Source organism: Euphorbia lathyris, chromosome 9, assembly GCF_963576675.1.
Source record: "Euphorbia lathyris chromosome 9, ddEupLath1.1, whole genome shotgun sequence".
Taxonomy (NCBI): domain Eukaryota; kingdom Viridiplantae; phylum Streptophyta; class Magnoliopsida; order Malpighiales; family Euphorbiaceae; genus Euphorbia; species Euphorbia lathyris.
The window spans coordinates 37,457,289-37,601,467 of record NC_088918.1 but is presented as its reverse complement, the minus strand read 5'-3'; the positions used below and the strand labels follow the sequence as shown (position 1 = coordinate 37,601,467).

General features: G+C 38.1%; 5 protein-coding genes across 7 annotated transcripts; 2 read left to right on the top strand and 3 right to left on the bottom strand.

Moving 5' to 3' along the window:
• The first annotated feature begins 39,431 nt into the window (after positions 1-39,431).
• LOC136207044 (non-specific phospholipase C3-like) lies at positions 39,432-44,985 on the top strand. The gene is made up of 4 exons (XM_065998297.1): positions 39,432-40,144; positions 43,473-43,882; positions 43,950-44,120; positions 44,503-44,985. Exons 1-4 carry the CDS (start codon positions 39,507-39,509, stop codon positions 44,838-44,840), a joined length of 1,557 nt encoding a protein of 518 aa, XP_065854369.1. The 5' UTR covers positions 39,432-39,506; the 3' UTR covers positions 44,841-44,985.
• Positions 44,986-81,235: 36,250 nt separating this feature from the next.
• LOC136206191 (RING-H2 finger protein ATL51-like) lies at positions 81,236-82,560 on the bottom strand. The gene has a single exon (XM_065997150.1). The coding sequence runs from the start codon at positions 82,337-82,339 to the stop codon at positions 81,389-81,391; it is 951 nt and encodes a 316-aa protein (XP_065853222.1). The 5' UTR covers positions 82,340-82,560; the 3' UTR covers positions 81,236-81,388.
• Positions 82,561-85,718: 3,158 nt separating this feature from the next.
• On the top strand, positions 85,719-90,005 carry LOC136205345 (protein MAIN-LIKE 1-like). 2 transcript variants are annotated; one of them, XM_065995889.1, is made up of 4 exons: positions 85,719-86,054; positions 86,624-86,900; positions 87,001-88,468; positions 89,877-90,005. In XM_065995889.1, exons 1-3 carry the CDS (start codon positions 86,010-86,012, stop codon positions 88,020-88,022), a joined length of 1,344 nt encoding a protein of 447 aa, XP_065851961.1. In that variant the 5' UTR covers positions 85,719-86,009; the 3' UTR covers positions 88,023-88,468; positions 89,877-90,005. The 2 variants fall into 2 exon arrangements, with proteins under 2 accessions (XP_065851961.1, XP_065851962.1); XM_065995890.1 differs by lacking the exon at positions 89,877-90,005 and adding an exon at positions 88,559-88,621 and having other exon boundaries at positions 87,001-88,454.
• On the bottom strand, positions 89,228-93,037 carry LOC136205342 (PKS-NRPS hybrid synthetase cheA-like). 2 transcript variants are annotated; one of them, XM_065995886.1, is made up of 5 exons: positions 92,730-93,037; positions 92,403-92,481; positions 90,660-92,008; positions 89,941-90,569; positions 89,228-89,857 (listed from the first exon to the last, which is right to left on the bottom strand). In XM_065995886.1, exons 3-5 carry the CDS (start codon positions 91,667-91,669, stop codon positions 89,598-89,600), a joined length of 1,899 nt encoding a protein of 632 aa, XP_065851958.1. In that variant the 5' UTR covers positions 91,670-92,008; positions 92,403-92,481; positions 92,730-93,037; the 3' UTR covers positions 89,228-89,597. The 2 variants fall into 2 exon arrangements, with proteins under 2 accessions (XP_065851958.1, XP_065851959.1); XM_065995887.1 differs by lacking the exon at positions 92,403-92,481.
• A 195-nt stretch (positions 93,038-93,232) lies between these two features.
• Positions 93,233-113,186, bottom strand: LOC136205343 (uncharacterized). The gene is made up of 19 exons (XM_065995888.1): positions 112,979-113,186; positions 111,690-111,969; positions 110,830-110,911; positions 110,665-110,742; positions 110,501-110,560; positions 110,300-110,404; positions 108,070-108,180; positions 107,237-107,278; positions 106,189-106,296; positions 105,885-106,066; positions 103,670-103,788; positions 103,450-103,599; positions 103,211-103,302; positions 102,131-102,179; positions 101,388-101,458; positions 101,153-101,266; positions 100,344-100,429; positions 94,015-94,060; positions 93,233-93,573 (listed from the first exon to the last, which is right to left on the bottom strand). Exons 2-19 carry the CDS (start codon positions 111,764-111,766, stop codon positions 93,541-93,543), a joined length of 1,605 nt encoding a protein of 534 aa, XP_065851960.1. The 5' UTR covers positions 111,767-111,969; positions 112,979-113,186; the 3' UTR covers positions 93,233-93,540.
• Positions 113,187-144,179: the final 30,993 nt, after the last annotated feature.

The following is a 144,179-nucleotide window of genomic DNA, read 5'->3' as shown; positions in this document are numbered from 1 at the left end:
GCTTGAGGAAGTACTTCGTGAGCGAGGGGCATGGGAAGGCATATTCAGGAACCCCCGAGGCATGGACTAGCACGGAAGGGAAGATTCTGCCAGGGTTCGAAATCTTCAATGATGTTGCCGACTGGGGCAAAGGAAAGGCGAGCTGCTTTGTCGAGGAGATTATGATGCTGGATTTGAATGCCGAGGAGCAGGTCATCACTATTGAAGCAACTGCAAGACCGGTGAATGAGCCTAGTACCTCCAAAATTCATGAGAAGTCCGAGGACCCTGATGATGAAAATTGTATTACTGCTTTGTTTGAGTCAGATGATGTAATCACCCATGCTATCAATGAAATGAATTCGGATTTTGCTTACTTGCTTGATGTCAATCATGATCATTCCATGCATTCTCATTCATATAACATGCCTGCATTTGAAATCAATACAATAGAAATGTCAACTTTCAATCTTGGTACGGATGAAAATCCTAAACTTATACAAATTGCTCAAGCATTAACTATTGAAGAGAGAAATGAATTTGAGAGAATAATTAAAAAATACGAAATTGTATTCGCTTGGACATACAAAGACATGCCTGGAATCGATCAATCAATCGTGACTCACCCTATTCCAACATATCCCGAAGCAAAGCCCGTAAAGCAGAAGCTCCGACGTATGAGACCAGAATGGGCAGATAAGATCAGAGAGGAGGTGAAGAAACAGTTAGAAGCAGGATTCATCGAAGTAATCGACTATCCCCCTTGGGTCGCAAATGTGGTACCAATTGCGAAGAAGGACGGCAAAGTGAGGATGTGCGTCGATTACAGAGATCTTAACAAGGCATGCCCCAAGGATGAGTTCGCATTGCCTCATATCGACGTATTGATCGACAGTGCAGCGTCAAGTGTATTACACACGAATGTGGATGGTTTCATGGGCTACATGCAAGTTCAGATGGCCGAAAAGCACAAAGCAAAAACCTCGCTCACAACTAAGTGGGGGACATACTGTTACAGAGTAATGTCGTTTGGGTTGAAAAATGCCGGGGCAACTTATCAGAGAATGGCCATAGCACTGTTCCACGATATGATACACAAGGAGGTAGAAGTCTATGTGGACGATATGATGGTCAAATCAGAGACAAGAGAAGGGCATTTTGCCGCGCTCGAGAAGTTTTTGGCCCGAATTGCAGAATTCAAGCTAAGGTTAAACCCGAAGAAGTGCTTTTTCGGCGTTTCGTCGGGGAAAATCTTAGGCTATGTAATCGGAAATAAGGGAATCGAGGTAGATCCTGATAAAGTGAAGGCTATACAAGAAATGCCGACGCCGAGAAATGAGAAGGAAGTGGGAGGGTTTCTGGGGCAGGTTCAGTATATCAGTCGGTTCATAGCAAGACTCACCGCAATCTGCGAGCCAATCTTTAAGTTGCTAAGGAAAGACCAACCCGCTGTTTGGAATGATAAGTGTCAGCAAGCTTTGGAGAGCGTCCGGAGCTATTTGTCTAATCCGCCAGTGCTGAGACCGCCTAAACTGGGAAAGCCGCTTCTCCTCTACGTAGCAATTGAGGAGCGGTCTATTGGGGCAATGTTGGCTCAAGAGGGAGACACCGGTGTGGAGCACGCGGTGTATTATTTGAGTAAGAAGTTCCTGGAGTACGAGCTCAAGTACAACATGATCGAAAAGACATGTGTGGCAGTGGTATGGTTGACAAAGAAACTGCGACACTATTTCTAATCGTATAAAGTGATCATTATTTCTCGGATGGACCCCGTGAAGTATCTATACCGAACCCCATCCTTGACCGGGAAGTTAGCCAGATGGTTGTTGCTTTTATCCGAGTTTGACATTGAATATATGACGAAGAAGGTTATCAAAGGGAGGGCCGTGGCAGAATTTCTGGCCAACCAACCCCTGAATGCAGAAGAGGAAGAGATAAATTATGATTTCCCCGATGAGCACTTAAACGCAATTGAAGTTATACCATGGAAAATGTTCTTCGACGGAGCAGTTAATTCGAATGGAGCCGGAGTAGGAGTACTACTTACCTCACCAGAAGGAGAAAGGATCCCGATGGCCAAGAAGTTATCCTTCCCCCTCACCAATAATATGGCCGAGTATGAAGCGTGCATTTATGGTTTAGAGTCATTAGCGGCACTGGGAGCGTCATATGTCGAAATTTGGGGTGACTCAAAGTTGATCATCGAACAGGCACAAGGAAACTGGGAGGTAAGAGAAGAAAGACTACGTCCGTACCTCGATCAGCTAGAAGGGTTGGCACAAAGATTCAAAGAATGCCGTTTCTATCATATTCCTCGAGCACAGAACCAAGCAGCGGATGCTTTGGCCACTTTGGTGTCAGTTTGGGACAATCCCCGGAACCTTGCTTCGAAACCGTTGGTATTGAGAAGATCTCATAAACATGCTACGAGGACGTAATGCTATTAGGGACAGATGAAAAACCGTGGTATTTCGATATCGTGAACTTCATGCAAAATGGAACATATCCGGCAGAGTCAGAACCGAGGGATCAAGCTGTGATTAGAAGGCTAGCTCGTCAGTTCGTCATCCACAACGACTTGCTTTACAAAAGGCACGTTGATGGATTACAACTCAGATGCTTGGATGCGGGAGAAGCCCGCGAGGCAATGGAATCAGTACATTCGGGAATTTGTGGAGCCCATATGGGAGGAGCAGTACTAGCTAAGAAAATTATCAGACAAGGCTTCTATTGGCTCACCATGGAAAGAGATTGTAACGAGTATGCAAAGAAATGTCACGATTGTCAAATCCACGGTGATTGCAGTCATCTTCCGCCCATGGAACTACATGTGCTAGCACCTATTTGGCCATTCGCTGCCTGGGACATTGACATCATCGGCGAAGTAAGGCCTAATGCTTCAAATGGACATAAGTTTATTGTAGTCGCCATCGATTATTTCACCAAATGGGTAGAAGCAGAGTCGTTTAGCAAACTGGGATCCAAGCAGATGAGAAAGTTCATTGAAAAACACTTGATCACCAGGTTCGGAGTGCCTCATCACATGATCACGGATAACAGAGTCCAGTTTCAGGGGGAAGTAAGGAATATTTTCCAAGAATATGGCATTGAACATCACAGGTCTTCTCCGTACCGTCCACAAGCTAATGGAGCAGTAGAAGCAGCTAATAAGAACCTTAAGAGGATTCTCGTAAATACGGTGGAATCACATCGGAATTGGCATGAGCAGCTCCCACTCGCATTATGGGCTTATCGGACGACAATTAGAACCTCAACTGGGGCAACGCCATTCTCTTTGGTGTATAGAACAGAAGCAGTCTTGCCGATTGAGATCGAAAAGCGATCGTTGAGAATCGCAGTGAAGGCAGAAATTCCCGAGGCAGAATGGGCAAGGAAGCGATGTGAGCAGTTGGCTCTTGTTGACGAAAAAAGGATGGAAGCGCTTTACCATGTATAGTTATATCAAAGAAGGATGGCTCGGGCTTTCAATAAAAAGGTCAAGACCAGTCCTATCAAAGAAGGAGATTTGGTGCTGAAACAGATCCGTGTGGCGCACACCGACCCGAGGGGGAAGTTCAGGCCTAACTGGGAAGGACCATTCGTTGTGAAGAAGATACTAAGCAAAGGAGCGGTGAAGTTAACCACAATGGACGGCATGGAATTCTCCGAACCTACCAACCTGGATAGGCTTAAGAAATACTTTTCGTAAAAAAAAAAAAAAAAAAAAAAAAAGAAAAATTCCCGATAGGTTGAAAACCCGCAAAGGGCGACCTATGCAACAATAAGGGAAATCCCAATGGGTGAAAACCCGAAAGGGCACTCATTTAAAAATTCCGGGATAGTAAAAGGAGAGGAGAAAAATCGCCGGGATCCGAAAACCGAAAGGCGGATCCTGGTAAAATAGTTATGACTTGAGCAATTATAAAAACAATGTATAAGAGACTAAGTATTTCTGTTGTTTGTAAATAAATAAAGGCATGAATATATTTTACGAGAATGATTGGAATCATCATAGTCTACTGAATGCATGGTAATATGAATCACGGGTTATACATTTCCTATCCTACTTTTCACAAAAAGCCTACCTACTATCCACCCCACTCTCTATACATCAGCTATACATCGGGGAAACTCTAATAAAAGCTACAAAGCAATAATGAAAGCTACAAAGCAATACATAACAAGCCTAATACGGAGGGAAGTCCCAATAGTTCTCAAAATCTCTCAAGTGTGATGCCCGCTCCGCAGATAGTGCCTCCTCGGCAGCACGCGCTCTCTCATCAGAAACTCGCGCTCTCTCATCAGAAACTCGTGCTCTCTCATCAGCAGCTCGTGCTCTCTCCTCTGCAGCAAGGCGTCCGATCGACTCATCGCGCGCCCTCTCCTCGACGGCAAGACGACCCTCAGTCTCCCGTCGCATCATCCCCGACCAGTGGTCGTTCCTCTCTTGATACACATGACCAACTCGGGCATCAGCTTCCCGCACTAGCTCGCTCTGTCTCCGCTCGTGGGCATGCAGATCACTCTACAGAAAAAGAAAAAAAAAAGAACAGATAAAAGACAGCATAGGCAAAAACATAAATCATACATACATGCATACATTTCACTACACTAAAGTACAGTAATGATACATACCAGGTGATCGGTGCAGCGCAAGCTGAGGCGGTCTCGGAGATAACCAGACAGCCCCATATAATCCGTACAAGTCTCTCTCGTGGTCAGAGAAGCGTCCGAGGGATCAAACGGGACCCTCGAGGAGAAGATAGGAGGGGCCGCCTCAAATCCCGCGTAAGGTGCCCCGGACTCGTCATAGCAGATCGTAGCATAATCTCTCCCATATTCTGGTATAGGCACGCCTAGGGAAGACCTCTCCGGTCGGGCAGCGCTGGAGGACTCGCCAACATAGTAGGGCTGCTCGCACACTGGCGTCTGAGCCCGAGTGCCGTCAAAGAAATCAGATAAGTGGGCACTCCTCCAGGATCCCTCCTGCAAACAAAACACACCATAAAACCTCTGAACATCTCATGAATAAAAGGGGTAAAATAAAAAGGGAATGGAATCACTTACCGGGACCTCCTCCTGACCAAAAACTGCCGCGACAGCCTCCCTCGAAAATACATCCGCCACCGGATCCACCTCCATCGCCGCCGCCGGGGCATCCCTCGCGCTCAGCAAAGTAGACAAGTAAGGCTCACGGCCCCCGGCGTGAATCCACACCGCTCTACCAACATACCGATGGGTCAGGTCCCGACGAATGACCGATAGTGGCAGGGTCCGCACCGCGACTATAGAGACGGGGATCTCGCCCGGCGTCCAGTGAGCGTCCCTAACTCCGGTGATGCCTCGATCCCCTAAATACCACGCCCGCACGCAGGGGCCGGTGAGCACACACTGCTACTCCTGGATCATCGATACATATGTATAACCAGGGCCGAAGTCGAGGTCGTCCCATCGGAACTTAATCTAAAAAATGCACAAAGAGAAAGTCAGAAAGATTCAAACAAAAAACCAAGCATGATTAGGCAAAATCTACCTGTGTGAGGGTCAGCGAGTCGATCCGATCCAGAAGCCGCGACACTTTCCGACTCCTCTCGGCGCTCAAGTCAAAATCCCTCCACTGAGTCATGAAAGGCGGCCTCAGTACTCTCGGTCGAGATCGAGACCGACTGGGAAGGATGTGTCTCTCATACGCCCACACCTGCGGTAAAAACGAGGACTAGGAGTGTGAAAAATGCGAAGAAGATAAGACGGATAAGTCAAGAAGGCGTCACGTACCAGCAGAGCAAAGGTATAACCACCGAAGTCCTTGCGCTTCCGGCAAGTCAGATCCAGAAACTTGTAAAGAAAGGCTAAGCCTGCCCCCGCCCAATCGTAGGAAGCCGCTGCATCCAAATCGCTGAGCGCCTGAATGAGGCCCGCATGTACCTTCCCGCCCTTCGTGCGGAAAATCGTCTCACTCAGAGCATATACCAAGAAGCTACGAACCGCGAAGTCGGTATCGTCAGTCTCGCAAAAATCTCGTCTACTCAAGAGGCTCGCGGTGGAAACAAACTTCGCCGGAGTAGACTTGGCGCATAGACGAACTCCCGGTCCAATCAAAGCAGCAAGCCTAGCAGGGTCGACCCACGGTCGCATCATACCAAAATGAAAAGGGACGGGAGTGTTGCTCCCTCGCAATCCGGTCAATAGCGAAAAATCTCGAGGCGAGATAGTCATCTCCCCAAAGGAAAGGTGGAAGGTGTGGGTCGAATCAACCCACCGCTCACACAAGGCCCGTAGGCCAAAAGGATCGCATACCCCGTTGGTGCGGGGCAGCGCTGCAATAAAGGGCTCGAAGCCCAACTCACGCACGCGGGCTCTCGCCGCGGCGCCTAGCCTATCATACCACGAATGAACCTCGGCGGTGGTCCCCGAAATCTCAATGAACTAAAAAGGAACAAGATAAGGAAATTTAAATACAGCTCCTAAAGCATGCAATTGATAAGAACGCGTTAAGACTAGGTATTCTTTCATTTTCTAACCTAGAGACATCCGGTCAGTTAGGACCAATTTTCTGTAAAAATCTCTCCTGTAGGGTCATTCACGTAAGGTTTAGTCAATTCTTTAATCCACCCTCGTCTGCGGTGACGAGGAGCATAGATTAAGCTTTACTATTCACGTGCATTAGTTAAGTTTTTACTATTCACGTTTCACTATTCACGTGCACTATTCACGTTTTTACTATTCACGTTTTTACTATTCACGTTTTTACTATTCACGCGCATTAGCTAAGTTTTTACTATTCACGTGCACTATTCACGTTTTTACTATTCATGTGCATTAGCTAAGTTTTTACTATTCACGTGCATTAGCTAAGTTTTTACTATTCACGTGCACTATTCACGTTTTTACTATCCACGTGCACTATTCACGTTTTCACTATTCACGTGCGCTATTCACGTTTCTTACTATTCACATGCATTAGCTAAGTCTTTACTATTCACGTTTTTACTTTCATTTGCACTATTCACGCTTTCACTATTCACGTGCACTATTCACGTCTTCACTATTCACGTCGTTTTTACTGTTAGCATGCGTAAATTCGTAGTGTCACTATTCACATACATATAGCGCGCATTCTTACAAAGATAAACAGGTGTTACTTGTAAATAAAGGAATTCACGTTTTCTAGCTAAAGTCCTCTAAGGCAGTCTAAGGGTTAGGATGCAAATCATGTTCGGATAGGAATGCTAAAGCCTAGAGTTCGAATCAAATAAAAGTGAGAAATTACTTACCTCGTTGCAGCGTGTCCTGCTCAAATGGGTCGTAGGGTCGTGAAAGGTATCCACTCTATCCAGGTTTACGTAAACCTCGTCCATGCCTCTAGTGCCATCCCATTCATCTAAATCCATCCCGAGAATAATCCAAATTGAAGTCTAGTGAGAGAAAGAGGAGAGAGAAGGTGTGGGGTTGAAATGAAACCCCACCACCTTATATAGGAAAAGGGAATGGCATTCCCGTAAATAGTGAAAAAAGTACGATTTGACATAAAGGTAAAAAGTAAATAATTAATTACTAGGTGCACAGACCTCCGATTTGCAGTCCGTTTCAGCCTGCATTTCTCCCAGACAGCGACCAACATTGTCAAGATATGAACTCCAGACCACAGTCATTTTTTACAGAACAGCGACACCAGTCAAAATACAGATGACAGTCAATAGAAGAACAATCATTAGTCTATATCATTTCAGACTAAAACACGTTCCCATTGAACCTCCGAGATGAAAGCTCCAGTGAGAAAATACAGACAACAGTGTTGTAATAAAATCCAGAAACAATCCCTGCTTTAGAGCCATCTGACTCGCGGTCGCAGACCGGAGTTGCTTTTGAGCCATCTGACTCGCGGTCGCAGACCGGAGTTGCTTTTGAGCCATCTGACTCGCGGTCGCAGACCGGAGTTGCTTTTGAGTCATCTGACTCGCGGTCGCAGACCGGAGTTGCTTTTGAGCCATCTGACTCGCGGTCGCAGACCGGAGTTGCTTTTGAGCCATCTGACTCACGGTCGCAGACCGGAGTTGCTTTTGGGCCATCTGACTCATGGTCGCATACCAGAGTTGCTTTTGAGCCATATTTATCTAAGATCGTAGACTAGGGTAGCTATTGAGCCATCATCCTCGCAGTCGCAGACTAGAGTAGCTTTTGAGCCGTTTTTATCGAAGATTGTAGACTAAGGTAGCTATTGAGCCATCATCCTCACAGTCGCAGACTAGGGTAGCTTTTGAGCCGTTTTTACCGAAGATTGTAGACTAAGGTAGCTATTGAGCCATCATCCTCGCAGTCGCAGACTAGGGTAGCTTTTGAGCCGTTTTTACCGAAGATTGTAGACTAGGGTAGCTATTGAGCCATCATCCCCACCGCCGTAGACCAAATCGCTTTAGAGCCGTTCTCATCGCAGTCAGCCAACGTAGGCCGGAGTCGAAAAGGGGGACATTCGCCAGCAGCCGATTCAGAGGCAGCACGGTGCAACCCAAAGCAGAGTCTGAAGAAATCAGAGAACAATGCCAGAGCGCGCAGCGCAAAGGTCAGGTATGCTCCCTCCTACTCTTTACGTGTCTTTTACTTTTATATGTTTTACATTGCATGTGTTGCGTTAGCAAAAAAACGTTTTCGAAACACACACATCACTGTCAAAATAGAAAAGTAGGGGCAACTGTAGACACCGAGTCGGAGGACATGTGACGAAAACCTGAAAACAAGACGGTTGAAGCGATTGATTCCGGAAGTTTTGAAAAATATATAAAGAATAATAAGCGAAGGAAAATTAGCGGCACGGCGCGGGTGCTTAGCGGCATCCGGCACGCGGACGACAATGGTCGAACGCCCGCTCGGCGGTGCGGGACGTGCGCTCGGCGTCCGTCGGACGCACCGCAAGTGGCACGCTCTCGACGTCCGAGCAATGCCCGAGTCCGATGGCACGGGGCGCGCTCTCGTGGGCCGCTGAGCGCACGTACCCGGTAGCGCAAAGCGCGCGTTCGACGGCCGCGACGTGTGAGCGTCCGGCGGCCGCAGGACGCGCGCTCGGCGGCCGCGGGGTGCGCACGCCCGATGGCTCGAGGCACGCCCCGAGGGTCGTCGGGTGGGCGCCCAACCACGTCGGGCGAACGCCCGACGGAGGTTGGGCGCGGGCGCCCAACCTAGCGTTGGGCGCTCGCCCAACGATTGTTGGGCGGCCGCCCAACCCCAATGGGCGACGCCCAATTTCTTTTGGGCGTCGCCCATTGGTCCGGGGATCCGTTTGCCTATAAAAGGCACGGATCCCCATGCAAAAAAAAGAAGGAAAAAAAAAGGAAGGAGGGAGGGAGAGCTTCTCACACTAGAATATTTTTTCTAGAGAGAAGAAGTTGATTTTTTTAGGAGAAAACATTTTTTTTCCTAAAAATTGAAAATCTCCAAATTCCCTAAGTTCAATTTTTACTAAATTTTTCATAAAAAAACGGAAGCTCGCGGTTCGTGGAATCAATCGGCTTCGACTGTCAGATACCGAATTCAAGGTATTATCCGAGGACTAGACTCTTTATTTAATTTATTCTCTTCTCCTATTTTTTTTTTTTATATACTATAGTTTTTATTCATTTAGTCATTTATTTATTTTGTCACATTTTATTTAATTAGCGTATTTATTTAATTTTCGTTTCGTGTTGAATAAAATTCGGTTTTGTTTTAAAATAAAAAACCTCGTTTTGATATCCCAATACGAACCGTGATCAGATAAAAAGGTAGTTCGGGTATCAAAAACGTTGTAATTATAACATTTTAATTTAAAAGAAATTTCCAAATAATGTTTTAAAATAAAAACGTCGTTTTAGGAACTTCCGTTTTCGACTATGATCCATTTTTGGTAGTTCGGAAATCCAAAACGATTGAATTAGATTTAATTTAAAGCTGTTGAATAAATATGGAAACATTTAGGAGTGCTGCTGTAATTTACCAATTCTGTCACTAAATGCTGTTTACCAACGGATTTTCCGTCGGTAAATCTGCCAAAATGTAAAAAATGCCATTTCAGTCCCTTTTTCTTAACTTTTAAGCTTTTGATCCTTAGTATATATATGTATAATTACGTAATATATGTTTTTTAAATTATTTTAGAACTTTAGCATATATATTTATTTTAGAATATTTGTATATCATTTTTATTCTATTTTACAATATGAGTACAAGTATATATATATGTATTTCCTTTTTATTGATTTAGGCTATGTTTTGAATATTAGTTACTTGATATTTTGAGAAATAATGGATAAATATTAGTATGTGTCATTTTTTATATTTAAAACTATATTAGTTATGTGTACATATATATAGTTTTGGGATATTTGGGTTATCTTGATTATTGAATGAAATTATTTTTGGGTAAATGTTATTTTCTTAGTTATAGGATTTACTTACTATTTTCACATTTTCAAAGTATAGATATATTGTACCTATTATTTTTATATACATATAGTTCCTTTTGTATTAACTTTTATTTTCATATTCTATTTTTGATTTAAATATATATATATATATGTTAGAATTGCTTTCTTTATTCTTTTGGGCTTAATCATGGTCCATGTTTCAAGTGGACTTTGTTTGAGTATGGATGGTGGTTTGAATGGGTTTATTATGGTAATTATAATTAGTAAAGAGTCCATTAAATAAGTGGGGAAAATAAATCACAAAAAGAGAGTTTTCAATTGAATTATTTAAACTAATGAGTTTTTAGATTTCTAATGTAAATAAATAGAGTCATTCTTGTTAATATTTCAAATCGTTTCTCAAAACGCCACGTTTTAAAACCTTAATCCGTTCCAAAGGCGGATTAAATGATCATTGTAATTAAAATCGTTTTCTTTGTGAATAATAGAGTTTTGAATCATTTTCTCAAAAAATTTGTACAAAATAAAATTGACTTGTATGTTTAAACCATGTTTTCTCATTAAAAGGTTTTTATCTCAAACGTTTTCAAATACTCGAGTCGTTCCAACGGCGATTCGGGTAAATTTCATCAAACGGGGTTTTAAAACGCACCTAAATCGTTCCAATGGCGATTAAGGTGCGAACCATGTAAATGAACTCGTTTTGGGGAAAATAAGTTAATGTAGAATGAACACACAACATCACATTTAATACGGGTGTAAATAAATCACTTCTTTCTTCCCCCTCTCTGTGTATGTATAAACATAAATGGGTGATTCTTTACTGATGTGGCTTTTCAATAATATATGCTCAAAATGGTTTCTAAAAAGAGAAAGAAAAGGGTTTCAAATGAATTTTAAACTTAAAGAAGTATACGATTAGTCCGTTATCGCCTAACATGCTGAGTAGGAGGCCGGTGGTTCATAATCGGGCGATGTCGGGGTGCCTAGTAGCCTTTCTCCGGAAAGGAGCTAGCCTTCTCGGCTCGTACCTAAGTTTCCCGAACCCACACCGGTCTCCCGCAAGGGATCGGTGTTCATCTTTCCATTCGTGGGTGGCGACTCTTCCATATCTCCGAGCTCCGGTCCTGCCGAGCAGCTTGATTCCACGATTGGTTGCTTTCGGCGCCAATCACCGCTTACATCGCCATGAGGTTGTCCACCCCCCGGTCCGCCCGGGAGATTAGGCCGCGGCACCTCGTCTAACACCGGTGAAAAAGTTCAATAGGATTGAGAATCTGACTTGAGATAACAGGATGGGTGGATTTATCTAGCGTCACCTGTTTCTCTCAAAGGTATTAATAGGTATAAATAATCCTCAAACAGAAATAAACATTAATTAGTGATTCTGGATTATGGAGTGTGATGCTTTGACTTTGTTTAAACACGATCCATAACAGGAGGGTTCCTAGGGTGTGTGCGAGCAGGGGTTTAGGTATCTGATAGGGGTTAAAAACCCCTATCTTTGGGCACGGTTTTAGGATGGTTTTTAGTGTTATTTCGTGAATAAGCGAGCAATTCTCGCATTTATATGCTTTTGGGTGAGTTAGTTAGAAATTGGAAATGTTTTATTTACTTTTCGTTGTTTAGGCTCGTTTTCTGATCATTTTAGGCAAATATGGCCAAAATGGCATGTATGTTATAATTCCATTATCTTTTATAGCTAATTGATCCGCCAAAAGTCGCACCAAACGGAGCGTTTGCTCAAAATGAGCGATTGGCGGGTCAATTTAGCCTTGGACTAATACTATTTGGAGTTTTCGTGCATGCGCAGGGATAAGTTCGGGCGAAAAATACATCTTGGGACATCCAGCGACCGTGCAGAGGCGTGCCGGGCAAAACCGCTCGTCGAACTGGCCTATTTAGGCCAGCTCGCCGAGCTGGCCATGCTAGCTCGCGACGAGCTGGCCATGCTAGCTCGCGACGAGCTGGCCATGCTAGCTCGCGACGAGCTGGCCTGTGTAAGCCAGCTCGGGCGAGCTGGCCATGCCAGCTCATGATAAAGGCCAGCTCGGGCGAGCTGGCCCTCAGGGGCCTGCTCGGGCGAGCTGGAGGCCAGCTCGCGGCGAGCAAGCCAGCAAGGGCCAGCTCGCCCTGCTCGGCGAGCTGACATGCGGGAATCAGTCAAAAAACTGATTTCCGGCCCCACGAAGCCACGATTGGCCCCACGACTTCCCACCTGCAAAAGGAAACAAGTTAGGTCAGAAAGAGGGCCCGAGCCGCATCTATAAATAGAACTTTTCAATTGTAAATCAAATATCTTTTATCTTTTGTAAAAACCTAAGCTCCCACCTTGAGAAATCCTCTCCACCTCCTCTGTCTCCTTCAACCTCCATTGAAGACAGCTCCGAAGCTCCGTTCACCGAGGATTGCTCAAGTTTCATCCTTAAGTCCTAGGAAGACGCCTGCATTGGTAGACAGGTTCCCTGAAAGGGATTTTTCTTCTTTTATATTTTGTCTAGCCTCTGATCCATGTTATGAATCCTAGGCTCATTGTATCTTCGTGACAATACTCTTCATCTTTGATATATATTATAGTTTTGTTTATTCAATTGCTTTATTGCTTTAATCTTTGTCTTATACTTTGTCTGATTGGTTTAACTCATTCGATAATCCCAAAATTAAGTTGGCACATATTGCGAGCTGAATCTGACCTAGTCAGTGCCTATAGGATTGACGACCCTATAGAAGATTAAGCCCAAATTGCTGAGCCTTAGAGCTAGTTTCGGCCTTACAAGGGACTCACGAACTAGGGACCTCAGGAGGATAGGTAGGGTTAATCGCCTCGGACACAAGTGACTTAGATTAGGCTTTAATTCCATTGTCTAAACAATCTATTTTCATTATCATCGTATCCCCTCATGTTCCTTCGGGTAATTACATTGGTAAAAGATCACTTAGGAGTAGTTTAACTTAATTAGGGGTAGAGTTACTTAATTAGGCGTAGAATAACTTAGCTAGGAGTAGTATAATTCAACTAGGAGTAGATTAACTTAAACAAAACCAAACTCAAAACTCCCAAAGCCTAGATAACACTTGAGACCAGTAGCTTGATACTTGCAGAAATAAATCCTGTGGATGATACCTGGACTTTTCCAGAATTTTATTACTTGATAACGACGGGGTACACTTATCCCTTAGTGAGCCTTGCGGTACCGAACGCCGCGAGGCGCATCAGTATCACATAAAGTAATTGCATGATAGTTAATGTTAGATTGAGCATTTTTCACTCCTGATAGATATCAGATATATCCATAGCCTCTTTTGAAGAATTAAGTAGAAATCCTTGCAAGGTGATAAGTTTAAGAGTAGAAATGAAGATTTCACTTAACCTATCTATCCAGAGTTAATTCTACCTGAACAAGTAAAACAAATGTCTCATTATATGTAACTTGACATATTCCATACTTACAAATTCATTGAAAGATATAGTTGATGAAGGATCGAATTATACTAGACCTAATACGAAAAGGTAAAGATCAATATCAACCTGGCTTCTTATCGCTCTGGGGGAATGTTTATAGTTCTACTAGAAATAGTCTACGCACTCATTCCGTTATACATTTAGTTGAAATTAATTACAATAATTGTATACGACTTGTAGTTGTAAGAACCTATTGGGTCACACATAGGACTTGGAACCGGAGGATGGAATGGTAATTTTAGAGTGGAACTATAGGGAGCCGAAAATTATATAGGTAGGATTAATTTTGATTCATTAATTTATTAAGATAATTATAATTGGATTATAGTTATAGATAAATTAATTACAGGTCTATTAAGGACAAATCATATTGATCTATATACCCTCTGAAGCACAACTTGCGGATATCTTCACCAAGCCTCTGGAAAGAGAGCAATTTGGAGCTCTGAGAGAATCAATAGGTATGTCTAATCCTCTCCAGTAGCTCTCTCTGCCATGTATGCATGCTATAAATGATCATTACCTATGTTGTTACGTGATCTTTTAGATGAATGCCACGTTTCTAAGGTTTGCATGCGTATCTAACATTAAAGGCTATAGAAACGACTGGACATCATTACTTCTAGGAAATAATTGTTGAAACACCTTTCCACATGATTTTGATTTGACAAAATTATTTAAGTTAAACCCATGATTAAGACAATTAAATTTAAGTGCTTTGATTTCATTGTACTAATATGTTTGTTCAATGTTGAGTATATTAATTAATGAGAACAGGAACTAAGTGTTCATAAAAGCAAGACAGAACGAAGTCAGCATAAACCAAAGCTGAGTAGAACACAACTCAGCATCATAAAAGAAAAGTCTTCTTCAGAACAAATGCTTGAAGACGAAGCTGACCGAAGACGCTGAGTAGAATGTTACTCAGTTTCTGATAAAGATAAAGATCGAAGGCAACGTCAATTAAGTCAAGCTAAGTGCTCGTCAGGATAACACCAATGATCCGTTGACTAGAAGACAAAGTCTAACAAAGGTCTGCACCAATTTAGAAGCCTCGGAATTACACCAAGAGACCTTTTTGAGACGCATGGATCAACTGGCGTTTGGCAAGAAGACAAACCTGGCGCTAGAAGACGAAACCTGACGCTAGAAGACGAAACTGGCAAGCCTGATGCCTATTAAATTCAGACGACAGGATTGGCCTGTGATTCTAAATGCTGACCTATCAATGACGAAGGAAGACCGTTTGAATTCAACGGATAGGTCCGAATTCAAATCATTGGAGCTTCAGAAATTGCTATAAAAGGACAAGTTCATCACTTGGATCTTTTGCCGAATTACAAAAAGAGAAAAGACAAGCAAGATCTTCACTAAGTTAAAAGATCCAAAAGAGAAGCTGTCTGATTAGAAAAAGCAAGTTCTTACACCCAAATCCAATCTCTATGTAAAAGTCTAGAGTGAATTTGTATTCATCTAAAGTGGTCTTCGTTTAGAAAGAACAATCTTATATCAATTGTAAAGGTTGAGAGAGTGAAGCTGAGTACTCGGTTTTAGTACTCAGCGGTAGAGAAAATCTGAGTGTTCGGTTATAGCGCTTAGTAGGATTGAGTAGACGAATAGAGAACGGTACTCTTGCATACTCAATTGCTTTGTAAATGGTTTTATGCTCTACCTTTAAAGAGCTCAGTAGTGGATTGAAAAAGACCGGAAGGATTCTGGGGACTGGACGTGGGTTGTGAGGCCGAACCAGGATAAGACTGCTGAGTAATCTTTAACCCTCTCTTGATATATATATATATATATGTATGTGTTGCTTGCTTAAACTACTCAGTATATAATTTGTATAAGCCGACACTGAGTAATCAAAGTGCTGAGTTGGAAGATGACCTAAAGTGTTATTTCCCAACTCGCAAATTGAAACAGCTCTAGTCAGTGTCTGATTAAAGCTGTCTCACACATCACTCAGCCTTGCTGACCTAAAGCTGAGTTAAATTATCAAACATTTAATTAAGTCAGCATTATTAAGCGAAAAAGTTATATTAGTTCCTAACCCACCCCCCCCCCCCCCCTTGGAACTAATCCTATTACATTACACGGGACCAACAAGTGGTATCAGAGGTAGTAGCTCACTATTCAAGATAAAACTATCTTGAGCTGATCCCTGGAAATGGCTGAGAACAGCACTCATTTCCTTCCAGGAAATCAAACAACACAGATACTCCCTGAGGGATTATCTATTAGTCGGCCTCCCTTGTTCTTCGGGTCAAATTATACATTTTGGAAGAACAGGATGAAAAACTTCATTCAGGCAACAAACATGAGTGCATGGTTAGCAATAGTCCAAGGCCCGTTTGTTCCCTATGAAATTATTGACGGAGTAAAGTCTGTCAAGAGTGAGTCTAAGTGGTCAGAGGATGACCTTAAAAAATTGCAAAATAATGTTTCGGCTATCAATATGCTTCACTGCGCGTTAGATGCTGCAGAGTACAACAAAATTTCAGGTTGTGAGTCAGCACAGGAAATCCGGAAGAAGCTGGAGGTGACCTATGAAGGAACAAGCAAGGTCAAGGAGTCCAAGGTGAACCAACACATGAGACTATACGAGCTGTTTGAGATGAATGAAAATGAAGACATCTCTGAGATGAACTCAAGGTTCACCAACATCATCAATGAGCTTAAGAGACTCGGCAAGAACTTCACAGAAGAAGAACATGTGAAAAAAATCTTGAGAAGTCTCCCCAAGAGCTGGCAAGCTAAGAAGACATCTGTGGAAGAAGCTCAGGACCTGACCACATACAAATATGATGAGCTCATAGGATCTCTGCTGACCCACGAGATCTCCATGAAGAATTTTGAAGCTAAAGAAAAGTCAGAGGACAAGAAGCAAAAATCTCTTGTCATGAAAGATGACTCAACAGAAGCTGACTCATCAGATGATGAAGAGATGGCCATGTTCACCAGAAATATGAAGAAGCTGTTTAGAAAGAACGACAAGAACAGCAAAAGGCCATTCAAAAGAAGCGATAAATACAAAGTTGAGTCCAGCGACAGCAGATACAAGAAGGACAGCTCGAAGCATATCACTTGCTTTGAATGCCATCGAACTGGGCACATTAAATCAAGATGTCCCACTCTGAAGAAAGAAAAGAAAGGTAGCAGAAAAGCAATGGTGGCAAAATGGAGCAATAGTGATGAGTCAACCTCATCAGAAGCTGATGCCACTGAGTTAGCAAACATATGTTTCATGGCTGACGAATCTGCTGACCACTGCCGATCTGAGCAAGCTGACCTTTCAGATGGATCTGACCAAGAGGAACACTCCAATAAGGTATCTCTTCTTTTGCTCAGAAATGAAATGGTTAATGCCCTGAGTGATCTCTATACACTGACCAAAAAGTGTAATAAGAAGATATGAGCACTCAGCAGGCGATGTGATGAGATTGAAGAGGTCAAACTGAGTGACCTCCGACATCTGCTTCAAGACAATACCAGGCAAGATGAAAATCTAAAAATCATGCATCGGTTTGTCTCGGAAGTCCAATCAGACTCTAAGAAGCTGAGAAATGACATCACATCTATATAGAACCAGTTGAGTACATCGGTTAAAAAGAGGTTCTATCCAAATGCTGAGTATCAAGGTACTGGTCAGCATAGACAGTACACTCAGCAGAACAGTCAGTGTGACTATTGTGGAAAGAGAGGACACACTATAAATATGTGTTGGTATGCTCAGCACCATCGTGCTGACCAAAAGAGGAAATACCCTCAAAGGATAGTTTTTTGTGACTATTGTGGTAAAGACGGCCACACCATAAATGTATGTCGTCACAAAATAAAATATGATGCTTCACATGTTCACGCTAACCAACGAGGACCCAAAAAGAATTAGGTACCTAAAGATGACTAGTTTAAATTTGAGGTGAGCCTGAGGTGCGCGGAGAAGTCAAAGCTATGGTACATTGACAGCTCATGCTCGAGGCATATGACTGGTGATGAAACTCAGTTCATCACACTTGTGCATAAACGAGGTGGAAATGTAAGTTTTGGAGACAACAAAAAGGGTAAGATAGTAGAATCAGGTACTATCGGAGGTAATCCTACTATTGAGTCAGTCTCCCTAGTCAGGGGTCTTAAATATAACCTATTGAGCGTTGCTCAGCTGTGTGACAGTGGTAGAAAGGTCATATTTGATGCCACTGAGTGTCAGATACTCGAGGGAAAAACAAATGATTTGATTTTAACTGCCCCTCGTGTTGACAATGTCTTCATGCTGAGTTTAGAAAAGAAGTTTTCGAAAAATATATGCTTAGTGTCAAAGGAAGATAATTCCTGGCTATGGCATAGGAGACTTGGTCATGTAAGCATGGACCTCCTTGCCAAATTAGCAAGAAAGCAATTAGTTGAGGGATTACCCAAACTTAGATTTGAGAAGGATCAATTATGCAATGCTTATCAGCAAGGTAAACAAACCAAAAAGTCTTTTCAAAATAAAAATGTAGTCTCAACCAAGCGTCCATTGGAATTACTACACTTGGATCTTTTCGGACCAGTCCAGCCGCTGAGCTTGGGTGGTAAGAGATTTTCCTTGGTCATTGTAGATGATTTCTCTCGGTATACTTGGGTCATCTTGCTGAGTAGCAAGGAGGAAGCTTTTGAGATGTTCTCAACACTGATTAGAAAACTTGAAAATGACAAAGAACTAAAATTAGCTCACATCCGAAGTGATAATGGCAGAGAATTCAAAAACCAACAGTTTGATGAATTATGTGAAGTCAGCGGCATTGACCATAATTTTTCTGCTCCTAGAACTCCTCAAAAGAATGGGGTAGTTGAGAGGAAGAATAGAACCATAGTCGAAATAGCTAGGACAATCCTGAGTGAGAATAGGCTACCAAAGTATTTCTGGGGTGAAGCTGTCAACACAACTTGCTATATGCTCAATAGGGCTTTAGTTAGACCTATACTTAAGAAAAACCCCTATGAACTTTGGAAGGGACGGAAACCCAACATTGGATATTTTCGTGCCTTTGGTTGTAAATTTTTTATACTCAATACGAAAGACAACCTTGCTAAGTTTGACTCTAAAGCTGACGAAGCGATCTTTCTAGGGTACTCAACTAACAGTAAAGCATATAGAGTGTTCAATAAACGAACTCAGGTCATAGAAGAGTCTGTACATATTGAGTTCGATGAAACTGACCCTGCAGGTAAGATAAGTCAGCCTACCGAAGATGACCCATGCTCAGCTTTCGCTGACCAAAATGGAGCCGCCGATTCATTACCACAAGGGCTGACCAAAGGTAAAAACGAACCTGAAATTATCTTTGCTGACCAATCTAAAACTGCAGAGATTGTTGAAACACCTGCTCCTGAAAACTCAACACTACCCAAAGAGATCAAAATTCTAAGAGGACACTCAGAAAAGTCCATTCTTGATGCTGCTGAGAACACCCTGATGACCAAAAATCAACTCAGGAGATATCTCAGTAATGTTGCGTTCGTCTCAGTCCATGAACCAAAGAACTTCACCGAAGCTGAGCACGACGAATTCTGGATCAATACGATGCAAGAAGAGCTTGATCAATTCAAGAGAAATGAGGTATGGGATTTAGTGCCAAAACCTAGGAATCAAAAGACCATAGGAACAAAGTGGGTATTCCGAAATAATCTAGATGAATAGGGAAACGTAGTCAGGAACAAACCCAGACTTGTAGCTCAAGGTTACAATCAGCAGGAAGGCATTGACTATGGTGAGACCTTTACACCCGTAGCTAGGTTAGAGGCTATAAGAATATTATGTGCATATGCTAGCTTTATGAACTTTAAATTGTTCCAAATGGATGTTAGGAGTGCATTTCTTAATGGAGTTATAAACGAAGAGGTTTATGTTAGTCAACCTCCTGGGTTTGAAGATCCAAAATTTCCAAACCACGTTTATAAACTCAAAAAGGCCCTGTACGGCCTGAAACAAGCACCACGTGCTTGGTACGAAAGGTTGACTAGTTTCCTACTGACTAGGAACTATGTCAGAGGTAAAGCTGACACAACCTTATTCATTAAGAAAAAGGGTAAAGATACCCTGTTTGAACAAATATACGTAGATGATATTATCTTTGGTGCTACTAATGAATCTATGTGCAAGGAGTTTAGCAAACAGATGCAAACTGAGTTTGAGATGTCAATGATGGGAGAACCCAACTTCTTCCTTGGACTTAAAATCAAGCAAGGTAAAAATGGCATCTTCATTAGTCAGACCAAGTATGCTAAGGAGATATTGAAGAAATTTGATATGGAAGAATGTAAGCCCATATATACCCCAATGGGTACTGACACTGTGCTTTGTGCTGACGAGAAAGGTAAGTCAGTAGACAGTAAGTTATATCGAGGTATGATTGGCTCTCTACTTTATCTAACTGCCAGTAGGCCAGACATTCAGTACTCAGTATGTTACTGTGCGAGATATCAAGCTGACCCCAGGGAATCTCACTATATAGCTGTGAAAAGAATTTTTAGATATTTGCAGAGCTCAGTGAATGCAGGTTTATGGTATCCAAACACAAATTACTTCACACTCATTGGATACACTGACGCTGACTATGGACGAGACAAGCTGGAGCATAAAAGCACTTCAGGAGGATGTCACTTCCTTGGAAGCTGTCTAGTGTCTTGGTTCAGCAAGAAGCAGTCGTCAGTTGCCCTGTCAACCACTGAAGCTGAGTACATTGCTGCTGGAAGCTGTGTGGCACAAGTCCTATGGATTAAGCAACAGCTGGAGGATTATGGAGTACAAACAAAAACAATTGAAGTCAAATGTGACAACAAGAGTGCCATTGACTTATCCAAAAATCCAATCCAACACAGCAGGATGAAGCATGTCAGCATTAGGCATCACTTCATCAGAGATCATGTACTCAAGGGTGAGATCAAGCTGACCTATGTTCCAACAGATGAACATCTTGCAGACATCTTCACGAAGCCTTTGGCTCGTGAGCAGTTTAGCATACTAAGGGATGCTATCGGTATGTCTAATCCTCTACAATAGTTTTTTGCACATAAATAAATGTTGAGTGATTATAACATGCTGAGTGATTAGTGCATGATATGCTGAGCTAATATGAATGACATAAAATCACCTTATGTTGAGTAGACATATATACTGTGTGATTACTATATGCTGAGTTACTAAGCATGCTAAAAATCCCTTCTACGCAAAACTGAGCACTCAGAATTTCAAACGTTTAGTATTCTAGATACTGAGTAAAGCCACTTGCACAATTAATGCTAGCACGCGCATTAAGTAGCCACCTAGGATGATGTAAGCATAATAATTAGGAAACCATGCGCCGAATATGTCATTAATGCCAGAGATAATTATCGATTGATTATCTCGAGGTCAAACCGCCATTCCGACCTATCAGATCAATTCGAAACGACTATAAATAGTGGACGATTTCCCACTAACTTCTCTTTACACTCGAAATCTTTGGCATTCGATTTCTCTCTCTCTCTAATTTCCCAAAATCCTTTGCATTTCTCAAATCCTAAAAAAACACCATGTCTAGCGATTCCCAGAACAACTCCGGCGCCGATTACGACGATAATCGCTCCGATCTGAACCCTCCGTCTCCTGCTGAGCAGGACTATGAAGAGACTTCCACTGAGTCTCAAGAACAAGGTCAGCATGACCTATCTATTCCTAAAGTCAGCATGGCTCATAAAAACCCTCAAGCTGACCAAGCAACTCCGTCAAGAAAGAAGAAGGAGAAAAAGAACAAGCAACCTAAGGAAAAGGTTTTCCTCCCTGTTTACAAAAACGTCAAAAGTCTTAAATTCTTCCGATCCCGTTGGTTCTCCAAAGGATTCGTAGAAGCTGAGAAACCTTTTTGCGAGTGTATCTCCAAAAATGGCTAGATCGAACTCTTCTCTCTCCCTGGAACCACTTATCCACATTTAGTAAAGGAATTCTACACGAACCTTAGAGTTGCCGAAGATGATGTTGACAATTTAGTCACCAAGGTCAAAAACAAGGACATCACCATCACTCCGTCCTATCTTGCCAAACTGCTAAAGTTGAAGGCAAAGGGATCAGAACTCAGAACCACGAACGATTATTTGCGCGTTGATTACCCTGTTGAGTTCTGTAAACCAAAGAACCACAAAGGAGAAATTGCCAGCACTTGCATGGGCCAGCCTCAGAAAATGTCCCACTATATACTGACCAACTTTCTATTCCCTAAAGTCAACTCTTCCTCATCAGCTTCGAACTTTGAGCAGTGCTTCATCTGGCACATGCTGAACTACAAGCCGCTCAACATGCCCGTATTTCTCATCGGTGTTGGTCCCTTATAACAGTGCAAGTATAGTTCCAAGGGGGGGGGTTAGGAACTATTTAAACTTTTTAAACCTTAGGGCATAATTCTTTTCTAAAGAGAAAAGTATTTAACAGCGGCACTGAGTGATCAGTAAGATACTGGCTTAGTCAACTGGTGACTAGGTCAGTTTCTTGACTTGAGTCAGGAGATAGCACTTAAAGTCTATTCCTGAGCTCAGATGTTCGATCCGCACAACTCAGCTTGACCTCTTTACTCGGTCAGTTTTTGGTTATTTAAGAAAGCAATATATATAAGGAGTTTAAGGTAAGAAATACGTTACTCAGCAGATTTATCCAAGTTCGGCTTCTTCTAAGCCTACGTCCTGTCCCCGGAACAAGTTCCGAGATTTCGAATCCTCTACTGAGCTCTTTAAAGGTAGAGCCTCAAACCTTTTACAATCTTAGCAACTGAGTATAACAAGAGTACCTTCCTCTATACCTCTACTCAATCCTAATCTCTCGCTGAGTACTATAACCGAGTACTCAGCCTCTCCTTTCTAATCTCTAGAAATGATAAGTGTTTGTCCTAAACAATGATTTGCTAAGACACCTTAGATGATTGAATAATCACTTTAGACTTTTACACAAAAGATATTGAATGTAGTGTAAGGTTGCTTTGCTTTTTGCTTGCAGAACTTTGTGTAGAGATTTGGTCAGCGTAATGGCTTGATCAAGTTCTGTAAGTGTTGAAGCTTCTGATGGCACTCTATTTATAGAGACGTCTGGGCATCGGTCATTTCGAATTTCGAAATAACCGTTGGAGGGAAACGACTTCCTGTCGTTGTCATCCTGACTTGCTCAGAGCTCTCGGCCAATCAGATTTGTGTATCTTTTGTCCTCGGTCAGCTTTTGGTCAGCTCGGCAGAGTGTCTCACTATTTATGGTAAAGTCAACTGGACAGCATACTGTGTCGTCTGAACTTTACCCAAAGTGGAAATACTTTGTCTGGAAGTTTTCCTTAGCCAGCTGCTGTCTTGTACGTTTGTCTAATCTACTCAACAGCTTCATCTTGAAGTTGTTCCCGAAGGTCTTCCAGATCCTTCGATTGCTGAGTTGCGTTTTGTACACAGCGACATCGTTTTGACTAATGCGGGCCGAGTTGTATTAGAACTGTTTGACTTGGGCTTTGTCACTTCTATTGGGCTTGGGCCTTTTAATTCTTGTGTCTTATAAACAATTTTAACTCAACATTGAACAAACACATTAGTAGAATAAATCAAAGCATTTAAACTTAGTGTGTTTAGAATATGTATTTCAATTATACTTAAACAATTTTGTCAAATCAAAATTATGTGGAAAGGTGTTTCAACAAACTCCCCCATTTTGATGTTGGCAAAACTAAACAGCGAGGAACTCAGTATTGAGCTCCCCCATGATAGTTGACCTATTATAACTTAGCAAACTCCCCCGTCAGGGTTGAGCTACTGACTTAGTTTTACTCTAAACATTTAAAGGTTTAATCGAGTAAGTCTAAGGTCAGTTTTCAGATATAGGTCAGCTTTTGTAACATATTTTATTTACTCAGTATTAAGCGGAAGGTTTAATCATTTAGAGTGCGCTGAGTAATTTGTTATTGAATGAGTTCTTAAAAGACAATGTTTTATAAACACATAGGTCAATGTCAAACATGTTATCAGCATTTGATTCAATCAATAAGTTTCATAAGTATTAAACATAGCTGATTTAATTGAAGATACAGAATAACTCAGTACACAGCAACATATATCATAACTCAGGAATAGAATGAAAGATGCAGATATGATATATTGATATCGGTAGTCAGTGTTTACAAACAAAAATTTAAAAGACAAGGCATATAGATTACATCATACTTAGTCTATACTGAGCTAGCCTATATCTATTTCTTTTTCTTTTGTTGGGATTGACTAGATCCATGATGTGTTCTTGCTGGTGTTCTCGCTTGTTCTTTCTCCCCCGTTTTGTCAGCATCGGGAGGAGGAATCCTAAAGCTATCGGTTAAGACAGCCCTGGTTAGTTCGTTGGATAGCGCTTTAAGTCGGTCAGCGCTTTCATTGACACCATAAAAAATGGCAACTCCCTGATTTGAGACTTCATCAGGTATATTGAGTTCGGCAGCGCTGATCATACTGACGATAAAGGCTTCAGACTTACCAATCCATATTAGCGCATCAGTCAGTCCAGCAATGACTTGATGAAAGGTTTTGAGTAAGTAGGTGTCAAAGTACTGACGCTGAATATTTGTGTGACGGATGTGATTGAATGTTTGTCTTGTGATAGACAGCATCTCGTTTTGTTTCATTGCGTCAGTGTCCATCTCCTGCTTGTTCAGATTTAGCAATCGAATAGCTTCACCAATTTGCTCCACTGAGCACTGAGAGTAAGATACCATTTGCTCATTGGTCTTGAGTTGCTCGGTGTGAAGCTCAGCAAAGAGCATCTTTACTTCATCAGAAGTTGCATATCCAGGGTTCACAGCTGACAAGTTCTGTACTTGCTGTTGTAGAGTATTTAAGTGTTGCACAGTTGTCAGCTGGATCTCGGCCAGCTTGGCGATGGAATCCTGCTTAGCTTGCTGTGTTTGATAGGAGATGATGATGTTCAGCAAGTCGTTGAATCCCTTAACTTCATTGAGAAGCTGAGTGACCTGGGAAAGCTGAGTAGTCTCAATAGTTGAAGACCCAGTAGCAGGAGGAGTGGATTGTTGAAGGTCTTTGATCAATGCTTGCACTGAGTCGATTATTCTTTTGCCGGACTCAGTGGCATTTAGATAGCTTTGAGAGCCTTCAGTGACATCAGTGTGACCGGTAGGAGGATGAGTTAAAGGAATGACATGGTCAGTGATTGGAATGGTGTTTTCAATCTACACTTGGTTCATTTGAGTATGAGTTTGATCGGCAGATAGATGAGTTGGAAAAGTAGAAACTCGAATACTGTCTGTGCTGATGGGGGCAGATGTGTTTGGAGTCAGCACAATGCTTGGATGGACATCATTGACAGCACTCGTCTCAACCTGGCTTGTTGAGGTGGCAGAAGCATTTTGGTCGGCATGTTCCTGTTGGGAAGAAACAGAGACTTGTTTTTCGATGGATGCCGCAGGTTTTCTACCAACAAATCTGAGTTTTAGAGCAGAAGGGTCTTTGGTTGGTTGTTGAATGGCAAAGGTAGGAAGAGTTGATATTTCAACAGGAGTCTCACTGACTTCTTTCTGACTTGCCTTGATGAGTTTTCTTCTTCGAGGTGGAGGAGGATTGTCAGCTTGAATAGACTCTCCTGAGTGAGAAGGAGAAGTTTCTTCCTGATCATGATGAGGGAGGTCAGTTTGCTCTTGGACTTGATCAACATTGTGTTGGTCAAGTTCTTGGTCTTCTCTAGCAGCCAACCCAGTATTAGCTTGCTCAGCTGCAACCTCACTGGTTGTCTCCTCATTATCCTCAGCGTCATCCTGACCGCTGGTCTCTTCTTCTTCATCATCTTCTGAACTATCACCATCTAGTTCTTCCTCAACTTGTGCAATAAACTGGTCGTCCAGATGCACCTCTTCTTCTTGGTCCTCAGATACAGTTCCTAGACATTGTGTAAAGTGAGAGTCACCTGGCACAACAATGTCAGTAGGGATAGCATCGAGGGGAGTCAGTGTAGAAGGCTTCTGCTTCTTCTGAGGTTGCTCATTAGTGTCCTCAGTTTCAGGCTCATCTTGCCTGCTCCTTTTCTCAGCTGACTTACCAGCTGACTTCTGCCTCTTAGCTGGAGACTCAGCGTCTTTTGAAGGTGTCTCAACAGCTTTTCTTTTTCGGGAAGCTGGAGCCTTAGTCCTTCTCCCTTTCTTTGGGACAGCAGTTTCCTCAGCACCCGCAGCAGCAGCAACAGCTTTACCTTTCTTCAGAGGCTGCCCGAACTTCAACACTCTCAGCAAAGCCGCTGTGATCTCAGATCCTCTAGCTGTTTCTTCATCAGTCAGGTCTATCTGATGATCAATAAGGATCCTGGTGATGAGCGATCCTAGCCTCAGCGTGCCAGTACTGCGTTGGAAGCCAGCGATAAGGAATACTGGCATGTTGATCGGTTTGTACGTCAGCATATGCCAGATGAAGCATTGTTCGAAGTTCGTTGCTGAGGTAGTGCAGTTGATCTTCGGATAGATAAAATAACTCAGCAGATAATGAGCCATCTTCTGGTGCTGATCCATAGATGAAGCTGAGACTTCTCTTGAGTGGCCTTCAGGTTTACAGAAGTTCACCTCGTACCCAGTACCATCCTGATCTCCAGATCTCCTTAGCCTTGCTCCCTCAGTTTTTAACTTGAGCAAATTCCCTAGGTAGAGAGGGTTGATGAAGATGGTTTTCTTTTTCACCACTATTACCAAGTAGTCCTGATTATCATCGGCAACGCGAAGGTTGTGGTAAAACTCCTTAACAAGGTCAGGATAGGTGTGATCCCTAATTGAAAACAGCTCAGTCCATCCATTCTGTGAAATCCACTCACAGAAGGGTTGTTCGGATTGTACGAAGGCTTCAGATACCCATCTTGAGGGCTCAACCTTCCATTCTCGGACGTTTTTGAAGACCTTTGAATAGGTCCTGACTTTTTTAGGCTTTCCCTTACCAGAGGAGGTTTGGCCAGTTTTTCCTTTGCTCGGCGAGGTGACCCTGGTAGATTCCGGCACAGAGGTTTGCCTGGAAGTTATATCAGAGCTGGGCTTAGGGTGCACGACACCGGAGATGTTGAAGGAAACTTTAGTCATAGTTGAAGAATGCGTCTGGGAAGCTTTGAGAATGTTTAGAGAGAAAGCTTTCTTTGCCTTAGAATTCGGTAGACGTAAAGAGAAAACAATGGGGATTTACCCATTATTTATAGCAGTGAAGTGTGGATCTTAACGAATCCATATGTCAGTTTTGCCTCGGGATTGTGAACCGACAATGATCCTGACATTTATGACACATTCGGCGCGTACGTCATCCTAGGTGGCTATACGCGTGCTTTTGCATTTATTCTAACGGATCTAACACTCAGCGTTTAGAATACTAAGCGTTTCATATTCTGAGTGGTCAGTATTGCATAAACGGATGATCTCTAAGTTTAAACTAACTTACTCAGTGTGCAAATTTACTCAGTATTTGCTGTTCAATTAATTTCAATGAGTACACAGCAAAAACAATCATTCAGCATAGTAATTCACTCAGCATGCATATTCATTTAGTTCAGGAATTTACTGAAGAGGATTAAACATACCAATAGCTTCTCTCAGTATGCTGAACTGCTCACGGGGCAGTGCTTCGTGAAGATATCCGCAAGCTGCTCGTTCGTTGGGACAAAGGTCAGCTTGATCTCACCCTTGAGTACATGATCTCTAATGAAGTGATGTCTGATGCTGACATGCTTCATTCTGCTGTGTTGAATTGGGTTCTTTGAAAGATCAATTGCACTTTTGTTGTCACATTTGACTTCAATTGTCTTTGTTTGAACACCATAGTCTTCAAGCTGTTGCTTAATCCAAAGGACTTGAGCAACACAATGACCAGCAGCAATGTACTCAGCTTCAGTGGTAGACAAGGCTACTGACGCCTGCTTTTTGCTGAACTAGGATACAAGACAGCTTCCTAAGAAGTGACATCCACCAGAGGTGCTTTTACGTTCCAGCTTATCCCGTCCATAGTCAGTGTCAGTGTATCCGATGAGTGTAAAATCATGAGTATTGGGATACCATAAACCTGCGTTCACTGAGCTTTGCAAATATCTAAGGATTCTTTTTACAGCAATGTAATGAGATTCCTTAGGGTTAGATTGATATCTAGCACAGTAGCATACTGAAAACTGAATATCCGGTCTGCTTGCTGTTAAGTAAAGTAGAGAGCCTATTATACCTCGATATAATTTGCTGTCTACCGACTTACCATTCTCGTCAGTGCATAGGACAGTGTCAGTGCCCATAGGAGTGGATATTGGCTTGCAATTTTCCAAATCATATTTCTTTAATATCTCCTTGGCATATTTGGCTTGACTGATGAAGATGCCATTCTTTCCTTGTTTAATTTGAAGACCGAGGAAGAAGTTGAGTTCTCCCATCATGGACATTTCAAACTCAGTCTGCATTTGTTTGCTAAACTCATTGCACATTGATTCGTTAGTTGCACCAAATATTATATCATCAACATAAATTTGGGCCAGCAGGGTATCTTTACCCTTTCTCTTAATGAATAAGGTTGTATCAGCTTTGCCCCTGACATAATTTCTAGTCAGCAGAAAACTGGTCAGCCTCTCATACCAAGCACGTGGTGCTTGCTTGAGGCCGTACAGAGCCTTTTTGAGTTTATAAACGTGGTTTGGGAATTTAGGGTCCTCAAAGCCTGGAGGTTGATTAACATAAACCTCCTCGTTTACAACTCTATTAAGAAATGCACTTTTGACATCCATTTGGAATAATTTAAAATTCATGTAAGATGCATATGCACATAGAATTCTAATTGCCTCTAGCCTTGCCACTGGGGCAAAGGTCTCACCGTAGTCAATACCTTCTTGCTGACTATAGCCCTGAGCTACAAGCCTTGCTTTGTTCCTGACTACATTTCCTTGCTCACCCATTTTGTTGCGGAAGACCCATCTTGTTCCAATGGTCTTCTGACTCCTTGGATGTGGCACTAGCTCCCATACGTCGTTTCTTCTGAATTCGTCAAGTTCCTCTTGCATTGCGTTCATCCAGAATTCATCTTCCTTAGCATCAGCGAAGTTCTTAGGTTCCTGTACTGAGACGAAGGCTACATTGCTGAGGTACTTCCTGAGTTGATTCCTCGTCATCAGGGTATTCCCAGCAGAATCAAGGATTACACTCTCTGAGTGCCCTCTTGGAATCCTTATCTCTTTAGGTAGATTTATGTCTTGTGCTGTCTGTGTTTCAACAATCTCTGCAGAAGTAGATGGTTCAGTAAAAGTAATCTTAGGTTCACTCTTACTCTTGGTCAGCCTTTTAGTGAATGACTCAGTAGCTGGTTCTTGGTCAGCGGGTACTGAGTGTGGATCATCTTCGGTCAGCGGCTGGTATCTACCTGCAGGGTTAGTTTCGTCGAACTCAACATGTACTAACTCTTCTAGAACTTGAGTTCGCTTATTAAAAACTCTGTATGCTTTGCTGTTTGTTGAGTAACCTAGAAAGATAGCCTCATCAGCTTTTGAATCAAACTTTGCTAAGCTATCTTTGGTATTTAAAATAAAACATTTACAGCCAAAGCCACGAAAGTATCCAATATTGGGCTTTCGTCCTTTCCAAAGTTCATAGGGGGTTTTCTTTAATATAGGTCTAACTAGAGCCCTATTAAGAATATAGCACGCTGTGTTAACAACCTCTCCCCAAAAATACTTTGGAAGCCTATGCTCATCCATAATTGTCCTGGCTATTTCAACCAGAGTTCTGTTCTTCCTTTCAACAACCCCATTTTGTTGAGGTGTTTTAGGAGCAGAAAAATTATGGTCAATGCCGCTGGCTTCACAGAATTCAACAAACTTTTGGTTTTTGAATTCTCCACCATTATCGCTACGGATGTGAGCTAATTTTAGGTCTTTATCATTTTCAATTTTTCTAACCAAATTTGAAAATGTCTCAAAGGTCTCATCCTTGCTAGTCAGCAAGATGACCCACGTGTACCGAGAGAAGTCATCTACAATGACCAAGGAAAATCTTCTTCCACCCAGACTCAGCGGCTGGACTGGACCGAAGAGATCCAAGTGTAGTAACTCTAATGGACGCTTAGTTGAGACAATGTTTTTGATATGAAAAGATTGTTTGGTTTGTTTTCCAGCTTGGCAAGCGTGGCATAATTGATCTTTTTCAAATTTAAGTTCAGGCAGTCCCTCAACCAATTGCTTTCTTGCTAATTTGGCCAGGAGGTCCATGCTTACATGACCAAGTCTCCTGTGCCATAGCCAGGAATTCTATTCCTTTGATACTAAGCACACAGTTTTTGAAAACTTTTTCTCTAAGTCTAGCATAAAGACATTATCTATGTGAGGGGCAGTTAAGATTAACTCATTTGTTTTACCCTCGTATATTTTACATCCAGTAGCATCAAATATAACTTTTCTCCCATTGTCACATAGCTGAGCTACGCTGAGTAAGTTATATTTGAGTCCGCTGACTAGGGAGACAGATTCAATAGTAGGATTACCTCCAATGGTTCCTGACCCTACTATCTTACCCTTCTTGTTGTCTCCAAAACTTACACTTCCTCCTCGTTTACGCTCAAACGTGATGAACTGAGTTTCATCACCAGTCATATGCCTCGAGCATGCGCTGTCAATATACCACATCTTTGACTTCTCGGCACATCTCAGGCTTACCTGCATTGTAACTAGTTACTTTTAGGTACCCAATTCTTTTTGGATCCTTGCTTGTTAGGTGCAACAGGTAAAGCATCATATTTTATTTTATGGCGACATACTTGGACAGTATGGCCATTCTTTCCACAGAAGTCATAGCTGACCTTCTGTTTAGGATGTTTCACTGACTTGTCAGCACCCTAGTGCTGAGCGTGCCAGCACACCTTAGTGGTGTGTCCTTTCTTCCCACAAAAGTCACACTGGACTCTTCGCTGGGGATTCCATCTCTGCTGAGTACCTTGGTACTGAGTTCTCAGAGGAATGTTTGTTTTATTTGGAACCTTTAGTTGGTTCTGGATAGTTGTGACGTCCTTTCTCAGTTTCTTTGAAACTGATTGGACTTCAGAGACAGACTCATGTATGATCTTCATGTTATCATGCAGAGTTGAATTGTCCTGAAGAAGGAATCTAAGGTCACTCAGTTTGACCTCTTCCACTTCGTCACAGCGCCTGCTGAGTGCTCTAACTTTCTTATTACACTTCTTGACAAGTGTGTAGAGATCACTCAGGGCATTAACCATATCGTTTCTGAGCTGGGGAAGAGTAATTACCTCATTTGATTGCTCCTCGTCATCTGATGCGACGGATAGGTCAGCATGCTCAGAGACGCACAGCTCAGCAAGTTCGTCAGCCATGAAGCATATCTTTGCTGACTCGGTGGCCTCAGCTTCTGTAGATGAAGACTCATCACTGTCGCTCCATGTAGCCACCATTGCCTTTTTACCGCTCTTCTTATCTTTCCTCAGTGTGGGGCAGCTTGACTTAATATGGCCGGTTTGATGGCACTCAAAGCATGTAATGGGCTTTGAGCTGTCCTTTTTGTATTTGCTGTCGCTTGAGTCAGCTTTATACTTATCAAACTTTCTGTAAGGTTTCTTAGAATATTTGTCATTCTTCCTGAATAGCCTTTTCATCTTCCTTGTGAACATAGCCATCTCCTCATCATCAGTTGAGCTCCCGTCAGTGGAGTCAGCTTTCATGACAAGAGATTTCTGCTTCTTGTCTTCAGATTTTTCCTTCACCTCGAAGTTTTTCATAGATATCTCATGGGTCAGCAACGAGCCGATGAGTTCGTCATATTTGTAGGTGGTTAAATCCTGAGCTTCCTCAACAGCTGTCTTCTTTGCTTGCCAGTCTTTAGGAAGACTCCTGAGTATCTTTTTGACTTGTTCTTCCTCAGTGAAGATTTTCCCAAGTCTCTTGAGCTCATTAATGATGTTGGTAAACCTTGCATTCATGTCTGAAATGCCCTCATCATTGTTCATCTCGAACAGCTCGTACAGTCTCATCTGCTGATTCACCTTGGACTCCTTTACTTTATTGGTTCCCTCGTAGGTGACTTCCAGCTTTTTCCAGATCTCTTGCGCCGACTCACAACCTGAGATTTTATTATATTCTGCAGCATCGAGCGCACAGTGAAGCATATTGATAGCCGAAGCGTGATTTTGAAGCTTCTTAAGATCATCCTCTGTCCATTTGGCCTCAGCTTTTACAACTGTTAGGCCAGCCACAATTTCGACAGGTACAAATGGGCCTTGAACTATAGATAGCCAGGCACTCATATTTGTAGCCTGAATGAAATTTTTCATCCTATTCTTCCAGAAGGTATAGTTAGACCCGAAGAATAGGGGAGGCCGAGTGATGGACAGCCCCTCAGGCAGTATCTGAGTTGTTTGGTTTCCTGGGAGAAACCGAGTACTGTTTTCGCCCATGCTAGGGATCAGCTCAAGGTTGTTAGACCTTTTACAGTGAGCTTTTAAGCTCTGATACCACTTGTTGGTCCCTTATAACAGTGCAAGTATAGTTCCAAGGGGGGGTTAGGAACTATTTAAACTTTTTAAACCTTAGGGCAGAATTCTTTTCTAAAGAGAAAAGTATTTAACAGCGGCACTGAGTGATCAGTAAGATACTGGCTTAGTCAACTGGTGACTAGGTCAGTTTCTTGACTTGAGTCAGGAGATAGCACTTAAAGTCTATTCCTGAGCTCAGATGTTCGATCCGCACAACTCAGCTTGACCTCTTTACTTGGTCAGTTTTTGGTTATTTAAGCAAGCAATATATATAAGGAGTTTAAGGTAAGAAATACGTTACTCAGCAGATTTATCCAGGTTCGGCTTCTTCTAAGCCTACGTCCTGTCCCCGGAACAAGTTCCGAGATTTCGAATCCTCTACTGAGCTTTTTAAAGGTGGAGCCTCAAACCTTTTACAATCTTAGCAACTGAGTATAACAAGAGTACTTTCCTCTATACCTCTACTCAATCCTAATCTCTTGCTGAGTACTATAACCGAGTACTCAGCCTCTCCTTTCTAATCTCTAGAAATGATAAGTGTTTGTCCTAAACAATGATTTGCTAAGACACATTAGATGATTGAATAATCACTCTAGACTTTTACACAAAAGATATTGAATGTAGTGTAAGGTTGCTTTGCTTTTTGCTTGCAGAACTTTGCGTAGAGATTTGGTCAGCGTAATGGCTTGATCAAGTTTTGTAAGTGTTGAAGCTTCTGATGGCACTCTATTTATAGAGACGTCTGGCCATCGGTCATTTCGAATTTCGAAATAACCGTTGGAGGGAAACGGCTTCCTGTCGTTGTCATCCTGACTTGCTCAGAGCTCTCGGCCAATCAGATTTGTGTATCTTCTGTCCTCGGTCAGCTTTTGGTCAGCTTTTGGTCAGCTCGGTAGAGTGTCTCACTATTTATGGTAAAGTCAACTGGACAGCATATTGTGTCATCTGAACTTTACCCAAAGTGGAAATACTTTGTCTGGAAGTTTTCCTTAGCCAGCTGCTGTCTTGTACGTTTGTCGAATCTACTCAGCAGCTTCATCTTGAAGTTGTTCCCGAAGGTCTTCCAGATCCTTCGATTGCTGAGTTGCGTTTTGTACATAGCGACATCGTTTTGACTAACGCGGGCCGAGTTGTATTAGAACTGTTTGGCTTGGGCTTTGTCACTTGTATTGGGCTTGGGCCTTTTAATTCTTGTGTCTTATAAACAATTTTAACTCAACATTGAACAAACACATTAGTAGAATAAATCAAAGCATTTAAACTTAGTGTGTTTAGAATATGTATTTCAATTATACTTAAACAATTTTGTCAAATCAAAATTATGTGGAAAGGTGTTTCAACAATCGGTGCTTTCCTACGCAGTACCGGGACCCTCAGGATGGGTTCTCTCATCACAAAGATACTTCAGGATCACCAGATGAGCCTGATAGAAGAAATTGAGATATCAGGTACGGAAATCACCGCAGCAGTGCTGTTTGGTTTAGCTTACAACCAACCCATCAAACCCAAAAAAGGAAAAGGGGCTATTGAAGAAGATCCCGCTGAAGAAAATGAGGAAGGGGATAATATGGTTGAAGAAGCACATGATGTGCTGACCAAGAAAGGGAAGAAAGTTATGGGTGACAAAGAACCCGCTGAGCGTACTAGGCAGGACAAAAAGAGGAAAGCTGACCAATCCGCAAAAGACATTAACACAGCTCCGAGGAAGCTGAGGATTGTCTCTAGTGCGAAGGAAGCTGCTCTTTCTGAGTAAACTCAAGGGGAACCTAAGTCAGCGGAGAAACAGAAAAGGCAAGTTGAGCCTGAGAAAGAAAGTGAGGAAACCCCTGATCAACCTCTGAAGAGGAAGAGAACCTCTGGGTTGAAGCCGATAGAAGCTAACCCACTTGACTTCGTGATTACAAAGGAATCACACTTCGTGCGGAGTCAAGAAATTGATCTAGAGAAGACACCTTCTGGTCAGGCGGAAGAACAAGGCTACACTGAGGATCAGCCTCAAGCTGACGTGATGGGTCCTGCTGAGCAAAGCAAAACAGCTGCTGCTGAGCAAGCTAAGAACCAAGCTGAGTCACCAGTGAAAGACAAGGTTATGGAAGGCCTTGATGCTGACCTTGGACTCAACTCCTCCTCTGAGTCCCACAACTCTATTGCTGCTGACCCTTCTCCGCCAACCAAAACTCCTAAGGACAGTGCAGAAAAGCGTTTTAAACGCAAAGCTCTGAAACCCAGGGTCATAGACCTATTGGATGAATCTCCACTAAGGGACCCAATCACTGACCTCACTAAGCTTCAGTTCCAGTTCTTCACCAACGTCACTGAGCCAACTTCGGACCAAATAAAGGAAAAACAAGCCTCTATTTCTCGCATTGAGGAACAAGCCGACTCAACAGCCCCTAAAGGTCCAATTTATGCCGACACTTCTGCTCAACCTTCCATTGAGCAAGTGCTCGAAGTCCATGCTGCTCAGCCCAATGAGTTAGCAAAGGAAACTCCTGCTCAAGACAGTTCTGAGTTACCTTAAGCACAAACTTCTACTCAGCCTCAAATTGACACTGAGCAGGTTAATAACTCTGCTGATCAACCTCTTTCTACTTCTTCAAAGCAGACAGAAAACTAGTCAGCACCTTCTGCTGACCTCAATAAAAGTGCAGCTGCTGACCACGCTGGCACCTCCATTTCTGGACAGCACCAAACACATCCTCTATCTGGTGCTGACAACATTCTGGCCCCTGAGCATAACATCGATGATTCCTACGCTTATCTGAATGCTTCTGAGTCTGGAAGAAAAATCATTGACTCAGCTCAAGCTCTATTTTAGGATATTCATCAAACTCACGCCGATGCTGCTGGGTCTGTTCCTGCTGAGCCAACCCAAATGTCCTCTGTTACTCAACTTCTTACCGAAATTAAGGGTCTCAAAGAACTGATGAGTGTTATGACATCTTTCGTCTCTCAACAACCCAAACAAGAGTCCATAGTGAAATGGCTGAACTCCAACTGATGATGGTAAATCATATGAATTCCATCCAAGGTCAACTCAATGCATTATCAGCTGTGAACTCAACATCTGCAACCTCTACTGAGGTTAATCATCTTTTCTCCCAGCTGACCTCTGCGCTGATTGGAGCTCATGACCTTATCTCCTCCTCTTCTCAATGATCCATAAAACAGATTGGTGAAGCCATTCGCCTACTCAACCTGAGCAAAGAGGAAATGGACACTGACCAGGTCAAGACCAATGAGATTCTACAATGCACTCAATCCACTCTTGCGCATGTCCGGCACACAAATGCTCAATGCCAGTCATATGATACTGCGCTACTTAGGATGTACCATCAATCCTATGCCCGGATGACAGAATCGATCACTTGGATCAAGAAATCTCAAGAGTATTTACTCAGTATGCTCAGTGCCAACATTAAAATTCCCGCCTCAAGTATGGCCGATGGCATGCAGGTCTTTAAAGGTCTATGGGACAGTACGAGTGAAATGCAACAGTATTCCTCGAGGCTGACTCGTGCTTTTCTCCAAGGGACTTTCTATGCTCCTTCTCCTCCATCTCGTGATGCTGGCAAAACGGGGGAGAAAGAACAAAGGCAAGCTGCTGTAACTCAGCAGAAAATGAGGGAGACAACTAAGCAGCCAGCTGCCGGAACTCAACAGAAGCCTGGTTCAACTTCTGCTGACCCGGGCAATCAGAGTCAGCAACAACGAACTGCCAAAGGCAATGGCAAATCTAACCAAGTTCAAGTCAACACAAAGAAATAGATTAGCAATAGTCTTAGTTTTTGACTTGTAACTTTATAATCTGGCGTGTTCTATTTTGTTGAAGCTGACTATCTATATATATGCATCCTTTATCCAAAACTGACTAATTTTATACGATGCTTACTTTATATGCTGATCTGTCATACTTAGCTACTCATTGAACAAAAAATTAAATCTTGTGAACATAAAGAATATACAAGTAAATTATACTCAGCATAAACTCTAATATCTATATTTGAAACTGAGTAATACCTAGATGTTCCAAGCATTGACCTGCTTCTGAAAACTGACCTTAGGCTCATCTGAATTAGATCTTGGAAGGTCTAGAATTGAACTAAGTCAGTAAAGGCATGTCTTAATTTCACTCGATTAGATCTTAGAAGGTTTAGAGTTGAATTAAGTCAATAGATGCAACCCTTACGGTGGAGTAATTTCAGAAGAATAAGAAAGGTTAATGATCATGGGGAACCTCAACGCTGAGTTCCATAATTAAATACTTTTGCCAACATCAAAATGAGGGAGTTTGTTGAAACACCTTTTCACATGATTTTGATTTGAGAAAATTATTTGAGTTAAACCCATGATTAAGACAATTAAATTTAAGTGCTTTGATTTAATTGTACTAATATGTTTGTTCAATGTTAAGTATATTAATTAATGAGAACAGGAACTAAGTGTTCATAAAAGCAAGACAGAACGAAGTCAGCATAAGCCAAAGCTGAGTAGAACACAACTCAGCATCATAAAAGAAAAGTCTTTTTCAGAACAAATGCTTGAAGCCGAAGCTGACCGAAGATGCTGAGTAGAATGTTACTCAGTTTCTGATAAAGATAAAGATCGAAGGCAACGTCAATTAAGTCAAGCTGAGTGTTCGTCAGGACAGCACCAATGATTCGTTGACTAGAAGACAAAGTCCGACAAAGGTCTGCATCAATTCAGAAGCCTCAGAATTACACCAAGAGACCTTTTCGAGACGCATGGATCAACTGGCGTTTGGCAAGAAGACAAAACTGGCGCTAGAAGATGAAACCTGACGCTAGAAGACGAAACTGGCAAGCCTGACGCCTGCTAAATTCAGACGACAGGATTGGCCTGCGATTCTGAATGTTGACCTATCAATGACGAAAGAAGACCGTTTGAATTCAACGGATATGTCCAAATTCAAATCATTGGAGCTTTAGAAATTGCTATAAAAGGACAAGTTCATCACTTGGATCTTTTGCCGAATTACAAAAAGAGAAAAGACAAGCAAGATCTTCACTAAGTTAAAAGATCCAAAAGAGAAGCTGTCTGATTAGAAAAAGCAAGTTCTTACACCGAAATCCAATCTCTGTGTAAAAGTCTAGAGTGAATTTGTATTCATCTAAAGTGTTCTTTGTTTAGAAAGAACAATCTTGTATCAACTGTAAAGGTTGAGAGAGTGAAGCTGAGTACTTGGTTTTAGTACTCAGCGGTAGAGAAAATCTGAGTGTTCGGTTATAGCGCTCAGTAGGATTGAGTAGATGAATAGAGGACGGTACTCTTGCATACTCAATTGCTTTGTAAACGGTTTTTTGCTCTACCTTTAAAGAGCTCAGTAGTGGATTGAAAAAGCCCGGAAGGATTCTGGGGACTGGACGTAGGCGGTGATGCCGAACCAGGATAAGACCGCTGAGTAATCTCTAACCCTTTCTCTTGATATATATATATGTATGTGTTGCTTGTTTAAACTACTCAGTATATAATTTGTATAAGCCGACGCTGAGTAATCAGAGTGCTGAGTTGGAAGCTGACCTAAAGTGTTATTTCCCAACTCGCAAATTGAAACAGCTCTAGTCAGTGTCTGATTAAAGCTGTCTCACACATCACTCAGCCTTGCTTACCTAAAGCTGAGTTAAATTATCAAACATTTAATTAAATCAGCATTATTAAGCGAAAAAGTTATATTAGTTCCTAACCCCCCCATTGAAACTGATCCTATTACACTACACGGGACCAACAATAATTGCTCCGCCACTAGGTTAACGTCGGAAACTAGGCCATAAGTGCTTCCGTTTAAGCGACCTCTGAACTTTAGACGTTTCAACTAGAAATCCTTGCCTATAAATTGACCATAAATCTTAACTAAGTTTCCTTTGCACTCAAAATTCCTTCTTTACTCTCCCGTTCTCTCTCAATTAAACGTTTTCTCCCTCAAAAATCATCTTCCATCTTCAAACCTTCAAAACTTCAACAATGGAGTTCGAACAAGAAGGCAAAACCTCATCCAGTTCTTCTGGAAGTGAGGAAGTCTACTCATATGAGATAAACCCAGAATCACCTGAGCAAGAACAACATGTAGATTATGAAGACTCTCCAGAATCTAACCCTAACTCCCCTGAATCTAAACCTAAGTCACCGGAAAAGATCTCACTAGTTGACAAGAATTCAAGGAGAAAGATCACCTTTTGAAAACCTGTCGACTCGAGTGGCCGTCTTTCTGAACTTGGAGGTGATGGAAACTTGAGAACTTGTGGTGTGACGGTAGATGAGACTTTTGCAAATGACAATGGAAGAATGTAGGAAATTAAGATGTATGTGAAGGTCGAAAGAAATTTACAATAATAATTCTGGATGCCTTTGAAATGAATAGCCAAGGCCTTTAAATAGGCAAAAATCAAATTATATCCTACTATTTCAAATGTTTGCAACAACCATAGTATCACAAAGGATTTTGCCAAATTCAAATATGGGAGAAGGAGTCAACATATAACAGCTCAGATTGTCGTCTCATCGAGTTAGCTGAGTCAGCTCGTCGAGATGGCCTTGCTCGAAAGGGTTGGTCGGCTCGTAGTGGCTAGCTCGTCGAGCTGGGTAGGCTAGCTTGCCTTCAATGGCTGGCTTAATCTGGCATTGGTGGCTAGCTTGTCGAGCTGGCTCCCAGTGAGGGCCAGTCTCCATAAAATCTCAAAGGAAATCACATTAAATGGACACCAAAATCTATTTAATTAATTTACCAAACTTCTCATTAAATACTAAGTCAAATTGATTTATTGTTGGTAGAATGATTATATGGAAATTGGATTATAAATAAGGTCTAATGATATGTTGAAGTGTAAAGTGAGGGATGCCAACTGTGAAAAGTGATAAATTTAAGATTGTAATTGTGTATTAAGTTAAAATTTTACCATGAATGCAACATTAGACAATTTTACATGACAAGGGTAAATTGAAAATTTTGAATAACTATAGTCCCGTATTTGGATATTTGTTTTATTGCGTGGACCATCCACGTAAGTTTCTTCTCAATTCAAAAGTCTGATTCATCTTCCTCTTCCTCTCTATAAAATAGAAATGCACGACTATGGCGTGGAGCAGCTCAGGTCTCAAACAAAACAACAAAATTTTAAAATCTCCAACCGCTGCCACAAATGGCTGCCGGAAGCTCCTCAGCCGCTCCCTACCCGATCAAAACGGTGGTGGTTCTTGTTCAAGAAAACCGTTCCTTCGACCACATGCTAGGCTGGCTAAAGACTATCAATCCTGAAATTGATGGCGTCACAGGATCCGAATCCAATCCTATTTCCACATCCGACGCGAATTCCTCCCTCGTCTTCTACGGAGACAATGCCGCCTACGTGGTCGACGACCCCGGTCACTCAATCCAAGCAATTTACGAGCAAGTATTCGGCACTCCCTGGACTGAAGCCGCACTTTCTAGCGGGAATAGTATTCCTGTAAAAATGAATGGATTCGCACAAAACGGAGAGGGAATAAAGCAGGGGATGTCGGAGACAGTGATGAACGGGTTTAAACCGGATTCGGTGCCGGTATTCAAAGAATTGGCAGCTAATTTTGCTGTTTGTGACCGGTGGTTTGCATCGATTCCGTCGTCGACACAGTGTAATAGATTGTACTTGCATTCTGCGACGTCGCATGGGGCAACCAGTAATGAAACGAAGTTGCTTGCTAAAGGTTATCCACAGAAAACGATATTTGAATCCATGGATGAAGCTGGGTTTAGTTTTGGTATCTATTTTCATCAGGTCCCTACTACTTTTTTCTACAGGTAATTATATTCTACTTCTTTTTTTTTTTTTTTTTTAATTTTGGGATTAAGGTTTGTTTTACGGAAAATTTTCATTTCTTATTTCTAAGTATTTTTTTTATTTAAAAGAAAATTAAATTTGTAAAAAAATTAAAATTAAATTAGTGTTATAATTAGAATTATTGAATATAAAAAGTAACATTAATATTTAATATATATATATAATTTTATTAATAATGCGTGAGATCTCACGATATTTAAGATTGAAATCCTGCGAACACATTTTCTATTTTTATTCAGTCACACTTTTAGGGTTTTTTTAATGGGATAAGATGTAAAAATATCCAATTTTACCTATAAGTTCTAAAATAATGCAATTTTACCTTTAACGTCGACAATTAAAAGCAATTTTACGTCTAACGTTGACAAATTGAGTCAATTAGAAAAATTATTCATCAAATTTTCGGTCATTAATCTTGTCATTTGCACTCCATATGTTCAACATTTTATCATTAATTAGTAACACATCATAAACATATGATTGAACGTGAAAAAATTTAAAAAATAAAAAAAATATATATTGTATTTTATACGAGTTAGACAAAAAAAATCTAAATATTTCGCCGAATTTAAAAACAATAATCTCTAATTTTATTATTAAATCAGAAAAAATATGAATTTTTTTAGAATCAACTTACGTACAACTGGTACAGAATAACAAACAAAATATTTGTATTTTATAATAATGTTTGAAATTAACCAAATTTGCCAACTTTAAGGATAAAATTGTGCTTGACTGCTAACTTTAGACGTAAAATTACACCACTTTAGACGTTAATGATAAAATTACTCATGCCTATAAACGTTAGAAGTATTTTTTTGCCCCTTATTTTTTTTCTTTTTTTATTAGATTATTCATCATGTCATGAAGAAAAACCTTAACAACCCTAGTTATTAATATTATTAACATTAATTTCTTTCTATCTACTATAAATATCTTCTTACAATTATATTCCTACTAAATAAGAAAAATAAATTTTTTTATGATGAAATAATTAAAATGTATAAAAAGAGCACATGCTAATTTAACAATTGAATATATACTAATGCATTTGGTTGGAAGAGTTGAACCAATCAATGAAACAGGTGGAAGATATAACTTATAAGGCATTGACTTTATAGGATAAAATGACACCTCATATGATTTAGGATCTCTATAGGTCTTATTTTTTATTCTGTAATTAAGCTAGGGTTATATTATAATTTTTTTTATTTGTATTGAATTCCATTAATTAACTGGTTTCACATTGCTTTTAAATGAAAATTTTCTAATTAAATTCTAATACATATATTAAAAATTAAAATTCGAGACTTATTTCTAAATAATTAAAAGTCCTTTTCACTTAACTAATCTTAACGTACTAGCCTAACCCTTAATTTATTATTAACAAATGAAAGTCACTTGTTTGAAGGTTTGTTATTTCTCTAATTATTTTAAACAGTATATCTACATATTTAAGCCACTTTCTTATTTAGCTCTCACATACTTAATTCTAACCTTTAGCAAATGGTGTAATTTCAAACTTAAGTAATAAATTATTAGTATTTTTTTTTTCATATATGATTTTATATTTTGTTCGCTTCTTCAATTTTGAAATTGCAGCTCTTAATAAAAAATAATATTTTTTATTAATAGGATTTAAAATTACAGTATTTTATAACTGCTTCTACTTTGTACCTTATTTAAATGGTTCGTTGTGAAATAAAGAAATCCCAAATTTAAAATACGTACTAATTTATTTCTTTTAAGCCAATTTGCATAATATTCTTTGATGGGAAAGATGACAACTTGGCATACATACCTAACCAATATTTTCTTTATTTAAAATCATGGTAACAGGCTGCCAAAGTTTTTTTTTTCTTTAAAGACACAGAACAAATAATTTTATTTTCAACTATTGCGGATTAACTTATGGCCAAACCAATCTCTGTCAGGAAAAAAAAAAAAAAACAAACTATGGCCAACTAATTATTTTCCAAAAAAGTCATGTATTCATTTTTCATGTTTTTTTTTTCTTTTGACTTTTCTTAATTACGAAAGGGAATGCATACAATTTATTCTTTTTAGGCAATGCATACCATTTTAATAGGGTCGTAAAGCTAAGCTGCTCATTCGGCCTTACATTCGGTTCGATAAAAACTTGATTGTGTTCGTTTCAATTTATAAACAAGTCAAACTTGAGCACAACGGTTCGAACGTTCTCGAACAGACTTGGTTACAAGTTCATAAATAAACCCATGAACATTCTCGATTATAATGTTTATGAACACGCGCATGATCAGTAACTTTCATTCGATTTTTTTAATAATAATATATCGTAAAACTACGTAGTTTTGTAGGTTTGAAACTACATAATTTTGTGTTAAAAAAATTCAAATGAATATAATTAACGAACTATTCGCGAGTAAAATTTGTGAACAAATAAACTAGCTTCTTGCGAACAACTCATAAATATGATATTGAGCTCGAGCTGTTAATTTTTCGACGAGTTGAATTTAAATATGTCAAATCTCGACTTGGTTTGACTCGGTTAAAGTCATATATGAACCCAACCGTCCTAGAAAAATAATGCATACCACTTTACCAACCCATAATAATTCATACTATGTTAGAATATTTGGGGGTACTGTATGCACTTTAAAGATCTCAATTATTTAAATTAAAACGAAGAAATAAAATTTAATACAAATTAAACTTTAACTATTTCTTTTTAAAACGTGATATATTATGCAAGTGGCCTATGGAGATTTGCCTTTCTAATCTCTCAAAATTCTATTATTGATGCTTTAGTTTTTTTTATGTCTAGTATTAACGTTCCTTTCAATTTAAAAATCCAGACACTGCCTTCCAAAATTATGCCAAAAAAAAAAAAAAAATCAGATTCAATTTTTTTTTTTAAATATCAATAAAAAATTACATTAAAATTGATATAATTTATTTATTATAATATTTGATAGAAAATATAAAAATCAGTACTTTAAAATATCTAAGAAAAATCAATTAGATTTAGGTGAAATTGGTGACATTAAATTTCAGACTTAACTTTTTTTGGGTAAAAAAAATATAAAGATTTAGATTTTCTTCCGTGTTCAGCTTAGTTAGATATATCAAAAGAAGCATAGTTCAGTTGATACACCTCTAAAATCAGGGGTGGAATGATATGGGTTCGAATCTATCTTTTAAAAAAATCTCTAATTTTTAACATATTTTCATCGTAGTGAGTTCGGGTACTATGTTTGATTAATTAATAAGTATCTGACGGATTTGTGTTGTTATGGAATGAAATAGTAACTTGAGAAAACTGAAGTACATTTCAAAGTTCCACCAATATGATTTGGAATTCAAGAAACACTGTGAAGAAGGAAAGCTACCAAACTATGTGGTGATCGAGCCAAGGTACTACAACCTTGGCTCAATTGAGGCAAACGATGATCATCCAACACATGATATAGCTGAGGGCCAGAGATTTACAAAACAAGTATATGAATCCCTAAGAAAAAGCCCTCAATGGAATGAAATCTTGTTTCTAATAACATATGATGAACATGGTGGCTTCTATGATCATGTTCCTACTCCTAATACTGGTGTCCCTAATCCTGATGGCATTGTTGGTCCTCCACCTTATTTGTTCAACTTTGATCGTCTCGGCGTTAGGGTTCCTACTCTTTTTATATCACCTTGGATCAACCCCGGAACAGGTAATTTTAATTTCAATCATGTTAATAAATGGTAAAGTAGGTGTTAAAAATGATGAATTTATTGCAGTAATTCATGGGCCAGAAGGACCAGAAGAGACATCGGAGTTTGAGCATTCGTCAATAGCTGCAACAGTGAAGAAGCTTTTTAATCTGAAAGACTTTCTGACAAAGCGTGACGCATGGGCTGGTACTTTTGAGATTGCTTTGAACAGAACTACTCCCAGAGAAGATTGCCCTGGTAATTATAATTAACCCCACTACTCTATTATTTTTCTCTAAATAAATCATTTTTTTTTTCTGAGGATCCGTAGCAACTCAATTATAAATAAGCATGTTAACGTCATGGGTTTTTAGATTTTACAATTATTGACATTTTGGCTCAATCATTAAGTATAATTATACATCTTAAATCTTTGGATACTAAAGAATTCAACGCCTTATCACTCGGACCAACCCTCATTGGTTTGCAATTCCTTATTCAACTCATAAAATAACCAACCATCGTTGGCGAATTGAAATTACTAATACTGAAATTAAGCAACAAGAACAGGCCTAAGTCAGCATTGAAAAAAAAGGTCTAATTGATGAAATAATGTATGTATGGAATGCATAAATTGCAGTTACATTGACGGAACCAGTGAAAATGAGAACAAGGGGAATAGAGGAAGAGGAAGAGGCAACAGTAAGTGAGTTCCAGGGAGAGTTAGTACAAATGGCAGCAGTTATGAATGGAGATCATACTAAAGACATTTATCCTCACAAACTTGTGGAAGGAATGAAGGTTTCTGAGGCAGCTAAATATGTAGAGGATGCTTTCCAACAATTCCGTCAAGCCTGTGAAATAGCTAGGGAAAATGGTGTTGATGAATCACAGATCATTCTTCTACAATCCAACACTACTGCTACTCCCAAATCATTCTTTAACAAGTTGTTTTCTTGCTTAATTTGTGATAATTAACACCCTCTCTCTCTTTTTATGTATGAATTCATTCCACTTTTCTTTTCATTGGATCAAGAAACTCTATTTCAATTACATGGATTTGTAATTTGCATCTTTACTTTTATGGTGATTCCATTTGCAATAATACCCCTATTGATTGAAAGATTTTGATTTAAGGATATGTGAACACTGCTGCTGAATTCTCTTTTTACTTTTCAAAGTATGCAGGCAATTAGATTTGATTCCCGGTTGGAGTCTTTATATATCATTTTGTAAATAGTTTTGTGGTTCTGATTTAACCATGTTAGAGTCTATATAGATAAACCAATAAGTTTTTTTGTAAATGGTTTTGTGGCTTTGAGGCTTTACTAGAAAGATAATGTACAAATTTAGTTAATTAGGTTTTTTTCCAACTTGTTGTTTCTAAAACAAAATAAAAAAACAACCTTTCCAAATAGCTCTGGGGAGTAAACTCGAAATTTGCAATAAAACAAATTGTCTTGTTAGAACTCGACCACCACCGATGGTCAAGCAGAAATAAAGCGAGAAATTCTAAAGATAAGGAAGTTACAAGTATGATTCACTAAATCGTTCTCATCTACCAATCGTGTGGTAAAGCTATAAACAGACACAGAGATGAATACAAGATTGGTTAGTTGGAGGAATGATTTTATATGTATATGCGTAAATTTTTTCTTCTCATGTGGTGTTTTATCTGATTTCTTATGGGGAACTTTATTTAAAAGGTGATTAGATGATAAAACCACTTTCCCACCTATTCTGTAGCAACTCAAAACTGTTCAGCATTGCGTTCATCATTTTTCAAGGTACGATTCTTAGGCTCCGCTATTCCATTCGATTGAGGAGATTATAGTAGTGTTACCTTGTGAATAATTCCATCCTGAGAGAAAAACTCGTCAAATGGTTCAACATATTCACCACCACAATCACTTCTATCTATTTAATTTTTTTGTTAAGTTGGGTTTCTACTTCCTTTTTATAGAGAACAAATTTATCTATACCCATTTGCTTTTAAGTAAATATGTATAACAATATTTTGTATTACCATCAATGGAAGTAATAAAATATTTATTACCTCCTCTAGTTTGAATAAGCTTTACGTCACAAATATCACTATGTATAAAATCAATTGGTTGTGTATTTCTTTCCACTGTATGAAATGAAGACTTCGTTAATTTTGTCTCAACACAAATTTCACATTTATGTTTATAATCAATATAGAATGAAGGGATGTGTTCTAAATTAATTAATCTACGCAAAGCATTATGATTAACATGTCCAAGTCTATTATGCTATAAATTAAATGACTCAATGATATAACCAGAAAAAACATTGTTCTTATTAATATTCATTGCAACAAGCTTACAAAAAATTATATTAAATTTCCACAATCCATTGGACATATGACCCTTACCCATATGCATTCCACTGTAAGGCAAAATAAACTTCTCAACTTCAAAAATCATCTCAAAGCCATGAACGCTAAGGAGACTTCTTGAAACCATATTCTTTCGAATGTTAGACGCATGTAAAACATTTTGTAGCTTCACCTCTTTTCCAGAAGTCATCTTTAGAATCACAGTTCCCCTCATCTTTGAGGTGAAAGAATTTCCCATAAAAAGCTTTTCTCCAGTCTTAGGAGTCGCGGTTCAGTAAAGGACTCTTTATCACAAGAGACATGACATGTTGCACTTGTATCCAGCAAGACTCCCATGGATTGGAATCAACCATATTGACTTCTGAAACCACATCACAAAGGTCGATGTCAGATACATCCTTTGTAATAGCTTCCATATCGTTTGATTCATTTGGGTTGACCCTTTTTGGTAGTCCGCAATCAGATGACTTATGGCCCATATTGTCAAAGTTGTAGCATTTCCCATTGAACTTTGGCTTCTTTGAAATGTCACCCTTAAGACCCCATTTGGACACATGTTGACTTCTTAGAGTCTTCCTTGGCCTTTATTATATTTGCTCTAGCCACATATTGACTGGCCACGTTTGAGACTTTCTTCTTAGTGCCTCTGTTGTCTTCCTAAATTCAGAGTCTAACAATGAGCTCTTCAACATTTATTTCCTTTCCTTAAGGTAATTTTTGAAGTCTTTCCATCCATGTGGTAATTTTTCTATTATTGCTGCCACTTGGAAAGATTCACTAATTACCATATGTTCGGTATGTATTGCATGGATAATGAGCTGTAATTCTTGCACCTGACTTACAGCTTTCTTGGAATCTACCATATTATAATTCAAGAATCGTCAAACTAAAGAATTTCTTAGTACTTGCACGAGTAAATTACACCAATAGTACATGAATTTTAGCCTAATTCACATTTTGGTATCTAGATTACATTTTGTCCCGAAAATATACCTGAATTAACGATGAAGGGACAATTTAGTACATTTTACCGGTCAATAACCGGTCAATACGGGTTTGATGAGTAAATTACACTAATGGTACCTAAACTTTATCCTAATTCACATTTTGATACCTAAATTTTAGTTTGTCCAAAAAATACACTTCAAGTAAAGATGAATCGATAATTTAGTATATTTCACCAGTCAACGTGAGTTTGACCATTTTAAATTAGAAATTTAGACCCATCATACACTCAATTAATAGCTCTACATATATATTAAAGGGTAGTATTATAATTTTATGTTAATTGAGTGTATTGTAGGTCCTAATTTTTAATTCAAAATGGTCAAACTCTCGTTGATTGGTCACAACCGATCAGATGTACTAAATTATCCAGTCACCTTCACTTGAGTTATATTTTTAGGACAAAAAAATCTAGGTACCAAAGTGTGAATTAGAAAAAGTTTAGGTACTATTGATGTAATTTGCTCAGACAAACTTGCATTGATCGGTCATTTACCGGTAAAATTTACTAAATTGTCCAATCATCGTTACTTCAGGTATTTTTTTGGGACAAAATGTAATCCAGGTACCAAAGTGTAAAATAGGTAAAGTTTAGGTACTATTGGTGTAATTTATCCGTACTTGCACCTGACTTACAACTTTCTTGGAATCTACCGTATTATAATTCAAGAATTGATAACTAAAGAATTTCTTAGCACTTGCACCTTTGATTTATATTTATAGTCCAAAGATTCCCGAAGTTCTTTTGCCCTCTTTTTCTAACACTATAAACATTGTAAAGTACATTAGTTAAACTGTTTAGAATATAATTCTGACAAATGAAGATAAAAAATTTCAATACCTCAACAACATTGAAGGTGATAACAAGATTTACCTCATCCTCTCTGATAACAGGAGGATCATCCTACAAATATTTTTCGAGATTTAGCATAGTCAAGTAAACAACATTTTTTGTTGCCATGTCTTGGAAATTCACATCGATGAATTTCTCTGGCTTTTCATTGTAGCTAATGGGCGTTGCTACTAGTAAGGCTAGGCGTGGAGCCTCAGAAATGACTGTTGATTCCTTCGGAGGACTAGATGGAACATCACTAACACTTCCAACCGTTTATTATATGAAATTGGAGCTAATAAAGTTAGTAAGAAAATACAATATGTTTAACAAACCAAAAATTAACAAGAAACGAACAACAAAAGAAATTAAAGTCTGTTTATATATTTTAATTAATGTTCATTCAAACAAATTAACTAGAGTTCGTTTATATATTTTGTCCAAACATTCAATAAAAAAACTCGTAGTCAAGGTACAATCCATAAAGTCCGTAATCAAGGCATAGTGTTCATAATCAAGGTACAGTCTATCAGTGGCGGAGCCAGAAATTTAAATTTGAGGGGCTAATTTTAGCCGTGCGGTTGAGGGTAAATTTTCAAAGTCCTGCCCGTTAGGGCTGGGCAAAATTTTTTTAGCCTCAAACGCGTTAAAATTGTAAAAATGTTATCATTTTTTAGAAACTAGCATTGAACTAATAGAAAATTAAATATGCTTATTTTTTTTAATGGAAAAGATTAAAAGATATAATAAAAATGAATTTAAAAGTGTTATCAAAATAAATAATCTATTTAAATTAATTAATAATGGTAACATGTTTTTATAATTATTTAAAAATAAAGTTAAAATAAATAAAAAGTTTCTAGAAAAATGAGGTTAGGGGGACCTTGAATATAGGACCTCTCTAATAAAAGTATGTAAGATTAACCATCTCATCTACCTTTAAACATTGAAATGATATTATATAGAATCAATATATACTAATTTTAGGGAGGACTACAGGGGACAAATCGACCCGTACTCAAGGGTGGAGCCGGTGGCTGGGGGGGCTCTGGCCCCCCCGAGCCCTGGGCTGGCTCCGCCCCTGCAGTCTATAAAGTTTGTAGTCAAGACAACGTTTAAACTTGTCAGCATTCTATAGAATAGATAAGATTTTGTCTTAAGATTGTTAGATAATATTAATCCAAAAAGGAAAACGAAACGAATAACTCCTCTAATAATCCGAAATTGCAATAAAATAATTAGAGTTAGAGAATACTATCAACCTCTATTTGGAATGAAATTAAGCGGAGAAAAACGTTGAAACCTGTACTAGACAGTTTCCTTAAGACTGATTTGCCCGTTAACACAGTTTGTCTCTCAGGATACACAACAACAAACTTAATTGAACTCTACCGTATATAAAGAATTATGACCGAAATAAAGAAACAATATAAGATATGGAGAAAAAAAAAATTATGTAAACAATTTTTGTTCTATATTTCTTTTACATTTTTTTATAAAGCCTGTGCAGGCATAATAAAAGAGTGAGAAAAGTTTCATTTTTCATTAATTAATGTTTGCTTAATAATAAGAGATAATTAATTACAAAGCATACCTTTCAAAATTCAAATAGGCTTAATGTATTAAGTTTTGCCTATTGGTACCCTGAACTTTTTAAATAATCTATCACACACCTAAAGTCGGCTCATACGTATTAGATATGGATATTTCTGCTGTAATTTAGGAATATAATTGATTTGTAATTATCATGTTCACATATATATCTTGTGTATATATATCACATTATCAATGAATGGAAAGGCAAGGATTCTACATTATCATGGTATCATGAGCCTAATTTCTTTCCTAAAAACTCTCTCCTAAAATTTCTCTCCCTAATCCCACCCAAATCTCTTCTTTCTCTCTTCCTCATTCTGCCGTTCTTCATCCCTAAAAACTCTACTGCCACCATGCCAAACAATGAACAAAACAATGGTGCCGCCGCCGCACCAACTCATCCGGCCCTCTCCATTATCAACATTACCTCCTTTATTCGTGATCCTCTCGAATCCGGCAAAGGCCTCTATACCACTTGGGCTGAACTTTTTAAAACACATGCCCGTGCTTTTCAAGTTCTTGATCATATCCTTCCTGAAACCGACGATAAATCGGAAACCTCTTCTTCGGTTATGAAAGCAAAGAATCCAGGTTTATGGTCTCGTGTTGATGCCATCGTGTTGCAATGGATTTATGGAACCATATCTTCAGACCTTCTCAACAGTATCATCGGACCAAATTTAACAGCCGCCGACGCTTGGAAACTCCTAGAACAACAATTCTCCGATAATAAAAATTCAAGAGCCCTTTATTTACAACAAGAACTGTCCAATGCTAGACTTGAAAATTTTGATGATATCTCTGCCTGCTGCCAACATTTGAAGTCCCTCTCGGACCAATTAAGCAACGTCGAGGCTGCCGTATCCAACGATCGTCTCGTTCTTCAATTAATTTCGGGGCTCACTGACGCCTACGAGACAATCGGAACACAAATTCGCCACAATGACATTCTGCCCAATTTCACAAAGGCAAGGTCCATGTTATTATTGGAAGAATCTGCCCGTAAAAAACGCACAGCCGCCACCGTCGGATCTGAAATTGCCGCCGTTACTATCGCCCAACAGTCCCCGTCGAATCAAGCTCCTCCATATTCAAATCACGTTCGGCCTTCTTTCCCTCAAAATTCTGGCGCTGCTCGCGGTGGCCGGGGTTATTATCGCCGTGGCAGAGGCGGACGGGGCAGAGGCGGACGATGGCAGCAAAATAGCGGTCCTCGCTGGTCAGGGGCTGTTTCTTTACAACAGCCATGGGGGTACGGGCCATGGACTGGACAGGCGCCCCAATGGGCCTATCCCCCATGTCCTTATCCTTCTTGGCCCAATTCTTCACATGGTGCAACTCATGGTGCAACTCGCGGGCCTGTTTTTAATAACAATTCTTCTGCAGTCCAGCCAGGCATATTGGGAGCCCATCCGCAGGCCCATCTGGCCTAGTATTACACTCCAACAAACATTGAGGCGGCTATGCACACCTTGACAATCACACCACCTGCAGAACCTTGGCATATGGACACCGGCGCCACTTCTCACATGAGCGGGGATGGAGGTAAACTCACATCTTATTTAAATAAGAGTCCTAACACGAGTATCGTAGTAGGTAATGGCACTTGTATTCCTGTTATCGGTCTTGGTAATGCATCCTTAAAAACAAACAACAAAACCCTAGAATTGAACAATGTTTTACATGCCCCTAGATTAATCAAAAACCTTATATCTGTGCGGAAATTTGCTATTGATAATAATGTGTCCGTTGAATTTGATCCTGTTGGTTTCTCTGTGAAGGACTTGCGCACGGGGATCCCTATTATGAGATGTAATAGCACCGGTGATTTATATCCAGTCACATCCTCCTCTTCAGAGTCTTCTTATGCTTTAAATGCTTCTGTTTTATCTCCTTCAGTTTGGCACAATAGATTGGGCCATCCTGGTCCTCAAATTTTAGACAATCTTTGAACTAATAATTTTATTTCTTGTCCTAAAAATGTTGATTTTTCTATTTGCAATTCTTGTGTGCTTGGGAAACATATTAAATTGCCTTTTTATTCTTCTAAAAATATGTCATCAATGCCGTTTGATATTATTCATAGTGATATATGGACATCTCCTGTTCTAAGTTCTAGTGGCTATAGATATTATGTTCTTTTCCTAGATGATTATTCTAATTTTCTGTGGACTTTTCCCTTAGCAAATAAATCTCAAGTTTTTTCTGTGTTCCTCACATTCCGAAATTACGTACGTACTCAATTTGAAAAAGATATCAAAACTTTTCAGTGTGATAATGGTGGTGAGTATAACAATAGTCATTTTCATGATTTTTTTAACAATAATGGTATGCAATTCCGTTTTTCATGTCCACATACTTCCTCCCAAAACGGTAAATCTGAACGAACGATTCGAACAATCAATAATATAATTCGCACTCTTCTAACACATGCTTCTTGCTCTCATTCTTTCTGGCCTCATGCTCTTGCTCATGCGACCTATCTTTTAAATATTCTCCCTCACAAAAATCTTAGTCTTCTTTCACCGACTCAAATTCTCTACAATCGTACTCCTTCTTATACTCACTTACGCACTTTCGGTTGTCTTTGTTACCCACTTGTCCCTTCTTCCTCTAGAAATAAACTTCAACCTAGGTCCTCTCCATATGTGTTTCTTGGATATCCATCCAATCATCGAGGCTATAAGTGTTACGACATCTCCGCGCGGAAAATAATTATATCTCGTCACGTTATTTTCAATGAAAGCAAATTTCCATTTTCCACTCAACATGTCTCGGCCTCCCCTCCCATTTCTTCTATTTCCAACTCACCTACACAAACAACCCAACCCATTATTCCCTTCCCCACTAATGCGTCCACTCCTAACCAAAGCCCAGTTTCACCACGGCCCAACAGTCCCAACCCATCTTCCCAAAACAGCCCAGCACTTCCCCCTTCTCCTCTCAACAGTCCCTTTCCTTCTCCAATTCAACACGGCCCAAACACAAATTCCCCACAACAGCTCACCTCCCCACAACAGCCCACTTCCCCGCCTTCTCCCGATCCTATACACGCCAACCCAACCCAACCGACTCACCCTATGACAACCCGAGCTAAACTTGGAATTTTCAAACCCCAAAGAAAGCTCAACTTACACACCACCACTATTTCTCCTATTCCTTCTAATCCTTCACTTGCTTTACAAGACCCTAATTGGAAACAAGCCATGACTGAAGAATATAAGGCTCTTATTGAAAATAAGACGTGGGTCCTCGTACCCCGTCCTTCTAATGCTAATGTTCTTCGTAGTTGGTGGATTCTCAGGCACAAATTTAATGCAGATGGATCTTTTGAAAGATACAAAGCAAGACTTGTTGGAAATGGGGCGAATCAACTTGTTGGGGTAGACTGTGGTGATACTTTCAGTCCAGTTGTTAAGCCAGCAACAATTCGAGCTGTATTAAGTATTGCACTTTCTAAAGGTTGGCCACTACATCAGCTGGATGTAAAAAATGCTTTTCTTCATGGGGATCTTCATGAGACTGTTTATATGCATCAACCACTGGGATTTCGGGATCCCAACTATCCAGATCATGTATGCCTTCTTCAAAAGTCTCTTTATGGTCTCAAACAGGCACCACGGGCGTGGTACCAACGGTTTGCCTCTTTCTTGTCTACCATGGGTTTTTCTCACAGTAAATCTGATCATTCACTGTTTGTCTTTCGTCGGGGAGCAGAGATGGCATATCTACTCTTATATGTGGATGACATCGTTCTAGCTACTTCTTCCACTGCTCTACGAGAGTCAATTATCAACAAATTGAGTTCCGAATTTGCTATGAAAGATCTTGGCCCATTGAGTTATTTTTTAGGGATATCTGTCACTCGGAGCGCCGGCTCTCTTTTTCTGTCTCAAAAGAAGTATGCTACTGAGATCATTTCTAAAGCCGGTCTTTCTTCAGCAAATTCCTGTACAACACCTGTTGACACTAAGCAAAAACTGAGTGCTTCATCTGGTTCTGCTTATCATGATCCATCTGAGTATCGAAGTTTAGCTGGTGCATTACAGTATTTGACTCTCACTCGCCCAGACATCAGTTATGCTGTTCAGCAAGTCTGTTTATTCATGCACGATCCCAAAACGTCTCATATGGCAGCTATCAAGCGGATTCTTCGATATGTTAAAGGAACCCTGGAGTTCGGACTTACATTCACAACCTCTTCACTAGATTCCTTGGTCTCCTATACAGATGCAGATTGGGGGGGATGTCCTGACACTCGACGTTCTACTTCAGGATATTGTGTTTTCCTTGGTGACAATCTTCTGTCTTGGTCTGCTAAGCGGCAACCCACTTTATCTCGTTCTAGTGCTGAAGCAGAGTATCGTGGTGTTGCTAATGTCGTATCTGAAACTTGCTGGATTAGAAATCTTCTTCTTGAACTTCATTGCCCTATTAGTAAATCCACCTTGGTATATTGTGACAATGTGAGTGCAGTTTACCTCACTGGTAATCCTGTACAACACCAACGTACCAAGCATATTGAGATGGATATACATTTTGTTCGAGAAAAGGTTGCTAAAGGAGAGGTTAGGGTACTTCATGTTCCTTCTCGTCATCAAATTGCAGATATTTTCACCAAAGGTCTACCACAAATTCTTTTCGGCGACTTCCGCTCTAGTCTCAACGTTCGACCACCTCCCGTTTCGACTACGGGGGTGTATTAGATATGGATATTTCTGCTGTAATTTAGGAATATAATTGATTTGTAATTATCATGTTCACACATATATCTTGTGTATATATCTCACATTATCAATGAATGGAAAGGCAAGGATTCTACATTATCAATACGGACCTCCTGCACACAAAATCATTGATTTGTCATCTTTGACATATGAGGTGACATACATAACGAACTAATACGCTTTCTTTTTTCTATAGCACTCACATTCGACCTCGTCTGTCAAAGATAACAGATCAATAATTTTGTGTGAAATAGGTCTGAATGAGCCAACTTTAGGTGTGCGATAGATTTTTAATGCCAACTATAGGTGTGTAATAGATTTTTAAAACAAACTATAGGTGTGTGATAGGTTATTTAAATAATTCAGGATGTCAATAAGCAAAACTTGCCAACTTTAAAGGTGTAAGTAAATATGCAATTAAGCCATTCAAATAATAATTACATAACTTACTACTAAAATAAATTTCACTTTCATTTTTTACTAACACAACCATGACTTATCAGATTGGTGTTTATTTCTTTTGGCACCACACCATCCTCAATTCTCTTCTTACATATCCAAACTTTTGACATCAATCATTACCATTCAATGATTAAGGATGTAAATTAGTTTCAAAAATCAAGCTTTGGAAGCATTTACTGTTTTTCTGTTTTCTCTTTCATAGCTGTATCTTTTTGTCAATTCCATTTGTATTCTGTATATATTTTTTTTTAATGAGAATGAGACAAGTTTTCATTCACTACCATTTATATTATTATGATCAAGCACTATATGTAGGATGAAAATTATCATTTAGTTAAATTTGGATATTATTACTGTTATTTAAAAGAAAGTAGCAGTAGTGAAATCTTAATTATATGTAAAGTTGAGATTGAGATGAATGCCAACCCTAGAAAATGGCATATATGTTATTTTGTTATGTGATTGAAAGAAGACCAATATATATGATTGGATGGAATTTGGCAATCTATCATTTTCATCAATTTTCATTTTAGAATTAGAAATTAGTAACACATGGGTTGATAATTTCATTTTATTTCAATAAAACTATCTAATAATAACTAACTCAATTGAGGGGCTGTCTCACAAAGCGAGTAAAAATGTTTCGTTTTTGACGAGTTGGTAATCGTCGGAATTAATAAATACTCTAAGTTGGAACTACCGAGGAATGGGTAAATTCCTTTCAAGAGCTGGTAAAGAAGTGTTGATTAAATCAGTGGTCCGATCGGTTTCCTCTTGGATGGAGCTTGGGCGGAGCTCGTTTTTATTTCCGGAGTTACATTGTGCGGAGCTTGAGCATCTCATGAAGTAAGGAGTCTACTGCAGCTACGTCTGTAGATTGAACTGGTAGGATAGATAGCTTAGGAATTACTCCATATAATGCTTGGAATGGACTCATTCTGATGGCGCGATGATAAGTAGAGTTCTACCAGCACTTTGCCAAGCTCAACCAGGAATGCCACTTCTTAGGTTACAAGAAACACATGTGTTGAAACACCTTTCCACGAGATTTTGATTTGATAAAATCATTTAAGTTTAGTCCATGACTAAGAGACAATTAAATTTAAGTGTTTTGATTTAATTGTACTAATCCGTTTGTTCAATATTGAGTATAAATATAAATGCAAAAAGAAATAAAGATTAAAGACAGGACAAAGTCAGCATGAGAACACAACACAAGAGCAACTCAGCATAAGAAAAGATAAGCCATCTTCAGAACAACAGCTTCAGGATGAAGCTGATCAAAGAAGCTGAGTGAAACGAAGCTCAACACAAAAGAAGTCTGCTTCAAGAAATAGGTCCTACAGAACGAAGCTGGCCACGGAAGCTGAGTGGAAAAAGAACTCAGTATGTAACTTGGTGAAAATCAAAAGACAATGATTATCGAAGTGAAGCTGAGTGATCTTCAGGACAGCATGAGTGATCCGTTAAGCTAAAAGACAAATTCGACAACTGTCTGCACCAATAATAGAAGTCTTGAATTACGCAAAAGCCAAATTCCAAGATGCATGGGTCAACTATTCGATGCCATAAGACAAACTGCCGCAAGAAGACAAAGTCTGTAGGAAGAGGACAAGTCTGACGTCTGAAGAATTCAGAAGACAGGATTGGCCTGCACATCTGAAGCTGACCAGAAGTTTGTCCCCCCAAAAGAGCCGTTTTGGACTCAACGGACAAATCAATTTCAAATGATTTGTTCCTTACATTTCAACTATAAAAGGGACAAAGATATCATTTGGAAGATTGCCTATTTACAGAAAATTACAAGTGAGAAAGATACAAATTCAAAGCACTCAAAAATAAGAAAGAAAGCTTACACCAACCTTCTATTCTTTGTGTAAATGCTAGATTGATTGTCTGTAATCATCTAAAGTGTTCTTTATCCTAAAAGGAACAAGTTTGTGATCAATTGTAATATTGAGAGTGTGTGTGCTGAGTACTTGGTACTAAGTACTTAGTGTTAGAGAAATCTAAGTGCTGGGTTGTAGCGCTTAGTAGGAGTTGAGTAGACGAATAGAGGAAGGTACTCTTGCATATTCAACTGCTTGTAATCGGTTTGTGCTCTACCCTTAAAGAGCTCAGTATTGGATTCTAAAAGCCCGAAGGACTCTGGGGACTGGACGTAGGCGGAGAGGCCGAACCAGGATAAGTGATACTGAGTAATTTCTAACTCTCTCAAATATATATATGTGAATGTGTTTCTTGTTATATTTACTCAGCATATAAATTGTTTGAAGCTGACACTGAGTAAATTGGAGTGCTGAGTTGGAAGCTGACCTCAAAAGTGTCAATTCCCAACTCTCAAGTGAAACAGTCTTAGTCAGCATCTGACTAAAGCTGTCTTACATTAAGATCGGCCAAGCTGACCAAAGCTGAGTTAATAAACTCACCAAAATTATTAAGTCAGCAAGATTAATATAAGAAAAAGTTATATTAGTTCCTAACCCCCCTGGAACTAATCACACGGGACCAACAACATGCTACACAGATAATTCTCTAAGCATTGATTCAAACATTCTGATTGTCCATCAGATTGGGGGTGATAGGCACTAGTGAAGTGCAGTTTGGTCCCTAAGAGCTTCATAAGTTCTTTCCAGAACAACCTAGTAAATATCTTGTCACAATCCGAGACAATTGTCTTTGGAATTCCATATAGACGGAAAATATTATCTAAGAATGCCCTTGCTACAGTTGCAGCAGTAAAGGGATGAGATAATGCAATAAAATGTCCCCCTTTTGAGAACATGTCAACCACCACTAAAATAGTGTCAAACCCCGCTGATTTAGGTAATTTCTCAATGAAATCCATGGCAATGTCTTGCCAAGCGCCATCTGGAATAGGTAGAGATTGAAGGAGTCCAGGATAGGCTGAATGATCAACTTTACATCTCTGGCAAGTTTCACAAGCTACAATCCACTTGGTCATAGAATGGGGCATGTTTGGCCAATGGAAATGTAGCTGTAAATAAGTGAGGGTGCCTTTAATTCCTGAGTGACCCCCAATAGGTGAACTATGGCAAGCTTCAATAATTTGATTTTTGAGGTTTGACTGATTGCCAATGTATAGTTTGCCTTTATATCTCAATACACCATTACTGAATGAATAATGAGGATGGGAGGAGGGCTAGATCATAAGTTGTTGGATAAGGTTTTGAGCTAGCTCATCACCAATATATGTATGTTGTATATCCTGCATCCATGTAGGAATGGTCATGGAAATGGAAAAAACTTGAGTAGAAGATTTAAGTACCTCCTCTTGTTGCCTTGATAATGCATCAACAACTTTATTATCTACTCCTTTTTTATATTGAATCACATAGTTCAGTCCCAAGAGTTTAGATACTCCTTTATGTTGTAGATAAGTATGAAGCTTCTGTTCTAATAGATGTTTGATACTCTCTTGGTCAGTCTTGATCACAAAAGTATAGTTCTTTAGGTAGTGTCTCCAAGTAGTACAAGCTTGCAATATTGCCAATAACTCTCTCTCTCATAAGCTGACAGTCTTTGGTTTCTTGGGCTTAGAGTTTTAGACAAGAAACAGAGTGGCTTTCTTCCTTGCATTAAAATTGCCCCTATCCCAATTCCACTTGCATCACATTCCAAAACAAAAGGTTGCTTGAAGTCGAGCAGAGCCAATACTGGTGCTTTGGTCATGATGCTCTTCAAATTGTTGAAAGCATCAGTTGCCTGTTGTGACCAGCAGAACTGATCTTTTTTAAGAAGGTCGGTCAATGGTATACTCAACTCACTATACCCCTTGATGAACCTTCGATAATATCCAGTCAGCCCCAAAAATCCTTTTAGTCCTTTAAGTGTTGTTGGAAGTGGCCAATCAACCATAGCAGAAACTTTGGCATGATCTATAGCTACTCCTGCTGCTGAGATAATATGGCCTAGATAAGCCACATGGGACACTCTAAAGTCACACTTAGAAGCTTTAGCAAACAACTGATGTTGCTCAAGCAGTTGAAATACTAACTGAAGGTGCCTGTAATGATCAGCTTTTGTGGGACTATAAATTAAAATATCATCAAAAAACACCAATACAAATTTCCTCAAGTATGGGGCAAAAATAGAGTTCATTAGTGACTGAACGGTAGCTGGGGAATTTGTTAAACCAAATGGCATAACCTTAAATTCATAGTGACCAGAATAAGTATGAAATGTTGTCTTGTATTCATAATTGGGGTTCATTCTGATTTGATGATATGCAGCCCTAAGGTCTATTTTAGAAAACACCTTAGCACCATGCAATTCATCTATTAATTCTTGAATGATAGGAATGGGGAATTTATCTTTAATGGTAGCTTTGTTTAGCTCTCTATAGTCAACACAAAATCGCCAGGTTCCATCTTTTTTCTTAACTAGTAAAACAAGGGAGGCATAAGGGCTTTGACTCCTGAGTCTAGCATTTCTGCAACTAGTTATTCTATTTCATTTTTTGGTGATGCGAATATCGATAGGGTCTAACACTGATGGGGTCAGTGGAATTTTTAAGGGGAATTGAGTGATCATAGGATCTATGAGGGGGTAATTTAATAGGTGGAAGGAATATAGCCTGATATTCAGCAATTAAGGGTTGGTATAAAGGTGATACCTAATGTAGATGACTGACTGTGTTTTCTGCCTTATTAACTGGTGTTACAGACATTAAGAATAACTTTGATGTCACTCCTTTTCATCCTTTAGAGACCATTTGATTAATGGACTTCATAGTCATGCCCTTCAACTTAGACCCTTCTGTTATTCCCTTAAGTGTAATCTCCCTCTTGCCCTTGTGAATGAGAAGTCAATTGAATTCGAAATCAAATGTAACCGGTGTATGTTGCCTCATCCAATCAGTGCCAAAAAATTATGTCATAGTCCCTCAGTGCCAAAGTCCGTAATGGAAAGTTGAACTTCTCCCCTTGCATTGTCCATTGACACTCCTCACATCTGGTATTCACCAATAGCTGTCTGTCATCTCCTATAGTCACAACAACTGGATGGATTTGAACCAAATGAAGTTTCTCTGTAGTAGCAAAATTGGCATCCAAGAAGCTATGGGTGCGGCCACTGTCTATTAATATCATGACGTTTCTCCTGTTAAGAACTCCCTTTAACCTCAAGGTATTGTCATTTACTCCACCATCGTTGGCATTAATGGAGAGAGTGATCTACTCAGGGGGCTGTTCTTGATCCTTTCCTTCAACCTCAGGTTCTATTTCCTCTTCTAGAGAGGTTTCACCAACTTTTGGAATTACTTCTTCAGCGCTCATCATGTTGAGCTTCTTCGGAGCACATTGATATACTGGAACATATCTATCCCCACACTTCCAGCAAGCTTCAGGAACTCTTTGAAGGGTTGGTTATAGGTTAATTGTCTAGGTTCTGAATGTTTTTGGGTGAGGATTCCAGGTGGGTGAGGTGGATTTGGTGGTTTATAAGTCGACATGGGTGTTGGTTGCCATGGTTTGGATGTAGTGTTTGGTTTGTAGGTTGATTTGGGTTTCATTACCTCCATTACTTCTTTGAGGTGTGCCTCTTAATACTTAGCTTGTTTAATGGTTGAGTATATGTTACTAGGCTTATAGGAGCGCACATCAGATCTTAATTCAGGTTTCGGGCCAGCTACAAAACTTGAAACGTAAAATTGTTCGGAGTTAGAGGGATGAACCTTCTCCATTTTGAGCTTAAGCTCTTTGAACTAATCCTGATAATCCAGGACAGTAGTCGTTTGCTGAAACCTCAAAAACTGCTCGACCATATATGTGGTTTCCACTTATTGGAATCGTTTTGTGACTTACTCAACGAAAATCTCCTAGTTAACCACAACTTGGCTTTTGATCCAATTCTTGAACCATTTTTCAGACTTTCCCTGCAGAAATAAATCCATTAGATCCAACTTTCTTCCTTCCGCTACTTTGAACAATTGAAAATACTTCTCGCATTTGCTCAGCCAGATCTCAACTTCTGTGCCGTCAAATGGAGGCAGGTTGCACTTGAAGGATTTGAGGCGGAAACATGTTGGTATTTAGGAGACGAATTTCAAGAATTTTTCCTAAACAAACAATCAGTGTGATCCAATCACTCTGATAAACAGTCAAACATCCGATGTCTGACATCAAATCCTTAACCAAGATCATTAAGTTCTTCAATAATCAAATTGATATTTATACTACGAGATTGCAAAATACCTCTTGTAGATTCCAATCGGGTATTAAAGCTTCTCTAGTGGTGAAGCCTCTAGTCAGTCCACTAAGTCGATTAAATCAAGCCTCAAAGAAATTGATTAATCTTGCTCAACGTTTAATCGAACCCACACAATCAAAATCCTTTTGATTGTATATATATCAGTTTTTGTAAAACGTTATCTGTGAGATAACTTTTACAAAAACTATATATATATATATGTATGATGAGTAGGACACGTAGTGTCCTACTTCAACTATCATATATATATATATATATATATATATATATATATATATATATAATATAATAATAATAATATTATTATTAATAAATATAATAATAAAATAAATTTTATTATTAAATATTAATAATTAATTATATTATTTCTTATTATAATAAATATAATATAATAGAATAATAATTAATTAATAACTTAATTAATTACGATTATATCCTTTACCAAAATCTTAGAGGAATTACCTTAAAACATCTCTAAATTCCAACAGTCAACACTTGACTATTGTATTCTGAAAAAGCCATCAACTTAAATTGAGCAAGAATAATAATTTATAATTTCCTAGTGTTAGAATGTTTTGTCAATCCCATTGACATATTCAATTGTGTCAATTAATTAATTAAAACACTTTTAATTAATCAATTTAACTAAAGCTTGATACAAACAACTTGTATGTGTGTGACTTTCTAGGTTCATCTTTAACTGGCATTAGAGGCATAATAATAACACTTATTAATTATGTTAGGAATCCAATTCCTTGTACTACAAGTGTATCCTATATAAGCTTAGCTTATATATGCGTATAGTCCTCTAAAGGTCATGATCTCCAGCTAACACACTGTGCCATGACGTCCCAATTAAGGAATGAAGTTACTTGAACTTATAATTAAACTAATTATGAACCATCGATCATAATTTCCATGCACTAAAGTCCTTTCATTAAAAATCCCGATTTTGACTAGAGCCACAAAGTGTCAATCTCTAATTGTCAAGATACTAAGAAATATTGATTAAGTCTTTGATAAAATAAGACTCCTATCAAAGAACCATTCTTTGATACTTATCTCATAAGATGAGTCTTATTGTCCTGGCCAGGAACTCATTCCATCAAAAAACTAATCAATAGCCATCTTAGGGTTTATCTCTATTTACTTAGAGTAATGAATCCTCTATTAGCAAACTCTTGTTACACTACACAACTAACTATAGCGGTTCACTGCCGGATTACCAGAATTAATATCCTAGTACAAAGCAGGAACAAACTATAATTACCTGCGCAAGAACAACTAAGTTTCCTCAAGTCAAAGGACTATATGCACTATTATGACCTAGATAATAATTATGTTGACTAGGAGTAAACCTTTGTGCAATTATTATCTAACGTCACAGTTCAAACCATTCGCCTCTTCGAATGTCCACATATTTATTCTGATATCAACATATCAAACAGAATGAGATTTTCTATTTCTGATTAATATCTCATACTAATCGAGAAAATAAACAGAGGTGATAGTCTAAGGATAGATGAGTGTCCAATTCATTATCCACCGACTATGAACATTTAAGATTATTATTTTACCAAAGAAATATATCTCATTATTATTAACTCTTAATAATATTATCTCTTTGTAAATAATCTTTGGACTAATATGTATATTCATTAAGTAATTAAACAATACAAATAATTACACATGAATACATATTTTATTAACTGCCATTTGGATACAAAATTCACACTGTATAATATACAACAGGAATGGCCTAGGGCATACCACACTTACAATCTCCCACTAGCACTAGAATCATTCAGTACAATATTTAAGACCTATCTTCTCAAGATGACGGTCTAACTGTGACTGAGTCATTGCTTAGTAAATGGATCAGCTGGATTATTAGCTGATGCTATTCTCTGCACCGAGATATCTCCTCGTCCAACAATCTCTCTGATTAAGTGATACCGCCTAAGCACGTGTTTGAAGTTCTTGTGAGACCTTGGTTCCTTGGATTGTGCAATCGCTCCATTGTTATCACAATACAAAGGGATTGGACTAACAATAGAAGGAACCACACCAAGTTCGGTGATAAAGTTCTTCAACCACACTGCTTCTTTAGCGGCACTTGAGGCAGCAATATATTCAGCCTCAGTAGTGGAATCAGCTACAGTATCTTGTTTAGAACTTTTCCAAACAACTGCAGCTCCATTACATGTAAACACATATCCTGAAGTGGATATAAGTTTCTCCTTATCTGATTGAAAGCTAGAATCTGTAAAGCCTTCAATTAACAGATCACCTCCTCCATATGTTAAGATCATATCTTTAGTTCTTCTCAAGTACTTAAAGATAGCCTCAACAGCAATCCAGTGAGCCATACCTGGATTTGATTGATATCTACTTGTTAGACTAACACAAATGCAATGTCTGGCCTTGTACACAACATAGCATACATTAGACTTCCTATAGCAGAAGCATAAGGAATCTTGGCCATTTCTGCTCTCTCCGCTGGAGTCTTAGGTGATTGCTCCGTGGAGAGTTGCAAACCATGTCTAACAGGTATCAATCCTCTTTTGGAGTCTTCCATTCTAAATCTCTTTAGAAGTTTCTCCAAATAGAGTTTTTGAGATAGCCCTAATATTCTTTTAGCTCTATTTCTATAAAGCTTAATTCCAAGAATATAGGCGGCTTCTCCCAAATCTTTCATAGAGAAGGTAGAGGATAACCAGACCTTAACATTAGTTAACATACCAATATCATTCCCAATTAACAGAATATCATCAACATACAAGACAAGGAAAGTGATAGCTCTCCCACTAACCTTCTTGTAAACACATGGCTCATCAAGATTTTTGACAAACTCATAACTCTGTATGGCTTCATCAAATCTTTTATTCCAACTCCTTGAAGCTTGCTTAAGTCCATAAATGGATCTCTTAAGCTTACACACTTGAGAACTTTCATTGGATATAAAACCCTTCGGTTGTTCCATGTAGATTTCTTCTTCAAGAAATCCATTGAGAAATGCAGTTTTAACATCCATTTGCCAAATCTCAAAGTCAAAGTGTGTTGCAATAGATAAGATTATTCGAATACTTTTAAACATAGCTACGGGTGAGAATGTTTCTTCAAAATCAATTCCCTCCCGTTGGCGATAACCTTTCGCCACAAGCCTTGCTTTATAAGTATCCACAATTCCTTCAGAATTCAGTTTGCGTTTGAATACCCACTTACAACCTATAGGAACTATTCCTTCAGGTGGGGTAACAAGTTCCCAAACTTCATTCTTATACATGGAATCAATCTCACTTTGCATTGCTTCTAACCACTTAGAAGAGTCAGTATCACATACTGCTTCTTCATAAGTAATTGGATCATCAGGATGGTCAGTACTACCAAAAACAAATAACTCTTGTTCGTGGTCAGCAATTAAACCATACCTATCAGGAGGATGTGAAACCCTTTCAGATCTCCTTAGAGTTGGAGTGATGATATCTGTTGTTTTGGTAGGCTCAACTGGCTGATCAATTTGTATTGGTTCAGCTTGTTGGATTTCTTTATTAGATGATTCCTCATCCAATAAAATCTTTCTACCTTTACCACCTTCTTGCAGAAACTCTTTCTCAAGAAAAATGGCACCTCTACTGATAGTAACAATTTGTTCATCAGGGAGATAGAAATAATAACCCATAGATCCTTTTGATTTAGGATATCCAACAAATCGGCCTTTAGTAGACCGTTCCTCTAATTTTTCTGTTTTCTGCTTTTTTATATAAGCAGGGCAACCCCAAATTTTAACATGATTTAAATTTGGTGCCCTTCCAGCCCATATTTCATATGGTGTGGTAGAAACAGATTTAGAAGGAACACGGTTGAGAATGTAAAGTGCTGTCTCAATTGCATATCCCCAGAATGAGATAGGCAAATCAGTGTAACTCATCATCGATCGAACCATGTCCAACAAAGTCTGATTCCTCCTTTCAGATACTCCATTTAATTGTGGTGTGTAAGGAGGAGTGAGTTCAGAGATAATTCCATTTTCCTTGAGGAAATCATCAAATTCAATACTCATATATTCACCACCTCGGTCCGACCTTAGTCATTTAATATTTTTCCCAATTTGATTTTCTACTTCGGCTTTGAATTCTTTGAATTTTTCAAAAACTTCATATTTGTATTTCATTAAATACAAATAACCATATCTTGATTTATCATCAATAAAGGTTACGAAGTAGTGATAACCTCCACGAGCTATTTCACTAAATGGCCCGCAACATCAGAATGTATTAATTCTAATATTTCATTGGGTCTCTTCATTTGTCCCACAAATGGTTTTCTAGTCATTTTTCCTTGTAAACACGATTCACATGTTGAATAATCGGATTGAGAATTTAAATTTGTTAAAATTCCCATCTTATCCAACTTAGTGAGTCTATTACTGGAAATATGTCCTAGACGGAGATGCCATAAATATTTTGAATTAAATTCTGATTGTTTATCTGTGGAATTATTATTCATCTCTTTTAGGTTGCCAAGCAAAACTTGCTTATTTTCATTTTTGTTATTTGGTATATTTTTATTAACATAAAATAAACCACGATGTAAAACACCAGAACCGATAATCACATTATCAAAATATACTGTACAAGCTTTATTACAAAATCGGAATTCATAATTCCTTTTTGTCAAACTAGATACAGATATTACATTTTTATATGCTCCTGGTATATACAATACATCTTTCAATAACAAAACATGATGGTCTAACATAAGTGAAATATCTCCCACTGCCCTGGCTGCAACCCTTGCACCATTTCCCAGTGTGAGTTCCACTTCACCATCTTCCAACAACCTTCTATTTGCCAGATCCTGAACATAGGAACAAATATGAGAAGTTGCTCCAGTGTCTAAAATCCAGGCATTAGACGAGTTATAAGAAAGATCATTATTTAAATCAACATTTAAATAATTATTAAGAGAAATACCTGATGCAGAAGCTGCACCCTTACCCTTCTCTAAACTTTTCAGAAAGATTGGGAAATTTCTCTTAAAGTGACCTTCCATTCCACATTGGAAACATCCCTGCTTAACAGCACTCTTAAGTTGTGTTGAGGCTTTTGGCCTAAAAAATGATGGACTTGTATTAGTGGTTTTTTGAACTTTCTTTTTCTTCTTTTTAGGTTGGGTCTTACCCTTCCTTTTAAAAGAAGATGCAGCCACTACTACAACATCATCTTTTTTTTATCTTGGTCCACCACATTCTGTTGGTGAACAACTAGATTCTGCAGCAACTGGGCCAAAGTACACTCCACTTTGTTTAATTGGAAGTTTGAAACAAAACCTCCATATGAACGTGGGAGTGAAGAAAGCACAAGATCAATTTGGAGTTCATGAGCCATTGCAAAATCCAAATTTTTCAAAGCTTGGATTAAATGGATCATTTCTCCAACATGATCAGAAACATTTTGGCTTTCTTTCATCTTCATCCTAAAGAGCTTACTTGATATCTTATATCTCATAGTCCTGCTGGTCTCACCATACAGGTCTTTCAAGCCCGATAAGATTTCAAAAGATGTTGCTATATTCTCATAATGCTTCTGTAATTCATTATCCATAGAAGCAATAATATAGCATTTGGCCTGGGTATCATCATCTACCCATTTATCATATGTCTCATGTAAAGCCTTTGCTGCATCCTCTTTAGGGCATGCAGGCTTAGGCTTTAGAATTACATATAATAAACGTTGCTGAGTTAACACAACCTTAAGGTTTCTCAGCCAGTCCACATAATTCGGCTCTGTGAGCCTATTACGGTCTAATATCGATTGGAGAGGTGTTGATAACATGTTTGGAATCAAAGAGTAACTGCAGAAAATAAAGATTGATAGTCAGTTATATATATAAGGTGAATTAAACGAACCAATATGACATGGACTTTTATCATAATGGTTTCCCACTAATTTGGCGAATCCTATACTTCCAAATAGGAAACGATAATTCTTTGGAATGAATTACTAGTGGGTAAATCGAATTTCTTATAAATTCTATTAGGTTCTCCCTCAACTTCACATTAGTATTCTTGGGATAACTAATAAATTCATAAGTTGACAACACTTGTCAATCACCTTGCACTATGCTGTGAAATTCAATTTCATACTTTTCTAGCTCCTAGTGTTTTAATCCTCAGTTTCCCTTTGACGTTCTTGGATTTCAACACTAGATAAATCCAACCCACTAGATCAGCAGATTATATTAAGCCCGAATTAACATTGTTCAGCTTCACATTGGCATTCTTACAATGTTAATTGCCTAATGTAACCCACAAATTAATTCAATGAGAATTAACTTTCACACTAATCACACAAACTATTTGTGTATTAATGCACCAGTGGAGAGCCTCGATACAACTCTTGTATCTTTATCGGATTTAATATTTATGTGGAAGATTTCTGGTCTTGCAGTTAAATTAAATTTAACTTAAGGTCTCACTTTGCACATTAACCAATTTAAATTTCTAACATGCAATTTTGCATAAAAAGAAATTTATCTTGAATTAACACTAAATTCAATTTATTAGTTATTGTTTGCACATTATCCAATAACATGCCTTGTGGTGATCAATCTTAACATGCATCTAATCTTATTGGTATAATTATGGATTGGATAAAATTGAACATGTAATTAATAAAATTACATATATTTATGTAATAAAATCAAAATTGACTTTATTACACAATTGACCCAAAATTGTTCCTAAATGTAACACTTACATTTAAGGCCAATATATAATTTTAATCACATTTTAATTTTATAACAGCAGACAACATACAAACTAGACAACTAAAAATTGCCGAAAGCATGCCCACGCCATAAATTCTGCAAACTGTCAATTTTGCTGTTTCTTCAATTTTGCTCCAAAATTACAACAAGAGCAAAATAATAAAAGCAAAACCCTAACAATCCATAATTATATCATTCAAGAGAACACAACATCAATTAACTATAAAAAGAACTTAGATGGCTCTGATACCACTTGAAGGATTTGAGGCGGAAACATGTTGGTATTTAGGAGACGAATTTCAAGAATTTTCCCTAAACAAACAATCAGTGTGATCCAATCACTCTGATAAACAGTCAAACATCCGATGTCTGACATCAAATCCTTAACCAAAATCATTAAGTTCTTCAATAATCAAATTGATATTTATACTACGAGATTGAAAAATACCTCTTGTAGATTCCAACCGGGTATTAAAGCTTCTCTAGTGGTGAAGCCTCTAGTCAGTCCACTAAGTCGATTAGATCAAGCCTCGAAGAAATTGATTAATCTTGCTCAACGTTTAATCGAACCCACACAATCAAAATCCTTTTGATTGTATATATATCAGTTTTTGTAAAACGTTATAGATAACTTTTTCAAAAACTATATATATATATATGTATGATGAGTAGGATCTATCATATATATATATATATATATATATATATATATATATAATATAATAATATTATTATTATTATTAATAAATATAATAATAAAATAAATTTTATTATTAAATATTAATAATTAATTATATTATTTCTTATTATAATATAATATAATATAATATAATAATAATTAATTAATAACTTAATTAATTACGATTATATCCTTTAATAAAATCTTAGAGGAATTACCTTAAAACACCTCTAAATTCCAACAGTCAATACTTGACTATTGTATTCTGAAAAAGCCATCAACTTAAATTGAGCAAGAATAATAATTTATAATTTCCTCAATTGAATATCAAACAGTGTTAGAATGTTTTGTCAATCCCATTGACATATTCAATTGTGTCAATTAATTAATTAAAACACTTTTAATTAATCAATTTAATTAAAGCTTGATACAAACAACTTGTATGTGTGTGACTTTCTAGGTTCATCTTTAACTGGCATTAAATGCATAATAATAACACTTATTAATTATGTTAGGAATCCAATTCCTTGTACTACAAGTATATCCTATATAAGCTTAGCTTATATATGCGTATAGTCCTCTAAAGGTCATGATCTCCAGCTAACACACTGTGCCATGACGTCCCAAATTAAGGAATGAAGTTACTTGAACTTATAATTAAACTAATTATGAACCATCGATCATAATTTCCATGCACTAAAGTCCTTTCATTAAAAATCCTGATTTTGACTAGAGCCACAAAGTATCAATCTCTAATTGTCATGATACTAAGAAATATTGATTAAGTCTTTGATAAAATAAGACTCTTATCAAAGAACCATTCTTTGATACTTATCTCATAAGATGAGTCTTATTGTCCTGGCCAGGAACTCATTCCATCAAAAAACTAATCAATAGCCATCTTAGGGTTTATCTCTATTTACTTAGAGTAATGAATCCTCTATTAGCAAACTCTTGTTACACTACACAACTAACTATAGCGGTTCACTGCCGGATTACCAGAATTAATATCCTAGTACAAAGCAGGAACAAACTATAATTACCTGCGCAAGAACAACTAAGTTTCCTCAAGTCAAAGGACTATATGCACTATTATGACCTAGATAATAATTATGTTGACTAGGAGTAAACCTTTGTGCAATTATTATCTAACATCACAGTTCGAACCATTCGCCTCTTCGAATGTCCACATATTTATTCTGATATCAACATATCAAACAGAATGAGATTTTCTATTTCTGATTAATATCTCATACTAATCGAGAAAATAAACAGAGGTGATAGTCTAAGGATAGATGAGTGTCCAATTCATTATCCACCGACTATGAACATTTAAGATTATTATTTTACCAAAGAAATATATCTCATTATTATTAACTCTTAATAATATTATCTCTTTGTAAATAATCTTTGGACTAATATGTATATTCATTAAGTAATTAAACAATACAAATAATTACACATGAATACATATTTTATTAACTGCCATTTGGATACAAAATTCACACTGTATAATATACAACAGGAATGGCCTAGGGCATACCACACTTACAGCACTTAGGCAACATCTTATTAAAATAAGGTGCCCTTTTAGGGATCTCAGAACTCATATATTCCCCTGGAGTCTGTAAGATTCCCTTGTCATGCTGACCAAACAAGGATGAACTACCATTATCCTTAGTGAAAGATGAAGAAGAATTTTGGGGTGGTTGAGAGTTGTTTTTAATGATTTGGGTTAAGCTAGATAAGTTTTTTATAACTTCCTCAATGGAGAATTGAGATTTGGATTGTTCCTTAAGAATAGAATCAATCCTCTGCTGCTGTACAGATTGCACATCATTGAACTGGTTTTTAATTGCCTCCATGTTCATAGCTGTAATTTCATTTTGCTCCTGGATCTTGGTATTCATTGCCTTGATCTGTTGCTCAAGTTCTTCCATGGCTTGTGCTCGTTTCACAGCTCGAGTTCTCTTAGCAGCATTGCTTACCATATAAGGTAAGGACGGCAGGAGGAAGAACTGTGTCTGATACCAAATGTCAAGACTAAGTTCTGATAAAAGAATTCTAGAATTAGAATAGGAAGAAAAGAATAGAGGTGAGGTCAGGAAGAAGAAAGAAGAGATTTAGGAGGGGAATATTTCATAATTAATTGCATGAAAGCTAATACAGAGATGCTTCTCTTAAATAGAGAAGATAAAAACAGTTACAAAAGCAGAACCACTATAGGGAAGGTGGCCACCACTTCCTTACCCACTTCCTTGCCCTACCTGCTACATGCACATCTCCTAAGAGAGATTTTCTTTAGGAAAAACAAATAACAATAAAAAGCAATCTTACGTAACAGAATTAATTAACAAAAGTAAAATTACTAATCAGGTCCTTCTACTTAATTCGGCGTCTGTATGTGACAGAAACAAAGGTGGAGGCTTTTGAAGCATCCTACTTCCCTAGTGGCTTGGGGTATATAAAGCAAGGTATTATCATAATTCTCATTTCCAAGCCCATTTACGTTCGACACCTGCCAATCCGTCTTCTCCGACTGCCTGTACAGCTTGTAAGTGGTGCTCGTCTTCGCTTGGTATGTTGAAGTGTAATTAATATCGATGTTGCGATTTTTCCTATTCAAGGCATTGCTAGTTTTGATTTCATTACAAGATGTAATTCTAATAACTTGGTCGCTGCATCAGCTAGGCTTTTATCTCGTTCCTTAGACCCTCTTATCATTGGTGATTGTCTTAGTGTGGGGGAAGCATTGAGTTGGTTAAAAGAGCACAACTACAAAAATATTATCTTGGAATCTGATTCTCAAACATTTATTAATGTTTTTCATAGGATAGATGAGATATGTATTTAGTTTTATTATCTCTGATTGTAAATCCCTTTGTGCGGATATCATTAACTGTCGTGTCAGTTTTATTAGTCGATTAGCGAATCATATAGCGCATACTCTAGCAAAAGCTTCCGAGTCTAGTTATGGAGTGTGTGTGATCGTGTTCCCCTTTTTTCTTGGGTATTGCTAAATACCGCCCCTAAATTCCGGTTCACCGCACCGTTTTGACCATTTTACCCTTGTCATTTTTTTTTCCCAAAACCTTCAAAACTCTCTCTACTTTTCTCTCCCGAGCACAAATCCCGGATTTGACAAAAATGGATCAAAGCATTCCCGAAGACAATGAGTTCGAACACGAGGTAATATTACGATTATTAAAAACGTTATTTAGGTTTTTTTTTTATTTCGGTTTTTGCCTGGGCGGATGGCGATTACCACCTTTTCCTTAGGCCGAACGGATGAACTACCCGTTCGGCCTAAGGAACGGGTGGTAATCGCCACCCGCTCCACCTTTGGAACGGGTGGTGCGCGCTGCCCGTTTCCACCTATGGTGAAACGGGCAGCCTGCCCGTTCAGGCCAAAATGGGCAGAAATTGCCCCGAATTAATTTTGAACGGGAGAAATAGCCCCGAAGTATTTTTTTCTATAATTTTAATGTCAATTTTTCGTATATTCGGGTACCGATAGAAGATTGGAACCCCGATAACATTGATTATAGTTCGCGTTTCATAACGGATACCGTTTTCCCCTCAAGTCAGGATGCTATTGATTGGGCAAAAAAGATAGCTATTCAGAATGGGTTTGAGATTGTAATATCTTCGCACAAACATGGGGGAAAACAGAAGTTGTTGCACTGTTCACGGGGTGAACGATATAGAGGTGTTGTGAAAATTGATGAAGATCCTGCAATTAGGAAAAGTAAAACTAAAGCGTGCCGCTGTAAATTTCAGATTAAAGCCTATCAACATGCAGACCTTTCGGGATGGGGGATAAAGGCTAAGGCTGGGTTAACTAGAATGCATAACCATACAATGCGTATGTATCCAGAGGGAAGTCGGCAAATGAGCGGACTCAGTATCGCATCTAAACAAATTATCCGTGATATGACTTCAGCTCAAGCAAAGCCTTGTGCTATTTTAGCAGCAGTTAAAGAAAAACACCCAAAGGACAACTCAGTAATTAAACACATATATAATTACAGGGACAAAATGAGGAGGGACGCGTTTGAAGGTAGAGACCTGGCTAGTTAATTCTACCATATTGCTGTGGAGAACAAATATGTCAATTACACACAGGCTGATTCAGGTGTGATAATGCATGTGTTCATGGCACATCCAGAGTCAGTTGATATGTTCAGGACTTACCACTGGTACATCGACATTGATTCAACGTACAAAACAAACAAGTACAAAATGTCGTTTGTTGAGATTGTTGGGATGACGCCATGCAATAATAACTTCAAGATAGCGTATGCTATTGTTAAAGACGAGACCGAAGGGAGCTATCGTTGGATTTTGCAAAGGCTGAAGATTTTGCTTGGGGATGATCTTAACCCGACCGTTGTTGTTAGTGACAGGGAGCTTGGGTTATTAAAGCCGATACAAGAAGTTTTTCCACAAGCAGCGCACTTGCTATGCACTTGGCATATAAATAAGGACGTGGAAGATCGTGTGTTTAGAATCATTGGAGATAAAGGCCTTGCCTCTAAATTCAAGAATGGCAAATGGAGAACAATATTAGAATCATTAACCATTGAGGAGTACGAGACCAATCTTATGATGATGAAGGAAAAGATGAGCAGGTTCAAAGGAGTTATCTCGTATGTTGAGGAGACGTGGTTGGTGCATAAGGAGAAGTTTGTTGTTGCTTGGACAAAGGAGTTCCTACATTTTGGCAACACAACTACTTGTCGAGTGGAGAGCGAACATGCTAGTCTAAAGCAATGGCTCAATACGGCAACTGGGTCCCTTGACACGGTATGGCAGAAGGTTCACAAGCAGATTGAATCACAAGCAACCAATATAAGGTATTTGCAATTTCTTCTACTGCGATTTTGGAATTTGCATTTATGGTTGTATCATTTCACTAACTAATAATAATTTTGTCTTCGTATCAGGTACATGCTTGAGCAGTTCCGGCTTCGTCAAGTAGTCACTTTCGCCGGACGCCCATTAAGCCAACTTGTATTCAAAGTCTCTCATTACTGTCTGCAGTTGTTGAATCAAGAGTTAGAGCGCATGAGAGGGTTGAGCCATGAAGTGTACGTGCATTACGGTTGTGTATTGAGAACATCGCATCAGATACCATGTGCATGTGAGCTGAAATGAGCTTGTGATCTGGAACAAATGATCAGTTCTGAGAGTGTTCACGTGTTTTGGAGAACACTTTTAATCAATCATGGTCACACTGATGAAAATGACGGGCGTAATAATCTGAACGAGGAGCAGCGATATTTTAAGTCCTTAGTGGACCAAGTCTCTAAAGCCGACCCATCTGTAATGCGTAATATTTCAATGTTTATCCATGATCAACTACACCCTGATCAAGCTCAGTACACCGAACCCGATGTCAAAATTAACGTGCGGGGGCGACCTAAGGTGAGCAAATCCACAAAACGTATGCCGAGTTCTTGGGAATACAATGAAACTCGTCGTGGACGGGCTCGTTCTACTAGTTCATCTAGGAGTCATGGTAGAAGTGGCAGAATTAGCTCGTCATCCTCGGTACATAATGCTGCCTCATCAGGTAATGTTTATCTGATAAACCTAACTTTTTTTTTATAACTGTTTTGCAATATAGAGTTGTTTTACACTAATATACATGAATGCAGATGGAAAAACGTATTATGGTTCTGACTTCGTACATTCCGATAAAATAGTTGGCATAATTAAACCATACGTCGAATCATACTACGACGTTGTAGGTGATGGAAATTGTGGTTTCCGTACGGTAGCAACTTACATTTTTGGTGACGAAGAAGCGTGGCAGACAGTTAGGCATCATATTCGAAATGAAGTAATTGCTAACTGTTGTCTGTATCAAAGAGTGTTTGTTGATACTGTTGATGCAGCTCTTCGTAGAGTAAGTTGGGACGGTGCAGGTTGTACGCCGGATTATTGGATGATCGTTTGGGATGACTTGTGGCCGGTTGCTACAATGTACAATTCTGCTATCATGTTATTTGGCTTCTCAGGTGGGGACACATTAGCATTGTGTGGTACTATCTTACCATTGTATGCCGCATCCACTGCTACAAGACCATCACGTGAGATTTGTATAGCTCATTTAGGGAATCACTGCCAGCACTACATACGTTTAAATTTATCGCCTAACTTTCCGGTGCCCCCTATAGTACACTGGTGGTTTGTGCACCGAGGCCAAAGCGTTGTAGGATGGGAGCGTTTTTATCAGGATAGGGTGACACAGTGGACCAGATTGGCCAAACTTAGGGGATATTAGTATTTGATATTGTGTGTGGTTCTGTAATGTTACAGGTGAATTCTGATCAATTCTGTATGGTTCTGTAATGTTACAGGTTGAATTCTGATTAATTATGTGTGGTTCTGTAATGTTACAGGTGAATTCTGACTAATTCTATGTGGTTCTGTAATGTTACAGGTTGAATTCTGATTAATTATGTGTGGTTCTGTAATGTTATAGATGAATTCTGATTAATTTTGTATGGTTCTGTAATGTTACAGGTGAATTCTGATCAATTCTGTATGGTTCTGTAATGTTACAGGTTGAATTCTGATTAATTATGTGTGGTTCTGTAATGTTACAAGTGAATTCTGACTAATTCTGTGTGGTTCTGTAATGTTACAGGTTGAATTCTGATTAATTATGTGTGGTTCTGTAATGTTACAGGTGAATTCTGACTAATTCTGTGTGGTTCTGTAATGTTACAGGTTGAATTCTGATTAATTATGTGTGGTTCTGTAATGTTACAGGTGAATTCTGATTAATTCTGTATGGTTCTGTAATGTTACATGTGGTATTCCAACGGCTATATTCCAACGGCTATATTCCAACGGCTATATTGAAACGGATATATTCCAACGGCTATATTCTCCATCTATAAAATTAAACAATTTTTCTACTTCAGTTATCCACATTTACTCTTTAAATTCATTTCAACGAAAACTCTCAAACATAAATGGCTTCATCTGATGTTACCAATGAGTTCCCTAATTTTCCTCCCGAGAAAAGCATAGTATCAACTTTGAATAAGTCTGATTGCACGACGAAGATGCTTGATTACAAATACTACGCAATCCGTGTATATGGAGAGACATGTGTGAGTCCAGCAATGTTCCATCCTGAAACTCCATTTATGTTTTGCTTCAAGCTTCCGTCTGCTGGTGAGTTTCCAATATACTCACTACACATGCTATGGTTCTTATGTTATATGTATTACATGCCTTTTGAATTTGCTCTAGAGGAATGGTTGAACACTTTGAATGAAGGAAATATTCCTAGTCATATTCAAACATTTCTGAAGTGGTTTATGCCTATTGATGACTGGAAAGCTATGTTCGCCAGACTACTGCGTGATAATCAGAGGGGAATTATCCCTAAAAAAAATTTCAACTCCATCATCTTTTTAAGATGGACAGAGTCTGAAATTTCTCATGAGGTTCATCGAACTTATCCTTACTCGATCGTGAAAAATTGGGATCGCTATAAATTAGAGGTTCGAGTACTACAGAGTATCAGCGCTTCAAAGAACGATTACCTTCCAGGACGAGCTTGGACAAGAAATAGAGGAAATGCTCCATGGAACATTTTTCCTGTGGAATATGAGACGAATATTGCAGAGGAGAAAGAGATATACCTTGCAATACAGTCAGGTGTACCAGCGACATCTTCACCAAACATTGACGAGTACGAAGAAGATAGTGACTAATGTCTTTTTTTTTCCGTTTATGTCGTTGTAATGTATTTTTTCAGTTTATGTCGTTGTAATGTATTTTTACAGTTTATGCCGTTTATGTCGTTCTAATGTATTCTTAAATTTGCAATAATAACAAAACGTACCACAAAAAAAACCAAATTCAGTCATAATAGTACTAAAATATCAAAATACCAAATTCAGTCATAATAGTACTAAAATACTTCGAAATACAGTCATAACTCACTTGGCCAAATGCCAAGCACCCATAATCTGCTCTAACGACTGCCTATATACAATCGCAGCATCCTCGTCCAGATGACTCATGTGATCCAACACAGTTTCACCCCAGCCAGATAATCGACTAACCCACTGTAAAAAGTAAGGAACAAAAAACAAGGTTAATATCACTTCACATTTCAGTAAATATCATTTCACATTACTAGACCAGTAAAGAAAAACCAAAAATAACTTACAATCTCACTGTTCGAGCGAGTATAAACAGTCGGTCCGGGTGCAACAATCTCCGGAAGTAGACGAGGGTGTGAGTGACGGGTGTACCAATGCATGTACTGATCCTCACAATCTGATGGAGTATGTGCTGGAGTGAATACATACAATATAAGGACGGACGACTGGGGAAAAGAGTCCCAAATACCTTGCACCATCACAGCTGGCACCTCTACACGATACTTCAAACTGGTCCACGGGCGAACAGCCTTAGAAGGCTACAATATCGGTCTAGGAATGGTCTGCACATGTCCAAGCTGTCGAAGGCATCGCCCCGGCATGTACGGCTCGATCACATCCCGATACCATATCCATCCAGAATATAGAGTCCTCGGGGTCTCCGTAATGGCATCAGGGCCATACGGCATCCACATGACCTACAGATGTATAAAATTACATTAACACATACAAGTAATACAAATTTGTTTTAATTGAACAGTATTTATAATTATATAGCAAGTATACCTCATCTGCTGTCAACACATCAAGCCGGGCACGAAATGCTCTCAGCCGCTCATCGCTCTTCTCCATCGATATAGATGGCCACAACGAAGCCCTAGGAAGATCCGGGTCAACTGTAACTGCCTCTCGATGTGGCCTGAAGCAAGGAAAATACTCGTAAATCCAGGACTGGAGCAATGTCATACAACCCGTCATCTGCCCGCAATCTCCTCTGGTAGTAATACCAAGATGACGGTATAGATATGCTAGTGCAACTGATCCCCAAGAAAGTCCAACGGCTCCAGCCGCCGAGTCCTGCACCTCTAACAGACAAGAAGGTCGGATGCGGTCACCACTCTTGTCTACGAACAAGGTGGAACCGAGCATCAGCCACGTCCAAGCTATAGCCTGGGTCTCAGGAATCCGATCACCTCCACAGTGCTCCATGACGGAAGCGGCTCGTATACCACCAGAAGAATAATGACGGGCATCTAACTGAACCCGAGTCATCCCAAACAAATCCATCACGCACTCCTTAAGCTCATCAATAGTCGCATCAGCAGTCACCATGGCACCATCTACAGGGATGCGCAATATCTCCCACACATCATGCATCAAAATGGTCATCTCGCCAAATGGCATGTGAAATGATGACGTGTCTGGCTGCCACCGCTCTACAAATGCCGTGATCAGAGCAACATCTATGTGACTGTGCATAATACCAGGTAAATGGAACATGCCAGATGACTCGATATGCGACTGAATCGTCCTGGAAGAACCACTGTACCATGATCTCAGCTTCGAGCAATACCCTGATCTGGTATGACACCTAAGGACGCCCCTATCCTGACCGGCCCAGATAGCACATGCAATATGTCCCAGAAATCTCGGGATCACAGCACCATCAAATGGACCCCCGGGGACGGGGTCCTTCACAACCCAGTCATCCTCTACACTCCTCGATCGCTTGCTGCTACCTGAAATTACAGCAAACGGTTTACATTAAATTTTTGGTATATTTTTCAATAATCACGATTAAAACAAATACAAATAAACACATTTTTAAATTTCTCTTACCAGAAGAAGATGCTGCGGTAGAAGAAAATTGTCCGTCTCGACCCCTCGTCACGATGCCACGATGTATGGGGATAGTATCAGAACTAGGACGATGCATAGAGGCATCCCCGTCCATGTCTATATCAGCCGCCTCATCCTGTCCCTCAGCACGCTCCGCCTGTGCTGTATGTGCCCTCCGGGCGTCCGCCATGAACCGCTGCTGCTCCGCCCGCTCCCGCCGAGCAGATGCAGTAACAGGACGTGAAGACGTGTGTCTAGGGTTAGATCCCTCCTGATCCTGTAATATTATTTATTTATAAGGTATATTCAATTTAACATAATTTTTTTTTTCTATACGTTCGGGTTTGCCTACGCCCGGTCCGTGCAATTTTTTTTTAAAAAAATTTAAAATTTGCCCCTTTTTGGCCTGGGCGGGTGGTTTACACCACCTGCCCTAAGGGCCAAACGGTGGAGCGCGTGCGCCGTGCGATCCACCATACGGTGGATCGCTCGTCGCGCACATGTCCACCTACGGTGGAACGCATAGTTCATGCGTTCCACCGTAGGTGGAGCATGTGCGTCGCACCCGCCTGGCTGAAAATCTGGGATTTTAATCCCGATTTTCAGCCCTTAAAATCACGAATTCGTTAAATGTTTGAACGGAAAAACTTACCGTAATACCCATGTATCCTTTGCCGATGCCTACTTTTCGTGCCATCTCGTTTTAGGTCGGTTTTTTGAGAACGGAAAAGAAGTAGAGAGGATTTGGAATTTTCAAAAGTTTTGTTTGAAATTATGAGAAGGGCAAAAGGGTCAATAGGATGCGGTGAACCGGAATTTAGGGGCGGTATATAGTCGCCCACTTTTTCTTTAACATTTTTGTTTGAGGATTTTTTAATAAAGTTTCTCTGTTCCTTTAAAAGAAAAACTTTTTTTTTTTTTTTTGTCATTAACCAATTAAGAAAACTTGATAAAATTTATTTATCAAACCTTAATTATGAAACAAAATCAGTCTCAACTCTCCTCATTAAGGTGCAACTTACCTGTCACTAAGCTTGAGTATTTTTAAAGTAAAAGTGCAAGAATCTTTCACTCTCATCATTCTGCAAAATCTTTGCATCTATTAATTTTAGAGTAGATTTTAATTGGGAAAGATTTACCTAAAGACTATTTAATCCATCTTACTAAACTGATTTTAATTGGGAGATAAATCACTTAAAAATATCTTAGCAAGCTTAAGGTGATTAATCAAATTCATTTACAAAAAAAAATACTAAGTGTTGCACTTTTAAAAAATAAATAATTAGTTAATTAGATTTTTTGTAATTTCTTAATCCCTTGAATTTAATTAGCTGGAATCACTTAGGATCTTTTTTTTTTTTTTTTTTGAAAGAGGAATCACTTAGGATCTTAAAAATCCAAATTATTAGAAACTAAAACATGGCAGACTTAATTTTTTCTTTGTAAAATGCAGAGAATATATCCTCTGCAACTTTAATTTTATCCATGGTTTCTCAGCAATTCCTGTAAAACATTAATATTTTATTAAAGTACTCTTTTTTTAATATTTTGGCTTAATACACACATAACCCCTGAACTTGTCCAAATGTTGCAACTGCCCCCTCCAACTTTCAATTGTAACAACTTACCCCTCGAACTTGTCTAATTGAATAATTTACCCCTTAAACTTGTCAAATTGTAAAATATGATCCCAAATTGCTGACATGGACTACAATTAAAGAAACGCGTGAAATGCGAAATATGCAACGCTCGTGGAGTGTGATAATCAGATCTTTGGCGTGATATGAATCCAGGGAAACGTTTTTACGGTTAATAAAAATAATAGGTTTGGGATTAATAAAAATAATACGGATCGGTCAGCCCGGTCCGCCCGCCTATTAATATTAATTAATAAATGTATATATTTATATATTAAATATTTATTTTTAAGTATAATATTTATTTTTTATAATTAACAATTTTATATATATTTAGGTGGGTTTATATGGGTTGGGTTTGAGATTTGATTTTTAAGCCCGAACCCAACCCGGCCTGAGCTCGTCTAAATTAATAGTGGACTATGCTGGATTTGGACTGAACATTTTTATCTAAAAACCCGATAGACCCAACCTGGTCATGTTTACATCTGCCTACACATACTTATTAGGGTCTTCCCTCGCTTCTAGACCTTATTATTGGATCGTTCGATATACAGTAAAACTTTCATAAATTAATATTCGATAAATTAATAATCTCTTTAACATAATAATTTTTTCTATTTTCGACTTGGGCCGGTCCAGTAAATTTATACTCGATTAATATCTCTATAAATTAATAAAATTTTATGATCTCAACATTATTAATTTATAGAGATTTTTAATTGGAACAGAGTAATACTAGAAATGGACTTACCAATAAAAAGATTTTACATTACTTAACGAGGCAGTATGTATTTTAATTTTGATTAGTGGAGTAATTGCATTTGGTCTACCATATAATTTTTTTGAATAATACACTCAAATGCCTATTTTATATGCTTCCCCACAAATTGATAACAATTTTATCTAATATTATAACATCCCACCATTTTAAAATGTGTCATACATGTATCATTGAATTAATTCATACGTATAGGAATCCTCTAGAGTTAAAAAGCCTCTAAAGTTGGTGGAGTTGTAATCTCAACCATTAATTACAACATTAATGGATGAGATTTAATTGATAAATTTTAATATTTAATTAGTCATTTATTTATCAATCAAATCTTATTCATTCATTTTGTAATTAATTATTAAGATGCATATAACTCCACCAACTTTAGAGGATTTCAACTCTAGAGGATCTCTAGCCAATTCATACTCATTGTCATTCCTCAAAATCACGCTTTACCCTGACACTTCGAATCCGATTGTTACGGTGTACATTAGAATTTCTATTTTTTACCAACAAAATCAAGAGAGAACCCAAAAAAAAAACTTAAAGATACAAAAATCATATTCTGTCTATCAAATTTTATATCCAAGGTTTCTGTAATGGTATACTCCTCTGTTTTTTTTGTTCAAAAATTTAAAGTAATGGTTAATTATACATGATGGAGAAAAGAAAAAAAAAGAATACATTATAATATACGAATGAATTAGGAATCAAAAGGAGTCCTGCCATTGTCATACCTTGTGATAAACATGATTCTACCTGTTGAAACTGATCTCTTCAAAGCCACTGGACTTGTTACCATATTCAAACTTCCTATTTTCTTCATTTCCATATCATCCTCCTCCTTAATTACAATTGACAAAGATGAAGAATTCAATGAAGCTGACCTTCTAATTTTTTGAATCCCATCATCATCATCTTCTTCTTCCTCTCTAATTTCAACCACATGAGACCTCTCTAAATCCTCAACCACTAAAACAGAATCATTACTCCTGTATTGATATTCTTGGGCTGTAGTTACCGCCGCCGGAGTTTCTTGATTTACCGATGGTGGTGGCTGAGGCTGCGGTGGTTGCAAAACATGAGAAGAAGAAGAAGCAATATTAGCTCGGCAAAGAGGACAACTTGCATTAGATTTCAACCATGTATCAATACAAGGAACATGAAATGCGTGGTTACATTTGGGCAATAATCTTAAGCTTTCATTTTCTTGAAATTCCGTTAAACAAACAGAGCAATCATTCCCTTCAACGGAGGACCCATCGCTTTTCTTGTATCTCCATATACTAATAGACTTAATGATGGATTCATCTAATCCGCCGCCAACGACGGCGGAAGCACCCTGCCAAGATTCATTATTCCATCCGGAGGTGTTTTCGGGGGAAGTAGTACTCCGGCGCCTGCAATATTTAGAAATGATTGTGTAGTAACTTACCAAGATGAAAGCACTGGCCAAAATGCCGATAACAGCAATGATAAGAGGGGAAAAATCAGTGGCGGAAGAAGAATCAGTGTCGTCGGAAAGAGAAAAAGGAGGCGGCGGAGGGAAAATGATGTAGCACCATTGGGGACAATAGATGCTGCAAATTCCTTGGGAACAATCTTTGTAAGTATCATAAGTTTGCCATGGATTCTGATTTCCAACAGAACCCATGTGTATGTTTAATAATTTGATAAAATTGGGGAAATAGTGTGTTTTATGGTACACTTACCTAAATTATAATTTACATGAAAAAGAAAGAAAGGGGTTTGATTAGATTAGATTTGATTAGATGAGAAGCTAAGCAAACAAAAGAAAATGGCTATCTCTTTCTCTCTCTTCTACCTCCATATCTTCTTTATTCTTTTTTATGGGGTCTTTAGCTTTTCTTTTTTGCTTTGGCTGTGGCTTTTATTTGTTTTATTGCTCACTATGGTTTATATGGATTAATTCTCTTCAACATAAAGAAATAGGGTAAATTACACCTATTGCCACTAAACTTTACTCATTTTTAACGTATAATCACTAAGCTTCAAAATATAATATACAAATTTACTAAATTTTCAACATTATAACTAGTAAACTTCAATTAATGTTTTAAATTTCCGTTGATGACATTAAAATAAAAAAAAATTTAAAGAATTAATGATATTTTAAGCAAGTTTAATTCTTCAACTTTTTGGTTTTGGAATCATTTAGGTATTATTTGGTTAGAAAAGAGAAAGTGAAAGTTTAGAGAGCGCGTTTCGAAAATTGTGATTTTGAAAAATAAAAAATATTGTTCCATGATAAATATAATTCTAAATAACTTTAATATTTAGATATTTTCATGTTGGCGCCATCAACGGTTATTTTGAGACATTAATTGAAACTAGTGGTCATATTATTAAAAATATAAAATTGAGTGATTCTTATGATATATTTTGAAGTTTAATTGATTACATTTATTTGACCGTTCTATTGGATATTTCAAACATGTTTATAAATAAACTGAAGCAATTTAGTGTAGGTTGATAAATTGTTTATAATGATGTTAGTAATATGTAACAAACAAAAATTATTATTAATTTATATATGTCAGACTTAGTTTGTATTTTTGTTTTACAATCATATTAATTATACAGTAAATATTTTAAATATTATTGATATTTAAAAATTTTGATATAATAGTTAAATAATAATCAAATTATTTGAATTTTTTTGTTGCCTAGAAATAAAATTATCTTTATTTAAAACTTATTCAAGAGTTTAAAAGATAAAATTGATATTATTTTAATATATACCATGATTATATATATTTTTCAAAAGATGGTGGAGATAAATTTGGATTTTATTTTATTTTATTTCGTGTAGAGTACAAATCATTGAAGATATAATTAAAGTGAGTAAAGAAGGTTATTAGTTTAATTGATGGAGATAATAGTTTAAGGAGTTGATATTTTTGTTGGGCATAGTGATAGAAGGTCCATCCAATCAATTGGTGAAGTTACGTCCAACCTTTTCTTTTTAATCTTTCTCACAAAATAAATAATAACAATAATAATGGTTGGTAAAGTGTAGGTGAGTGAGCCAAGAGAAGAGACTGGTGGCATGTTGTGGAAGTAACACCAACTTCTACCTCACCATCCATTCAGATCTTGCCACGTTAGGGACGAAACTTTGGAAACGTCTTTTGTGGATAAAAATAACTTGAATTCCTTGCTTTACAAATTACAAAGTTTTTACATTAGAATTAATCAAGAAATTAAATTAATTATTCATAGTAGGTATTTGCCCATTATTTTTATAGGGTTATTGTATTTTTACATTTTATCACATATGCTTTTATATATATATATATATATATATATATATATATATATAATAGTTAAATATGTCCTTTAACGACATATAAATATACCTTATATGAACAGTAAGTTTATTTGACATAATTATGTTAGTCTAATCACCACACTACTAATTGTATATTTGTCTTTTTTTTAACAATTACGAAGATCTATTTAACTTTTTATTTGATATATATGAGGTGAATGTGATATGAAGATATTTTTTTTATCATTTGAAAAATATGATAATACATTTTGCTATTTATTGATATAGAGGCATATATGACCATACGGACAAATACAATTGGCATATATACTTTTTTTTTTTTTTTATATTGTGAAGGAGCAAAGAGGAAGAAAGGGGTATATTATATTAGTATAATTGAGACCATAGTTCTTACCTTCCTACAAAAGTTTCAAACCAAATTACTCTTCTTGTCCTGCATCTGCTAATTCGACTAATAATATATGGATCTCTTCTTTTTCAACACTAAAAGTTCTATTTCAATTTTCCATTACTTGGTGTTGGGAATGGCAAGAAGTAGGGTATCCAATCCCAAGTTTTTATTCATTTTTTTTTTATCAATTACATTACATGTATCGTCTCATTATCCTCACGTATCCTATATCCTTTTCATTTAAATTGCGGATATTCTTACTCATTAAGAATCAATACATAAAATAAATTATAAATCTAACAAAATATAAATTTAATAAACCATACACAAATTTAACAAACATTCTAAATTCAAATATTACCAAATCAGGTAGAAGCTATGGTTACTTTGTTTTTGACAAAACGATAATTACTTTCTATATCAATCAAATTATCAAGAAATTAAAACACACTAAAAATAAAAATAAAAAGTTTCATTTTCATATAATGATAATCTTTATTTTTTTTCCTCCATTTGGTTTTCACATTCATCAACCTTTAAGGGAATAAAATTTAAGTGTCCAAATACATGGCGGATATTAGGTACCCGTCACGGGTAATCTCATATCCATTCCGTACCCGTCACGGGTAATTTTTTTTTTTGGATTCCATACCATTTTACACGGGGTTTGAGTAATCTCATTAGGAACGAGTAATATCGGATACCCATGAAACCCGTACATGTTACCATCCTAGTAATGTTCACTCATAGGTGGTGTTTGGTACATATAATGTAATGAAATATCATTGTCATATTTGATCAGTAAATTTAAAAATATTGATAAGATGTAATCACCATTTATATTACTATATTTATTGGCTCAGTAGTGTTAACCTGAACCCTGAATAATCATTCACCGTTATCTGTAGACTTATTAAATCTAAGCCTTGAGATGTTTTGAATCTCTTCCCTAAGATTATAATAAACCTAGATTTAATGATAAATGACCAAATTCATGATCATTTAGGGTCCAAATGTGATTTGGCTAAATATAATTATAAATCATATCTCAATAAATAATTTAGAATATAATTATAAATTTTTTATATATTCAATTTTTTTTATAAAGATATATATCATTCCATTAAATGAAAAAAAGTAGAGTAAAAAACAAAGAGTAATAAAATCCCACATAATGCAGGCTGGAACCCATACAAAGTCTATGCGAGGAAAAAACAATCCATAAAAGGAAAGAAAATTCATAAAAAAAAAAAAAAAAAAAAAAAAAAAAAAAAAAACCTGAAACAAAATAATTATGAACCATTTTTGCTCCCAAAAGAAAGGTAACACTAGCAAGTGATGCGATCATGCTCTGACGAGGACTGACATCCTAAGCAGTCCAAACAGTAATTTTATACTTAATTTTATCACGACAGAAATTACTCAAAATTATGGCATTTGATAAGAAGAAAAGTAAACATTGTTATATATAATAAGTGGGCGACTATATACCGCATTAAAATTCCGGTTCACCGTCCTGTATTGACTTTTTTGCCCTTCTCATTATTTCAAACATAAGTTTTGAAATTCCAAATCCTCTCAACATCTTTTCCATTCTAAAAAAAACCGACCAAAAACGAGATGGCACGAAGAGGAGGCATCGGCAAAGGATACATGGGTATTACGGTAAGTATTTCCATAAAAAAAATTATCAAAATCGTGAGTAATCGGGCCGAAATTCGGGATTAAAATCCCAGAATTTCGCCTAGGCGGGCGCCGGAATCCATCTCCGCCTACGGTGGAACGCATGAACTATGCGTTCCACCGTAGGTGGAGATGCATAGTGTCGAGCGATCCACCTTAGGGTGGATCCCACGGCGCACGCGCTCCACCGTAAGGCGGAGCGCGCGGTGCATGCGATCCACCTTAGGGTGGATCGCTCGACGTACGCGTTCCACTTAAGGTGGAACGCGTACAACGCATGCGCTCCACCTTATGGTGGGGCGCATGCGCCACCCGTTTGGCCTAAGGGCCAAACATTTGCGGCGCACTGGTCGGCCCTAAGGCCGACTGGTGCGCCGCACCCGTTTGGCCCTTAGGGCAGGTGGTGTAAACCACCCGCCCAGGCCAAAAAGGGGCAAATTTTAAATTTTTTTAAAAAAAAATTGCACGGACCGGGCGTAGGCAAACCCGAACGTATAGAAAAAAAAAATTATGTTAAATTGAATATACCTTATAAATAAATAATATTATAGGATAAGGAGGGAGCTGACCCTAGACGCACGTCTTCACGTCCTGTTACTGCATCTGCTCGGCGGGACCGGGAGGAGCAGCAGCGGTTTATGGCGGACGCCCGGAGGGCACATGCTGCACAGGCGGAGCGTGCTGAGGGACGGGATGAGGCGGCTGGTATAGACATGGACGGGGATGCTTCTATGCATCGTCCTAGTGCTGATACTATCCCCATAAATCGTGGCGTTGTGACGAGGGGTCGAGACGGACGATTTTCTTCTACCGCAGCATCTTCTTCTGGTAAGAGAAATTAAAAAATGTGTTTATTTGTATTTGTGTTAATCGTGATTATTGAAAAATATATTAAAAAATTAATGTCTACCGTTTGCTGTAATTTCAGGTAGCAGCAAGCGATCGAGGAGTGTAGAGGATGACTGGGTTGTGAAGGACCCCGTCCCCGGGGGTCCATTTGATGGTGATGTGATCCCGAGCTTTTTGGGACATATTGCATGTGCTATATGGGCCGGTCAGGACAGGGGCGTCCTTAGGTGTCATACCAGATCAGGGTATTGCACGAAGCTGAGATTATGGTACAGTGGTTCTTCCCGGACGATTCAGTCGCGTATCGAGTCATCTGGCTTGTTCCATTTACCTGGTATTATGCACAGTCACATAGATGCTGCACTGATCACAGCATTTGTTGAGCGGTGGCAGCCAGACACGTCATCATTTCACATGCCATTTGGCGAGATGACCATTTTGATGCATGATGTGTGGGAGATATTGCGCATCCCCGTAGATGGTGCCATGGTGACTGCTGATGCGACTGTTGATGAGCTTAAGGAGTGCGTGATGGATTTGTTTGGGGCGACTCGGGTTGAGTTAGATGCCCGTCATTATGCTTCTGGTGGTATACGAGCCGCTTCCGTCATGGAGCGCTGTGGAGGTGATCGGATTCCTGAGACCCAGGCTATAGCTTGGACGTGGCTGATGCTCGGTTCCACCTTGTTCGTAGACAAGATTGGTGACCGCATCCGACCTTCTTGTCTGTTAGAGGTGCAGGACTCGGCGGCTGGAGCCGTTGGACTTTCTTGGGGATCAGCTGCACTAGCATATCTATACCGTCATCTTGGTATTGCTACCAGAGGAGATTGCGGGCAGATGACGGGTTGTATGACATTGCTCCAGTCCTGGATTTACGAGTATTTTCCTTGCTTCAGGCCACATCGAGAGGCAGTTACAGTTGACCCGGATCTTCCTAGGGCTTCGTTGTGGCCATCTATATCGATGGAGAAGAGCGATGAGCGGTTGAGAGCATTTCGTGCCCGGCTTGATGTGTTGACAGCAGATGAGGTATACTTGCTTTATAATTATAAATACTATTCAATTAAAACAAATTTGTGTATTACTTGTATGTGTTAATGTAATTTTATACATCTGTAGGTCATATGGATGCCGTATGGCCCTGATGCCATTACTGAGACCCCGAGGACTCTATATTCTGGATGGATACGGTATCGGGATGTGATCGAGCCGTACATGCCGGGGCGATGCCTTCGACAGCTTGGACATGTGCAGACCATTCCTAGACCGATATTGCAGCCTTCTAAGGCTGTTCGCCCGTGGACCAGTTTGAAGTATCGTGTAGAGGTGCCAACTGTGATGGTGCAGGGTATTTGGGACTCTTTTCCCCAGTCGTCCGTCCTTATACTGTCTGTATTCACTCCAGCACATACTCCATCAGATTGTGAGGATCAGTACATGCATTGGTACACCCGTCACTCACACCCTCGTCTACTTCCGGAGATTGTTGCACCCGGACCGGCTGTTTATACTCGCTCGAACAGTGAGATTGTAAGTTATTTTTGGTTTTCTTGACTGGTCTAGTAATGTGAAATGATATTTACTGAAATGTGAAATGATATTAACCTTGTTTTTTGTTCCTTACTTTTTTACAGTGGGTTAGTCGATTATCTGGCTGGGGTGAAACTGTGCTGGATCACATGAGTCATCTGGACGAGGATGTTGCGATTGTATATAGGCAGTCGTTAGAGGAGATTATGGATGCTTGGCATTTGGCCAAGTGAGTTATGACTGTATTTTGTAGTATTTTAGTACTATTTTGACAGAATTTGGTGGATTGATATTTTAGTACTTTTTTGTGGTATGTTTTGTTATTATTGCAAATTTAAGAATACATTAGAACGACATAAACTGCATAAACTGTAAAAATACATTAGAACGACATAAACTGAAAAAAGACATTACAACGACATAAACCGGAAAAAAAGACATTAGTCACTATCTTCTTCGTACACCTGAATGTTTGGTGAAGATGTCGCTGGTACACCTGACTGTATTGCAAGGTATATCTCTTTCTCCTCTGCAATATTCGTCTCATATTCCACAGGAAAAATGTTCCATGGAGCATTTCCTCTATTTCTTGGCCAAGCTCGTCCTGGCAGGTAATTAGGGAACTCGTTGGTAAAATCAGATGAAGCCATTTATGTTTGAGAGTTTTCGTTGATCGTAATGTAAAGAGTAAATGTGGATAACTGAAGTAGCAACATTGTTTAATTTTATAGATGGAGAATATAGACGTTGGAATATAGCCGTTGGAATATAGACGTTGGAACATTACAGAACCACACAAAATTCATCACAATTCACCTGTAACATTACAGAACCACACAAAATCCATCAATATTCACCTGTAACATTACAGAACCACACAAAATTCATCACAATTCACCTGTAACATTACAGAACCACACATAATTCATCAGAATTCACCTGTAACATTATAGAATATCAACCACTAATATCCCCTAAGTTGGGCCAATCTGGTCCACTGTGTCACCCTATCCTGATAGAAGCGCTCCCATCCTACAACGCTTTGGCCTCGGTGCACAAACCACCAGTGTACTATAGGGGGCACCAGAAAGTTAGGCGATAAATTTAAACGTATGTAGTGCTGGCAGTGATTCCCTAAATGAGCTATACAAATCTACGAAGAGCTGCATCAACAGTATCAACAAACACTCTTTGATACAAACAACGGTTAGCAATTACTTCATTTCGAATGTGATGCCTAACTGTCTGCCACGCTTCTTCGTCACCAAAAATGTAAGTTGCTACCGTACGGAAACCACAATTTCCATCACCTACAACGTCGTAGTATGATTCGACGTATGGTTTAATTATGCCAACTATTTTATCGGAATGTACGAATTCAGAACCATGATACGTTTTTCCATCTGCATTCATGTATATTAGTGTAAAACAACTCTATATTGCAAAACAGTTATAAAAAAAGTTAGGTTTATCAGATATAATTTACCTGATGAGGCAGCATTATGTACCGAGGATGACGAGCTAATTCTGCCACTTCTACCACGACTCCTAGATGAACTAGTAGAACGAGCCCGTCCACGACGAGTTTCATTATATTCCCAAGAACTCGGCATACGTTTTGTGGATTTGCTCACCTTAGGTCGCCCCCGCACGTTAATTTTGACATCGGGTTCGGTGTACTGAGCTTGATCAGGGTGTAGTTGATCATGGATAAACATTGAAATATTACGCATTACGGATGGGTCGGCTTTAGAGACTTGGTCCACTAAGGACTTAAAATATCGCTGCTCCTCGTTCAGATCATTACGCCCGTCATTTTCATCAGTGTGACCATGATTGATTAAAAGTGTTCTCCAAAACACGTGAACACTCTCAGAACTGATCCTTTGTTCCAGATCACAAGCTCGTTTCAGTTCACATGCACATGGTATCTTATGCGATGTTCTCAATACACAACCGCAACGCACGTACACTTCATGGCTCAACCCTCTCATACGCTCTAACTCTTGATTCAACAACTGCAGACAATAATGAGAGACTTTGAATACAAGTTGGCTTAATGGGCGTCCGGTGAAAGTGACTGATTGACGAAGCCGCGACTGTTCAAGCATGTACCTGATACGAAGACAAAATTATTATTAGTTAGTGAAATGATACAACCCTAAATGCAAATTCCAAAATCGCAGTAGAAGAAATTGCAAATACCTTATATTGGTTGCTTGTGATTCAATCTGCTTGTGAACCTTCTGCCATACCGTGTCAAGGGACCCAGTTGCCGTATTGAGCCATTGCTTTAGACTAGCATGTTCGCTCTCCACTCGACAAGTAGTTGTGTTACCAAAATGTAGGAACTCCTTTGTCCAAGCAACAACAAACTTCTCCTTATGCACCAACCACGTCTCCTCAACATACGAGATAACTCCTTTGAACCTGCTCATCTTTTCCTTCATCATCATAAGATTGGTCTCGTACTCCTCAATGGTTAATGATTCTAATATTGTTCTCCATTTGCCATTCTTGAATTTAGAGGCAAGGCCTTTATCTCCAATGATTCTATACACACGATCTTCCACATCCTTATTAATATGCCAAGTGCATAGCAAGTGCGCTGCTTGTGGAAAAACTTCTTGTATCGACTTTAATAACCCAAGCTCCCTGTCACTAACAACAACGGTCGGGTTAAGATCATCAACAAGCAAAATCCTCAGCCTTTGCAAAATCCAACGATAGCTCCCTTCGGTCTCGTCTTTAACAATAGCATACGCTATCTTGAAGTTATTATTGCATGGCGTCATCCCAACAATCTCAACAAACGGCATTTTGTACTTGTTTGTTTTGTACGTTGAATCAATGTCGATGTACCAGTGGTAAGTCCTGAACATATCAACTGACTCTGGATGTGCCATGAACACATGCGTTATCACACCTGAATCAGCCTGTGTGTAATTGACATATTTGTTCTCCACAGCAATATGGTAGAATTGACTAGCCAGGTCTCTACCTTCAAACGCGTCCCTCCTCATTTTGTCCCTGTAATTATATATGTGTTTAATTACTGAGTTGTCCTCTGGGTGTTTTTCTTTAACTGCTGCTAAAATAGCACAAGGCTTTGCTTGAGCTGAAGACATATCACGCACAATTTGTTTAGATGCGATACTGAGTCCGCTCATTTGCCGACTTCCCTCTGGATACATACGCATTGTATGGTTATGCATTCCAGTTAACCCAGCCTTAGCCTTTATCCCCCATCCCGAAAGGTCTGCATGTTGATAGGCTTTAATCTGAAATTTACATCGGCACGCTTTAGTTTTACTTTTCCTAATTGCAGGATCTTCATCATTTTTCACAACACCTCTATATCATTCACCCCGTGAACAGCGCAACAACTTCTGTTTACCCCCATTTTTGTGCGAAGATATTACAAGCTCAAACCCATTCTGAATAGCTATCTTTTTTGCCCAATCAATAGCATCCTGACTGGAGAGGAAAACGGTATCCGTTATAAAACGCGAACTATAATCAATGTTATCGGGGTTCCAATCTTCTATCGGTACCTGAATATACGAAAAATTTACATTAAAATTACAAAAAAAAAATACTTCGGGCCTATTTCTCCCGTTCGAAATTAGTTCGGGGCAATTTCTGTCCACTTTTGCCTGAACGGGCAGGCTACCCGTTCCACCATAGGTGGAAACGGGCAACGCGTACTGCCCGTTCCAAAGGTGGAACGGGTGGCGCGTACCACCCGTTCCATGGGTGGAGCGGGTGGCGATTACCACCCGTTCCATGGGTGGAGCGGGTGGCGATTACCACCCGTTCCTTAGGCCGATCGGGTAGTTCATCCGATCGGCCTAAGGAACGGGTGGTAATCGCCACCCGCCCAGGCAAAATTCGAATAAAAAAAAATAAAAAAATGATTAATAACGTTTTTAATTCTCGTAATATTACCTCGTGTTCGAACTCATTGTCTTCGGGAATGTTTTGATCCATTTTTTTCAAATCCGGGATTTGTGCTCGGGAGAGAAAACTAGAGAGAGTTTTTAAAGTTTTAGGGGAGAAAAAAGTGGCAAGGGTAAAATGGTCAAAACAATGCGGTGAAACGGAAATTAAGGGCGGTATTTAGCAATACTCAATAATAATGATATTATGGACACTTTAAGCTTGCACCATGACATTATTTCTCTCTTTTTCTGCTTTGAATCCTCTTTAAACTTTTTAAATTTAATAGTTATTATGTTCTCCTTCAACCATTTAACAATTTTTTCAAGTACTTACTGTGCTTTCCCCTTTAAGGTAGAAATGGAAAATAGCTCTTCTATGAAATTTATCCAAATTCTTCCCCTCCGGGTGCAAAAGCTACAAGACAAAATAGATAAATGATTCGAAAATTAATTTAATTTCAAATACCATCTTGGTAAATAATAAACAAAGTAAAACTTACAAACCGAAACAACCTGGTTGGACTTCCCATGGGGCTAGATCCGTATTTCAATTAAAAAAAAAAACTTACAAACCGAATGATATATACATAGGTCAAGATATCACTTCTCATTCAGTGCTTTTTATGGTTACTTTGTTTTTGGCAAAGTAACCATTACTTGGTATTTTTCACCATTGGATGATGGAGTGTAAAATTAATCCAATGGTGAAAACACACAAAGTAAGACTTACTTTGTCAAAATCAAAGTAACCATAGTCTCTACCCTTCTCATTCATCTAACTAAACTAAACTAAAGTGAAGTAAATAATTTCTTAATTCATTCCCACACTAGAACAAATGGCGCACTCAAGGAAAAAGCATATGATGGGTTACAAAATGTCCTGACGGTTACAAAATTTGGTAAGCACTGAAGAACACACATCGAGAATCTTATTAATAAGCAACCTAAATGCTTTGTACGTGTGACGCACCATCTATAAAGAAGAGGAATACAAAATGCGACAATCAATTATTATTATTATTATTATAATTTAGCCATGCCTAAAAAACTTCCTGCATATTTATTGCGTCTTCCATCTTGTACATGAATGAATTTTGAATGTATTGTGTAGTGTCCATGCTCAAATATCGGCTAGATTGGTGGTTTCAAGCTCTTCCTTTCTTCTTCACATCCAATGCCTGTTCATATGGCATATACCATGAATAACTTGCATCAGGTAAACAATAATAATAATAACAACTATGCTAGGCATGATCTAGAGGGAAAAGTGGTCTCCTTTCTGCTATAGTTTCTAGCATTGAAATTTATGCTTATTTTTTTTATTTCCAATATGATTAGAAACTATGGCTTACAAAAGCTTTTAATCCATGGAATGTTTCTATAAATTAATATTGTATCATCTATGAAAGTTTAGAACCGAAAATTCAATTGATACTTGATATGTAATAAAGAAGAGACAAATGACGCCTGTTTTGCAACACAAAACATGGCTGATACCCTGTATTTTCTTTGATCCTTTTCACACAAGGAAGAAACATCTTTAACTCAAACGAAAATGCAAGTGTACTGAGAAGTTGGTGCATTTTTCAAGGAGAATTTTACGAGAACAAAATAATTACCTTGCTTTGAAACATTCTCAATGTCAAAACAAGTGTCTCACGCATCCTACAAAACAATGTGAATTAGATAACATGGACAGCATTCAGAACCAAAACAAAATGTGATAAAACTTTCACTTCTCCAAATTGCAAATAGATGAAGCGAATGCTTAAAATAATTTTGTATCAAACTATAAGAACTTTGGAAAGTCATCTTACAGTATGCTCTCCAATAATTAGTTGAGTTTCTGAGCCAAATATGCAAGTTACCGGATAAGTTTCAAGAGAATATGATTAGGTTTAACAATATATATTACTGAAAACTCTTTGCAATAACTACCATCATCATGAGTTCATGACCCTGCATAAGTTTTCCTAGAAACACCACTTTAACACTCAGCCAGCAGCCACTTATCGAACCCAGTTGTGTCAATTAAAACAAAGCATTTGAAAAACGAAAACATGCTGTGCTTTGTAACAAAATTATCAAGACTCGGTGTCGTTTTTTACAACGACCACACCATTGATTTGTTTCTTAGGTAGCTATCGATCTGGTCTAATTGTGTTCAATCTCTCATTTTCCATTTTCCAGATATCATACATATCAAGAAAATAAACCCAACATATATCTTCACGTAGTCCTTTTTCTTTTTTAGGCTTCTTAAATTAGTATGTTTATGCTTTTTTTAATGGAGCGTAAGGAGCTTTTTTAAAGAATAGTATGATAGGGTAATTGATGAAAACGGGAATCGGAGTTCAAACTTGGGATCTCTTTCAAATTGCACGGAATGTGAATACGGAGGTCAATGGGAGCATTTGGATTCACATGAGAATGTTCAAGATTGATTGGCTTTGTTCTCAAGGATTTAACAACAATTTCAAAAGTTTTCCTAAGGCGTGGGCATGGCTTAGACAACTTTGGCCTCTGTTTCTCCATAACAAAAGTGGCCTGGAAATTGACGTGGGCACGGCTTAGACGATTTTGGCTTCTGCCTAATTCTACAACTTATGGTGGAATTCATATCAAGTGTCATGTGCAGCCTTATATCCTACCACTACAATAATTAGTTGGTTTTACCCCTACACCTACGCCAACAACAATTATTTATTTTATTAGATTTCTAATTTTAATTAGGTAATTACCCATTTGCCATTAACTTACTCTTTCATTCTTTATTTTATTGTAAGGACTATTACGTCCATAGCTAATTAGATTTAGGTTAGGTATTTATAGTTTTCTCTTGGATTGTAATCGGCAGACATCGATTATCATTGAAATTAAAGTTCGGAATTTCTTCTCTTGAGATTCAAGCGAGGGTTTCTCTTGTGTTCTTTGGAGCACTACAACTGAACAATTCGGAATCGAATCCTTGTTAGTTAGACTAGGGATTGGGTCTTTGCAACTTCGTTTTGCAGGGGTTTTCTTCCGTCTCAATTTATCATTCGGGTTTTATTCTTGGTTGTTGGAGATTGGAATTGGGTCTTTGCAACTCCGTTTTACAAAGGTTCTTTTCTATCCAACCCTGATTCGTTAGCTTTCTTGGGGATCAAATCTAGTTGTTGGGTTTTCGAGGCACCGTTCCTCGAGGGTTCGCATCAGTTTGGTATCAGAGCCGAGCTCTAACTTTTTCAGGTTTCATCTATCCGTTTTCTTTCTTTTTTTTCAATTAATTATTTTTTTTCCCTTCCTTTCTTAGTTTTGTCGAATCAAAGAATAGGTTCTGACCTAATCTAAAATTCAGAGGAAAAAAAAATCTGCTTCAATTAACCAATTCTAGTTTGTTGAAGATATATATAAATAAAAAGAAAAAAAAAATCGAAAAAGAAGTTGTAGTGGAATTGAATTAAGATTTCAATTCAAAAAAAAAAATTATGTGCTTACCTAACCAAATCTAGTTGCTGTGGAATTGATTTCAAATTCAATTCAGAAAGAAGACAAAAGAAAGTAAAGCAGCCAAAAAAAAAAAAAGTCGAAAAAAAAAAGTTACAGAGAATTGATAATTACAATTCACAGCATAGCACAAAAATTAGGTGCTTCCAAATTATAGTGAATAAAATTTGAGTTTTTTCATTCGTATTTGGATTATCATTGTTTCGTGTTATACTTCCATATCGTCACTTTAATTTTGGTCATCGACTTGTTATCTACGATCCGTTCTTGTTTACCGTTTTGCTTCTTAAGTTGTAGGATTTAATTCCGGTTTGAACTTTCGGGGTTTTGAAACTGAATTTATTCTACTGAGTGTTTTAAAGAGCACAATAAGAGAAATCGAGCGGTAAAAGGCAACGAGTGGTGAGCGTATTAGAGTGAAAAGCCAAAGAATTGAGTGAAACACCGAGAGGATTGTGAGCTTGGATTAATTTTTTCTTGTGTTTGTTCAACGTTATCTGTTTGGTTGTGTTTCTTTTTCTGTGTAGAAAAAAATGGCGGAGGAACGAGTATTGACCTTGTTAAACCGGTTAATGGAGCGTATGGATGTGATTGAGGAGAATCATAGAGTTGCTGAAGAAGCACGCAATGCCGAAGAACAAAATCGACGTGATAACCGGGATAGACAAGTTTGGCAACATGAGGGACAAGACAGAGGTCTTGGGAATGTGAAGCTGAAGATTCCTTCATTCAATGGTAAGGATGATCCTGAATCTTACCTAGAATGGGAGAAAAGAATTGAACTCCTATTTGACTGTCATAATTATTCTGATGAGAAGAAAGTGAGGGCAGCAGTGATTGAGTTCACAGACTATGCATTAGTTTGGTGGGATCAACTTGTGACCTCTAGATTTAGAAGCAGAGAGCCACAAATTGACACGTGGGGTGAGATGAAAGCCGTTATGAGGAAGCGTTTTGTTCCTAATGATTACTATGATGGCTTATACAGAAAATTGCAATCCCTTCGACAAGGCTCTAAGAGCGTAGATGCTTACTACAAGGAGATGGAAATGGCAATGTTGAGAGCCGATGTAGTGGAAGATCGGAGAGCTACCAAGTCTCGATTTTTTGCTGGCCTTAATCGGGACATAGCCAATATTGTCGAATTTCAACATTGTGTAGATTTGGAAGACATGGTACATGCCTCAAAGACAGCAGAACGCCAACTTAAGGAGAGGAAGGAAGCTAGAACCTACAATTGGGGGTTTCCATCTACCCACTCTAATTGGGAGGACCGATGGGGAAATCAAGAGAGGGGAAGAAGAAATCCATCCAAGTTTAGCAAATCCACACCTAAGACAGACTCCACTGATAAGAACAATCAGAAGGTAGAGGAAAAGTCGAGGGCAAGTAAAATTCAATGTTTCAAATGCTTAGGCTTTGGGCATATAGCTTCAGAATGCACAAGTAAAAGAGCTATACTGATGAGAGGAGGTGTAGTGGTCACTGATAGTGAGAGTGAGAGTGAGTGTGAGGTAGATGAAGATGAAGGGGAGTTTGATTCTGATGAGGCGGACGACTACACTAAAGCCGAAATAGGAGAATCACTAGTCACCTTACGACTATTGAGTGCTCAGATGAAGATTGCTGAGGACAAGAAACAACGGAAAAATATTTTCCACACTCGATGTCTCGTGAAAAGCAAGGAGTATCAAGATGTGATTCCTGAAGACTTGCCTGAGGGGTTGCCATATATTCGAGGCAATGAACACCAGATCGACTTAGTACCTGGAGCAGTTATCCCTAACCGTCCAGTTTACCAGAGTAATCCTAATGAGACTAAGGAATTACAACGACAAGTGGAAGAGTTTCTTGTTAAGGGATACGTGAGAGAGTCTATGAGTCCATGTGATGTTCTTGTGCTTCTTGTGCCTAAGAAAGATGGGAGCTGGAGAATGTGTGTTGATTGTCGAGCCGTCAACAACATAACAATACTGATTCGAGGTCGAATCCTCCTGAGGAGAGAGGGAATGATGAAAACGGGAATCGGAGTTCAAACTTGGGATCTCTTTCAAATTGCACGGAATGTGAATACGGAGGTCAATGGGAGCATTTGGATTCACATGAGAATGTTCAAGATTGATTGGCTTTGTTCTCAAGGATTTAACAACAATTTCAAAAGTTTTCCTAAGGCGTGGGCACGGCTTAGACAACTTTGGCCTCTGTTTCTCCATAACAAAAGTGGCCTGGAAATTGACGTGGGCACGGCTTAGACGATTTTGGCTTCTGCCTAATTCTACAACTTATGGTGGAATTCATATCAAGTGTCATGTGCAGCCTTATATCCTACCACTACAATAATTAGTTGGTTTTACCCCTACACCTACGCCAACAACAATTATTTATTTTATTAGATTTCTAATTTTAATTAGGTAATTACCCATTTGCCATTAACTTACTCTTTCATTCTTTATTTTATTGTAAGGACTATTACGTCCATAGCTAATTAGATTTAGGTTAGGTATTTATAGTTTTCTCTTGGATTGTAATCGGCAGACATCGATTATCATTGAAATTAAAGTTCGGAATTTCTTCTCTTGAGATTCAAGCGAGGGTTTCTCTTGTGTTCTTTGGAGCACTACAACTGAACAATTCGGAATCGAATCCTTGTTAGTTAGACTAGGGATTGGGTCTTTGCAACTTCGTTTTGCAGGGATTTTCTTCCGTCTCAATTTATCATTCGGGTTTTATTCTTGGTTGTTGGAGATTGGAATTGGGTCTTTGCAACTCCGTTTTACAAAGGTTCTTTTCTATCCAACCCTGATTCGTTAGCTTTCTTGGGGATCAAATCTAGTTGTTGGGTTTTCGAGGCACCGTTCGCATCAGTAATAGGAGGTACAGTAAAGCAATCGATCTTATCATGTTTGGAAGCTTGCCATTAAAGGTAGGAATCGTATGATAACAAGGTAATAGGAGCTTATTGGTAAGTAAGCTTAAATACAAATATTGAAAATTGTGTTTATAATAGAAATAAGATAAGATATTAAATATATGTTTGTAAGTTTTTTATTTACTACGGAAATATATTTTACTGAAAACTCTTTCTTCTTTCAAATTTATAATTATGCATTTTCAAGGATAGAAAGTATTTTTGACAAATTTATTTCTACTAGTTTTTTTTTTCAAAATAAATAGATCACTATTTTTCTTCTGAAAAATATGATTTTGTTAGACCTGTAAATACAGCTTGTCCTTTAATTATAAAGAAAATAATAGCTGCATGCCTAGTGTTACATGAATTCATTTTTAATATTTCTAAATCACATAATCAATTGCATGACATGAACTTGTACTGTGAGAATAAACCAATCAAATTGACAAAAGATCTGGCTGTTTCAGAAGACCAGTTACCAAAAAAAAAAAAAAAATCATCTCAATATCATTTTGGATTTACTAGAAAATAGCAAGGATAATGTTTTGAAATACGATTTTTAAAATAGGATTTCAAAACTGCAAAACAACTCAAATTCGGACTATTGAGGAACGACTGGTTTTTGAGAGATACTCTGGGTGCACCAAACAGCAGCTCAAACACAAAACAGTAGCCAAACAACGACATGAAAATAAAGAAAATGCAAGTTGAGTGATGTCTCTACTAAGCAAACAATACAGAAAAAATAATAGAAAGAACTAGGATAAAAATCTGTGTCAAATTGGGCACAGCCCAGGGACTGAACCCCTCTTCCTCAAAACTACAGCCGAGAGAAAGCCAAACAGAAATAATTCTTCCAAAAGCTAAGCTACCCTCCCAATACCCGCACCAATCCCCTGGTATGACTCCAGCTAGAAAAAATACCACATGTCCCTTTCATTCTTTTACTGCCCCTAATTCCTTTACTGTCATTCTCTATCAGATATTAACACTGATAGAGAATGTGATATACCATATGATAATTAAGGGCAATGATGGAATAGAAAGTGACACGACTGCCAATTCACGAAATGAGAATTTCAAGTCACGAGTCGAATCTCAATTTAACAACTACGGATAGGGCTAGCTGGAGTCTTGTTCATCAGGGTTTAGTGTGATACTAGGTGAGGAGTATATATAGGTGTTTGGGAAAGGTAAATTTTGGAAATATAGTTTTAGGAATCCGTTTTCTCCTTAGGGTAGTGCAGGATAATGTTCAATCCTGGATTAGATTATCTTCTTCAGTATTCCACTTTTGTTTCTCTTTTTACGTTTCTCCTTAGGGTGGTACATATCTTTCTCTGCTTCTCCTTCCAATTTGTTCTTAGTTTTTCTAAAATTATTGCTTCTTTTAGTCAAGGTAAGAAAAATAAAGACCACACCTCATAGCTTCTACACATGGGCCACTATTATGACCACAATGTGTCCCTAATTTATCGTAAAACAAGAAACAAAATAATAATATTAAACTTGAACCCATATAAAAGTTCGGCATGAAGTATCAATTACCGGACATCATATGTATTGAGAGGAAGTGAAGACCCGCTAGCACACGTTAAAACAAATTGTGTTGAAAATCCTGAAGGAATTTTGATCTGCAATATGTGCAAGACAAACAATAATAAGCATTTCTTTGTATTCAAAATGCTCAAACTTTTAAGCATATATTTTATCTGTAGTCCTACAAGTGTAACAATAATGATACAGAAATCGAGCCTTCTAATTAAACATTTAATAGTCCCTCAACCCTGGATGCATGATAGATCTATTGTTGTTGCTCAACTGTTTCGGAAAATAAATATATACAGTAGAATAAATGTTCATTGAATGCTGATATAGTCGTGATGTAAATTAGCAATAAACTCGGCTAGGAACATGAATTTTCCACTTAATATATTGTAATTGCATAATCAATGCCTTGTTTTCCATTTAATTTGAGTGAACCACAAATTTATTCTCCTGTAGCCAATTGCTAACTCTTCACAGATCTATGGTTTAAGTAAATGATTCTGAATTTATTTCTTATTGTAAAGGAATTAGTTCACTCTAACTGGCATGCTAATAAAAATGGATGTGTCAAATAAAATACAGAAGAAGTAGGATATTAATTGCATAATAGAAAAAGCAAGAATACTATGTTTTTATCCTGGTAAAATGTTCAAAAGAAACTTGAGGTCTTTGAAATTCTAAATATTAAACTTGATACATAATGATTGCTACATCTATTTGGACCATGTCTGAACAGGTAAAAATGCATTTCAACGAGGAAAAAAACAAAACAGAGAAGAAAAAGGAAACACTTTAAGAAATGAACGTACTGATAAATTCTTTGAAAATTTCTCAGCAGTCAGCATAATGTCCTCACTTATGCTCTTAATTTGGTAACCTGATCTATACAAAATTAATGTTGCCGACTTCCATTTGTCATCCATCTAGAAAATGAGAGATTAGATGAAAGATAACCAACAAAAGTATCATTTGAATGACCAGGGACAAATTTGAAGATACAAGAACTTAATACATACAAGTATTTCTATAATGAGCACAACCTACCAACAACTGTATGCTGAATGTGGCTTCACCCTTAGAAATATACGAGTCAATTTCCTGTTGCATTTCCAGGTCTAAAGAAGCAGAAAGAATCTTCAGTAATAACACAACAGGAATAAAATAAAAAAGGACAAATAAAATGCAAAGTGGGAATCCAAGGAAACATAGTTTTTAGGTCAATCATGAATTTTTCCATCTTTCTTTTTGTTGATTAATGCATGAGAGAGAAAGTAAAGAAAGAAGTGTTATGTTCTTTATTTCTATTTTTATTTCTTATTGGTGACCTTCCCCACCTTCCATAAACACACCCATATGGGAGGTCCCGTGTTTTTCATAAAGAAAATTATTAACACCCAGCACAAGAAACACTGATTTCATCAAGTAAAAGAAAACCGTTCTAGATGTAACAACAAAGTATCACAAACACTAACCAAATCAAAATCATGAACAAAATAGAAATTATAGTCCATTCTTTTGTTTTGATTAAGAGGTGACCGCAAATCACATCTCATCCATTGGAAGATAGAACTGAATATCAACAAAAAACCATGCTAACATGGAAAATTTACAAGCTTCAATAACAAATGGGAAAAACCAAATGTTAATTATTTTACAAAGTGCTTAATACTGACAAAAGATTACACGTGGTAAAAAAGCCACCATCAACTATTATTAGCTTCCATTTCGAGGCATTTTCCTAGAATATTCAGATTCAACATAAATTTATTGATTTCATATGCACTTACCACATTTTATTTTGTTCTGATCATTTGCAAAAATCCTAACCAGTTCTCCCTGATAAGAATAAACAATTTGATACAAATAATGATAAGAATAAACAATTTGGTAAAATAATAAGCAAGATCTCAATCAGCACAAATATATAAACCTGTCAATAATATCTTTGACATAAGCCATAGTTGATGCAATAGGAAGTGTATAACCTTCATTTTAAACAATAATGTGGACCAAGTACAAAAGGAAAAAAAAAAAGAACTCTATATGGGAGTCAGACTGCATATCTAGTTCAAAAGACATGCATATGCAAGTATGTTAGGAAAAAAAGGACGATTGGTTACAGTATAATATGAAAAAGAGAGAAACCTTCATTTAAAAAAAAAAAAAAATTGTGGAATGTACAAGAAAATTCAATAATGGAGCTAGAAGCAAGAAATGATCACTCTTAAGGACCATAATACTGCATAAGTAGTTCAAAAGGCATATGAATGTATGTAGTTCAAAGAATGGATCATAATTTGCTGCAAGTTTGGAGAATTCATGATCTTGGTGCATGATTTTCTAGCTGTGGAAAAGTGTTGAAAACCCAATAACTTTCCTAGTTTGTCTGTGAGAAAATGCCTGAAAGCTATGCATGTATAATTGTTCAGTCAATACAAAATTGATAGCAATTTACCAAGAATGGATAACACATGGAAACGTAGTTGTTTATATCATTGTGATAACAAGAAGCAAGTAACTGGTTCCTAGCTGATGGAATAAGAAAGGGTGGTGAAAAAGTGCCCAAGCTCAACGCAGTAATGTGTTATATTTAGTGAAACCTTAGGGATGTCTTACTAATGCATACCAAATTGGCTACATCCATATCAAGTACTTCTCGTCCAGTTTAAAATCCTCAGCTTTTAACTTTTTAAATGCATTGCTAGAATATTCTTGATACTCAGCAAATTGACAGATACAATCCTCAGCTTTTAACTTTTTAAATGCATTGCTAGAATATTCTTGATACTCAGCAAATTGACAGATACACTTTTCATACCCGAAGAAAGATTTCAGAAGCAACAAATAACCACTATCTATCAATAAACCTGACGGCCATGGTCGTCCATTGGTATGCACTCAACAGCAATGAGCTTATCCACATCATCAGCAGTGACAAAATATTCAGGATTTGTGGCCCCTGAGTCAAACACTCCCATAAAGTTAATACATGTAAAAAACAACTTAATCACACAATAATAACCTGGCATTGTCCCCGCCCACCCTCTCTCTTACTTGAATTAAGAAGAAAACACAAAATCTGAGAGAAATCAAAAAAAAATCTTACCTTCAATGTATTGTCTAGTGCCATCCTCAAGATGGTGAACCCACTGAAACATGCAAAGAGAAGTTCCACGGACAGGGAATCCACATCCAAGAAGCTTTTCTCCAGGCACAGCATCACCAATTATCTGGAAATTCTCTATTCCAGGACCCTCTAAAATGCAAAAGTAAATTTCAGATTATTAAACAAAGGATGTTAATTAGTTTCTAAAAACATGCCTCACCTTCAGAAACAGAGAAAGCAACTTCATCATGTGCACTGTGAGGATTTAGCAAGTCTCCTGGTCTCATATTTGCAATACCTTTGTCCAAAAAACTATTGGAATAAGGAACATTAACCTTCCTGCAACAGAACAATTCTCTGACATGCTACTCCCATAAATGTCATCCGACCCAAATTTAGATATTACGAAACAAATTGGTCAGTTAAAAAAAGAACACACTCAGGATAGTTGAAACGAAAAGGCATCAGAATCCATGCTACATTAAAGGAAAAATCCCTCAAGACTATAACATAGCCAATTATCATGTATAATGGCAAGTGCTGAGAAATGATAAAAATAGATCTCAGAAAGGACAGTGGCAGAGACAAGGATGCTAAGATAGACATATGAAATTCTTGGATAAGAAATATGTATATTCCTGTAAAGATGGTAAAAGTAGCCATTTGGAAATTGTTAAGAGGGGCCAATAGATAGTTTAGACTTGTCCAACATAGACCAGATGCACTACTACAAATTATGGCATAGTCAAATTATACAACAAAGAAGATGAGAGCAGACAAAAGAATGACATAAGTGGTAAAAAAGACAAGGCTGATTAATCCTCTAAAAGAGTAATTTTAAACTAAGCAGAATGTAAAGAGAGGGGTCGATCAAACTAATCTAAACTGAATTGTGTATAAACCTGGTTAGATTAAGCATTGCATGAAAGTCAGCACGTGGTAACTGTTAGGGAATTTGGTATAAGTGACTTTGGTATTAAGTGACATTGGTATTAAGCTTATCAAATAAGTGACTTTGGTATTAGTTGGTCTGATCTAGGGAATTTGAAAAACCAACAATCAGATAACTGTTAGGGTCAAGAATGATTCAACAGCCGTATGAGAATGCTTCGAACAAAAATACAGAAAAAGTAGGTGAGATTCAATAAATTATAGAACAAGTTGTACAAATGACTATTTCAGAAACTTAGGCTGTTAGCTTTACTCAATATCCTCAATCCCAAACTAGTTGGATAGGGCTCTATTTGATATATTTTCTATGTTCTACCTAATTTAGGGATAAACCTTCGGAAACTTTTAGAACTTGCATGTATTCCTCAATAGAGAGTGAATTAGAATAATTCTCTTTTGTTCTTTGGATTTTGTGAAGAAAAACCTATGAACCACCGATACTGATAGGCATAGGGCAAAGGGCATTTCTAAAAAAAAATATGAGATGCGGGTAGGGGATACAACAAATTTTATTTATAATTAATAATATATATATCATTTATAATAAAAAATTTAAAAGATACATAGAGTCATTATAAATTCACAAATAATCCTCGTAAGTCATTATAAAAAAACAAATAACATTTATAAATATTAACTAATAAGTCATTAATTCATAAAAAAAAGCAAACGTTTATACTCAAAACTATTTGAACTATTGAATTTAAAAACTATTCTAATATATCTTCATGTTCTTCAGCTATTTCTCCTTCATCTACAATAACTTACTGATTAATTAAAAAAAAACAGAATAAAAACCACAAGAGTTGAGAAAGAAGCCGAAGTCGAAGTCGAGTCGCAGTCGATAATCGCAGAAGTAGAATCGATAATGGCAGTCGATAATCGCAGAAGTAGAATCGATAATGGCAGTCGATAATCGCAGAAGCCGAAGCCGACTAAATTGAAGAAGGCGAAGTCGGACAGAACACAAGAGAAAGAAGACTAGAATCAGAGATTTTTTATTTAGAGTTCGACAGAAGAGAGAAGAAGAAATCAATTTGGGAATTTCTTCCTTTTGTACCTGTGTATACGGTGAGTTAGTGGATTAGGGTTAATTTAATTATAATCCTTGTACTTTCTGAGGCTTTTTTGAAAAAACCCCTACTTTCAAAGTTTTTTTAAAAAAACCCCAAAGTATCCGGGCGTGTCCCCGCATTAAAAAAAAATATACTTCCCAGCTGTGTCCAGTATGTGTCCGGCCGTGTCCCGGTAGTCGGAGTATCGAATACGGGTAAGTTGACCTCGGAGAAATACCGGGAGAAAACAATAATCTATTTATCTTCCTAGTTGCACCATGCATTAAAGGATTAATATTAACAAATTTGTTCCAAGACTTCATATACCATATTAGCAAGCTAAATAGGTGTTACAACTTGCAATTCACAAAAACCATGCAAAGGAAAAGATCAAAACTACTGGATTAAAAATATGTGGTTAGTACAAACCTCTCAGGATCACTTGCAAATTGCAAGTTGTTCTTGTATAACTGTTGCTGCATCTCACCATCAAGAATTAACCTTGTTTTATCTGTAAGATCATTTTCACGATTATGTCTCATCATTTTATCAGTTGGTTCCAGATTCCATTTATTTATGTAATGAGTAGGAGGAGAAATTCCATTTTGACTCTGCAATGGGAGAGATAGAACGGTTGAAATGGTCAAGAAAAGAAAACATATAAAATGATAAAACAAAGTTGATGCAATTGAAAAGTGAGATTGTAAACAAGTAGATTACATGCAGCTAGTACCGTGGATTGAAGAGGAACATGTTGCATCAGGATACCGGAACCAGGGTTGACCTTATCATGAGGTTCACTCTCAGTATGAGTAGCCACCGCTAATTCTCTAATTCTATCCTGTGGTACACGATACAATTAAGTATAATGGACAAAACAGCACAAGATATTGTTTGCTCTTGATAAAATAACGCATGACTCAAGCATCTGAATATCTCTGTCAAAGAACTAACAGAAAAGAAGTTCATGATTCAGAATACGCACATTTCAGTTAAATATCTTCCTAAAGAAATAGGGGTTCAAAAATATGACGCAAGCAGCAAGAAAATGCTTCATAAGTAACCAGCAGGAAAGTGGATCTGTATGTCTAAGTGACAAAGACTCCAAAATATGGTTGTGCCTACCCAGCAATTAAAAGATTAATTATCACGGAACAGGGAAATCATGTGTGTACTTAGATACATACATCAGTTAGCTGAGTGCAAATAATTCTTGTGTGTAATCAAGTTTGAGAAGGAAACAACCTATGTAGATAGAGAAGTTAAATATAATGAAGTGTATGGAAAATTTCGTCCAAAAAAGAGTTTGAAGGGTTGTCTTTTTTGCACATATCACATCCACAAAGAGCCTAGCCTTTTAGAGATTATACCAACCAAAGTCAATAGAACCTAATATTTCTCCTAAGTAATTCATTCCTTTTCATAGAAACAGATCATTCTCCCATTAATGAAGCAAAGGTAAATTCTTATGACTAGTTAAATACTATTCCGGTGGTAGAACCAATTCAATTTTCACTTGAATGATAATGAACTACTGAAGAAAATACTAAACCGGTTAATGCTTTGTCCTCACCACTGAAGAAAATGCTAAGCCATTTAACTCTTTGTCCTCAATATAAGCAAAAAAATATACATGAATGCATGTGTGTCTGCAATAAAGAGATTATCATGCTTCACTGGTCAACTCAACAAAGATGGTCGCAAATGTAAGAAAATGGAGGCATGTCCAGTAGAATAATAAGGATTTTCCATCAATTCAATATACAATGGAGCAAGCTTACATGAGAAGTTCTAATCTTCCACTGTAGTTGATCGTATAGATGCTGCAGATTATCAAGAAGAGCAAACATTAGGCAAATTGAGTAAAATGAGCTTCTTCTTTTTTCTTTTTTCTTTTTTTGAAGAAAAAAAAGCAAAATAAGCATTTAAGATAACTAGGAATTAGCATACATGAGGAAGAGTTTCATCATTTGAAACAAACTATCAAAGGATTAGGTCTTTAATACCACTTATTAAAATTGCTTCATAACATCCTTTCAAATATTGTACCAGTGTTTGACATAGAAATCCCACTATATTAGCTCACATAATATAATATGACGTTTAAATGAAAAAGAAAAGGGTTCTTAAGATAATAAATAGCAGTCACAGGTTAAAATTTTCAAGATTTCAATTAGGAGGTAATAAGTCTGAATTGCAGGGATAGAAAGATCTGCACTCACTAAGAAGGTCACTATTGGATTTTGAAAATGGGAATATCATACTGTCTCATGCTAAACATAATGTGCCACTTGGTTCTTAGTGCTCAGTTATTTAATGAATTATCCTTAATATTTATTCACATAAATGACATACAATGTGAAAGTTAATTGCAAATTCAAGAGAAGGCAAAGTAGATTACGAGCTTGACATATCAATGGTTCAAAACAAAAATAAGTAACATTTTCTAAGATTGGAAAAAAGACTAAGAAAAATTAGGAAGAAGCACTGCATGACATAAAAGAAAAGTGCAAGGAAGTATGAGAACAAAATGTGAACAGTGAATATAGAATCTTCAACTTTATCCTCCATTTACTTGTGACAGATATAGCACACCTGAAGTAAAGTATAATACCTTTACACCACTGGATATGCCAGAGGCATTTATGCCATGAGGCCAAACTCCATACTCGGTCAATAAGCCGAGCATGGATGACCTGAAAATGTATCTCTCATCATCTACAACCTGAAAAAAGAATACTTCATTGTCACAAAATGTTCCAAGAAAATATACATACACTGACAACCAAATTGAGAAGAGAAGAAAGTGATAGATCAAGAACATGCTCCAATCACTTTTCTCCTTTCTCTTTTGAACATACAGCAACTGGTTATGGATGAAGATGTCATTTTCCAAGATATGAAAGGAAAGATGGCCTTAAATTGTGGGTGTGCTTGAATCTCCCACTATTTTAAGTGGCTTCTGTCACTGCCTAATTTAAAGGTTATAACATATATTAGGAAGCATATACTTTACGGACCTTCCAGACCTTTTATGAGTCTCTAGAGCCTCAATATCCCATGGTAACTCATATTTTGCAGTTCAGGTTCAGGGACCACATAAAAAATTTCAATTTGAATTGTTAGTTAGTCATAATCTTTAGGCTGTTTTCTGAAAGCAAAAGGCATTGCTGTAGATCCCCTACAATTACTTGAATTTGAGCTAAGATGCTCCCTTTAAGACCAACTTTCATAGATTCGCTCAACTTCCTTTGTGTCATAGAACCAATTGAACTAAAAGCTTAAGCTCCAATTCATATTAATATCTGACACACCACGCACGTGAATTCCCACTAGGCAACACAGGCCCATATACCATGTCCAGCAATTTAATCAACAAATGAGGTTGCAAGGATTCGAACCCTTGGTCAAAGAGCCTCTGATACCATGTCATGGAACTAATTGAACTAAAAGCTTAAACTTATAGTTAAGGCCCAATTCATATTAACATCTGGAACTTTGCTTTCTTTATTAACGGACCAACATTCATTCCATCTTTCAGCAAAACCACTGTCATGATGCCTTCAATTGTATGCATGATTTGTCTTGTGATATGTTTTATCTTTGTCAACGAACCATTTAACCTAAAAGGCCCATCTATGACACACCCATGCACGCAAATTCTCCTGGACTTGAAGCGTGTAGAACAAAGGCCCATCTTACCATGTATTAAAATTTCATCAATAAATGGGGTTATCATGATTTGAACCCTCGACCACTTGGTTTAAGAGGTTTTGATACCATCACCCAAAAGCTTAAGCTAATAGGTAAGGCCAATAATAGCTTTAGTTATTATCTCTGATAATCTTCTATTTGGACCCACAATGTTAGTGAAAATACTGTGAGTCAATTTAAACAGATTTCATTCTAAGAACCGATAAAGAAGAAAAAGGAACTTATCTTTTGATAAAAGTAGGACTTACAGATTGTGCTCAAGCTTTACATGCCTTATCTTCCTACTCACCTTACAATACTTGTTTAAAGATGACAGATATTAATATGAAGTGGACCTTTAACTATTAGTTTGAGTTTTTAGTTCAATTGGTTCCATAACATGGTATTAGATGTGTCAAATATTAATATGAAGTGGACCTTTAACTATCAGCTTGAGCTTTTAGTTCAATTGGTTCCATGACAGAAGAATTTACTCAAGCTTTCCATGCCTTGTCTTCCTACTGACCGCAATAAGTACTAAATAGTGATTAAACATGTATTTGTTTTTTTGATACTTCGACTCTAAACCAAGAGTTTACAATTTCATTAGGACTTGCTAAAATTTGAAAAGAATGGTTTTCTTCGACTTAAAATTATTAGCTTACTGAACCACAGCATCTTCAGAGACATTTGAGGTTATGGCTCACACATATATTTTACACTGCAAGCCTGTAAGAAGGGGAAGGCTTCACATGGAAGCCATACTTTTCTGCATAAGCATGCATTTTGGGTTTCAATGTATTGGAATACAAGGTTAGCAACAAGGAATCCCTAGACTGCAAAAATAAATGTATACTTCCTTTTGCCACAGTGAAAATTAATAGAGCAGTCCTCATGGGCATACATAGACAAATTGCCCCTAATCATGTAAAACTTGTTTTTTGCGTTTCCCCCCTTCTCTCTGCGTTCCTGCTCATCATCCTATCACTTTTTACATCTATTGTTGTGCAGTGCAATATTATTTGACAACTATTTTTTTCCCTGATTTCATGTGGTAACTGTACATAGTAGATTAAGGTCCACAAGACATTGCAAATTTACAGACTGATAGGGAAATAAAGCATAAATAGGATACAGAAACTGTAACATACCTTCAAATCATGGGCCAATTTTAAATTTTCCTCAAGATCACCTTTTCTGCGAACTAATTCATTGGAGGCAGATGTAATAGCTTCATTTTGTTTCTCATCAATTGCCTATGATCAAGAGAATATCATCTCAGACTCTAAACGACACTCAACATTCCAGACTTGAAAAAAAAAATAATAATCTAGGTTCCAAGATGAACAAACCATTCTCAAGTCAGAAAACTTTCTTTCTAACACATATTTTTCATTCAGCAGTTGCAGCTCCTGACACCATAGACCAATGCAATTCCAAACATGTCAGAAACTGAGTACGTAAACCATAGAAATATTTATATACACAAATAGTGGCCACAAGAAACATGTAATACCCTCAAACAAGCAGACGTAACTTGCTCTCGAAGAATCTGGATTTCCTCTTTCTGTGCTCTCAAACGTGAATAAAGCTCCTGTGTAAACTCGTATTGTGTGAGGTAAGCACCAACCTTGATTATTATCTTTGAATTAAATTTTCTAAACCATGAAAATAACCATACCATTGCCTCTTTATCTTCCAAGTAATTGTACATGCTATCATCTTTTAACCTCCTTTGCATAAGATGTGGTTCCAGATTATGTCTGCTACAAAAAATTACATTAAATAAAATATCATATAAAAAACTCATATGCAAACATAAAACTTCAAGCCTATGTGATATTGACTAGGGCTGTAATCGAGCCGAGCCGAGCTTTGGCCTGTTCAAGCTTGGTTCGCTATAAAATTAACGAGCTCGAGCTCGAGCCCGAGCCGAGCTTGCTATAAAATTAACGAGCCGACCCCGAGCCGAGCTTTGGCTTGCTCAACGAGCTTGAGCCGAGCTTCGAGCTTGTTTCGAGCCCAAAATCCTCTTTTGGACTTGGTTCATTAAGAAAATTATCTAACTATGAATTATTTGTAAGTAAATTGTTAATTATATTTGTGAAGTTTGCTCGCAAATAACTCTTTAATTGTTTACATAAACAAGTTCGTGAATAAATAAACAAGATGCTTACAAATAGTTAGTCTATTACTCATTTATTATGTTTGTGAACGAACTCATCTGATAGCAAATGAAATAATATTAAGTTTTTGTTCATAAATGTTCTAATCGAGCCTGCTCGCGAGCTTTCGAGCTGAGCTTTGGCCTGTTCAAACTTGGCTCGTTTACGAACCGAGCCAGTAAATCGTGTTCACGAGCGGCTCGTTTACAAATCGAACCGAGTCGAGCCGAGCTTTTATCGAGCCGATCACCGAACTGCTCATGAGCGGCTCTGTTCATTTACAGCCCTAATATTGACAATCAACTCAGCATTTGTATAAATAGTTTAAAAAAAAAAGAAAAGGAACTTCGTTCATGTTGGTGAACGTAGGCCATACCGGCTTGTAGAGTTGGAGCTTTGAGTCCAAAAGCCATTATTGTTAAATCGTTGCATAGAGTTTTTACTTGAAGACATTGCATTGGCTTAAATCCTCGTTAAGATTCTGTCTGACTGCATAAACTCTTCTTTGTCCATGAACATCAACTAAATCATGCATGTGACCTCATTTATTTCCAGTTCCTTATTTCCAGTAGGTGCAAAAATTCTTCTTCAATATTACCACGATTACCAATCATAAATACTCGATCAAGTATCGACCAGAATTGTCATTAGGGGATCTAAAAAAGTGAAAACCAATTAAAAATCAAGTGCAGATTAAACAGGATAAAGAATGCCATATTAAGAAGATGTTCCTGGCATGAGTTAGAAATTCATTCATTAATTTCATTAAAATCATCTTGCCACATGACACATGTGGGTTGAGCTTGCCACCATTCATTAATTTGGATTTCAATCAGCAAGGTAAATTCTTTAATCCAGCCATAAATTCAAGTTAGAACATAGGGGATGGATTTGGAGAGAAAATAAAAAATAAAAAATACAAAGAAACAATAATAACAGACTATATCATCCTATAACCTATTCAGAGTCCACTCCACAAATGATATAATCAGGAGCAAGTAAAGAACATTAGTAAAAATATTAGTCCCTTCTCATTCAAGTTTTTTTTTTCAGCAATTAGATATGATATTAAAAAAATATATATAAAAAATAAAAAAACAAGAGATAAATTCATATGGCTCATCTATCCCGCAGGAACCACGAAGTATAGGCAGCGAACTGCAAATCTACTTCCCTTGAATTGGAAAATAATGCAGTTAATTCCAGTAAAATTGGAAGCAACTGAAGCTAAAGTGAAAATGATAGAAAATATGCAAGATAATTACCACCCAAAACTGAACTATATCTCGGCGCTCATACATACAGAACTCAAATATTTCCACACAAAAAGGAGAAAATACAAATAGAAAACCTTAACAAATCCGCAATTAAACCGAACATAATAAAAGCCTCGCCGTGCATGATATATGAATAGCAAAACGTAGAAAGAAAGCGAACGCGGTGTTTGGTTACCGAGAAAATTCAAAATAGATTGCAAATCGCACAGAGCTTAAAATAGATTAAATAAACATAAAGGGGAAGTTCGGAAGAGAGTGAATTAAAGAAGTTGAAATCCTATTTATCAAATGATTTAAAAACTTTCCAGACATTTGCGGAATTCAAAAGTTCGTTACTACTGCGAAGGGAACAAATAAATCAACCAATCACAGAAATAGAAAATAATACCTGTTCAATTAACAAAAGCTGAAATAAACATCGATTTGTATTGAAGAATATGAGAAAGATGCGCAAAGCATAGCACTACAGATCCATTAAGGACTAATTCATATGTGAATGCGAGCTTTTCTTTCCTCAGAGAGAGAGAGAGAGAGAAAGGAGGAAGGTGGGTTCGTTAATACATCAGAATCTTAAGATTGGCACAAAAAATGTAGATTCATGTAGGAATTTATATAGTTAGTCGGGTGAACGTGTTTAAAATTGGTCAACAGACCACCTTAATTGACATATTAGCCTTTCTTTTTGATAAGCAAAGGTGCAGCACACTACACAAAATCGGGATAGGGAGAAGTCAAGGAGCTATTTGTGTAATGGTGGGTTTGAGGCGTGAATTAGCCTTTGTCTAACGGAGTTGTTGGTAAAATGAGGTAATGGAAAAATATATATATGTATAAGGTAAGAAAATGAAATTTAAAAATTAACATTGTTTTGGTGTTTATAGTATATAAAGGAGAGTTAAAAGTTTAATTTTGTTTGAGAGTTCAAGGTTTTTAACGAAGTTTACATTGCTTCTATTAACCTCCAATTTGGAGGTTGGAGTTTAGAGGTTAAAAAAAGTAAAATTTTAACTTCCATTAATCTTTATTTAAAGGGTGTTTGTTTACTTAGTTTTCACCTCATGTTTATTTTTTCACTTTAAAATGTAGAGTTTTAGACAATGTTTAAATTTTTTTGCAGGGAAAAAAAACAGTTAGGGGGTATTTGGTTGCTCCTTTTCGTGCTCCTGTTTACCTTTTCACTTCAAAATGGAGAGTTTTAGGTGTTTGGTTAGTGATATCCTATTTGCGTTTTACAATTGAAAAGCAGCATTATGTGTTTGGTTAGTAACCTCCTGTTTGCCATTTACACCTAAAAAACAGTCTTTTACAAAAGCAAAAAATCTCTGTTTTTTTAAAAAACAGCTTTTTCCAACAGCAAACAGTAGGTAAGACAAACAGACCCTTAGACGTTTGATTAGACATCTCTTGTTTGCCTTTTACAGCTGAAAAGTAGCTTTTTACAAAAGCAGAAAATCTATGCTTTTTGGAAAAGCATACTTTTCAAAAGGCAAACAGCAAACAGAAATAGCAACCAGCAAACAGCAATTAGCCAAATGGATTCTTAAAAAAACAACTCTCAAACAAGATTAATGTGATATTTAATCTTCCATTTACTTCCATTAACTTTCTTCCAAATAAAGGCTTAAAGTTGAGGGGTCGTAGGTATTAAAAATTGTAAAGTTGAGTGGCTTTTATATTAAGTTTGAAGTTCAATAGTCATAATATTAAAAAGAGCAAAGTTAAGTGGTCATAATGTAAATTACCCACTACATAATACTCCCTCCATTTCCTTATATAGATCATTCTAGCAAATTAATTTTTTTTCCAAATATAAGTCATTCTAAGATTCCAAGAAGTTTTAGTTTAGTTTTTTTGTCCAAATATTAAATTTTTTATATTGGTACATGTGTTTTTTAATATTCCAATGCGAATTCCCAATAATAACATCATAATGAATTTTTTTTAATTAATCAATATATTTTTTAATTTGTGTGAAATACTTTAGAATGACCTATATAAGGGAATGGATGGAGTATTGATTTTAGAGATGAGATAGACTTTTCCATCTCATTAAAATGGTAGGAACTTAGAACATCTCCAACAGCCTCTTAAATTGGCTCTTAAGTTAAAATTTGAGGAGGGAGAATGAAAATTCATCTCCAACAGCCTCTTAGTGGCTCCTCAAATCACTAAGAGCCTCTTCATCTTCTCTATTAATAGAGAGCCTCTCTCCACCTCTTAGTGCCTCCTAACTTCATTTTTTATTAATAATTTATTATTGATGTGTCTCTCTCCTCACACTATTGGTAATGTAACAATAAAGAATAATCTTAATAATAAAATAATAAATAAGGAGTGAATATAAGGAGCATTGTTGGAGATGATATATCTTAGCCACTCTTAAATCATTAAGAGCCAATTATTTATATTATTTTTAGAGAGCTTACTAAGAGTCTCTTGGAGATGCTCTTATGTCATCCCTTATACCACTCCTTAGGTATAAGATTTGAGGCATAAAATATTTCTCCCTTATTTTCATACTCTATCTCTAAAACAAACATAAAATGAATGAATTTTGGATTTTTATTCCTATATCATTTTATTTATTCCACATAACAAACCCTCTCTTTAAAGTATGTGTACTCTAAAAGACATCGAACTTGCATAGTTAAATGGTCATTCCGCACTTTTATTTCCTTCACTAAAAATATGATTAAGGGAAATATCTCACTCTTTATCAATAAGTTCTCGTTGGAGAGGCATCATCTTTGAAAGGAATGAAGTACTGAAAAATAAGTCTTGTTATCAATTTGCAAATTTTGTTTTTTTTAACAGAATGGCTAAACAATCTCAACCCTTCCATATTCAGCCAAATTCACAAAGAAAGCTCCATTACTATAACCATGCCATTTCAATTTAAATGCATTTAGACTTATTCAAATTTAAAATTAAAAGAATTAATTATATAAATTCAGAAAACTAGAAAATAAAATACACCAATCCATCAGCTAAGTTAAAGCATGTATTGATAGAAAGTCTTAAGTCGTTGGAATCGATTTTCTCATTTTATGTGACGATGCAATGGCCCCGCCACATTGAATAATGCTGATGTATTAGTCGGTCTCAGACTGGTAAGAAATAAGGTATAAGGACGAATTAATAATTGTATTATTCTGACTTAGGTTATATTTATATTTTATCTGACAAAATAAATGTTAAAATTTTATCAATACAAATATGTAAAAAATAATATTAATCCATTAAAAGACAAAAACAATATAGGGTGGATAACTTTTACTTGGATAATCAACTTGACGATTTGAAATATTGGGACTTGTAGTGTTTTTTAATTAGAAGAGAATATTATGTGTTCATAGTTTTCTCCAAATTCTCATCATTGTTTAGTTTCTGATACTTCCCTCCATTCTCAAATAAGTGTCGTTTTAGATAATTATTTTTGTTCTTTTTTAAGTGTCGTTTTAGTTTTTCAATAAAATTTAGTCTAGTTTTTTGGATTAAACATTTAAATTTTGTCTTGATTTATGTGTTTTTTAAGCTTTCAAAGTTTCTTCTCCAATCATTATAGGAGGGAGAATTTTTATTTAGTTAATCCATGTAAATTTACTAATTTAAGTGTATATTAATTATGTTTCTTAATTTATGTGAAAATTCTAAAACGACACTTATTTGAGAATGGAGGGAGTAAGATTTTGCTTGACTTTTCTCGTTATATTAGTTCCATTAAAAAATTATATTTGGTTTGGAAAAAAAGAAAGCTTAATAGGCACCCAACCCCCTAAACTTGTAACTTTTTTTCACCTGGCCCTCTCAACGGGTAAATTACATACGTGGTGTACAACCTTTACCCATAATCACACTTTGGTGTACAACCAAAATTTTGTCACACTAAACTGTACAACCTTTTAGTGACCTCCCACTAAAGTATACAGCCGGTAATTTTGATCGGTCAACGCCTGATCAACGCGCCACCTCATCACTTTGAACCTCCTAACAAATAAAAGTGGATCCCACCCAATATTAAATGACTAATTTACCCTTAATTATTTTTTCTTTTTATTTTTTATTTTTCTTTTAAATTAATTCCATATTTTCTCTCTCCAAAATTCTCTCCCCTCTCTCTACCGCCTCCCTGTTCACCATCGTCTTCCATCGTCTTCACCATCGCCTTCCCATTTAAATCTCAATTTCAAAAACTCAAATCACACAACCCACTCCTAAAATCAGATGATGTTTCTCTTGACCCTTTAAAGGGATTCACCTTCTCCTATGCTTTTGGTGATTTTGAATCAAAAAAACCGAGAACTTGTCTTTATATCTTGCAATTGCAGGAAATACCCAGAACTTTCTTCTCCAGAAAATCACTCTCGCCGCTTCAAAGGTTTTGGCCTTTATTCTCGCCGCTTCATAGCTCCGTAAAGTCCTCCAATAGCAAAGTGATAACTTGCTGGATCCGCTTTGATATTCTTTGCCGGAGTTACCTGCAAAACAAAACCGGAGACAGGATCTCCGGGAAAACTCTCCGACGATCAAGTCAGTTTTTGTAAAAATGAGTCTATAATTTAGCAATAGCTTTGTGGGAAAAAATGTGAACGTACCTCCCCCCTTATTCTTAAGGCCTTTTATAGGTGTTTTTTGGGTAACCGTCGAGGGCGGTTACTCCTTAGTGGGCCACGTTCTGAGGGCGGTTACCCCTTTTTAGGCCATGTCCCTTTCGTGGCTTTCATGGCAACGAACGTGGTTCTGAGTGGGAGTCTTGACGCTCCGTTTAGGAACTCGGGGCGGTTTACTCGCTGTGCCCGCTTCCTTCATTCGGGTCCCGTCCAATCTTAGCCCATGGGGCTTTAATATGGGCTGGGCTTGCGAAATGAATATAACCCGTTTTGGGCTTCGCGGGTTATCACATGCCTCCCCCTTGGTCTAGCAAGAGCCCTTTTAGGGTCTTTTTATAGGGGACGCTTCGTCTTTGTCCGATTATTTCAAAGTTTTGAATTTGTGCATTTCCCCTCTTTCGTTTTCTCCGGCGTCGACCTTTTAATTCCGTTACTTCTTTTCCGGCGTTGACCTCTTAATCCCGTCACTTCACTGTGTTGTCTTTTTCATGTAAGTTTTTCTTTTCACATTTGTTCTTTGTTCGGCTTTTTGCTTCCGTTGTAGGGGCGGATCCTTCTGGAGGGACGATTCCTTCTATTGGGGCGGCTTCCCCGGTTAGGGCTTCCGCTTCACAAGGTCCCGCTTCTGCCTCCGAGGATCTTCCTTTAACCAGGAAGCGGAAGATAAGTGCGGATACAGAGTCTTCTCGTTCTAAAAAGAAGAACACTTCTGTGTCCCTTACTGTTGGCGGCGCACCTGTATCCGCCTCGTCTAAAGGAAAGAGCAGTACCCCCATTCACGAGGTATCTTGATCTGCTCCCTCTCGTATTGCTACTTTTTCCTCATGAGCTATCTGTCGTTCTCTTGATATTTTTCTTTATGCTTTTGCAGCCAATCCCCGATATTAGCGGATGGTGGACTAGGACTTTCGGCCTGGCCGTGAACTTCTCTTGTAAGGATATTGTATCTTCCATATGCAATGTCCTCGGGCGACTTCCCTCTGCCTCCCGTGTGCGCGAGCAAGTACCGCTCCCTACTGCTGTGGAAGGGATCGAGAAGCGTTCTGTAGAGGTATATTATTGCTTTGTCCTTCGCTTTCAAATATCTTGTGTTCATCGTAACCGCATATTTCTATTCGCCCATTTTTATTTATGAGACGTGTTATACGCAGATTATCAATTTCGCTGAGGGCATTCTCCGAAGGGATGCAGAGCGAGCCAAGGAGTTGGAAAGTCTTGGTACGGAATTGGCGACTCAGAAGTCGCTTTATGATGATGTCCAAGGGAAGGTGAAGGTCCTAGAGGGCACCTGTCAGAAGGCCGTGGGCGAGAAGGAGGAGGCCCTTAAATCCCTTCAGGCCAAGTCCGATGAACTGCAAAAAGCCCTCGACGACCTAGCTGCTTTCAAGGAGGCCCAAAAGAAGAGGGTTGAGGAGATTTTGGCTGAAGATGGCGCCCGCATCTACTGGTATGGGGAGCGGATTCATGCGGCTTATGAGCACGGGCATCAGGGTCTAGTACTTAACCGCCCCAAAGTTCCCATCCCTGAAAAGGATTTAATTGGGGAGTGGGATAAGCTGGAAGCCGAGGATGCTGATATGGATGAGGTACTCTTCTTAGATTGGAAGAGTCTTCAGGATCCTCTGATTAGCTGCGAGATCCCTATTCAGCCCGCGGAAGGAGAGGCACCCCAAGCCGTTTCTCAACCTGTGCAAGAGGTACCTCTCACCGAAGAGGTTACTGAAGCGGTTACCGATTCAAGGGTTGAGGATTCGCTTGAAGTAGATCCTCCTACCGGAGGAGATGAGGGAGTCGCCGCAGTCCAGGAGGGCATTAGGGGCGAAGGAGAGGAAGTTGTAGCATAGCTTAACTTATATTTGGACTTTTGTATGTAACAAACCGCTCTGATATATATATTTTCTTTCGGTTGTTGCTTTTCATATGTGTGTGATTGTCACTTTTTTGCCCTTTATATGTGCCCTTTGTCCTTTTGCCGACTCCATATTTGTGTTTCTTCATAGCTAGGGTGGCCAGACCCTTTTTGCAATTTTGAGTACTCGTTTATTCGCTTAATTTTATGCCTTAACTTATAATTCTTCTTTCGAAAATAATCATAAGTTTTGATCATAAGGTTTTGCGAGTGATGCGTAATCATGCATCCGCCTTTCTTTAACAGGCAACACATTTATGTGTTTTTTATTTTAACCCTAAGTTTTTTTGCGAGTGATACGTAATCAAGCATCCGCCTTTCTTTAACAGGCAACACATTTATGTGTTTTTTGATTTTAACCCTAAGGTTTTTTGCGAGTGATACGTAATCAAGCATCCGCCTTTCTTTAACAGGCAACACATTTATGTGTTTTTTATTTTAACCCTAAGGTTTTTTGCGAGTGATGCGTAATCATGCATCCGCCTTTCTTTAAGAGGCAACACATTTATGTGTTTTTGTAAAGAATCCGCATTTTGTTGTAACATACTGAGTGAATGTAATAACTTTTATTGATGACGAGAAAAAGTTTATTACATATGTACACCAATTGTGTGGGATCGAAGCCTCATTAAAACCTTTTATCAGAAAACCCAGTGGGAAAAACTCATAAAAGGAAAAAGAGTACTCGTCATTTCCTCGAACTACTCGGCCTTTCTATATAGGCGTAGATTCTCTAGATTCTAGGTGCGCGGGAGCTTCTTTCCACTCATTTCTTCTATTTCGAAAGTGGCCGGTCCCATCTTCCTGGATACTTTGTATGGCCCGATCCAGTTGACGCCTAGCTTGCCTTTGCCATCTCTAGACTGTATTTTATCTGCTTTTTTCAAGACCAAGTCGTTTTCGTTGATCATTACTTTTCACACTCTTCTGTCATGGTATTTCTTGATTCTATTGCGGTACATTGCCATTCGCATGTAAGCTTTTTCTCTTCGTTCCTCCACAGAATCCAAAGCATCTCTGATGTTGATAGGATTTTGTGTGTCGCAATAATAAATTGTCCGATCTGTGGGCGACTTGATTTCAACAGGTAGGACTGCTTCGGCTCCATAAACTAGCGAGAAAGGTGTTTCGCCTGTTGCTGCCTTTACAGAGGTTCTGTATGCCCACAACATATGGGGTATCTCATCCGCCCAACTTGTTTTTTTGCCACCTAGCCGCTTCTTGATGCCTTGAACCATGGCCCTGTTGGTAACCTCCGTCATACCATTTGATTGGGGATGGTTTACAGAAGAAAAATGATTCTTGATCCCCATGCTTTCGCAGTATGTTTTGAACTTGGCACAGTTGAACTGGGTGCCATTGTCGGTTATAAGCTTCTGCGGGATCCCAAATCGCATGATAATGTTCTCTCGTAAGAACTCGATCATTCGCTCAGGTGTTTGTGCGGTTACTGCCTCCGCTTCTACCCATTTGCTGAAGTGGTCCACTGCGACTATCAAATACTTCCTTTTCTTTGTTGTTTCTGGGAATGGACCCACTATATCAATTCCCCATGTTGCGAATGGCCACGCCGTCATTATAGTGATTTGTTCAGCTCCGGGAACATGCTTTTCATTCGCATGGATTTGACAGTTGTGACATTCCGCAACCATCTTCTGGGAATCTTCCACCACCTTGGGCCAGTAGTATCCCATCAATTTGACCTTTCTTGCCAATGCCGCCGAAGCTTCGTGCGCGCCACAAATTCCTTCGTGTAGTTCTCGCAGCACATAGTCTCCTTCATTGCGACTAACGCATTTCAACCATGGACATGTGTACGATTTCCGATACAAAGTTCCATCCCGCATTGAATATCGTGCCGACTGCCCAATTATTTTTCTGGCTAAGCTCTTATCAGCCGGCAAATCTCCCTGCTCCAGATATTGATGGATTGGCATCCGCCAATCTTCATCGTCTTCCAGTTCCTCGATGATCATAATCTGATCAACCTCGAATGCTGGTGCCTATTTTATTTCCAAGCTGCATGCTTTTTGACTCCATGGTTCTCTACTTGCCACTGCTTTTGCCAATTCGTCAGCTTTTGCATTTTGGCCTCGTGGAACATGCACCATCTCCCAAACGACTCCCTTGTGCGTTAACTCTTGTGTCAATCGGCTGACCACCTGATGGTATTTTACTAGCTCCTCCTGTTTCACCAGATAATTTTTTATGATCTGGTTTATCATGAGTTTGGAATCGCTGTAGATTACCACTCTTTCTGGGGTGAGTTCATTGAGCAACCTCAATCCACATATCATAGCCTCGTATTCTGCGGCATTATTGGTAGTTTTGAAAGTTAATTTTGCTGCATAGTACAGGCGGATAACCTTCGGACCTTTGATGACGATTCCTAGCCCAACTCCATCTGCAGATAAGGCCCCATCTGTGTACATGCTCCACTCTTCTTTTTGTGCATTTGGACATTCATCATCATCCTAGGTGAATTCATTCACGAAGTCGGCGAGCACTTGGCTCTTTAGCGCTGGTCTTCCTTCATAGCGGATATCGTATTCGCCCAGGCGAATTGACCATTCCATCAACCGACCGGATGCGTCAGGTTTCTGCAATACCTTTCGCATTGGGATGCCAGTTCTCACAATGACAGTATGCGCCTGAAAATATGGTTTCAATCTAGTCGCCGTGGTTATCACCGCGAGGGCCATTTTGTCCAACTTCGAATACCGGAGTTCTGCGTCCTTCAAGACTTTGCTCACGTAGTATACTGGATATTGTTGCCCTTCTTCTTCTCGCACCATCATAGTGCATATCGCCATGCTGGTGACGGATACATAAAGAAACAAATCTTCTCCGTCTTCCGGCCTGCTCATTAAGGGCGGATAACATAGTAATCGCTTTATCCCCTCAAATGCTTCTTGACAATCCGGCGTCCATTCAAAGGACTTGGATTTTTTGATGGCATTGTAGAAAGGTAGACATCGCCTAGCTGAGCATGATATGAATCGCCCTAATGCCACCAACCGCCCGTTCAGTCTCTGTACTTCCCTTATGTTCCTTGGCGTCTTCATCTCCATTACTGCTTTAACCTTCTCAGGATTCGCCTCAACCCCTTTGCCGCTAACAATGAAACCCAGGAACTTTCCCGCTCTTGCTCCGAATGTGCATTTCTCTGGGTTCAATTTGAGGCCATATTTGATCAACACTTCTAGGATTTCTTTGATATCCCGCGGGTGGTCTTGCATTTTCTTGCTTTTGATGATCATGTCATCAACATAGATCGAGAAGTTCTCGCCGGATTTGTCTGAAAATATCTTGTTCATCATCCTCTGGTATGTTGCTCCCGCGTTTTTCAATCCAAAGGGCATCACCTTGAAGCAATAAGTCGCCTGGTGAGTTATGAATGATGTTTTGATTTCATCCGCCTTCTCCATGGGTATCTGATGGTAACTGGATTTCACGTCGGTGAATGATAAAGCTTCATATCCTGCAGTTCCATCTACCAATATATCAATGTTAGGAAGTGGATACATATCTTTCGGACATGCCTTGTTCAAGTCTTTGAAGTCGACGCACATTCTGTACGTTCCATTCGGCTTTTTGACTAGCACCACATTGGCTAGCCATTCCAGATAGGTGACTTCTCGAATCGCATCCGACCTTAGCAAGTCCGCCACTGCTTTTTCAATCGCCTTTTGCCGCTCAGGAGCATGTCCCCTCTTCTTTTGCCGCACTGGGGTTGCCCCTTTGTCTACATTCAACCGATGGGTTGCTACGTCTGGGCTTATTCCTTTTAGCACTTCATTTGGGGCGGCAAATGCCGACTCACATTGGATCAATACCTCGGTAATGGCTTTCTTTGTTTCTTCTAAGAGTCCAGCCGCTATTCGCACGTTCTTGTCATTCGAGATGGCAAATAGTTCCGTTTCTCCTAATGCTTCCGCCGGCAGCTTCTCTTCGACTTTATCCTCCTCTTCCGGTTTTGGTTCAAGTGATAATGTATAGGCCTGTTGAGATACAAGTTGATCACCTTCAACTATGACTCGCCCTTGGTGTGTTGGCAAATGTAACGTTAAATGCTTCATTGAGATGGGCGACTCCGTCTCCGACAGGAATGGCCGTCCCAGAATTATGTTGTAGGCCAGTGGGAGATCAACAATTGCGAATTCTAAATCACCTCGCCATTTTAGATTCTTATCGCCCATTTCTGCCTCCAACACCACCTGCCCACTTGTTTGGGAGGATTGACCCCCAAAACCAGTTACATCCATGAAGGTGTGTTCCACCCGCTCGTCGTTGATTCCCAACTTGTTGAATGCTGTCCGGGTAATGACGTTGCAAGAACTGCCTGTGTCGATAAGGACCCGCTTGACGTCCCATCCTTCAACGGCCATCGTGATCACCAGGGCATCCGCATGTGGCTCCGTGATTCTCGCAAATGAGTAATTAAGGGCATCCCCCCTATGTGTGTTGCTCTTTCGCCGTTCACGGCGAGTTCTTTTTATTGGAGGCTCGTAGATTCCGCCTGCTATCACGTTTATCACCCCTTTCTTCTGCTTCTTTTCTGGCCGTGTTTCTCCCTCATGCGGGAGCGTTGTTTTCTCATCAGCTGTTTCTTTTCTTACAAATTGACTCAGCTTGCCTCTCTCGATCAGTTTTTCTATTTCCTTCTTCAGTTCGTAGCAATCATCTGTGTTATGGCCATTCAACCTGTGGAACCTGCAATACTTACTGGGATAGCGCCCCAAACTGGTTCGGCCTTTCACCTCGGGGAACCGCACATCCTTCTTCAAGGGGCTCTTTTCGATCCAAAGTAACACCTCTTGGCGAGTCGTGTTTAGTGGCGTGTGATATCCTCCACCTTGAAAGGGACGATCGCCTCTTCGAACAAAATTACTTTTGGACTGGGTCTCACGCCGACTGTCCGAAGTGGTTCTAGCGGCCTCTCTTTCTCACCGAGTTTGGGCCCTATGTTCCCTATTGACATCATCCACTTCCATGAATTCCTTTGCTATCTTCATGAGCTCGGCTACAGTGCGTGGTTTGTTACGGATGATTTCTTCCCGCATGCTCCAATCTGTGGTTCCATCCGCCATGATGTTGTAAATACTCACGATATCTGGGTTCTGCAATCGCACCAGGATATCGTTAAAGGCGACAACAAATTCCCTTAGGGAATTATAGTTTCTCTGTTTGATCTCCTTCAGCTGCCTATCTGTCACATCTGCCGCTTTACAGCCCACGAACTTCGCACAGAAATCCCGACTATATTGTTGCCAATTGTGAATAGATTCTGCCGGTAAAGATCGAAACCAATCAGATGCCGCACTGCCCAAAGTTGTCGAGAATAACCTGCAAATTATGCTTTCGCTTGCCCCTGCAACATCCATTAACTCTCTGTAGTTCCTGACATGAGCCTCAGGGTCAGAATTTGGATCCCCATAGTATTTTGGTATGGGAGGTGCTTTGATTCTGTGATCTGGAATGAATTCCCGCAACGAAGGGGCAAAAGGTGAATCGCCTTGGACCTCTGCTCTCGGCCGAGGTGAGTACCCCATTCGCTCCATCATGCTCCGTAATTGATCTTCTAAGTCAATATCGGGTACCCGCCGGACCTCTTCCATCCGCTGCTGGTGAATTCTGAAGGGCATCCACTCGCCCATCGGTGTTGAGACGGGTGCCTGTTGGTGGACCAATCGCCGTCCCGTTATAGGATCAAAGTTCCATGTGTGCTCACGCCCAGACATAGTTGTGTTAGGCGTCATCAATTTCGAACGTCTGTGAGGAAAAGGGTCCAGTTGTTGTAGTGGAAGAGTGCCTTGCATTCCTGGCAACGGTTGGGATGGTTGCCAGGTTGGATGTGTCGTCGTAATGAGATCTGGGTGCGAGTAGTTGCTCGGGTGACTGTGTGGATTCGTGCGACTACTCTGGCCCACTTGATTTGGCACCTGAGATGGCTGCGGAAGGACAGGTATGACAGGAATAGTCAGTGATTCTGTTGAGATAACCACAGGTTCCTGAGGGACAGGCGCCATGGCGGTATCGCGTTCGGCGAGGGCGGTTAATAAATTAATCATTCGATCGCCAGCCGCCTGGCTCATATTCGAAGCCAAGACCTGTCCTGCCATCTGCACGAAATCGCTATTGGACATCTCCATTTCATTTTGCACCTGCACTTCCAATAAGGGACCCAATTGTCCCGAGGGGCCTGACGAGCTAGGCACCACAGGCTGAGTACCTGCAGGCTGCGAATTTGCAATCTGTGAACCTCGTGAGTTCATGCTAGTGGATCTGGTCGTAACACCGGTCGTTCGTGATGGTTTTGACATGTTCTTCGTGTACCTTTAACCAAGTGTTGGTAAAAAAGGTCCACGCTCACCGCACCAATGATAACTTGCTGGATCCGCTTTGATATTCTTTGCCGGAGTTACCTGCAAAACAAAACCGGAGACAGGATCTCCGGGAAAACTCTCTGACGATCAAGTCAGTTTTTGTAAAAATGAGTCTATAATTTAGCAATAGCTTTGTGGGAAAAAATGTGAACGTACCTCCCCCCTTATTCTTAAGGCCTTTTATAGGTGTTTTTTGGGTAACCGCCGAGGGCGGTTACTCCTTAGTGGGCCACGTTCTGAGGGCGGTTACCCCTTTTTAGGCCATGTCCCTTTCGTGGCTTTCATGGCAACGAACGTGGTTCTGAGTGGGAGTCTTGACGCTCCGTTTAGGAACTCGGGGCGGTTTACTCGCTGTGCCCGCTTCCTTCATTCGGGTCCCGTCCAATCTTAGCCCATGGGACTTTAATATGGGCTGGGCTTGCGAAATGAATATAACCCATTTTGGGCTTCGCGGGTTATCACAAAGCGACCGATGCGCACCAGGGAAGAAAAGAAGCAGGGATTGAAGCAAACAGCAGCAATTATCAACCCTATTCCATTGATAATTGATAATGTGTATTACTTCTTCCAAATTCCAAGGTCTAAAGAGATAAAAAAAAAACCAAATTCAGAGCCATGGGTGTAATTTACCCAAAAGTAAAAACCCAGAAATTGAAAAAACCAAAGCTTACCAACATAGAAAAAAAGAAAAAAAGAAAACCCAGATCATAAAACTCAGAAATTGGTGAATTTATGAAGTGAGTTAGTTTACATCACAAATTAAATTGATTTGTTGGATTAACAATTGAGAAATTGGTGAATGCAGAATACGGATATCGGAAAGCTCACAAGAATGAGGAAGTCCTATCGTGCTACTGGCTTTGAACCGAATTGCTAATCAGAAGAAGCAGAATAAAGATTAGGGCAGCAAGAATGATGAGGAGTTTTTGTCTGGTTTAAGTAGCTTATTTTCTGTTAAAGAACAAGAAAAGATATTGAAGAAGGCTGTGGAGGAGGAAGACGATGGAAGAGGCCGAGAACGGAAGAGAGAGGAGAGAGAATTTAGGAGAGAGAAAAGATAAAATTAATAGAAAGGAAAAATAAAAAATAAAATATAATATAATTAAGGGTAAATTAGACATTTAATATTAGGTGGGATCCACTTTTATTTGTTAGGAGGTTAAAAGTGATGAGGTGGCGCGTTGACCAGGCGTTGACCGGTCAAAATTACCGGCTGTACACTTTAGTGGGAGGTCACTAAAAGGTTGTACAGTTTAGTGTGACAAAATTTTGGTTGTACACCAAAGTGTGATTATGTGTAAAGGTTGTACACCACGTATGTAATTTACCCCCCTCTCAACTTAGGGCTTGATTGGATGAAGGGTATGGAAGGGTTAATAAAGGAATGGTAGAGAAGGGTAAGGAAAGGTAAGGAAGATGAATTTCTAACCCTTCCAAACCCACCAAATTGGAGGGTTCAAAATTGGATGCAATTTATTAAAAAGAAACCCTTCAAAACCCCTCCAACCCCTTACCCTCCTAAGTTTTTTATGTTCCAAACATGGGTTTGTAGAAACCCTTACTAACCCTTCCTCCTCCCAAACAAGGGTTTCTATCAACCCTTACTAACCCTTCCCTTACTAACCCCTCTAAACCCTCCATCCAATCAAGCCCAGGGGACAACCTTTCAACCCCCTCAACTCTCCAAAAACATCACATACAACCCCTTACACCACTATGTTCGGTCAAAATATTGACCCGCGTAGAAAACACGCTTGATTGTTGGCCACACTAATGCCACGTGTCATTTTTTTATCAAACTTTTCCATATTCGTGCGAGGTGTTGTCGCTGTTTTTCGTCGCAGCCTTATTGAGGTGCTGAGGTTGGCGGTAGTGGTCGTCGAGGTGAAATGTATCGAAGTGATTGTTACAAAAATGACACGTGGCATTGGTGTGGTCAACAGTCAAGCGCGTTTTCTACACGGGTCAATATTTTGACCGAACATAGGGGTGTAAGGGGTTGTATGTGATGTTTTTGGAGAGTTGAGGGGGTTGAGAGGTTGTCCCCTAAGTTGAGGGGGCTAGGTGAAAAAAAGTTACAAGTTTAGGGGGTTTGGTGCCTATTAAGCCAAAAAAAAAGGAGAAATTATGATTTAAAGATGTTGCTCTTATGGCATTTATGAAGCTTGGACCACCTGAGAGAATATGTGGAGGCATCACACGAGATCTACTCAGTATGATCTAGTTTTAGGGTTTTGGATTGGAAAAGCTTTAAAAGACTTCGTCAAGAATCCACATATTACAACAATCACTCAATCACGTAAATTACAGACCAAGTGAGCTTAAGGGATAATGAGCCCCAATATACGGGCACATATTCACATATCAACATGTAATATGTAGCACGTTCTGCTCCTAAGCTTATAACTATCTCCCACAGAACTGCTACACATAATAAATAGAGTAAGACACTATTCAATGTACACTATTTAATTTATTTATTGAGTTTACATTACAACTTTGATTTACTATTGTGATTATCCTCAAATCTTTCCACGAATCTGATTTAGGCATTGTCTTAGGAGATTAAGGTCGATTTATGTAACAGTTAAATAAAATAATCAACATAGAAATTTACGTGGTTCGGCCAATCGTGCCTACTTCCACGGGAGAGGAGGAGTATTTATTATTGGAGCAATTCAAAACATTACATGAGATTCATGAAACACACAGACCAAAAAATAGTCCTAATTCTATAACCCGATATTTTTCAATCTCACAATTTTCTCTAATCTCATTTGCTTATTCTCTAGCACTCTTATATATAAACTTTATCAAATGAAATTATATATTTATAACCAAAAGAACAATCCTCTTACCGATACAATTAACATTACAAGTTGTTAATAGCGCATATAACTGAGCACACAGTAATTTTCACCTAGTAAGTAGGTGACCAAACTCTATTTGGTCAATTGCCATCAGATCATATCTTGTTATAATCCTAGGGTAGAGAATTTACTTAATTAAATAAAGTTATTGTATTTTTTAAATCAGTAATTATCCTCATTAACGTCTTTTTGTATGCAATTATCTCGATATTTGTGTAGATACCCATTTTTGTCCGGGCATTTTTTTTTGCGTTTTAACGGATTATATTTGAAATTCTAACAAATTCGTAAATTATATTAGAAATACAAACTTTCTATCACGCATGTAATTTATCAGGAAAGTTAGATTTTTCATATCGATTCGTTATATCTCAATATAATTATCAAATTATATGAGATGTATAATTCATTGGAGTTGAAAATATATTTTTTCCAAAGTTATAAATTACATTTGGGATATAATGTGTTGTGTCTAAATATAATCTTTAAAATTATTATGCTTCAAATTTATTAGTTAAATCCAACTTGTATCTAATTGGTTAGATTAATTTTTCAATTTTAATTCGTTAGTTGTGAAATTATGTTAGAAATATATATAGTCTCAATGTAAGTTATAGTTAGAAAATTATTTGTTAAAGTTACCCATGTAACTTTAAGAATGATTTGTGATTATATACTATGTTCAGAATATAGTTTATCTTCAAACTTAATTAATGACCAATGGATTAATAATTATTATCTAAATCAAACCATTAGATGAAAGTTGGAAGCAAAATAAATAAATTAGGATCTTTCATTAATAAATAATGACATTTACAAACTAATCACAATTTACATCTTTTGTTTTTCCAGCATTCCAAACTCAAATTAAGTCTAAATTCAAATGGAACTTCCCCAAAGCAATGATTTAGAATTCAAATAATGGAGAAATCATCTATTGAGACAGCATTATGGGCTCTCCAAATCCCGCTGCAGAAGAGACCACTCCAAGCATAGTTTTTCAATTATGAAGCAAAGTCAAGCTGACCCTTTTCAATTATATAGAGCAGATCCTGCAGAAACCCATTCCCAGAACACAAGAGACAAATATATCATTGAAAAAGTGTCCCAATTTGGAGGCAAGGGAACAGTCACACCCATACTAAGGCAGCTGCACCCATGATAGAATCAAGCTATAAAAAGGGGCTTTCTCCAGCAAATGAGGACACAACAGATTGGAGAGAAAAAATGAAAGGGGCAGCAACAATATTAGAGCAAAAAGAAACGGGAGCAAAAAGAGAAAAATTAGCAACAAGAGAGCAGAAAAGAGCAAAAAAAGCAAGAAAATAAAAGAGTCAAAATCAATTAAGCTTGTAATAGAGAGAGTTCTAGTTTTAGGGTAATGATCTGATCTGTACTTTCCTTCAAGAGTTGAACCTTCTATACTAAGGGTTCTTGGCTGTGAATTTCTATTTGTAATTGGGGAACAATTCTTGCTAAGGATTCCCAAGACTCAAAGTCAATACTACTTTGTAAGGTTGGTAATATAATTTAGTTTTGCTATTGCAAGTTTAAGTATGCATCTTTGAGTTTTAGTACATCTTGAATATCTAGTCTACTTATCATATTCCTTATCTAAAAGTTTTATCTTCTGCACATTGTATAATTTGAATTTGTATAATTTGAATCTGTAACAGCTTCTGTTCTTTTATTTGTTCTAGTAGGACTTAAACCATCATATGATAAAAAAAAATAACACCAAATAGCATCGTTTATACTTTCCCATTTAAAGTTCCAACTAGCGAGGACACAAAATAGCATCAAATTGTAAAAGAAAAAACCCACTATTTACCCTTTTTAGAAAGCTAAGACCCATCCTTGTTTAAATTAAAGCCCATCTTCTTTCTTATCCAATAATAAGTTTCATTTATCCATTTTAATTACATAGCGATAATTGATGAGGTTTAATTCTAGTTTCATTTAACTTAATATAGTTTACTAGTTGTTAGTTAATTAATTACTTGAATTTATTTCTTTCTCTTTAATTTAAATTAATTTTAAATGTGTATAGCTTAAATTAGTTTATAAACAAATCCCTTCCGTAGACCCTGTTAACTTAAGTTTGTAATTTAGCCCGAATATCCTTTTAGCTTCTCAAATGTCCGCTTAAAATTAACGACGACATGATTCGAACTCCTAAAACGATATATGTCACTCACGAACTCCCAATTGCTTCTATTACCCAATGCATAAGGTTATGTCATAATCATATGTGTGGTAAATGTAAAACGATAAAACGTGCACGAATAATAGTAACATCTCCTATTACCCAATGCATAAAGTTATGTCATAACCGTATGCATGGTAAATGTGAAATGATAAAAACGTGCATAAATGATAATAACATCTTCTATTACCCAACGCATAGGGTTATGTAATAATTGTATGCATGGTAAATATGAAATAATAAAATCACATAAAAATAATAGTAATATCCTCCAAATATATTAAACCCTCTATATAAGGTTATGTCATAACCATATATATGGTAAATAGAAAACGACGAATCGTTCGGAGATAATGTCAATATACCGCAAAAAATATTAAGCTCTCTGCATAAGGTTATGTTATAATCATATGCATTACTATATAGCGTACGAAAGGTTTAATAGTTACGTAACCCCTAACATCCCGTTCTACCCTACTCAAACCTAACACTATGATTATACTATAACCACGCTTTTGAAGACCTAAAGGAACTTCCAAAATACGAAACCTAATGGTTATAGTTTCAAATCCCATATACAAGGTTATGTCATAACCGTGTATACGATTGACGAATTCAAGGCGCGACGAGGAAGGCAACATTATTGCATTACAACCTCCTTAGCTCAATCGGGTAGGGTTATGTTATAACTCTACAAATCTAGAAGACTTCATGAATATCGAAGGAATGCCTAGACGAACGTAATTATTAACCAAAGCAATACCGAACACAAACACATAAAACAAGCATACAGAAATATAACAGTACCGATTTTATCGGGCGGGTAGGGTGAGATTTCATCTCTTCCCTACACGTAATCGGAAACCGAATCTAGAATCATTGCAGACCAACTTCTTTATCCAAACTGACCCGAAAGGGTCAATTTCAAATCAAATCGATGTCCAATCAGACCGTCAAACTGATTGGTGGCGACTCGAAAACCCATTAGATCAGTCTCCTTAGAGGCACTGTCTAGCACCGTTTGAAAACCAGTCGAGCGGGAGCCATTCGAAGATAAAAGTTCGCGATCCGCGGGCACGAACGCGACAATTTGAACGTTGCTGCCGCAACCGTCTACGCTGATTGTCACCGGAGAAAAGCAAAAGGTAAAGCGTCACCTTCTACAATTTCGCCGTCGTCGCCTACGATAGTCACCGGAGAAAAGCAAAAGGTAAAGCGTCAGCGCCTACAATTTCGCCACCGTCGCCTACGATAGTCGCCGGAGAAAAGCAAAAGGTAAAGCGTCAGTGGCTACAATTTCACCGCCATCGCCTAAGATAGTCGCCGGAGAAAAGCAAAAGGTGAAGTGCGACTGCATACAATATTGTCAGACAAAAACAAGAGACAAATCGAGCTTCACTTGATAATTAATCGTCCTTAAAGTGATTTTTGCTTTAAATTTGAATGTTTCAATTTCATTTCCAGATACGAAATTGTTGTATAGAGTGATTTTAATAAAATTTTGAAAATTTGGATGCTTGGATTTAAATTGGTATATTTTTCTGGGTGTGGCAAATAATTGGATTTAAATTGGTATATTTTTCTGGGTGTGGCAAATAAATTGCTCAGCATCATCACGAGGGCATGCTTCTTCCTCAGTATCACCTTTTTGTTGCTTAGCTTGTTCCACATCTTTCTTTTCTAGGTCAATCCCATGACCTTCAGTTTGTGGTACGGCTTCCATTATCCTCAAGGAGTGCTCTCTTTTCCTTTTCTTTAGTGGGGTTTCCGGAATCTCTTCGTCCTCATCTTCAGGCACTTCTGGCCTTTTTCTTTTCTCACCGTGCTCATCAACTTTGTTAGCCCTGGCTTTCTGTCTTGATGAAAGCCTTATTTTCTTAGGAACAGAGTGGATGTCCTTGGAGCTAACTTCTATAGCCTTCCTCTTCTTCCCTTTTTCAGGCTGAACTGACTTGGGTGACTCAGTATGAGCCACAACTTCTTGAGCAGGCTCTGCTTCAGGTTCCATCTCTGCATGCTCTTCTTCCTCATCTTCCTCTGCATCTCCAGTTCCTTCATACCCTTTCAAGGGTTGATTGTACAATAGTCCATTCAGGAGGACAGCAGTGATTTCATTTCCCAACGAACTTACCTCACCCACAGTTTCTATTTGCTTGCCCTGTAGAATCTTTGTAATGAGTGAACCCAACCGTAGTTTACTACCGCCTCATTGAAGGGCTCCAACTAGGAACACAGGGAGATTGAATGGAGTGGAAGTCAACACGTGCCATATGAAGCACTGTTCGAAGTTAGACGCGGAGGAGGCAGAGCCAAGTTTAGGAAAGATAAAGTTAGTCAGCATGAAATGAGCCATCTTTTGATTCTTACCCATACACGTACTGGGTACTTCTCCTTTGTGATCTTTGGGTTTACAAAATCCTTTTAACTTCTCAGACGTGGCTTTAGGTATCTTTTCCTTTGTTGTACGAAATTGGATTCCTTCGTTTGGTATTTCTAACAGTGTTGCTAGATAAACAGGGGTAATAACAATTTTCTGACCTTTCACATTTGTCTCCAAGTAATCTGAGTCGTCTGCATCAACTCGTAAATTTGAGTAGAACTCTCGAACTAATCTTGGGTAGGCTGTTCCTGGAAGGGAAAAGAGACCTGTCCAGTTGTTTTTGGCAATCCATTCACAGAATGGTGTTTCACTCGACACGAAACTCGCAGAAAACCACCGACATTTTAACACCTCCATATTGTTAACCTTCGAGTGTACTTTGATCATTATCCTCTCTTTTTCTGTTGAAGGACCAGCGTGGTCAGTAGACGTGTTTTGTGCTTCAGGGGTTTTCTTTTTGCTTGGAGACATTTTTGGCGATTTTGAGATTTTTGGAAAGGAAGAGGTTTGAGTTTTAGGGATTGCAAGAATGAGAAAGGGAGAGTGAGGGTTCAACTATTTTATATAAATCTCTGAGGATCCTAAATTATTACCTTGCCGTTTTTCTCCTAGGGACGTTCAATCGTCAGATACTCTGTTAATTATGAAATCTTCGGCGCATGGGTTTTTGCCATTAATGTGCGTCTTGCCAATGTGTCAGATTTTACACGTGTAAGTTTACTTTATAAGAATGGTTTATTGCCGATATTCGAAACGTCAATGATATTGAGTACCTATCGTTTGTCAAGGTGATCTTTCTATCTCCTATTGACTCAGCATAGTTTACGCACTCAGCTTGTGTCTTTACTCAGCATGAAGTGATTCGCTTATCTACTCAGCATGGGATGTCTATTAACCATTATACTTAACTTAGTGTAATTGCTTACCATGTGTACGCAGGATGGCCATTTTAACCTAAGCTTGGTGAAGAATAAGTATTTCACTCAACATGACATACGTACAATCATTCAAGGTTCCACTCATATATATTTAATGCAAAATTTAGTTACAGTGGATTTGACATACCAATTGCTTCCCTTAGTGTGTTGAATTGCTCTCGTGCCAATGGTTTTGTGAAGATATCTGCAAGCTGATCGTTTGTTGGCACGTAGGTCAGCTTGATTTCATCCTTTAGTACGTGATCTCTGATGAAGTGATGCCTTATGCTAACATGCTTCATCTTGCTGTGTTGAACTGGATTTTTGGATAGATCAATGGCACTTTTGTTGTCGCATTTGATCTCTATAGTCTTTGTTTTGACTCCATAGTCCTCAAGCTGTTGCTTTATCCATAGGACTTGTGCAACACAGCTTCCTGCAGCCACGTACTCAGCTTCAGTTGTAGACAGAGCTACGGATGATTGCTTTTTGCTAAACCAAGATACTAGACAGCTTCCAAGGAAGTGACATCCTCCTGACGTGCTTTTCCGTTCTAGCTTATCCCGTCCGTAGTCAGCATCAGTATATCCAATGAGTGTGAAGTCATTTGAGGTTGGATACCATAGACCTGCATCAACTGAGCTTTGCAAGTATCTAAAAATTCTTTTTACAGCAGTTAGATGAGATTCCCTGGGGTCAGCTTGATATCTAGCACAATAGCATACTGAGTATTGAATATCTGGTCTACTAGCAGTGAGATAGAGTAATGAACCTATCATTCCTCGATAAAGTTTACTATCAACTGACTTACTCTTTTCATCCTTGCATAGGACAGTGTCAGTACCCATGGGGGTTGATATTGGTTTGCATTCTTCCATGCTGAACTTCTTTAACATTTCCTTGGTGTACTTAGACTGACTTATAAATATGCCATTTTTACCTTGCTTGATTTGGAGTCCAAGGAAGAAATTGAGTTCTCCCATCATGGACATTTCGAACTCAGTTTGCATTTGTTGGCTAAATTCCTTGCACAAGGATTCGTCAGTAGCACCAAATATTATATCATCAACATATATCTGTGCAAGTAGGGTATGTTTACCCTTTTTCTTAATGAACAAGGTTGTGTCAGCTTTTCCCCTGACATAGTTCCTGGTCAGCAGGAAGTTGGTCAACCTCTCATACCAAGCTCTTGGAGCTTGCTTTAGGCCGTACAGAGCCTTTTTGAGTTTATAAACGTGATTTGGAAATTTTGAGTCTTCAAATCCAGGAGGTTGATTAACGTATACCTCTTCATTTATAAAGCCATTAAGAAATGCACTTTTTACATCCATTTGGTATAATTTAAAATTCATGTAACTGGCATAGGCACACAGTATACGTATAGCCTCTAATCTAGCAACAGGAGCAAATGTTTCTCCATAGTCTATACCCTCTTGCTGACTATATCCTTGGGCTACAAGTCGAGCTTTGTTTCTAATCACATTTCCATGTTCATCTAGCTTATTTCTAAAAACCCACTTAGTTCCTATGGGCTTTTGATTCCTAGGCTTGGGTACTAGATCCCATACCTCATTTCTGGTGAATTGATCAAGCTCTTCTTGCATAGCATTGATCCAATACTCATCTTGCTCAGCATCAGCAAAATCCTTTGGCTCATGTATTGATACGAATGCAACATTGCTGAGGTATTTTCTAAGTTGATCCCTGGTCATCAGTTTGTTGTTAGCGGCATCAAGAATGGCTTGTTCTGTATGGCCTCTTGGGATCTTTATTTCTTTTGGCAGTGCTGAGTCGTTTGGAAGAGGTGTTTCTACAATCTCTACAGGAATAGATGGGTCAGTAAATGATATTTCAGTTTCTTGCTTACCTTGAGTCAGCTCCTGTATGTTAGGTATTGTGGCTTCTGGTTGATCAGCGGAAGCTGAGCCTGGTTCTTCTTCTTCAGGCTGAGCTGACTTACCTGTGGGGTCAGTTTCATCGAACTCAACATGTACAGATTCTTCTACAATTTGAGTTCTTTTATTAAATACTCTATATGCTTTACTGTTTGTTGAGTACCCTAAAAAAATCGCCTCATCAGCTTTAGCATCAAATTTAGCAAGGTTGTCTTTTGTATTGAGTATAAAACACTTACAACCAAAGGCACAAAAGTATCCAATGTTGGGCTTTCGTCCTTTCCAAAGTTCATATGGGGTTTTCTTAAGTATAGGTCTGACTAGAGCCCTATTCAGTATATAACATGCTGTGTGAACAGCTTCACCCCAGAAGTACTTTGGAAGCCTATTTTCACTCAGAATCGTCCTAGCTATTTCAACAATGGTTCTATTTTTCCTTTCAACGACCCCATTTTGTTGAGGTGTTCTTGGAGCAGAGAAGTTGTGGTCAATACCACAAGTTTCACAGAATTCATCAAACTGTTGGTTTTTGAATTCTCCACCATTGTCGCTTCTAATATGAGCTACTTTTAGGTCTTTGTCATTTTCAAGCTTTCTGATCAATGTGGTGAACATCTCAAAGGTTTCATCCTTGCTACTAAGCAAGATGATCCAAGTATACCGAGAGAAATCATCTACAATAACCAAAGAAAATTTCTTTCCTCCCAAGCTGAGCGGCTGGATAGGTCCGAAAAGATCTAAGTGTAGTAATTCCAATGGCCTTTTGGTTGAGACGATATTTTTACTATGAAATGGCTTTTTAGTTTGTTTTCCTTGCTGACAAGCTTTACATAGCTGATCTTTTTCAAACTTTAATTTGGGTAACCCCTCAACTAATTGCTTTCTAGCTAATTTGGCAAGAAGATCCATGCTGACATGCCCAAGTCTTCTATGCCATAGCCAGGAGTTGTCCTCTTTAGATACTAAGCATATATTTTTAGAAAACTGTTTTTCCAAATTCAACATATATACATTTTCCACACGAGGGGCAGTTAAAATCAATTCATTTGTATTTCCCTCGAGTATTTGACATTTAGTATCATCAAATACAACCCTTCTGCCGCTCTTGCAGTGCTGAGCTACACTCAACAGGTTATATTTGAGACCTTTAACTAAGGAGACAGACTCAATGGTTGGATTACTTCCGATAGTACCTGAGCCGACAATCTTACCCTTCTTATTGTCTCCAAAGCTTACACTTCCACCTCGTTTAAGCTCTAGTGCGATGAACTGAGTTTCATCACCTGTCATATGTCTTGAGCATGCGCTGTCTATGTACCATAGTTTTGACTTCTCCACGCATGTCAAGCTGACCTGCAGTTCAAACTATTCATTTTTAGGTACCCAATTTCTTTTGGGTCCTTTCTTGTTAGTGTAGACAGGTGCAAAATCATGTTTCAATTTATGACGGCATACTTTTATGGTGTGGCCTGGTTTACCACAGAAGTCACAAAAAGGTACCCTTTGTGGGTTAATCTGAGTATAGTCAGCATTATTGTGTTGGGCATGCCAACATATTTTTGTGGTATGCCCTTTTCTTCCGCAGAAGTCACATTGGACAGTCCGCTTGTTATGCCAACACACATCCATTGTGTGTCCCCGTTTCCCACAACATTCACATTGTGTGACTTGCTTATGCTGACTAATATTTGCATACTTAGCATGAGCTCTATTTCTATTTAAGTCTTTCCCTTGACTTTGTAATTGTGTGATATCCTTTCTAAGTTTCTTTGACTCAGATTGGACCTCCGTGATAAACTTATGTAAGATTTGCATATTGGTATGCAAGTCAGAGTTGTCCTGGAGAAGATATCGGAGATCACTTAGCTTGACCTCTTCAATCTCATCACAGCGCCTGCTGAGTGCCTTAATCCTTTTGTTACACTTCTTAGTTAGTGTATATAAGTCACTCAGGGCATTCACCATTTCATTTCTAAGCAAAAGTAAGGATGTTACCTCATTGTTGTGATTTTCTTGGTCAGTTTCATCAGAAAAGTCGGCATGCTCAGACTGCGATTGGTCAGCTTCATCATCTGCCATAAAACATATATTGGCTGTTTCATTCTACTCAGCTTCAGATGATGTTGACTCATCACTGTCACTCCATGTGGCTACTATAGCCTTTTTGCTTCCCTTCTTCTCTTTCTTGAGATTGGGACAGCTTGACTTGATGTGCCCGGTCTGATGACACTCAAAGCATGTGACAGATTTCGAGCAGTCCTTTTTGTACTTGTCGCTTGACTCAGCTTTGTACTTGTCATTTCTTCTAAATGATCTTTTGCCATTTCTATCATTCCTTCTGAACAGCTTTTTCATCTTTCTGGTGAACATGGCTAATTCCTCATCATCGGTTGACTCAGCTTCAGTTGAGTCGGCTTTCATGACAAGAGATTTTTGTTTTTTATCCTCTGATTTTTCCTTCTCTTTGGCTTCAAAGTTTTTCATAGAGATTTCATGGGTCAGCAAGGATCCTATCAGCTCATCATATTTGTAGGTAGTCAATTCTTGAGCTTCCTCTACGGCTGTCTTCTTTGCTTGCCAGCTTTTGGGCAGACTTCTCAGAATCTTCTTTACTTGTTCTTCTTCAGTGAAGTTCTTTCCAAGCCTTTTTAGTTCATTTATGATGTTTGTGAACCTTGCGTTCATTTCTGAGATGTCTTCATTTTCCTTCATCTCAAACAGCTCGTAGAGTCTCATGTGTTGATTGACTTTAGACTCCTTAACTTTGCTTGTGCCTTCATAGGTTACTTCAAGCTTCTTCCAAATCTCCTGTGCTGACTCACAACCTGAAATCTTATTGTATTCTGCAGCATCTAAAGCACAATGAAGCATATTTATAGCCGAAGCATTATTCTGTAGTTTTCCGAGGTCATCCTCTGTCCACTCAGCCTCACTCTTAAAAATTTTCTCATTGTCAATAGTTTTGTATGGCACATGTGGACCTTGAACAATTGCAAGCCATGCACTCATGTTTGTGGCTTGAATAAAGTTCTTCATCCTATTCTTCCAGAATATATAATTTGATCCAAAGAATAGGGGTGGTCTAGTGATTGATAATCCCTCAGGGAGTATCTGTGTTGTTTGGTTTCCAGGAAGAAAACGAGTGCTATTCTCACCCATTTTAGGGATCAGCTCAAGATTGTTAAATCTCTGAGTAGTGAGCTTTTAGGCTCTGATACCTCTTGTTGGTCCCTGATAATTAGTTCCAAGGGGGGGGTTAGGAACTAATATAACTTTTTTCGCGTTTTAATTGAGCTGACCAGAATTTATATTGGGAGCTTATTAACTCTAATTTTGGTCAGCTTGGTGAGATGTATTTGAAGACAGCTTTAGTCACGAGTTGACTAAGGTTGTTTTCACGTGAGTTGAGAATTGACACTCTTAAGGTCAGCTTCTAACTCAGCACCACTTATTTACTCAAGGTCAGCTTAGTGACTTTATATGCTGAGTAAATTTAGCAAACAACACATGCAATTTAAGAGAGAGTTCAGAAATTACTCAGTATCACTTATCCTGGTTCGGCCTCTCTGCCTACGTCCAGTCCCTAGAATCCTCCGGCTTTTTGAATCCAATACTGAGCTCTTTAACGGTAGAGCACAAACCAATTACAAGGCAGTTGAATATGCAAGAGTACCTTCCTCTATTCGTCTACTCAACTCCTACTAAATGCTACAGCCCAGCACCTAGATTTCTCTACTACTGAAATGCCAACAACCTAGCACTCAGCTTTACTCTCTCAATATCACTATTGATCACAGACTTGTTCCTTTTTGAACTAAAGAACACTTTAGATGATTACAACTCAATCTAGCATTTACACAAGAATAAAAACGTGGGTGTAAGATTCTTTTTGTATCTGAGTGCTTTTGAGACTTTCTCTCTAGTATTTTTCTTTTTGATGGATCAGTTCGCCTCTTTTTTTTAGGTTCTTCGATTGTCCTTATATAGGCTAAATCCTGTGGATTTGATCGTTTAAAATGTCTTGACCGTTGCTACCAAAACGGCTCTTTTGGGGAACATTTTCTGGAAATCTTCAGACTGCCCACCATTCCCTGCTTCTGATTTTCTTCAGGCGTCAGGTTGTCTTTTAGCGTCTGTTTTGTTTGTTTGTGACAGTTGTCTATTTCCAATAATCCAACGTCCCATGACTCTCGGAATCAGTCTTCTTAGGTATCTTCGAGGTTCCAATTATTGGTGCAGACGATTGGCAGACATTGTCTTTTGGTAAAACGGATCCTTCATGCTGTCCTGATGAATATTCAGCTTTGTTTGTTCATGTTTCATGCTGAGTTCCTCCAAGGTCAGCCTTGTTTTGTTTATCCATTACTGAAGAGGTCTTCAGCTTTAGTCAGCTTCGTTTTGCTTCCGAGCTTTAGCTCCACTTTAGCTTCCACACTTTCATGCTGAGTTCTTTTCTACTCAGCTTCGCTTGTGCTGACTTTTGTCCTATCTTTTATTTTTCATATTTTTGCACTCAAGATTCAACAAACATATTAGTACAATTAAATCAAAGCATTTAAATTTAATTGTCTCTTAATCATGGATGATTTTGTCAAATCAAAATCTTATGGAAAGGTGTTTCAACACATTGTAATGTTCAAAGACTACCGTCAAAAGATTACCATAAGGTAGATGGATTTTCCTTTGACGGTCTTTCTTAACCGCTCTGAACTTGTTCAGTATGTGATAGATAATCTGTTGAGCAAAATTCATATGTTTCCCCTTTAACAGATGCCACAAAATAATCCTTTCGACTAATGAGCATTTTTCCCTGCTACCATACTTAGGTAGCAGTGTCTTTATCACCACTTGATGTAAAAATCGGGCATGAGCCGTCATGTTTGTCGTGGCAAGGTGTAAACCAGACTCGTGTAGGACTTCCTTTATGAAATGGGTATCATTATACCCCTCCCATTCTATTTTTTTATCAGCTGGGTTTTTAATGCAAAACCCATCCTCAACCGAAGGCATATCAAAAAGTTCATTTAACAAAGCAGTGTCTATTTTGATCTTAACGTTTTTTACACTAGAAGATATCTCTGTTCCCCTGTTATTCCTATGAAGGTTTCTATAGAATTCCTTAACCAATTCATCGTATGTGTTGACTTTAAGAGTCAACAATTTCCTCAATTTTAAATGCTCAATGTAAGGAGAAACATCAAAATCGATTTTTTTCAGGGATTCAATATCAACGGGCATACCTTTGAGCACATGCATACTATCCAGCTTCGCCACTCTATCTCTGGTACTAGATGTTCCGGCATTGCAAGTTCTATGCCTTTTTACACCCTTGTTCTTCCTCTTAGGTTGCAATGTCTGCTTCCCCTTGCTTCGTGAACCAGCTGTACTCTGTCTTGTCTTAGCCATTGGAGCTTGAAATTGGAGCTTGAAATTTGAAGATTTAGAAATGAAGGATGATAAGAAAATCTGTGTAGTGGTAAGGAAAAATCGATGCCGCCGGTGATGAAGTTAGGTTTCGGTATTGGGAATTTGTAGAGGATTTTGATCGGAAACAATGGCGTTCCTATTTCTCCAGGATTAAACAAACCCCATATAACACGTGTTACAATTTAATTCGAGAGAAGTATCACTAAGACGGTCTACTGTAGCGGTAAGTTTGGTGATCTAAACAAGCCGACCCGTTTTCGACCCCAACGTCGCGCTCCTTTTTGTATTTTTTCGCAGATTATTATATAAACACGTTAAAACATATTAATTATCAATCGCATTAGTAAATGTTCGTAGATCAATTGGTTAGCAACTACCGTAAAAATCATTTGGTCCTGTGTTCGAAACCGGTCAGTGATATTTTTTTAAATTGGTTTTAAAAATTATTTTAAATGCATTTTTAAAAAGAAATAACAATCAGAAGACGTCTTCTTATTTGTACTTATTTATAATGCATCCAAATTAGCTACTATTTGAAAATTATCACTTTTAATCATTCGAATTGGGTATTTATATTCAAATTATTTTGTTAATTAATTAAACGTCTTGTTTATATACAGTTTATTTTAATGCATTAATTTATAATTCATTCAACTCAGGTATTACTTGCAAATTATAGTTTGATAATTAAGGTAAAGTCTATTGTTACATTGTTTTTAAAAAGGTAACTCTTGCTTTGTGTGTTTTCACCATTGGATTAATTTTATAATCCATCATCCAATGGTGAAAACACACCAAGTAATGGTACTTTGTCAAAAACAAAGTAACCATAGAAGGCACCTTGATATTAAATGTATTTTTTTTTATGAATTAATATTTGGTATTATATGAATGGTTAATTTTTTATAAAAATTAGCAATTGTTATCATTATAATACAAATTGAAATATATGTAACCTAGGTATTACTTGAAAACTAAGTTATCATCCAATAATGAAACTAAGAAATAAAATATTGAAAATCAATGTTTCATATATATTATTGAAATTTAATGTCTTACAGTAAGTCAAGACACACATAATTAAGAATATGAAACTTATTAAAGCATTTTTCACAATCAAATGCTTTTGTGGATCTACATCTTCTTGTCTTTCCCTTTATCCAGCTTCTCATCATTAGTTTCCATCTCCTGATAATCCGACTCCAAACAAAGACGCATTGAATCATGCAAAATATCTAAGGATACGGCGATGGACTTGATGCATGTTAAGAATTCAGCTGTATGTTGACGCATATGTTTCTTGACACACTTTTGAACAACATCTTCAATTTGATTTATCGGAAATGGAGTAGCACCCAACGGATTAACACCGTCATCAGTCTTCCCAATAATAAGCTTCCTGGATGTATTCCCTTCCTTCACACCCAACTTTTGCTGACCCTTTTTCTTCTTTTGCGACGAAGGCCCCACTGATTCTTTTTTAGACTTTTCTACTTTTATTTTTTTGAGTGGAGAAATTCCTTCATTAGGATCATCTTCAAATAGGCATGGATGGAAATTGTCTTCATTTTTGGAAGGCTCTTTGGAAGGCTCTGCTGAATCGTCCAGTATTACCAAGTCCATATTTTAAGAGCGAGTATAACATTTCGAGAGCCTTACATACTCCTATTTATATAGAAAATTTCAGAATTAATGTACTTAATTTGTAAAGTCTATTCATAATCACACTTAAATACAGAGACGTCTTTTCATTAGATGTATCTGTTTTGTATTCAATGTATTAATACTTTTTTAAATGCCATTATGTTGGTATGGTAAATGTAACTGAATACAGATCGTATTGGATTCAATGTATTTGTGAAATAAAAGCAGTTTTCAGTTACATGTAGTGTGCATTTGAAAAGGTGTGTTAATCTATATAAATAGTCTCTTACCATGCATACCATTTCACATAGCACTATCAAAGTGTTGTAATCACTGATAAATATGTCAGGAGAGAATCTTGGTAACGTGGCAGGTGAGTCCTCAGGTAAAAAGAGAAAGATGTGCGAAGATAGTGAGGGTAGTGATGATACTCAATTGGGAGTTTATTATGAAAGTGTTCTAAATGGAGTAAAAGTTGCACTCAAACGTGGAGACAAGGATGAAATCCTAAAATTCATGAAAGTTGTTTCATCTGCATTAGTGTTTCTCTCTGATTCAATGGCTGATTATTTTGAGTCAAAAATGGAGGAGAATGAGAAATTGGTGAAGAAGCTGGAAGATCTGAAGGCAAAAATAAATGATGCACATAATGTGAATGTGGATTTAAGAATAGATAAACTGTGATGTTTTTGTCTTTTACTTTATTTTGTTGTTTTTTTTATGGATCTTTTATTTGTTGTTTTACTTATGTTTACACAGTTCTTTTTCATTTTCAATAATAGTACTATGGTTTTCTCTATCATCACAATCTCACTAATATTGAAATATTATGTTTTTTTATATTTATTAACTGTAAATTATTGATGTCAAAATTAAGGTTTATATTATGTTAAATCAATTAAATATAATTAAACTTTTCATGTTAAACCGATTATATAACGAATTGTAATATGAAGAAACAGATGTTTTAGGTATTTCCAAATTATATTTGAGTAGAATAATATTTTGACAACCCAAAAAAAAATTGAGCTACGGAAAAAAATTAGTCCATAAAATTACACCTACGATATCCTTTATTAAATATTAATTATTACAAATCTTAATTAAATATAATTAAACTTTTCATGTTAAACCGACTATATCACGAAATTATAATGTACTTCAAAATTACAAGTTTTTAGATGTAATATGAAGTAACAGATGTTTTAGGTATGTCCAAATTATACTTGTTTCACTACACAATTAATTTAACAATTTAAGCACCAACACATTTTCATTATCCCTATGCAAATCGTACTTTAAAATTACAAGTTTTTAGATGTAATATGAAAAAACGGATATTTTA

Excerpts from the sequence above, each read along its gene's own strand:
- LOC136205345 (XM_065995889.1), top strand. The coding sequence starts at position 86,010 with ATGGCACGAAGAGGAGGCATCGGCAAAGGATACATGGGTATTACG. Across the intron at positions 86,055-86,623 it reads AAGGATACATGGGTATTACG|GATAAGGAGGGAGCTGACCC; the intron begins GTAAGTATTTCC and ends ATAATATTATAG. Across the intron at positions 86,901-87,000 it reads TACCGCAGCATCTTCTTCTG|GTAGCAGCAAGCGATCGAGG; the intron begins GTAAGAGAAATT and ends CTGTAATTTCAG.
- LOC136205342 (XM_065995886.1), bottom strand. The coding sequence starts at position 91,669 with ATGCATAACCATACAATGCGTATGTATCCAGAGGGAAGTCGGCAAATG. Across the intron at positions 90,570-90,659 it reads TCACAAGCAACCAATATAAG|GTACATGCTTGAACAGTCGC; the intron begins GTATTTGCAATT and ends TCTTCGTATCAG. Across the intron at positions 89,858-89,940 it reads ACATAATGCTGCCTCATCAG|ATGGAAAAACGTATCATGGT; the intron begins GTAAATTATATC and ends ACATGAATGCAG.
- LOC136205343 (XM_065995888.1), bottom strand. The coding sequence starts at position 111,766 with ATGTCTTCAAGTAAAAACTCTATGCAACGATTTAACAATAATGGCTTT. Across the intron at positions 101,459-102,130 it reads TCAGAACAAAATAAAATGTG|ACCTGGAAATGCAACAGGAA; the intron begins GTAAGTGCATAT and ends CTGCTTCTTTAG. Across the intron at positions 93,574-94,014 it reads TGAGAATGTTTCAAAGCAAG|GCATTGGATGTGAAGAAGAA; the intron begins GTAATTATTTTG and ends CCATATGAACAG.
- LOC136206191 (XM_065997150.1), bottom strand. The coding sequence starts at position 82,339 with ATGGGTTCTGTTGGAAATCAGAATCCATGGCAAACTTATGATACTTAC.
- LOC136207044 (XM_065998297.1), top strand. The coding sequence starts at position 39,507 with ATGGCTGCCGGAAGCTCCTCAGCCGCTCCCTACCCGATCAAAACGGTG. Across the intron at positions 43,883-43,949 it reads TTGGATCAACCCCGGAACAG|TAATTCATGGGCCAGAAGGA; the intron begins GTAATTTTAATT and ends AATTTATTGCAG. Across the intron at positions 44,121-44,502 it reads TCCCAGAGAAGATTGCCCTG|TTACATTGACGGAACCAGTG; the intron begins GTAATTATAATT and ends CATAAATTGCAG.